We start from the raw sequence: 122,711 nt of genomic DNA on the forward strand, positions 1-122,711 counted from the left end.
AAACCAAGGCTGCCCCTGACGCTGAATCTGTCTGCTGCCCGTGCCCGGCAGTGCTGGGGTCAGCTATGGCCTGTGGCTTGGGACCTCTTACTTGCCTCTGGTATTGGAGGGGGTATGTGTGCCTGCCAGCAGGTCCCCCCAGATCTCAGCGCTCCTAGGAGGCCTGGCTGGTGGCTGGGGGTGGGCAGACAGTGGGCAGCAGAAGGACAGGGAGGGAGCAGGAGGCAATGACTCAATGGGGCGGCCCTGGGACGGCTGGGGAGGGATCCAAGGTTGGTCCTGATGCTCGCTAAAGCTAGAGGAGGGTGGGGCCAGAGGTCCTGGCTGGGGGGTGGGGATGGAGCAGGACAATTCCAAGGCTCCTCTGGCAGCCAGATCAGCTCAAGAAGAAGGCTCCTAGGTAGCTGGTCTGAGAGTCTGGACTTTGGGAGCTGATGTGGCAGCTGGGATGGGGGCGGGGGTGGGTTGCTGTTGTTACCACTGTGTCTGCTTTTTTTTTTTTTTTTTTTTTAAAGATTTTATTTATTTGACAGAGAGAGACACAGAAAGAGAGGGAACACAAGCAGGGGGAGTGGGAGAGGGAGAAGCAGGCTTCCCGCTGAGCAGGGAGCCCGATGCGGGGCTTGATCCCAGGACCCTGGGATCATGACCTGAGCCGAAGGCAGATGCTTAACGACTGAGCCACCCAGGCGCCCCACTGTGCCTGCTTTTGATGCCCAGGTTTGCTGCTCTGGCAGCCTCCAGGCTCCTGAGGGGGTGCCTGCTTTAGAGCCAAGGAAGCCATCATACCCACTGCCCCTCCCCTCCCAGAAACCAAGGGCCTGAGCATGTTGTGGGGCATAGTGCCTTCTTCTGGCCACACAGCCTACCTTCTTACACTCTTCCCACAAATTGTGGGGAGTGTCAGGCCAGGCACACATGCCCTAAAGGCACCTCACACCTCAGAGCTGGGAGGGATCTCACAGGTCAACTCTCCAGGTAGCTTTCACCAGTTCAGGATCCCCTGAATGAAGGTGAAATGATGGGGAGGGCATGAACACAGCCTAAACGCTGGCAGCAACTGGACATCTGACACATGGGGTCTTCCCTAGTCCTTATGGCAAACCCCAGGGGAAAAAAAAAAAGGATGACTTTTTTTTTTTTTTAAACAGGTGAGTAAGGTGAGGCTTAAAGAGAACTGAGTTGCTGGAGCTCACCCAGCAGGTAAGTGGAGGAGCAGGCCTGGGTTAGTGTCTCTGGCTTCAGGACCCTGACCTCAGCCCCAACCTCCTTGGCTGGACTTTGTGGGGAAGGGGGTAGGTGAAAGTGCCCAGGAATGTACCAGAGTGGAGGGTCTGGGCCTGGTGGACTCTGGCAAGCCTGAGTCAGCTCCAGCCCAGATAGCAGTCCCCCACCGGGTCTTGGAATCATACAACCTGTCTTGCTGCCTGGGCCTGGAAGGAAGATTGAGGGCTGCAAGGAAGGGGCCCCTTCCTCCTACCCTCCATGAAGATACCCGTACTGGTTCCTAGCAGCCCCAAGCAGCTGGTTTGGGCTTAGAGAGTTTCTCTTTCTAGGGGCCTCCTGGGACCCGGGGCCCACACTTATCTTCTCCCGCGAGGAGTGAGTGCTCCCAGTTTTGAGGAGAGAGGGTGGGGCAGCCCCCCCACACTGCGTGCATTCAAGAGCAGAAGCCTGCCCCGCTCCACCGCCCCCCCTCCCCCCACCGCAAGCCCCTTCCCTCTATCCCCAGGACGACCCACCGGATCCCTCACCTCGGGCACTTACACCGCCTTCCCCAGCAGGGGGCCGCTTCCGGCGCTCTCAGGCAGGCGGGGGGAGTGGGCACAGTGGGACGGCTGGCGGTCGCTGCCCCTCCCCGCCGACGGAGAAGCCAAGTCAAAGTAAGGGGGCCCTGAGGGTGGGAGGGGGCGGCGGCGGGCCGGGGGCGCTGCGAGGGCCCGCTCCTCAGCGCTTTCCTGGGGGTCCGGGCCGCTGCCGTCGGGCCTGGGGGTGGGATGCAGCTCCGTCCTCCGGCCCCCAGGGGGCGGCGCGGTGCCGCGTCCTCCGCCGCCCTGCGTTCCCTCCCCGCGGCCAGGAGGCGGCGCCCGTGGACGCCGGGCGGCGCGCTGTACCCGCCGTCGACGGCGGTGCGGTAGGTTTGAGGGCTCCGCTTCGCCGTCTCGCGTCCCGGACACGTGAGTGTGGCGGGCGGGCGAGGGATGGGGCGCGGAGTCTCGTGGCCAGACAAGGCCCAGTTGGGCGGGTGTCAGCACTAGGCAGCACGGCGTTCCTGCAATGGCGGCGTCCCATCCGCATAGACCAGCAAAGCGTGGCAGGGATTGCGCGTCCAAGCGTGGGGGCCCTCTTGGCGGAGGCCCACGTGAGCGTGGTCGGGCGGGGGCCGACCCCTGCTGGTCTCCCCTCTCTTCAGGTCTGAACTGCCGCCGCGTCTGTGCTCCCTCTGTCTGGGCACCAAGAGTAGCCTTCTGCCTGTCTCACTCACGGAGCCGTACCCACGACCATAATCAACCCATTTCCTGGATGAGCAGAAGCCTCACACTGAGGGCCCAGCCCCTCTCCCACTTGCCCTGAGCAGGCCCACTCTTAAGGAGGGGGTGATGGAAGGGCCACCGGAGGTTGGGGATGAGTCCCCAGACTCCCAGGGACACGCCACTGACTGGAGGTTTGCTGTGTGCAGCTTCAGGGATGCCTGGGATGAAGAGGAACCTGTTCCCCGCATGCAGGTTAAGGACCCCAATTCTCCGAGACCTACAGCAGGGACAGCCCAGGGAGAAGGGCTACAGGGCAGCCCCTTGCCTGGGGAGCCTCAGTCTCCGCTAGGACAGATGGCTGTAGATGGGTCAGGGGATGCCCAGGGTTGCACATCGGGAGGTTCTTCACTCCAGTTAGAGGAACCAACCCCTTCTGGAGTGGAGAGCCTCCTGTGCCCAATGTCCTCCCGCCTCAGCCTCACACAGGGCGAGAGTGATAGTCAAGGGGGAGGCTTGGCAAGGGACCAAGTTCCAAAGAGATTAATGCCAGCCCACCTGGGTTCTGAGGGCTTGGACAGTGATCCTGTGGACCCTGGAGGCCCATTATCTGAGACGACGTCAGAGCTACTGGAGGCAGGTGAGGGAGGCGGGGCCAAGGAAGTCTTGGAAGGGAGTTGGGGTTCCTGAAGGGGGGGAGGGCTCTGACCCTACTCCACCTGGAGCCCAGGTCTGAGGAGGGGTCTCTGGGTGGGTGGCCCAATGCAGACCCAAGCCGTTTTCCTCCTGAAGACCCCAGTGGATCCAGCCTCCCTAAGCCTGCTGATGATCTCCTGGCCAAAGACCTTGCCTGGGAGCTGCTGGCCAGTGGCATGGCTACCCTGCCAGGTAGTTGGGAACGACTGGAGGCGGTGGGAGTGGGGTGACTTGATTGGGCAGGTGTTCACTGCCTTCTCCCCACAGGGACTCGGGATGTAGAAGGCCGGGCAGTGCTGTTTCTGTGTGCCCATAGCCCGGCCTGGCTTCACCCCAAGTGCAGTGACCGTGAACTCATCCGCCTCCTGCTCTACCTGCGTGGCATTCCCAGGTTTGGGGAGGAAGTGGGGGAGGGGTTGGAGCCTGAGCTGGGAGCTGGCAAGATTGGGGCATTAGATACTGAACTGAAGCCTCTTCCTTAGGCCCGAAGTACAGGCCATGGGACTGACTGTGCTGGTGGACGCCCGGGTTTGTTCCCCATGCTCTTCCCTCTGCTGGGGGCTCAGCCAACTGCAGGCGAGTACACGATAGTAGCTTCCCCTGCCTTCAGTCATTCCTTTTGTGTAGGGTTGGGGACATGGTTGAACTCAAAGTCCTTGCAGGAAGCCGCCCCAGGGTCAGTGTACCAGGTGCTGCTACTGGGAAAGATGCCGGAGGAGGTGCCTTCTAGGCTGCAGGTACAGAGCCCTTTCGGCCAGGGGTGGAGATGGGCTGTTTCCCCACTCGGCCTCGGTCACCACCTGCTTTTCGGGCAGCTGCGGCAGCTGCCTTCTCATCAGAGCCTGCTGAACCACGTCTCCACCTCCGGGTTGCCGGCTTCAATGGGAGGAGGCCTGCCGTACTGCCACCAGGCCTGGCTGGACTTCCGGATGGTGAGTGCAGTGGGTGGGGCACAGGGTGGGTGGCAGGCAACGTGGCCAGCAGAGGGGCCTTTTCTGGGTTGGCTTGAGCAGTGCAAAGCCGGCCTGGGACCCAGGACGCCTGGGACGAGCACTGCACTACTCTGGTCATGCCTGCCCCTGCTCACAGCGTCTGGAAGCCCTCCTGCAGAGCTGCCAGGTGGTTTGTGCCCTGCTCCAGGGGGCCATCGAGAGCATGAAGGCTGTGCCCCAGCCCATGGAGTCTGGGGTGAGTGTTCCCTCGACACCTCTCCGAGTGCTCCCTGTCTCCCTGCTTTTCTCCCATGCTCACCTCCACTACCTGTTGCACTTAATCACAGGAAGTTGGTCGGCTGTTACGGCAGGCACAGGTCCTGATGCAGCATGTGCTAGACTCACCACGGCTAGCATGGCTACAATGCCAGGGGGGTTTGGAGCTGGCATGGCTGAAGCAAGAGGTCCCAGAGGTGACCCTGAGCCCAGACTACAGGTAGATGCAAACTCAGATCCCAGATCTTGCCCCAGCTCACCATATCCTATGCCAGGGACTCAGCTGGCTGGCTCAGAACCAGCCAGGATTGGTGGTCCCAGGATAGGGTGGAGTGGAGCAAGGCAACTAAGAGCCCTAAGACCATGTACCCTATACCAGGCCAGCAGTGGATGAGGTTGATGAACTCTATGGCCGTGTAGATGGACTGCTGCATCAGCTGACCCTCCAGAGTAACCGGCGGGTACAGGCACTGGAGTTGGTCCAGACTCTGGAGGCCCAGGAGGGTGGACTGCACCAGGTGGGAACCATCTACCCACGTGGGCCCTCCCTCTGATCTCAAGCATGACCTCCACCCCACAGCAGCATTCCTTTCCCTGCTTGTGCCCCTCCAGATTGAAGTGTGGCTACAGCAGGTGGGCTGGCCAGCGCTTGAGGAGCTAAGGGATCCCTCACTGGACATGCTGCTCCAGGCCCAAGGTCCTTTTCAGGACTTGGACCAGGTTGCCCAGGTGAGTTTGGTCGCTTGTTTATTCCATAGGTATTGGGTCACTTGGCTGAGGACTGGGAATGCAAGATGGGTGAAAGCAAATCTATCGTTTTCTCTCTTGGAATGTACAGTTCAGCAGAGAAGATCAGTTGTAATCAAAGGTTCAAAGTCATATATGTGTTTGCAAACCGAGGCAGAAGCTCCGAAGAGAAGTAACGCAGGTGGTTCTACCTGAGTATATTAATAAAGACCTCACCCAGAAGAGGTGTTGGGCTAGCTTTCTTGAGATAGTGACTTTTGAACTGAAAGCTAAAGAATAGATCGGGGTTAATTAGGAGGAAGAGGGGTTGGGGTTAAGAAACATTCCAGGCTGAGGGAGCAAACAGCATGTGCAAAGGTTCTGTGGCAGGAGGGAGCATGGGTTGCCTGAGGAACCATAAGCAGGACAGTGAGGTTGAAATGCAGTGCAGAAAAGGGAGGGAGAATGGAGTGAGATGAGGTAAAATGAGGCTGGAAAAGTAGTGGCCAAATAGCTGGGCCGTTGTCGCAGTGTAATATCTAAGTGGGAAAGTCACATAATCAGATCCACATCCTAGGAAGATCATCCTTTTTTTTTTTTTTTTTTAATTTTATTTATTTATTTGACAGACACACACAGCAATAGAGGGAACACAAGCAGGGGGAGTGGGGGAGGGAGAAGCAGGCTTCCTGCCCCACTGAGCAGGGAGCCTGATGTGGGGCTCGATCCCAGGACCCTGGCACCCTGACCTGAGCCGAAGGCAGACGCTTAATGACTGAGCCACCCAGGCGCCCCGAGGAAGATCATCTTAGGTTCTGGGTAGACGGGGGCTTGAAGGATGGATGTGAACAGTCCACAGAGGCAATTGCAGTGGCCCACCAGGAATGATGCTTTCCCTGGCCAGATGGTGGCAGAGAAGATTGATTTTAGAAATTGCTGGGATTTGATGGTGGATACATAGAAGGAGAGGGAGGTTTCAGAGTTGAATGAGTGCCGTTCCCTGAGAGAGGGGCTGGGAGACAAGGATCTTCTGGGGGAAGGGGCTTCATCAGTGGAACTCAGAGGAGAGACCGGGGTGTAGAGGGTCACTTGGTGGATGTGAGTTGTGGATGACATTTGAAGTTGGTCACACAAGACTGCCTGAGGAGAGAGCATGTGGACTGTGTTCAGGAGCACCAGTGTTTAATGGCCCAGGTGAGGGATGGGGAACAGGAGGAGGAACCACCAGAGAAGGACGAGGAGAATCAGGTGAGTGGAGAGGGGTCGGGGAACTGGCAGAGAGAGGACTGGAGGCTGCTGAGTGATGGTCAGGTGAGGCCTGAGAAGGGCTGGGGATGGCGGTGGCACTGAGGTTGCATTAGGCTGACGGGGAAGAAGCAGTGATACCAAGGATAACAACCTCTCCAGGAAGTTTGGCTGTGGAGAGGGGCACAGAGACAGAGGGGAGTCGGGCAAGGGAAGGTCTTCAGTCACAGGAGAGACTTGACACTGACATGTAGAGATGTCTGTGGAAAAGACTGCCCTGGGCTAGACCACCAGGCCCAGACGTGCTGAGCCCAGGCTCTGTCTCCAGGAGCAGGTCAGGCGAGCTGAGAAGTTTCTACAGCCACTGGCTGGCTGGGAGGCTGCTGAGCTGGGGCCCGCGGGGGCCCGCTTTCTGGCCCTGCAAGCCCAGCTCACTGACTTCTCCAGGGCTTTGGCCCGGCGGCGGCAGCGGCTGGCAGATGCTGAGAAGCTCTCCCGTTTTTTCAAGCAGGTAGGGGGGCTGTCGTGACCTTGGCTGCGGGTGGTTGGCGGGGGTGCAGGGTGGCTGCCTGACCCCAGCACGGCCTGAGCTCTTTCAGGACATTCTGCCTGTTCTCTCTCTTTGTCTTCAGGGTGACCCCAAAATCCAACTGGGGGGGCATGGCCTGAGTCGCCATCCTGCGGGGATGGGGCGTGGGTTGAAGGGAAGGCTCGCGGTCTTGGTGGGCCCCATCTCACTGCCTCCCTGGCCTTGGCGTTACAGGCCTCGACCTGGGCTGAGGAGGGGAAGCGGCTGTTGGCAGAGCTGGAGCACGAGCACCCAGGGGTCGCGCTGCAACGGCTGCAGCTGCATTGGACCAAGCACCCTGACTTGCCTCCTGCCCACTTCCGAAAAATGTGGGCTCTGGCCACAGGGTTGGGGTCTGAGGGCATCCGCCAGGAGTGCCGCTGGGCCTGGGCACGATGCCAGGACACCTGGCTGGCCCTGGACCAGAAGCTAGAGGCCGCGCTGAAGCCACCACTGCCCACAGCCACGACCACGACGGGCAGCACGGCTAGCCTGGGTGTCAGCCGTGTCCCTGCTGCATCTGCCACCCTTCCCCTGAGGAAGGCCTACAGCCTTGATCGGAATTTGGGACAGAGTCTCCGAGAGCCTGCCCACCACTGCCACCATGCGGCCACTGCGGCTGCCTGCCACAGACCAGAGGCCGGAGGGGGTGCCCAGCCATGGTCATCCCCTGCCATGCCTCCGCCAAGCAGCTCCGATCCCAGGAGCCCCAGCAGGTGCAGGCAGTGGGCAGGGCAGGGAGGGCAGTGGCAGGAGAGAGGTCTCGAATCCTGATTCCACCTGTCTGGTAGGCTCCAGCTGGTGCTGGCGGAGATGGTGGCTACAGAGCGGGAGTATGTCCGTGCTCTTGACTACACCGTGGAGAACTACTTCCCCGAGCTGGATCGCCCCGATGTGCCCCAGGGCCTCCGTGGCCAGCGCGCCCACCTCTTTGGCAACCTGGAGAAGCTGCGGGACTTCCACTGTCATTTCTTCCTGCGTGAGCTGGAGGCCTGTACCCAGCACCCCTCCCGGGTAGCCTATGCCTTCCTGCGCCACGTAAGCCTCCCACAGGCCACATGGCTCCTAGCTGATTCTGCCACTCAACAAAGAGCCCCTGGGTGCAGGCTTGGTGCCAGGCTCTGTGCTGGGTACAGCTATGAGCGAGACCAGCAAGGTCCCTGCCCCTCTAAATGCTCGTGTTTTAGTAGAAGAGACATAAAAGTATAAAAGGGAATTCCAGATTATAGTTGAGGCCAGGAAGAAAATAATCAGGATAGATCGATGATTGTGAATGAGTGGTGGGCAGGAGTGGGGCAGTTAGAGGCCTCTTTGAGGAGCTGGTGTTTAAGCTGGGGCCAGAGAGAGGGACTGGAGTCAGAGTGTTCCATCCAGAGGAAGGATCAAGTTTAAAGGAAGAGACAGGTCAAAGTGGCTGAGTGCAGTGAGCAAGAGAAGGGGTAGTCCGAGGTGAGGGGTCCCAGAGTGGTGGTCCCAGAACAGTGGGAGGAGCAAGCCCCGCTCTGCACAGTGCCTGTTCTTGCCAGGTTACCCCTCATTCAAAGCCAGGCAGATTGGATCAGGGGGAGGCTTCCCTGGGAGCTGTTTATTGGCATTTTGGTCCTTTCAAGCTGAGGGTATCTGGCCCATGGGGGCCAGACTTTGGAAGCTGGCCCCCTTGCAACCTGGCTGAGCTGTGTGTCCTCACAGAGGGTGCAGTTCGGGATGTATGCACTCTACAGCAAGAATAAACCTCGCTCCGATGCCCTGATGACCAGCTTCGGTCACGCCTTCTTCAAGGTAGATGAGCCTGAGACTGTAGGGGAGGAGGGGACGGAGGAGGTACCCTGAAGCCGCCTGATGGTCTTCTGTGCACCTGGCAGGACAAGCAGCAAATGCTGGGGGACCACCTGGACTTGGCCTCCTACCTGCTGAAGCCCATCCAGCGCATGAGCAAGTACGCACTGCTGCTGCAGGAACTGGCGCGGGCCTGTGGGGGCGCCGTGCAGGAGCTGAGTGCCCTGCGGGCCGCCCAGAGCCTCGTGCGCTTCCAGCTGCGACACGGCAATGACCTGCTGGCCATGGATGCCATTCAGGGATGTGATGTGAGTCATGCCAGGCCCTGGTGGGCAGGTGCAGTGGGTGTGAAGGGAGGGAGCGGCAGAGGCTGGGTACTCACTGGACCCCAACTTGGCAGGTTAACCTCAAGGAACAGGGGCAGCTGGTGCGGCAGGATGAGTTCATGGTGCGCACCGGGCGCCGTAAGTCCTTGCGCCGCGTTTTTCTCTTTGAGGAGCTGCTGCTCTTCAGCAAGCCTCGCCGAGGACCCACAGGCACCGACACATTTGCCTACAAGCGTTCATTCAAGGTAGGCTCACCCGACCCCTCCCACGCTCCCTGCCCCCTTCTCCCCCGGCGCCTCACCAAGCCCCTCTCCTGGCCACGCAGATGGCAGACCTGGGCCTCACTGAGTGCTGTGGGGAGAGCAACCTGCAGTTTGAGATCTGGTTCCGCCGTCGCAAGGCCAGGGACACCTTTGTGCTGCAGGCTGTCAGCGTGGCCACCAAGCAGGCTTGGACGGCTGACATTTCTCGTCTGCTCTGGAGGCAGGCCATCCACAACAAGGGTGTGTCCCTGCCCCCTACGTCAATAAAAGGTCCCCCCTCTGGGCAGCTTACAATGTCCCACATGGGCCCAGGCAGGGCCTAGGGACCTGGAAATGCTTGGGAGCAGGGACGTCCCGCAGTAGCAGCCACTGTAGGGGAAAGAACTTCAAAGTCAGGCAGGCCTGCTCTCACTGTCCCTGACTACGGACACAGTGTTAACCTGAGTATCAGAGGCCTTAACTTTATTTTTTTTTTTTAAAGATTTTATTTATTTGAGAGAGAGAGAATGAGAGAGAGCGAGCACATGAGAGGGGGGAGGGTCAGAGGGAGAAGCAGACTCCCCGCCGAGCAGGGAGCCCGATGCAGGACTCGATCCAGGGACTCCAGGATCATGACCTGAGCCGAAGGCAGCCGCTTAACCAACTGAGCCACCCAGGCGCCCGGAGGGGCCTTAACTTTAAAAGGGCAGTTATGACACCTGCCCCCAGGATTGTGGGGAGGAGAGCATGGCACCAAGAAAGGCTCTGTGCACAGGACGGCTAATCTGCTGGGTATGGATGTATAGGAAGGACTTACTCAAGGGAGAGGGTAGACAGAGGCCCAAGGGCAAGGCTCATGTCCAGAGAGACCCCACGTATGCCCACCGTCCACCCAGAGGTGCGCATGGCTGAGATGGTGTCCATGGGCGTGGGGAACAAGGCCTTCCGGGACATCGCCCCCAGCGAGGAAGCTATCAACGACCGCACCGTCAACTACGTCCTGAAGTGCCGAGGTAGCAGGCAGGCTGCCGGGGTTGTGGGGGAGGAAGGCTGCATGCGAGGCACCGTGGACCTTTGTCAGCCCTTGCCTGTGCTCCCTTCAGGACCCTGGCCCAGGTAGGCTCTGGCCTGTCCCAACCTGACCCTCTCTCTTATGCAGAAGTTCGCTCTCGGGCCTCTATTGCCGTGGCCCCGTTTGACTGTGACAGCCCCAACCTGGGAGCCTTGAGTTCTCTTCCTGGAGACCCTGCCTCTTGCTCTGTACTGGGGTCCCTCAACCTGCACCTGTACAGAGACCCGGCTCTTGTGGGACTCCGCTGGCCCCTGTATTCTCCCAGCTGCCCAGAGGAAGCAGCACTGGAGGCTGAAGTGGAGCTGGGCAGTCAGCTGTCTTTGAGTAGGTTTGGGCTTAGGCAGAGGCAGGATGGTATCGCTTAGGGTCTGGCCCTCCGGTGCTGACAGCTTACCTCCCTCCTCCCTAGCTCCTGAGGACTCCGAGGTCTCATCCCAGTGCCCATCAGCCAGTGGATCCAGTGGGTCTGACAGCAGCTATGTGTCAGGGCAGGCCCTGGGCAGGGGTCTTGAGGACTTGTCCTGTGTGAGTACCATTTTGTCCTGTATCCACCAGCCCCAGCCCAGGCCTATGGCTGCCTTTCCTTTAGGTGGAAATGGGGGTGGGTGGGCCAGGGCCCTACCCCAGAGATGCTACCTGGACCCTGAGTTGCAGAAACAGGCAGTCAGGCCTACCTTGTCAACCACAGGTCTGAGCCCGGGCTGGAAGGCAGGCAGTGGACCCAGCAGCTTTTGCTCCAGGAAACATCACCTCTCTCAGGATCTGCTGTGACCAGAGTGTGGCTGCCACCTGGGCTACCTTCCAGCCCACATGCACTGCCCTATTGACTACTCTTTCTGATGTCTGTGCCCACTGGCAGACTGGCAGGGACCTCTCCTAGGGAGCCTAGCTGCAAAGCCTGAATGACTACCCTGATCCTGAGCTTCTGGCCCCCTGTCCCCTTCTTCTATTCTCTCTGCAGTTCCCACCCCAGTTATGGGTTAAGATTGGGCTAGAGCAGAGTGTGGGTGTTGCCATGCTCTAGGCTGGTGGGGCACCAAGTGACTCTGGGCAGCGACTGGGCTGCCCCCACCCTCAGGAGGAACATAGGTGGGTTCCCAGCAGTTGCTTCCCGATCCCTGGTCTCAAAGCCAACCTTCTCAAACTTAGGGGCAAGCCAACACCTATTGTACCCTTAACTCTTGATTGCCCTGGCTGCCCAAGCCTAGCTCTTCCTGGGTCAGTTTGGTTATTTTGACTCAACACTTTTTGAATAGCTTTCAATTAGAGCTGTTATCTAAAATTATTTCACTGATTGTTAAGTCTTTGGTGTCTCAAAGAGAGAGTCCAGGCCCTTGACTCATAAATTACTCTTTATTTATAATAAAAATAGACTGACACACCCTCTGATGGGGACACACATTCTTAAAATGAGCTTTGGCAGGTGGGGATATGTGAGGGCAGCATTTCTGGTCACCCTAGCCCTCTTGTAAGTACTTGCCCAGGATAGAGTAAGAGACAGACCTAGACAGGCCCCTCTGGATGAGCAGGTCCACGCAGCGACCGTATTTCCTGGCGAAAGGCAGTGTGAGCTAGAAGGAAAGGCTCATCTTATCCCTTACTTCCTGGCTGGTTGCCTACCCTAGTTCTGTGGGTGGGGGGGGGGGGCCTCCCCCCTGGGGGGGGGGGGGGGGGGGGGGGCAAGGCCTGTTGTTGGGGGACCTTTGATGCTCTTGGGCTCAATTCTGCCCAAAGGCCTCTCACAAGGCTGTGGCTAGGAGTGGCTACCAGAATGACCAGAGGGTCAAAAATGTATGTTTCGGGCCACTGGTTTTCCATTTTCTAGCTGTAGATGCTGACTTCACCTTTCCAATCAATAGACCAGCCAGGGGCCTAACAGTAACTGGGAACCAGTGTGTTTAGGGTGAAAAGTATTATAATAATATACCTGATTACAGAAATACCAAATTAAGGAGAAATTAGCTAAATCTTTTTCACCTACAATGTTAAAATAAAAACTTAAAACCCTAAAATTATTTTGAGGAATCAAAAAACAAATACAAAAAGACCTGGGTCATTCCTTTGACCTTATTGAACATTTTTTTGGTAAAGAATGCTTTAAAGCAGCTTATATATATATAAAAGGAATGTGTGAAAGTGATGGTGTAGCAAAGTAGGTGAAATTGGTATCACCCATCAAAAAGGTCTGACTCCTAATAGTCTCTCTGATTTCAGCACCCAAAAACTTGGGTTCATGTGATGTGCTTCCTTAGTGATGAAGGCAAAATTGGTACCATTGGAGGAAAACTGCAAAAACCAGTGGCCCGAATGCCGCTTTTTGATCCCTCTGGACTGGTTAATTTCAGCCGTTGTTTCTCCCTCCTTGGGACCGGGGACCATAGGTTAGCTGCCTGCCTTGCCTTCTGGGCAGTGTTGGCCTGGCCCCCATGCAGCCAGCCAGTGTCCACGTGAGGTGCCCACAGCGCCAGCACTCCCAGTGGGGTGCCGGCGGCCCTCACCTCCACCCAGCTGTACAGGCGCTCCTGCGTGTGCCGGTCGTCCTTGAAGCCGGTGATGGCCAGCAAGTCCACCACAAACTGCTTGGGGCTGATGCGCAGGGTCTGCCGGGAGAGCCCCCGGTCAGGCAGGCCTGGAAGCAGCTGCCCGACACACATCTGCTCCCTGCCTTGCAGAGCGGGATGCAGAACAGGGGCTTCCCTTGGTCTGCAGGAGCTCCAGGGATCAGGGGCCACTGTCACGCCAAGCTACCTCTTGGTCAGGGCTTGGTTCAGATGACACTGCCCTGTCTTCCTGTCCATGCGCTCCTTGCCACCCTTGTGCCCCTGACCTGTTCCCCTTGACTTGCTTCCCTTTGCCTGGCACCACTTATTGTGGAGATAGGGGGACAGACAGGTGGAGAAGCAGCAAGGTCTGGGGCCTGGCAGACATACCCACAGCCGGTTGGTTAGGGAGACCACGTTGGCTGTCATGGCTTTGGGGTCCTTTTGCCTGATGGAATCCAGGATGATGTCAGTCAGGAAGCGATGACATTTTTGTGCATAAAACATCTCTTCCCAGGATAGAGAGAAACTCAGGAAAGTCACCTCTGTGGAGGAGAGAGGAGATGTGGCCACATCTGCCTGCGGCTAAGGCCTTAGAGCCCGCCTGGAGGAAGGGAGAAGTGTAGGGCTCCTGAGGGAGACTGTTTCCCTGCAGCAGCCCGGGTAGGGGCGCAGGCATCTCCATAGGAAGCGCGGGGCCACGTGTGGCTTCAGGGTCTCACCTCTGGGCTGGGGGCTGGCTGTAGTCGGTGCCTGCCTGAGGTGGTCCATCTGTGTGGTATAGATGATGCTGTCCTCAAAGAACATGCAGGAACCATCGCTCCCCACCACGGGGGGATGGGCCACTTTGAGGATGACCCCTGCATTATCCACCTCACTGGCCTCAGGCAGAAGCTGCTCAGGGCCAGGGCTTTCTGTGAAAACAGCACGGGGTGGGGTTCCTCCTTAAGCCACTTTGGAGCCCAAGCAGGGAGGGGGTCTCTGGTGACAGACCAGCACAGTCAGTCACCCCAGCCTTCTAGTAGCTTCTGCTTCCAGCTTCTCAGAAGTGGCACCCTCTGCCGACAGGGCCCTGTCCTGGCTCTCCTCTCTCCATTGTCCTAGAAGCATTACAAGCCCAATCCTACATTTCAGAACTCCAAGGAACTCCCCAAATTCTTCTTGAACTAAGGCTGGTATTAACTAGAGTTGATAATACCCCAGCTGGGAGACTGGAAATCGTTGGAAAACTGTAAAACGAGAGGAGCTTTTTGGGTGAGCTTTTGATACATGTCCACTCTGAGGAGTACGTTTGACAGACCAACTCACGGCTCACAGGCAGGGCCTGAGAAGGACCCTCCAAGGAGGGCCTAAGCCTTTAAAAGGGAAAGCAACAGAATACTGTAGAAAGACTGAGGGAGCAAACAGCCCAACATGGCAGTTCTCAGCATACTCCCCTGGGTTGTCTCCACACTGCCCCTCCACACATAACACGCCTCTCTTCCGCTCCTTCTTCTGTCCATTCCACCTCAGTAATCACCCACACTCCTGCAGTCACACAAGCCAGAAACCTGGCCTCTCTCTTGCTGGATCCTTCCCTACCTCGTCCCCCAACTGCCTAGCCTGTTTGATCTAGAATGACCTTACGCTTCTAACATTCCTGCTTCTGCTGCTACGTTTCCTCTACTCCTGGAGCAAGCTCTCTGAATGCACACCTGACTGCTTGCTCCCTTGTTTAAAATTCTTCAGTGGCTGCCCACACCCCATAGGATGAGAACAAAGTACCAGGTCCTAAACTTGGCCCACAAGACCTGTCCTGATTAATTATGTCTTCAGCCCTGTTTCCCGTCACTTCCCCACATGAAACCTGGCCTCCAGAGCTAGACCAAAGACCTGTTTCCACAAGCACCCGAGATTTCTCCTTCCTTCCCCTGCTCACTCCCCAGCCCCTAGCCTTCTTTGTGCTTCTATTATTTCATAGACACCCTCTTCCCACATGCTTCATGCAGACTCTTAGCCCCACAAGTTATGCCAGTGTGCTGGTCATCTCTGTCTGCTGCTTGGCAGAGCTTGCATCAGTAAATAGAGGGTTCTAGTCCCCCTTTGTCACTAATTCACTCTGTGGTCTTGGCCAAGGTTTGCCCTCTCTGTTGTTAAATGAGACTTACGTCAAGGATGGGACAGGACTCACCATTCTCTCTTGGCTTCTGCTTGCCCCAGTCCTTCAGTGTGACAGCTCTTTTCATGGGGAAGTATGGCTTAAAGGTTGGCTCTGGCCCCTTGCCTTTGGCTCCAGCTCCAGCCCCTGCCTGTGGGCCCAGGTCCTTCTCTGAGCCTGTGGAATGGCCTTTCCAGGAAGCTGAGGTGCTGGGCTGGGAAGGAGCCTCACTTCCCGAAGGGAGCTGCAGGGTAGCCTCCTCCATGGAGCTGCTCCGGGGGACTGGCAGTGGCTGGAATTCCCACTGTTTGCAATTGACCATGTCCCATTCCCTCACCAGCGAGATGAGTTTTTGCATGGGGGTGATGGGAGGGTCTTTGGTGTCAGGTTTCTGTGTGAGGTTGACTGTGGTGCATTTCTTCTTGGGAGGACTCTCAGGGTGGGCCCCCCAGTATCTGGGGTTGGCACATAAGCCAGGACAGTGGGAGTATGTGCTGGGATTGCCCGCCCTCTTGGCACCTCGGCACACGGACACCTGGATGGTCCGGGAGTACTGCTCAGACTCCTCCGTCTGGCCGGATCTGGCCGGGGTCCCCTTGGCCTTGTTCCATGGAGTTCTGTCATTGCAGTCTTGGAAGTCCGTGGGCATGCAGGCTGTGGTCTGGGGAAGGAGGACACGGCAGCTCTGGGAATGCTGTGCTTCCACATTGAAGCTTCACCTGATAATAATAACCTGGGCCTCCAAGACCTCACTTGCTCACCCATCAATCCTATCCTCCACATAGGTCAGCCGTTTGAGCTTTGCTCAGCCTGAGTGGGGGTGGTGCTAGCCCAGGGGCCTCTCATATTCTAAAGGGACATACTATCAGCATCCGAGGCCACAAGTGGCCAACATTTCCCTGTGCTTCCTTCAATGTTTGGACATAGTTACCGTGCTAGGAGTCCACGTAGGCCCTGCTCTTTAATTTTGCCATGCCCCTCAGTAGCAGAGCCTACTCCTGAACCCTGTGGTAGCACTCTCAGGACAACAATGAACCAAACAAGGCTGGGGCTTACTTCTTTGGCGTCTCTACTGAACTCCACCAGTGACCCTGGCCCTTCTGTCACCACATGCAGCCTCCTGATGGGAAAAGCTTCTTCATTTTCAGATTCTTTCTCCTGGGTCCATGACCTGCAGACTCCAAGAGGGAGTCAGTGAGCAGAAGCTTCTACTAGTTCATTAACCAGTTGGTCAGGTCTGCCCTTTGGCTAGTTAACTCTAAACAGGGGCGGAGAAGGGCTCTTAAAAGGTTTCACTTAGGTTATTAGCCAATCCTGGGCCTGCTCCACCCCCTTAGCCCCAAGGAGAACGGGCAGGTGGGACTCATGACAGGATTCTCAAGAGGACTATAAAGGTCCAAACTCCAGAACATGGTGTCTAGAGCAAAGTTTCCTTACTTGTATGCCTCACATTGGGCAAGAGCTTCTGAGAGGGATGGGATGTGGTAATCCTCTACCTCCTGGCAGAATAAGGGCCATTCCCTGCAGATGACAAGACGTCGTCAGGCTGGGCAGCTGCGGCGGGAGTGTGGGTGTGGGTGGAAGAACAGCAGTTCACATATTGGAAATAATATAACCTCCTCCCTGAAAGCTACAAACTCAAGATTTTTTCTTTTTCTTTTTCTTTTTTTTTTAAAGATTTTATTTATTTATTTGAGAGAGAAAGAATGAGAGACAGAGAGCATGAGAGGGAAGAGGATCAGAGGGAGAAGGAGACTCCCCGCTGAGCAGGGAGCCTGATGTGGGACTCGGTCCTGGGACTCCAGGATCATGACCTGAGCTGAAGGCAGTCGCTTAACCAACTGAGCCACCCAGGCGCCCCAAACTCAAAAGATTTTTTCATTGCAGAAGGAAGGGGTTTCATCACATGATTTCCTTCCATTTGTCACTTACTTAAATTCAGATGGTAAAAACAGTTTTCCAAGTCTCAGGAAGTTGAGAATGTGTCGGAACATTTGGCCATCCCCGTGGATCAGCAGGGTCTGCCCGTAAGTGATCCAGTACACTCTTTGAGGGTTGGATAGAAGTTCTGGATACTGCAAGGGGTTGCACGCCAGACTCTGTTAGTCTGTTAGTTAAAGGGCTGGGTCTTCAGTAAGGGGCAGGTCAGTCTTCTCTTAATTCATTTTCTCAACCATTCTAGAACAGAGGCTTTGGGATTTCCATCTCCCTGTCTTGTTAGCCACAGGGAGCCATAGTGGGGAGCAGAGCATCCAGGGACAAGAACATCCTTGCTTCAAGTTTTGCTGCCTTCTAGACTAGATCACCCTCTCAAGGCATTTGTAACCCCACCCTGTGTCTTGCTTGGTCCAGACCCCTCAGACTGGTCTCCTGACCCAAACTCTTGCGGGCCTTCCTAGCGTGCTGCTCATACAAGAGCACTTTGGGCCAGGAGCAGCGAGAAGATACTACTCTAAGCAGGGGCTAGGGCTGTGTGAGGGCCAGGTGACTAGGTTCTAAAGCTGCTCAGCCACAGAAGCCACAAGGAAAGGAGGATGTCCTGGGGCCAGCATACCTTCAGCAAGGTCTGCAGGGTGGTTGCATACCAGCGGCTTCCCACATAAACTTTGATGATCTGTTGGGGGGAATACACAGTGATTTCTGCCGTCCACTCCTCATCTAAGGAAACCAATGAGAAGGAACAGATCACATGACCGGAAGGGAAATTAGGTGGGGCATTTTGGTTAATAACGCATGTTAAGACTCAATATCTTCATCAGTCATGTTGTGTTGCCTCCTCTGAAAAGCAGCAGGAACCCCTTAAACCAACCTTCTCTCAGGCCTTCCCTGCAGCTCACCAGCTAGCTCACTTTCCTGGGTGGTGAGGTGGGTTTGGAATGGCAGCTTGGAGGGTCAGCTGGTGACTCAGGGTGGGAAGGGTGAGCCCTCTAACATCTCATCAATACCAGGGATCCTGATGCTCTTCCCCTGACCCACCTCTCTCAAGAAAGCTGGACTGATGTTCCTGTCCACCTACATTGCCAACTGCCTCTGGTTTCTGGCTGGGTGTGTCCTGGGTGTATAACTCTTCATGTGGTGAGGAGTCCCTCTGTATGTTTGTGCTTGTGGTTTGGCAGATGTCACATTGCCAGCTCTCATCAAATCACTGTCACTGCTATAGAGACCAAGCCTCTAGGCCTGTCTGGAGAATGGAGCTTTATTTTGAGAAGATGAACCCATGACTCTTTTCCTAGGGGAGACAAGACTTAGGCTTTGTTCTGATGTTTGGGAACCAGTTTCTAATGAGCTTTGTAATGAGCAAAGGGTATATAACTAGGTTACATAATCAAGAGGTAAGAGGTATATCATTAGATTGTGAACTCCATGAAGATAAGGACTGGGTCCGTTTTGCTCACTTCTATACTCATAGTGTCTGCTTCTTTCCTGGTATGTGGTAGGTGCACAATAAATGTTGACTACTGCTGAATGATAGAATACAGTGGAAACTTGATCTAAAAACTTTTTGTTAATAAGAAGTTATAGGGAAGCTGGTGAAAACAACATTAGTTTTGGACTCAGACTCAAACTCTAGCTCGATCACTATCTCACTGTGTAATCTGAGCAAGTTACCTCCCTGAGCCTCTGCTTCATCTGTTAAAAGGACCCAGAGATTGCTTCCCCCTGGGTGGCTGTGAGGATCAAATGAGCACAGCACGTCAGCTCTCAGAGCCCGAGCAGTCATACCCTTGGGGACCATGCGGCCCCACACCGAGGTCAGTAGGTACTGCCCAGTCTGTGCTACTCAAGGCCACTCATCGGCTTGAGGTGAGGAGGGCTACCTTAACATGGAAGTGTCCCTCTAGGAAAACCTACAGATGTTGACTTTCCTCTCCTCTTCCATCTACGGTTCCTGGCCCTGGCCAGCCTTGACTTTCCTTTATGATACCCAAGCCCTCCTCTGATACTAAATTCAAATAAAGAAGCTTTCTCGTTTACTGAGCACATCCACGGGTGCCAGAGTCCTCGGCTCCAGATGAGTCTTCAGGGCTACTTTCATTGGCTCGTAGGTGATGTCCCTCTTGTCCAGGAAGGCACAGAGCTCGTACACCTCAGAAATAGTCTCAGTCAGGGGCAGCCGACAAGTCCCCAGCCAGTTCCTGCCCAGAGGAAAGGCCTGTTAGAGAGAACCTCAGCACCGCACCCCAAGGGAGTCGAGCCTGCCAACTTTTCATGTCCAGAATGCCTTGCCTCTACCACTGGCTCTAACCTGTGGCCACTACATCATTTCCTGCTTTAACCAGAAATCTGGTGATGTCTTGTGGGAGACTGAACTTGGACACACAGGCTCACCATGTTGGAGCTGAGTCTGACCTACTTCAGCAAAGCCCTCTAAATCAACTAACTGTAAGCTTCTAGGCTCTGCCTAAGGTTCCAGAAGCCAGACCAGGGCCCAGCCACTCCCATCCTACCCCCATAAGTATCTGCCCATGACATCTCAGTCACTATATGGCAGCCTTCCTTGGTCTTGGGAGGTTACTAATACCCTGTGTGCCTAGGAAAGAGGCTGGGGGTCTGAACATCAACCCCCTGCCTCCAAAGGCACTTGTCTTTGCCCTCTGTGACATCAGGGATGGGACATCTCTGGGAGAGATGGGTGGTGTGGGCCTCAATGGCCCAAAATGCCCAGGGTTGGCTGACCTTCTTCCTAGGGGCTCAGGAAAACCCACTTCTATGTTTAGTTTTGGTATCAATATATTTTGTGACCCTAAGAGAATTGCTCCACTCTGAACATCAGTTTACCTTTCTATAAAACAGGATTAGAATACATGCTCCTGCACTAATGGGGACATTCAAGAGTTCATCCCCCAAGGCAAAGGCCAGGTATCACCTCCTTTGGAAAGCCTGCCTTGCTTTGCTTCTGGAGCTCACCCCCAGTTCTTGCCTTTCTGTGTCTCCAGCAAGCCTCCCAAGGGTTGTGGGTGGGGGAGGACCTTTGTAGAAAGGTCTGCACGGAAGGGGAATTATCTAGCACCCTAAGGGTTGTGACTGTGGCCTGCTCATCTCAGACCTAGAACAGGGCCAAAAACAGCAATGGATTGCAGAAAAAAGAAGTATGAAACTGTCTGAAGACTTTGAACTTTGGGAACCCTTATACTTGGCACCAGTCCTCTCCTCTAAGGCCTGGGTTTAGTGGTGGTGGTGGGTGTAGCTAATGTGATGGGTTTGTTCCCAAGGACACGACTTCCCTCTGGCTCATGGACAGGGCCCCAGGTTGGTTCCTGAGGAAAGGCAAAGACCAGCCTGAGTGGAACCAAGCTGCTCTCTGAGGAGGGCCTTACTTGACATGCTGAAAGAGGACCCCGTTCCCTGTGATGTACAGTCTACTGCCATCCAGCGTGCTCTCGATGCGGAGCTGTCCCAGTGCGGAGTCTGGGTACTTGACAAGCAGACCCAGGGCCATCATGTACAACGGCTTCACAGACTCCAGGCCTGCTGCACGGCCCCCCTTCCCAGGGCTTGGGGGAGGACAAGAGGTCCGGGAACAGCCACCTGTGCCGGTGAGAATGGGGTGACTCCTAGACCCCTCATGGTCATAACTCTATTAGAAGCTTTGGGTCTTGCTTCCTACTGCTGCCTTGAATTAGTACCAAAGAAGCTTAGAGGGAGATTATTTCCTTGCACAGCCTAATCTGGATCCTCTCAAAATCAGTATAATTTTTCGAATACTTAGTTCGGTTTAGAGGTCAAAGTTATTGGTTGGGAGGTAGGGTTGGGGGGGGATTAATTTGCTGTATCATTAACATTTGATTTTCAGAAATTTCAGTAGAGCTGCCCTTTGGCCCCAGCCTCTTCAGGAATCTCCCTTAGTTCCAAGCTCTGCTCTAATCATCGGTGGGGAAGGACCGGCAACCCTAAGCACAGAAGCTGATGTGCATCCCAGGCTTCTCAGATTCACAGCCCCTATCACTCCTGGGCAGAATTTTCCCCAGAGACAAACGACATGGTGTTACTTTCAGATTGGGTATTCGGGTTGCTGGCTCATGGGCAGGCCCTTGTTCTACTGCAGTGGGCACAATGCACAATCTATAGGATCCTATCCCAGTGGCAACAATGGGCCAGGAGGCGAGCTGCTGGGTGATTTTCATGGATCTTTATAAATGAATTTTTTTTTAAAAGATTTTATTTATTTGAGAGAGAGAGTGAGAGAGAGAGAGCACGAGCAGAGGGAGAAGCAGGCTCCCCACTGAGCAAGGAGCCCGATATGGGACTCGATCCCAGGACCCTGGGATCATGACCTGAGCCAAAGGCAGACGTTCAACTGACTGAGTCACCCAGGTGTCCCTGATTTTCATGGATCTTCTCCAATCCTCTGAGTAACCCTACAGGAGGGGTCATGCCATCCTTATATCACAGATGAGGAAACTATCCTGAGAGGCTAATTAAGTACCTTGCCCCAGGCCACAAAGCTAGGTGGGGCAGAGCTGGGCAGAGGGCAGCTTTGCCCATCTCCAAGGATACCGGAGCTGTTTCCCTTAGTTATGCGTTTTATAAAAGGCAAAAACCATGCTTTGTATTTGAGGGCTGCTGCACGGTTTACAGAGCCTGACTGCAAACGCGCTTTCCCTCCAACTTCACATGGCTCTGGTGGAGCAGGCACCGCTGTACTCGTCTCTCAATGACTCATGTTCTCTGAGAAATAGAAGCCCCTGAAGGAGGGGTTTGAACTCACCCCCTCTTAAGAGGATTGTAAGACCCTGGAACAGGCTCCTGAGACCTGCTGCAGGATGCCACTACTTGCAGATAGGATAGAACTCCCATTTTGCCTGGGGACGAGGCCGGGGGAGCTGGGCCTAAACGCAGCAGCAAAAGACCTTATTCCCATGGGTAAATGTCTGGTGATGCACAGGCCAAACTCCACATGTGCAAGACCGTTCTCTACATCCTCAGCACGCCAGTTGAGGCCACACTGGGGTAGCTAGTTTCCTGCAACATGCACAGTAGCTTCCACAGATGTACAGGATTTGGGAGATGGGATGAGGAAAGGCAAATAAAACATGTAAGGAAGAAACTAGAATGAGGTAGGCCTGGGAGCATGAAGGCCTGGATTGGACCGGGGTCAGGAAGCGTCAGAAGCAGGCAGACAGGCACAGCAGCCAGAGGCTGTGAAGTAGGGAAACAAGGGAATTTGGGGGTGGGTGAGATAACTGAAGCACTAGCGGAGAAGCTGCCTGAGAGTCTCCCATGCCCTCCAGCCATGCCTGGAAGGGGCAGGATGGCAGTGGCCATCAGGTGCTGCAAGGTGCTCACCATTTCCACAAGCAGGGCAGACCCACTGTACCCCTGGGAAGCTTGCCCTTGCGCCCAACCTCCCTCCCTAGGACATTCAGGCCTGGTTTCCCCACCCAGGCTGGGCTGAGCTACCTACAGCTCAGTGGGAAGGCTGAGCAGACAGAGGGTACACAAGGGTTCAGGCTGAAATTGCTCTTCTCGTATTCTAAGTCAGCCAAAACACCCACCTCTCTCACCACTGCCCAAAGCCCAAAGTGGTTGTGGGAGGGAGGGGAGATGTTTGTTTTTGGCTTTTCCAGCTCAATCCTGGACTGCCCCAGAATGTCAAGGGGAGGGCAAGGTTCCCCTGGTGACATACCCGTGTTCATTCGGTACAACCTTACAGCTTCAGTGAGCTCGGGGATTTCCAGAATTTCCACTTCTGCTTCTAACACATCTATGTTGGAGAAATTATCTGGTAGTAAAATCTTCTGTGAGCGTAGAAAATTCACTTGAAAAGCAAAAGGAAACAAAATGGTTAAGGAGGTTATTTCTGATTCAACTGTAGGTCCAGGTTTTGGCAGGTTTGTGGTACTGCAACATATCCTAGGCTCTCCTTGTTCTGAAACAATTTCTAAACATACCTGGTTAGATTAGCTTTGAGTCTGTGGTTTCAAGGTGAAAGACCCCAAATTACTTTGTTTTCCTGTGTTTGAGTCCATGGGTGTGGCCTCCCTTGGCCTGGCCTGGGGCTTCCAGGCCAGGCCCTCCTGCTGAATATACTGGCCTTGAGACTTACCCTGTGAGTCTTGACCCAAGAGCAGGTCATTCCAAAAGAGGGAGTTGTCTTGCCGCTTACAGAGGAAGGGCCCAGCTGAGCTGGGCCGGCAGGTGGCACTTGCAGTTTGTCCCTGCCTGGACTGCAGTGTGGGAGGCAGAGAGGGAGCCAACGCTAACGTCCTGTGTGAATCAACTTGGAGATTCAGAAGCACATCAAGACAACTTTCCAGGTGACTATAAGGAATGGCTGGGGTTCCAGGCATTTGGGCCCCAGTACAGTTTGGGTGTTTCCTGCCCTATTCATCTAGGTGGCAACAGCATCTTGGAATCAAAGAGCTCACTCAGTTCACACCCTGACCAGGGCATGTCCTAGGGTGGTGGGGGGAAGGAGGTTGTCTCTGTCCAGGGTTGAAGATCTCCCTCCTTAGGCCACTAGCTCAAGCAGACAATTTTACAATGATTTTGGGGAACCTTTCACCATACACCCTCCTTCTCTTTTGTTCTGGATTTAGTGGATATGAGAGCAGGTAGGGACCATTCTTTGAAACAAAGGAATAGAAATAGGAAACCCTCTTTCCTCATTTTATGCTGAGAGGAACTGAGGCTGGGAGACCACCCAGGTGGATACATAAAGGCAAGCTAGAGAGTAGCTGGCTTTTGAGCCCAGCTCAGGGCCTTGCCCTTCACACCAACTCCTGTGGCCCCTGATCACTGCAGGCAGCTTCCAGTGCCCCTTTACACCCAGGCCATCCCCAAATGAACAGGGAATAAAATAGCTCTGAGGTTTGTGGGAGTCTAAAGCTGGGAATCTGCTTGCCTTCCAGAAGGCTCTGTCATGCTTCCACCACCTCAGCCCAAGGAAGCTCCTGAGGCCCTAAGCACCAAGCTGAGCCTCCATGGGATGTGGGATGGGTAGGGGTGGATGGGCCCTATCAGCCACCCCCCCACCCCCAGGATAGAGCAATCACCAATGAAACGGAACTCGCTGCACTCGCACTCGATTAGGGCCACAGTCTCAGCCAGCCACAGCAGATTGTCTTCAGTCACCAGGCTTGGATACTTGGCCACTAGGTCTAGGGGCAGAAAACAGTAATGCACTTCCTCTTCCGTGTCTAACAGTGGTGTGTCCATGAGTCCCAAAGGTGCCTTATCATGTAGGCCTGGAAGAGAATGTGCAGAGTGGCATTACCACCTCTCAGAGGCCAGGGGTTCTCACTGATCCCAGGGTCCTAGAGGAAGCTGGGGAGATCACCCCAGAGATGGTCCCTGCCAGGTCCCTCCTTTCCCCATCCCCCTCTCTCTAGATGTAACCCTAACTCCAAACGCAAGAGTATGGTGGGGAGAAGGACACGGAAATCTATTTTTCCTACAATGAAGGGCAGTAGGACATGTTGTAAGAGTTTCTCTTATGTACTCAAAGTCATTAAATTCATACTTGTTACCTATCTGGTTTTTTCTAATTGATCAAACCAACCATTGTGACCCACAGACAAAATGGATGCTTTTGACTCTCTTGGAAGCTCAAAACCCATCAATAATCATGAATGGCTGTTTTGGTATCTCAGATAGGCCAATCTATACTGTAAGTCACCCATCAGATGGTGATCATTTGGAGACACTTCTTGTGTGGTAGTTAGAGGTGACTTGAAAGGTTGGTGGAATTCTCTGACTACAAGGAGGGGGCAGAATACAGCCCAGCCCAGCCTTGCCCAAATATGCGGAGGAATGAACGTGGAAAAGGGTGTTTAGTTCCAGTGGGTAAGCAGCCTTGGAGAGGGCATGTGGCAGGGTACAAGATCAAAGAAGATGATGGAGAGGTAGAGAGATCATCCAAAACTAGTTGAGCAATCAGAGTACTCCCTGGAGGAAGCCACTTCTGTTAGCGTGAGGAGAAGGGAAGCTGGTGTGGGCTATAGGAAGGGTCAGCCAGTGGGTATACCTGTGAAGGCGGGGCTTTTTATAGGAAATTCTGAGGGTTTGCTGATACACTTCCATGTTCGCCAGTAGTTCAGAGATGCTCTCTCAGCAACAGGTATGTCTGCAGGCCGTACACGCAGGTGGTGTTTCCCTTCCTTCAGATTATCTAGAGTCTGTTACAGACAGAAAATTACTGCCTGGAAAATTCTAAATCGCATAATTATTGATCAGTTCTTGGGCAAAATACCAGGAAAAATAGCATGTGACTTACTTTGGTAAAGGTTTTTGAAATAAATTTAGTCAATCACACGAAAATATAAAAATTTAGGTCTACAAGATGATATGCTGATATTCAAAATTTCAATGACTATCTTCTGATTTTTGAAACAATCTTTTTGGGTTATAATTTTACGCTGATTAATAGAAATTTATCTTACATAAGCTAAAGAGTAATTTATATTTAATCATTAAAAACTAGAGATTTTCTACCATTTCCCCTCAACAATTTGTATAATTGCTGTGATCTGCTTATTGTTTGTGTTCATCCTAACCCTGGAATGTGACCTAAGCAGGGAATTGGACGTGGCACAGGGTACCACATTTTTCAAAGCACTTTCATATACATTTGCTCATTTACCCTAACACAACTCTGTGAGATAGATGTGGTAAATGTCTGCATTCCCATTTTACTGATGAAGCAATTGAGGTTAAAGGATTTGGGACTTGCTCAGGCAGTCTTCCACATCCAGAGCTCCTCCACTTGAGGAGCAGGTGACAGGTGTGGGTACATAAGCTGGAGCACGCCAGGTAGGCAGGGCTGAAGCTCAAAGCAGAAGGTGGCCTGGTGTTGCCCATCACTCAAGGACCCATTCTCCCTCTAAAGTCCTGTATAGGGGGCAGATTATCGTAACAGCAAGCCCATTTTTCCTGTCCCTACTCTAGAAGAAAATAGTATTTTCCCAAGAAATTTCTGGAGATAGCTAGAGAAGTAGTCTTTGAAAGGCACCATATGACAACTTTTTTTCTCTAGGAGCCTCAAAATCAACAAAACACCTTAGGTTCAATATGAAACTAATAAAAGAACCTGCTTCTAAGCTGAACTACACAGGTGAAGCTCTTGCGAAGCGGCTCATAGGAAGCCTGAGCTTGGAAAGTGCCCTCTGGTGGCTATGGCTGTAAACTGCACCCACATAACTGCGTAAGGTCTGTAAAAGGAGGGGACTGGAAATGGGAGAACCTTCCTCACTTTGGGTGACTGGTGGACTTGTGGAAGGACTGGAAAATGTCAGGGTCATGGGGAGTGCTTTCCGGGAGCACTGAGTAATGGGAGGGAGGAACAGTGTGTGTGTGAAACACCAGAAGAGAGTCTGTCATTCATTCATTTGAGAAATGCTTGTGTATCACCAGGGCCACAGATACTGTGCCTGGGCTCAAGGAGCTCTCAGCTTGGAGGAAAGCTGAGAAAAGACAAGAAAAACAACAATTTACATATATTGAGATTAAGAGCCAGCAACATTATTGAAGTTTCAGGAGCTCAGGAATCCTAGAATTTCTTTCCACAGCGTTGGAAGGAAATGTAAGCTTTCTTGTCCCTCTTTGCTCAGGATTGCACACAACTTTAGATTCTGTGTCAAGCTGTCAGCTATCCTGAGGAGGGAAACTGGTGAAAGATGGGTTTCTGTATGAGGGAATAGTTGGCCTCGGGCAAAGAGAAATAAAAATGAGGTGCCAGGAAGGTAACAGAGAAACTGGAACAGGTTCTGCATCAGTGGGTGAGCAGGATTACTGAATTAAAATGAGATGATAATGATGATGAAGGTGGTAATAATAATAATAATAATGATAATAATAATAAATTATATTATAATGTGGCAGTATTTGTACTAAGTGGAATAAAGAAAACAGTGACTGCACAGGAAGGACAGGACAGGTGGGAGGATGGTAGGCAGAAATATATACTGAGCCACCTGCCTCTGTGCCTTGATTGTAGCATTAAGGTGTGTGGAGGTTGGGGCGCCTGGGTGGCTCAGTTGGTTAAGTGTCTGCCTTCAGCTTGGGTCATGATCTCGAGGTCCTGGGATTGAGCCCCATGTTGGGCTCTCTGCTCAGCAGGGAGTCCACTTCTTCCTCTCCCTCTCCCTCTGAGTTCTCCCAATCTCTCTCTCTCTCTCAAATAAATAAATAAAATCTTAAAAAAAAAAAAAAAGGTGTATGGAGGTTGGGGGAGTGAGGGAGATGAATCTAGAGCAGTAAACAAGAGCCAGAGAGTGAAGCGCTCTGTAAGCTGGGCTAAGGAGATTGATATATCCCCTAGTTAAGAGAAGACATTGAAGGATTTAAAGCAGGGACTGTGACTTGACTGATAGTCACACCATCTCCACCCAGTCAGCCAGCAAGCCCTAAGACTCCATGCCCTGCTCTCTGCTCTACCCTCTTCCTTCTTTCCCCTCCCCCGGTCCTGGTCCTCTCATCCCCAGGCCCTCTCCCTACAGTGATCTTTCAAACATGCAAATGAGTCCAAACCACTCTCCATCTTAAAAAACTTCAGTGCTCCCCACTACTTATAGGACATCCAAATTCTCCTTGGCATTGCATGCAAGGTCCTCTACAATCAGTGGAGGCAGCAGGATATACACAAAAAGCACAAGGGACTTGAACTCAGACAGACTGGGCTTTGAATCTTGGTCACTCAAGAGCTGACATTTATTGCCCAGGCACTTTTTTTTTTAAGATTTTACTTTTAAGTAATCTCTACACCCAACATGGGGCTCAAACTCACAACCCCAAGAACAAAAGTTGCACATTCTACTGACTGAGCCAGCCAGACACTGCAACCCAGGCATTTTTAAACTGAATCCTCCTAATGTCCCCCATCCCCCACATACCAAGTAGGCTTTACTATTATCACTCCCTTTTAGCAAATGGGAAATAAGGCCCAAGAAGGGAAAAAGTACTCAGTGCCCAAATAAGTGGAGACGCTAGGAATGGAACCCAGAAGTCTAGGGTCCATGCTCTTAACGATTGCTCTTACCAGTTGACTCCCATCTGTCACTTAACCTCTAGAAGCCTCAGGCTCCTCACATGCAAACTGGAGATAGGAAAATCTGGAAGATGTTGTTGTAAGGATTAAAGGAAATAATATAAATGTTAATTTCCTTCCTCTTAGTGGTCAGATTCCAAACTATCTTTTCAGCTTCATCTCCTACCATTCTTTCTGTCTGCATCCCATCATCAGTAACACTAAACTCCATAAAGCTCCAAAGACATTGTAATGCCTCCTTAACTTTGTATATGCAATTTCCTCTTCCCAGAACACTTCCTCCTCCCTTCTCTGTCTAAAAAGCCTGAAGCCTCCCCTAGCTAGAGTGGGTGATTCTCTTTTGTTCCCACAGACCCCTCCAAACTTCTCTCTCTGGGTCCCTGGCTTGGTTTCAGGCCTGTCCTTTCAGGCTTTGGGAGGAAGGACTGGCTTGATGCATCCCCAGCTTCTAGTCTAGAACTAATGTGTAGTAAATGATCAGAATTGCTGTGTTAAATGAAAGAATGCATGTAAATGAAGAGATAGAAAACTGAGTCCTCTGGAAAGAAAAGCAAAATGAGACATGAGGAAGCCCAAAATGAGCTGGCAGAGAAGTAGACTGTATTCACAAAAACCGAGAAAGATGCTGAGGATCCAAAGCCATAGGAAAAGCCAGCACAGGATTACAATGGGCAGAGCCCAGAGAGTTCAGAGGGCAGTGAAGGCAGTGATTCCAACTTGGGACCTAGAGTCCAGAGGGAAGATCTACTAGAGAGAGGGACAAGGATGTGAAGAGGAGAGGGAGACAGGATGACAGGACAAAAGGTCTCAACTTGGGTCTGATAGATGATGGATCATAACATGTTGGGTGAAGTAGAAAGAAATGAGAGTAACACTAGGGAGAGCCTACAAGAGACAGCAGACCATGTGAAACCCATGCTAAGCTGACTGCATCAGAAGAACTTGAAACTGCCATTTATTTCACTTGCAGATTCAAATCCTGAAATTCTGTCCCAGTGGAGGAAACAACAGTGCCCTTGAACAACTCTAAATTGGGCATTGTGGAAGGGATGTATTGAGGGAGGGAAATCCCTGCCTGGGAAAACAACCTGTTTGAGGAAGGGCCTACTCCCTTTTTGGAGGTGCTGTTTGATACCTGGGTATACCCTGTGGGGTGGGTGGGTGTGACAGTCCAACCAGTTTGAGAGATATACTAGCTGATGGGAGAATGATCTATTTTGTAGAAATGAAATCTCCATTTCTTGTTACTTCTACAAATGTGAAGTGTGAGCTGTACCATTCTCTCCAAGAAAGGTATGTTTTTGTTTTTTAAAGATTTTATTTATTTATTTGTCAGAGAGAGAGAGAGTACACACAAGCAGGTGGAGCGAGAGGCAGAGGGAGAAGCAGACTCCCTGCTGAGGAGGGAGCCCGACGTGGGACTCGATCCCAGGACCCCAGGATCATGACCTGAGCCGAAGGCAGATGCTTAACCGAATGAACCACCCAGGCATCCCCAAGAAAGGTATGTTTGACAAATCTTAAAAAAGAAAAACATACAAATAAATCCCAAAAGATCACAGTTCCTGCCAGTCAAGTCATGCACTAGGCCCAGAAGCCTTAATTAGGTTGTTTTCTAAACTCTCTCAGTCAATCCTTGCTCTGACTTCTAGAAACACAAGACCTTCTATTCATGGGAAGCCATTTAGGTGCTATATGAATCCAAAGAACACATTCCCTAACCCCCTCACTTTGCTTTATTGTTCTCAATAACACCTACTTATTTGTTTACCATCTGCTAGTCTCCCCTAGTAGATATAACCTCCAAAACCATGAGGATCTTGCCTGTTTTGTTTTCTGCTATATTTGCAGCACCCACAACAGTTCCTGTGGGATCTCAATACATTTTTTTAAGGATTTTATTTATTTATTTGAGAGAGAGAGCACGAGCAGGGGGAGGGGCAGAGGGAGAGGGAGAAGCAGATTCCCTGTTGAGCTGGGAGCCCAATGTGGGGCTCGATCCCAGGACCCAGAGATCATGACCTGAGCCGAAGTCAGATGCGCAGCTGACTGAGCCACCCAGGCGCCCCTCAATATATTTTCATAGAATGAATGAGGTAATGAATTAGTGAAGAGAATTTCAGAGAGCCTAGTTTCCAGCTGTCCTTTGGCTTTGTTGACTGAAGTTGCCACAGAGTATATGGCTGGTCTCTATGGACTTCAATTCCACTCCTATCTGCCTGAACAGACTTTTATGATGCTGTTATGACTTTTACTATTCACATGCTATGACCCAGAAAATTATTAGAGGGAAGATTTCTTTAGGGAAATACAGACCCGAATTCAGATGGCTAGTTACTAACACAAGGATAATTAATGTTACTTTTGGCCTAGATAGTAGTGAAAAAATATGTCAATCAGAAGCAGTGTAAGACTAACGACATGGGGGCAATTGTGTATGTGTGTAGGTATGGTCACCAAAGGACGGCTGACAAATGTACTAGTAGAAGAGCTCTGGGACTTAACAGAGGTTTTCCAAAGCAGAACCAGTGCTCAGAGATGCCTTATGCTCTGATGTGGGCTGTTGAAAGGAGCTTGGAGGAGCTCGCAAATCTCCAACTGCCTTGTAAAAACAAGGAAGGCCAACATCAATCTGAAGCTCAAGGGAAGTGGGGCTAGTAGATCAAAAGGATGTGTAGAACAGCTGTGATCAGCCAAAGAAGCCAAATAAGATACAGCTATCAGGATCTCAAACCTGCCCCTCCCACTGCCACCTCCAGTTTCTTGGCCCTGCAGAAGTAGATTCAACCTTCATAGGTCATCCTGGGTTCATCATTCAGTGTTCTCTCAGTGGATGTTTATTAAACAGGCTGGTACTGTGAGAGGCTAGGAATGCAAACATGAAAAGAATACAGGCTAGTGAAGGAGAAAGATATATGAATACCTGATCCAAACAGAATAGCATTGATAGGTGACAGGAATTAACTCAGAGCAGAGAAACAAAAACGCTGCCTGGAAATGTCAGGCTAGGCTTCCCTTGGATCATACTTAGGGTAAATCTTAAAGGGGGATCATTTTAGAAAGAAGAAAGAGCAAGTTAAAAGGTGTTAAGAGAAGGCATTTGGGGTGCTTAGGGACATGGCTGAACTTCAAAGTGTATGTGTGTGTGAGTGCCCACGCACGCACATAGGTGTGTGTGTCTTGGGAGAGGAGCCAGGGCAAGCAGACGCTATGTCAGGGGTTGTCCACTTACCCGTATATCCACAGACAAGCTACGCTGTTGGGATGAGTATCTACTGTTTATCTAATCTTCCTTTCCAAGATCACACTAGTAATCTGTCTTCACATCATGAGTAATAGGAAATGTGAGACCCATTACTGGTCTGTTTTCTTAAAAGCATCATTTGTGTCTTCAACATAAAAACTCCCTGGCTCCCTTGAGCACAAGGAACGCAGGTGTATTTGGGTTGCTTGCTGGTAGCAGAATGCTCATAGGCAGAATAATTTAAGTTTCTAAATTTAGAAGTCCCAGAAGGCAATGGAAAAGGAAACACAAGTAGCATGCACTGTCATACTAAGTCCTCAGTGGGCTTCAAGGGACAAGTAAAAGGGAATCGACAGTCTGCCAAAAACCTTGAACCCTTGTGAGTGACCCTGAAGAGAAATTTCACACTGCAGTAGCAGCTGACTCTCAACCAGGCTGATTGCTTGTAAGAGGCTTGAAGCAGTTTACATTTAGGCAAAGGGGACTTCCCAAATTACACAGAAAGTTCTAGTATACACTAAAGTGTTAATGTACAGACCTGGAATGACTACTCTGTTTTTTCTCTGTGAACATCCAGGCTCATAGATTTACATATCAGCTTTGATGACTCCCAAATTTATACCTCTAGATCAGATTGCTCCCATGAATTCCAGACTTTATACATCCTGCTGCCTTTTCACCATTGCCACTTGAATGTTTAATAAATACCCTTTTCTTGCCTCTCAAACTTAACACATTCAAATTCTAACTCCTGATTTCTCCACCTAAACCTGCACATCCCTTGGAATCCACCATTCCCCTTACTGCTCAGGATACAAAGGAGTTATCTATTCTCTCTTACCCTACCAACAATTCATACCAATAATTCATTAGCAAACCCTGTCAGTTCTCTCATCGAGACATATACAGAATTTGAACACTTCTAGCTCCACTATTACCACATTAGGCCAAACTACCACTATATTTTATCTGGATGGTATAGGAGCCTCCTAACTGGTCTTCCTGCTTTTCCTGTGCCCCACTAGAGTGTAGGCCAGGGGTTGACACATTGCAGGGCTTGAACTCATGACATTGAGATCAAAACCTGAGCTGAGATCAAGAGTCGGGTGCCTCACGCATTGAGCTGCCACCCAGGTGCCCTGGCAAATTTTTTTCTGTGAAAGTGCGGATCGTAAATATTTTAGGCTTTGAGAATATGGTCCCTGTTGCAACTATTCAACTCTGTATTATAGCTCAAGAGCAGCTATAAACAATATATAAACAAATGAGCATGACTGTGCTCCAATAAAGCTTAATGGGCACTGAAATTTGAATTTCAGATAATTTTCTTTTCTTTTTTTTTAAAGATTTTATTTATTTATTTGTTGGGGGGGGGCACAAGCAGGGGGAGCGGCAGGCAGAGGGAGAAGCAGGCTCCCTGCTGAGCAAGGAGCCCATGCAGGACTCGATCCCAGGACCCTGGGATCATGACCTGAGCCAAAGGCAGATGCTTAATGGACTGAGCCACCCAGGCATCCCTGTAAAAACCATTCTTAGCTAACAGGTTGTACAAAAAAGGTAGTAAGCTGGATTTCATCCATAAGCTATAGTTTGATGACTCCTGTTCTTTTTTTTTTTTTTTTTTAATTTTTTATTTATTTATTTGAGAGAGAGAGAATGAGAGAGAGCAAGCACATGAGAGGGGGTAGGGTCAGAGGGAGAAGCAGACTCCCTGCCGAGCAGGGAGCCCGATGCGGGACTCGATCCAGGGACTCCAGGATCATGACCTGAGCCGAAGGCAGTCGCTTAACCAACTGAGCCACCCAGGCGCCCTGATGACTCCTGTTCTAATATTAAGACAGAAGTCAATGATTTTTTTATAGTTTTATTGAAATATATTTAATGTGAAATGCATTCATATTACATATAATATTAATGATAAAATCTCCTATTTAAATTGTACAGTTCAATGGTTTTTAGTATGTTCACAGAGTTGTGCAACCATCATCACAATCTCTTTCAACATCCTAAAAAGTAACTCTGTACCCATTAACAGTCATTGCCAATCCTGCCCACCCTATCCTTCCCACCCTGTACCTCAGCTCTAGGCAGCAACTAATCTACCTTCTGTCTCTATAACTTCGCCTATTATGCACATTTTATATAAACTGAATCAGACAATATATGGTCCTCTGTGTCTGGCTTCTTTCACTTAGCAAAATGTTTTGAAGTTCATCCGTGTTGTTACATGTATCAGTACTTCATTCCTTTTTATTGACAAGTAATATTCCATTGTATGGATATCCATTTTGTTTGTTTATTCATCAGCTGATGAACATAAGGATTGTTTCTACTTTTTGGCTACTATGAATAATGCTGCTTTGAACATTTGTTTACAAGTTTTTGTGTGGACATAAGTTTTAATTTTTCTTGGGTGTATAGCGGGTGAGGGTTCCAATTTCTCCACATCCTTGCCAACACCTGTCATTGCCTGTCTTTTTGATGATAGCCATCCTAGTGTGTGTGAAGTGACATCTCATTGTGGTTTCCATTTGCATTTCCCTGATGGCTAATAATGATTTTTGGACAGGACTTAGCAGTGGGGAAAGTGATGGAAATGTGTGAGGCTGTTGATTGGTTTGAGATGGCTATTGATTCTCCAGCTGTATTTACACTCTGCTTCACAGAATAAACATCACTTCAATTAGACCAGCCTAAGTGTTTATTTCTTTGAAAACACTATTTCCAAAACATAAGCACTTGTTCTACTGTATCTTTAGGGAGGCAGTTCCACATGATTCTTCAAATACTTCTACTGCTCACACAACTTGGGACTTTGGAATTGGACCCACTCATTGGCCTCCGAGTACTGAAGTTGCTTCCCAGATAGATTTTGTTTCAATTTGGAAAGTGAGGATAGGAAAGGAATTAAAGGGCTTTATAAACTGTTTGTATAGCTGGCTTGTGTTCTTTAAAATGGTTCTTCAAAAAATTGCCTCGATCTCCTTGATTTTCTGCAATGAACAAGTGACTCCTTCCTTCTCCCACAATAATGGTGCTTTGGCATAGAGTCATCAGCAATCTTGACATGCCAGGCCATGTAAGTAATTTTGAAGCCACTTGTAATCAATTCTAGCACTCCATTCCAGACGTAGTTAAAAAAAATTTTATTTCAGGTGGGTAGCCTTAAAAAAATAAAAAGAATACTACAACTTGTGTTGGAATATGTTAAGGGTTTTTTTTTAGGGTTTTGATTTCCAAATATATAATAACTTTTAAGAAAAAGCATTAAATTATTTAGTAAGGATTATCTACAAAAACACTCAGTGTAGGGGCGCCTGGGTGGCTCAGTCGTTGGGCGTCTGCCTTCGGCTCAGGTCCTGGGATCGAGCCCCGCATCAGGCTCCCTGCTCGGTAGGAGGCCGGCTTCTCTCTCTCCCACTCCCCCCTGCTTGTGTTCCCTTTCTCGCTGTGTCCCTCTCTGTCAAATAAATAAATAAAATCTTAAAAAAAAAAAAAGAGTTCATCTGTTTAAAAAACAAAACAAAACAAAACACTCAGTGTAAAATGTTCTCATTCCTATATGACCTAAATATGCACGATCTACCTCAATTTTCTTCTTTTTTTTTTTTTTTTTAAAGATTTTATTTATTTATTTGACAGAGAGAGAGATAGCGAGAGCAGGAACACAAGCAGGGGGAGTGGGAGAGGGAGAAGCAGGCTTCCTGCCGAGCAGGGAGCCCGATGTGGGACTCGATCCCAGGACCCTGGGATCATGACCTGAGCCGAAGGCAGACGCTTAACGACTGAGCCACCCAGGCGCCCGACCTCAATTTTCTTCTAAGAGGCGTTCAGGAGGCACAGCTGGTAGTGCACTGAGCTGAACTGTGACTTGTTGGGTCAGTGCTTATGGAGATGGATCCAGTAAACAACACTTTGTCCAGACAGTGGGATTAATATGGAGCATGGCCAATGGTCCTTTCTAGTCATAATATTTAGCTTTTCTAGGTTAAAAAAAATCATTGTCCAAAAACTAAGAATAAGCTACTTAAGATAAGCCATAGAAATGGTTTCTGTAGTTTGGAGAAAAATTAAGATTCAAGAAGAATGTTAAAATAGGATTTCCAAGAGTCAAGGAACCAACTCAGCAGTTGGTTAAGTCCTATCCCGGGGCTGTGGTGGCTACTGGTATAGGTAAGGCAGAGTCAGGATGAAATCCTTTATTCAGTTTATTTATTACTCTAACTCATTCATCACACTTCCCCATTAAGAGGGTCATCTCAGCAACCAATATATGAAAGGACACAACACGTAGTGATTGATATAAGGCCTATGTTACTGATCACTCCTGGAAGACAAGAGTATCTTACCTGCAACAAAGGCATCAGCTGCAAACCCAGTGCTTGCTCATAGAGTAAGTTCAATTCTGCACAACTGGAGAAGGAGAGTTTGGAAGTGTAGAGGTAATAGTGCACATGCCTAAATGTGGAACCATCTCTGTCGATGAATAGCCTCTGGCTTTCCAAGGAGGTCAAGGCTGAAGCCTCTTTCCACAGCAGGGAGTCTGGAAACTGAGCGAGTTTGCTTCTGGGAACTGAGAAATGCCAGCCCCCAACGTTGAAATGAAACAAATCCTCTGCTGATTCATGAGGCATGCCAGGCTCCTCCTAAAAGGGGAATAAAAACAGAGCTATGCAAGAAAAAGAAATAAAAAGCATCCATCTTGGAAAGGAAGAAGTAAGATTATCTCTATTTGCAGATGATGTGATCTTGCATATAGAAAATCCCAAGGAATTCACTAGGAAATTATTAGAAATGAGTTTAGTAAGGGTGAAAGATATGTATCAATTGTATTTTTATTTTTAAATTTTATTTATGTATTTATTTGAGAGGGAGAGAGAGAGAGAACACAAGAGTGGGGGTGGGGTGGACAGAGGGAGAGAGAGAATCTCAAGCAAGCTCCACATGCGGCACAGAGCCTGTTGAGGGGCTTGATCTCTCAACCCTGAGATCATGAACTGAGCTAAAATCAAGAGTCAGGTGCTTAACTGACTGAGCCACCCAGGCGTCCCTCAATTGGATGTTAATACACAAGCAATGAACAATCCAAAAATGAGATTCAGAAAACAATTCTATTCCAATAGTATCAAAAAGAACAAAATATTTAGGAATAAATTTAACAAAAGAAAGGTAATACTTGTACTCTGAAAAGTTCAAAACATAGTTGAAAGAAATTTTAAAGACTTAAGTAAATGGAAAAACATCTCATGTTTACCAATCAGAAGACTTAATACTGTTAAGACTGCAATACTCTCCAGATCTACAGATTGAACACAGTCCCTATGAAAATTCCAGCTGCCTTTTTTTTTTTTTTTTGGTGCAAAAATTGACAAGCTGGGGGTGCCTGGATGGCTCAGTCAGTTAGCGTCTGCCTTCAGCTTGGGTCATGATCCCAGGGTCCTGGAATCGAGCCCCTCATCGGGCTACCTGCTCAGCGAAGGGTCTGCTTCACCCTCTGCCTCTGCCCCTCCCCCCACTCATGCTCTGTGTTCTCTCTCACTCACAAATAAATAAAATCTTTTAAAAAAATTGACAAACTGATGTTAAAGTTCATATGGAAATAAAAGGGAATAGTAAAAACAATCAAACAAACAAAAAACCCCTCCAACTCTTGAAAAAGGAGAACAAAAAAATTTTTTAAAAGATTAATTAATTAATTTGGGAGAGTGAGGGGAGGGGCAGAGGGAGAGAGTCTCAAGCAGACTCCCTGCTGAGCTCAGAGCCCAAGGTGGGACTTGATTCCATGACCCATGAGATCATAACCTGAGCTGAAATTAAGAGTCAGACACTTAACTAACTGAGCCACCCAGGCGCCCCAAGGAGAACAAAATTTGATGATTCACACTTCCCACTTTCAAAACTTACTAAAAAGCTATAGTAGTCAAGATAGTGTGCTATTGTATAAGGAAAACATATGGATAAGTGGAATACCATTGAGAGTCCAGAAATAAACCTTGACATTTATAGTTAATTGAATTTGACAAGGGAGCCAAGGCAATCCAATGGGTAAAGAATAGCCTTGTCAAAAACTGGTGCTGGGACAGCTGGACATCCAAATGCAAAAAAAAAAAAAAAAAAAAGAAAAAGTTAGACCCCTACCTCACACCATACATAGAAATTAACACCAAATGGACCAAACCTAAAAATAAGAGCTAAAACTATAAAACCCTTAGAAGAAAACACAAAATCCTCATGATCTTGGATTAGGTAATGCCTCCTTAGATGAGATACAAAAAGCACAAGTGAAACAAATAAGCAAATAAAACTTCATCAAAATTGCAAACTTTTGTGCTCCAAAGGACACCACCAAGATCTGCAGATCACATATCTGATAAAGAACTTGTATTTAGACTACATAAATAACTCTTACAACTCAATAATAAAAATGATAATAAAAAGATGAACAATCAAATTTAAAAGGGAGTAAAAAATCTAAAAACACATTTCTCTATCCTAAATGAAAGAAGCCAGACACAAAAGCCACATATTACATGATTCCATCTATGTGTAATGTGCAGAATAGGCAAATTTATAGAGTAGATTAGTGGTGGCTTAGGGCTAGAGAGGTTGTGGGGGAAATGCACAGTGACTAGTAACAGGTATGGAATTTCTTTTCTTTTTCAAATAATGAAAATGTTGTAAAATTGTGGTACTAGTTGCACACTCTGTGAATATACTAAAAACCACTGAACTGTAAACTTTAAATGGTAAATTGTAGTATGGGAATTATTTTTTCATAAAGCCATTTTAAAAAATAAAAAAAAAACATTTAAGACAGAGTTATGAGGTCCTGCGTTGGGCTCTGCACTCAGCATGGAGTCTGCTTGGGATTCTTTCCTTTTTCCTCTCCCTCCCCCTCTGCCCCTCCCCCTGCTCTTTCTCTCTCATAAATAAATAAATAAATAAATAAATAAATAAAATCTTTAATTTAAAAAAAAAAGGAGAGAGAGAGTTATGAGGAGGCACTCCCTACCCCTCTGAGTGCATGCAGAGCTCTCTTGGGATCGTACCTGCAGAGACACTACATTATTGAGACCATAGCAGAATAGCTGAATGTTGTGGTTTCCTTTTTGTATATACAAAGGCAGCAAAGATCATTAACCTTCCTCAGCTCATTGTTAAAAGTTCAAGGTTATCTATTCATATAAATGAACTATTTTGCTTCAAGATAACCTAGCTTATCAACACTATAGAAAAGTAGAACATATGAATACAAACCATCTGTATCAGATTTTAAAATAAACACTCAAGGAGGACTACTCTTGTAAACAAAATTTAAAAGGTGGTAAATAGTATATAAAACTCTACCTTAAAAAGAACCATAAAAGAATTCTAAATAAAAATTATGCATGGTGAAGCAATTGGGGTGCAATGTACTGATATTTATAACATTTTGAAATGCATCAAAAAACCAATATGGATTGGTAAAGGGATGGATAGATGGACATATGATAAAAACAAATATAGCAAGATGTTCACTGTAGAATCCAGGCAGTGGGTATATAGTTCGTTCAACCTTTCTGAATCTTCCAAATTTGCATTAAAATGTTGGTGGGTGGGAAGAGTGTTAAATAAGAGGTGGTTGCTCAAGAGAGGAAAGGCTCACTTCTCCAACAAAACCTGCATCTTCTACTTGACAGCTGAGGAAGGAAAATAAATGGCATGCAACAAAGAAGTGGGTGGAGTTCCTTTCTCTTATAATAACTGGTCTAAATAATTCAGAAGAGCAATTATATATGCCACATTTGAGGCTAGAAGAGTTAAAGGCACCATGAGAAAGATTACAAATTTTTAAATGGTGTATGATTCACAGAAGCTGAGTAAGAAAAGCCAATCTAACCAACTACTCTAGACTTTTGAGTCCCGGCCCCTTTAAAAATGGCTACAGCTGAGCATGACAAACTGATGGTAAATAAGGGCCCCACCCAGACCAGAAAGCATAAATAAGCAAGAACTCTTGATTTTGCTCTCTGTTCTTCTTGAAGGTGACTAGCTGGTTGATAGCTCAGTGTAAGTGCTCCTACTATGCAGATTTTGGCTGCCAAAGAAGACCCACTCCTGGAAGGTGAGCCACAGTTCTGTTCTCAGTCCTCTTTTCTTATTAAGGATAGGCTTTGACAAGAGTGTCTTTGCTCAAGAGTTTGCCTCCTTCTTACACATACATGTCCCATCCACAGGTGGGCTCTCAAGGGATGCCTGCTGGAGTGAGGGTAGGGGTTAAGGATGTGGCTGTTCTTTCTAGAGTTTTCTTTCCAAAGACTGCACAGGGTTTGTTAGAACTATCCCAGCCTGGGGAGAGCCCTCGGTCAGAGGCAAGCTTGGGGATCTGTAGTACTTGAAGGGCAAAATGCTTCTTGCCAGACTGCCTACAGGAAATGGGGTAGCCCTCGCATAATCTTCTCCAGCCCATTCCAAAGAGTATCTCTTTTCCGCACTGATCCTCCCTCCCAAAGGAGCACCTTCCAAATAAATTTCTAGAGCTATAACCACCTCATGATCTAAAGACAGGACTTCAACTCCTCAGAGCCAAGTTCACCAACGATTCAGATCTGGGGCTCCCTCCCTATCATGCCTCAGAGAGCTGCCCCCGCCCCCATCCCCACCCCCTACCCCTCTCATTTGGATCTGGACACCTCCCCCACCCCATTTATCCGCCGGCCACTGCCTGGTCTCAGAGTCAACAGCTCCAAATGCTGAGACAAGAAGAGCTTCACCTTGTCAAGAGGCACAACTCCACCTCTCAGACCTGAAGCCCCCCAAAACCTCAGACCTAGAACACTTCATCCCTCAAAACAGGCGCATTCTTCCAATCCCTCAGAGCCAGTCCCCAAACCCTTCAAAGCTGGGACCATATCCCACCCATGTCCCAGAGCCAGGTCCCTAACCCCATAGCCCTAATCCTTGGCCACATCACCTCCCCAATCGCCGCTTTGGTGTTTTTGGCGCCCCCGTCAGGGCGGGATCCATACCATAGTCGGGACGCCTGAGGCGGGCGGGCGGGCGGGCGCGCGCGCGTGATCACAGCACTAACGGCCTGGGGAGATCGGCGGCACGCGCGGTGGGGCGGGGCCTGCGGCGGGGGCGGGGCCTGGCGTGCGCCAGCCTGTCTCGTGGACCGAGACAGGTGAGGGGCGGGCGGGGATGGCGGAGCAGTGGGATCTGGACGAGGAAGGCGTCCGCCGCCTGGGGGCGCTGACTCTGGAGCAGCCCGGTAGGGCCAGGCCGGGAGGACCTGGGCCGGGAGCTTGGGGTCTGAGGCTGAAGGGAGAAAACTAAGGTAGAGGTGGGGGAACCTGAGGTAGACGCGGCGGAATGGCGGCGGAGGAGCGGTCCCTGAGATGGAGAAGGGGTTACTGAGGCAGAAGAGTCACACTGAGGTGGAGGTGAAGGTGAAGGACGTGGAGTAGCCTGAGAGTCTGGGGAGGAGGGCGAGGAATTGAGGGAGACGAACGGAGTCTGAAGTGGAGGAGAAAGTAGATTAACGGGACACTGCGGCCGGAAACAGAACTGGACAGAGTCTGAGCTAGTGGAAGGAAACGGAGCCCCAAGAGGGGCATTGGCGGGAGAAGGGACGTGCTGAGAAGCGCCTTTGAGGTGGCGGTGCTCTTGAGGAAGGCACGAAGGGCGTTCGTTTTGGCATTTTCTGAAATTTCAGACCCAGGAGGGCTTTTCCTGTTTGGGGTAAAATGGGAAAGGATGTTCCCTTATCAGCCCCTCTCTTCGTTTAGTCTCCGCCTCAAGAACTTGGCCATTTCTTTGATCCGTCCGGATGTGTGGCCTCCTTTTAAGAGACGCTCAGAAAGGGGCCTCAATTGTGAAAGCAATAGCGAGCAGCTAGCTGGTCTCTCAAGGCGCTGGAGGGAACTGGCTGAGCAACTGCTGACCCCAACTTTGACCTGGGCTCTGATTCACAGAGCTTGTTTTCTGAGTTTCTAAGGAGTAGAAATGTTGGAAAAGTTTTATCAGCATTCCTAACTCAGCTTTTACCCTTATTAAATTTACTCTATCCTTAATGCCAGGCCCTGTGTTAAATGCTTACCCCCCACCCCGCAATATTTAATCCCCATAACAGGCCTGTAAAGCAGATGCTGTTATTGTGCCTATTTTACAGATGGGTTAAAATTAAGTTTAGTCTCCTGCCCAAAGTGACACAGCCAGGGTTTATTAACCCAGGACTCTTGAGTTCGGAGCCTGTGCTCTAACCTTTACAAAAAGTTGCCTTTCTTGCTTCCTCTAGTACTATTTATTTGTGGGATATGAAATAATTGGTTTTATTTTGTTTAAAAATTATTATTTAAAATTTTAAAAACTAGTGCATGCTAGTAACAAACATTACATGAATGAAGAGGTTATTAATCTTTCCTTCCTCTGGAAATCTCTCCACCCCCAACCAAAGGTAGTGGTGTGGTGTGTATATGAATAGACTGCAGATATTTCAGGTTTGTTTTTTCTTTTTCAAACTACTTTGAGCTCTCCTGTTTTACAAGTTAGCTAAGAAAAGCTTTATTGGTTTGACACACTTTTGTACTTTTTTTGCCTTTAAAAAAATGTTGATTTAGTTTTATTTGGTTGGGGGTGGGCATATACTCCTTACATTCTCCAGCTATAATGGCACATGGCAGATTTTTTTTGCTTGTTTTTGTTTCCTTGTTTTATTACAGTTGTCTGAATAACAAAATTGTGCTCATTCTGACAATTCAAACAATGCAAAACTAAAGTAAAAGAATATTCTTCCCTCTCCCTCTTTCCATACCTTTTCCATTACTTATACAAACATATACACATAGGTATTTTTTTTAATATATAAGAGCGTATCTATTATTTGGCAATTTGCTTTTTTTTTTTTTTACTTATCAATAAAACATACTTTAATGTGCTGTTATATGCATTATTAAATTAAGTAAAAAATCACAGTGATCATCTTTGGGGAGAAAGGCTTTTATTCTGTACTTTTCTGTACTGTTGGAATTTTCTGGCTATGTAATAAGTGTTATTTTCTCTTTAATGTCCAAAGAGATGATCTTGTGGTGCAGTTATAGACTGTTTTGTATGTTTGTTTTTTTGTTATATTTCCCTGTACTAAAAAATTCCCATAAATGTTTAAATTATCCTTTGTCATGCAGAAAATTTTCATCTTAAGGGAGTCAAGTTTATTTTTCCTTATGATTTGTGATTTTTTGGTCTTATTTTTGAAGTTTTTCCCTACACTGCTGAATAACATTTTTTTCCTAAAAATTCTGCTGCTTTGCTCTTCACCTTAAGTCTAATCTACCTGGAATTTATTTTTATATACAATGTGTGATTTAGTATAATTGTATTTTTTTATACTGATCTCCAGTTTCCTCAGAACCTATTTATAGTATCTCTGCTATATTCCAAGTTCCTTTGTAAATTTGTAGGCTCTCTGTTCTGTTCCACTGTTCTGTTTGTCTATTTCTACACCAGTATCACACTTTTGTAACTACTGTGGCTTAACAGGTTTTGATAACTGGTAAAGTCAGTGCCCTTCTTCACTTTCCTCTTTTTCCTTCAAAGTTGTCTAGGCTATTCTTAGCCCTTTATTCTCTTTTAGAATCTTAGAATCAGCTTGTCAGTTTTCATCAAAGCATTTTAAGCAGGGATGTGTCCTGATCTAATACTTATTTTTAAAATATGACTCTCACCCATTAGAAGCCTGTTACAGTAGTCCAGATAAGAGATAATGAATGGCTTGGACTAGGAGGATGACAGTGGAGATAAAAAGAAGTGGACAGAGTCAAGGTGTATTTTGTGGGTAGATAGGACAAGACTTACCAAAAAAATTGAATATGGGAGTTGGGGAAAGGGAAGATTCAAAGATAACACTTAAACTTGGTTTAGGTTATTGCTGGGTGGACGATGGTGCTATTTATTTAGAGAGAGCACAAAGACTATGGGAAATATTGGCTTGGGGAAGGCGAATCAAGACTGCTGTTTTGAACATGTTAAGTTTAAAATACCTACTAGACATTCAAATGTGAAATTTTTAGTAGGCAATTGGATATACAAGTCTGGATCTCAGAGGAGAGAGGTCAGGGTTAGAGTTGTGAATTTTGGGAGGCATTAGCAAATCAGTAATACTTAAAGTGATAAGAATGGGTGAACTCACCTAACTAGAGAATGTGGATGGAGAATAGAAGGTTTAAGACTCATCTTGGGATATTTCAATGTTTAGATGTTGAATAGAGACAGAAGAACCTGGTGTCTTGGAATTTAAGAAAGGGTAGTATATGAAGGAAGTAATGGTCAGCTGTGCCAAATGCTATTTTTTTTTTTATTTGAGAGAGAGAAAGAGAGAGAGAGAGCACACGAGAGTGGGGAGGGTCCGAGGGAGAAGCAGACTCCCCGCTGAGCAGGGAGCCCGATGCGGGGCTCGATCCTGGGACTCCAGGATCATGACCTGAGCTGAAGGCAGTCACTTAACCAGCTGAGCCACCCAGGCGCCCCTGTGCTATTGACAGGCTAAGCAAGCAGAGAAATGTCTATTAGATTTGGCAACATGGAACTCATTGGTCACTTTAACTAGGGGAATTTTGAGAGAATGGAGGGAAGCCAGGCTGGGTTGGGATGAAAAGGGAATAATATGTGAGGGAGAAGAGCTAGTGAGGGTAAGACCTTTCCTGAGAAATGTGACCATAAAAGAGAACACAGAAGTGGAATATTAGTTGGGGGATATAATGTGGGATCAAGAACAAGTTTTTAGTGGGTTTAAGATTTATTTATTTATTTATTTATTTATTTATTTATATTTATTTATTTATTTATTTGACAGAGAGAAAGAGCACAAGCGGGGGAGGATTAGAGGGAGAGGGAGAAGCAGGCTCCCCATTGAGCATGACCTGAGCCAAAGGCAGACACTTAACTGACTGAGCCACCCAGGCACCCCAAGAACAAGTTTTTTAAAGACACAATATACTAGAACATATTTGTATGCTGATGATAATTATTTGGTAAGGAGAGAAAATATATAATTATGTACTTCTTTGGCTTTTAAAAATAATTCAGTTATTTATTATATGGGTAATATAATTATTGTACAGTGAAAAGTGAGTCTTGACCACCCCTCCTCCCTGGCCCTGACCCAGTTCTCCTAAAGACAATCACTATTACCAATATCTTAGATAACTTTCCAGAAATATTCTCTACATATATCACTTATTTTATAATTTTTTTTATTAATGGCAGTATATAAATATATACAAGAGTAGAGACAACAGAATAATGAACTCCCATCACCCTACCTCAGCTGGTATTGTCAATTCATGGCCAGTCTTCTTTCATCTATACCTCACCTAACTTCTACCCACGCCTAACCCCCTGCACTGTTTATTTTGAAGCATATCCCTGTCATATGATTTAACCCATATATATTTTAATGTATATATCTTCAAAAGCGAACTCTTTTAAAAATGATAATCACTTATAAACCTAAAAATATTTAATAGTAATTTCTTGATATCATCAAATATGCAGCCAGTTTTCTCATTTCGCCAACTGTCCTATAAAATTTTTCTGATTCAGGATCTATGTAAGGTCTACTGTAATTGGTTGATATTTGTCCTTTAAAAAGAAATTTAATTCCAGTATAGTTAACATACAGTGTTTCATTCATTTCAGGTGTACAATATGGGGATTCAACAATTTCATGCCTCACCCGTGCTCATCACGACAATTGCACTCCTTAATCCCCATCACCTGTTTCATCCCTCTGGCAACCATCAGTTCTCAATAGTTAAAGAGTGTTTCTTGGCTTGTCTGTCTTTTTTTTTTTTTTCCTCTGCTCATTTGTTTTGTTTCTTAAATTTCACATATTAGTGAAATCATAGGTATTTGTCTTTCGTTGACTTACTTCACTTAGCATTATACAGTTGATACTTGTCTTAAATATTGTTTGATCCATAGGTTTCCCCTTCTTTTTTTCCTTGCATTTTCTATTGTTCTTAAAGAAACTAGGCCATTTATCCTGAATAGTTTCTTACAATCTGGATTTTGCTCATTAAATTCCTAAGATGTTTAACATTTTCCCCAGTTCTTGTTCCTATGAATTGCTAGTTAAGGGAAGCTTGATTTGATTCAGGTTTGTTTGTTTTTGTGCAAGACTACTTCATTAGGTGAGAGTATACTGTCATGAAGTGTATAATTATCTGGTGTTCTTTTTGTGACATCAGCTATTAAACATGACTATGTAAAGTCCACTAATTCGTTAGGGATTGCAAAATGATAATTTTCTATCTTTCATTTTTATTAGTTGTAAGACTTATATAAAAAGACATTTCCTATCAACTCCTTGGTTATGTTGAGGCACAGTTTGTACAGCAAAGACAGGATAAATACTTTTTTTTCAGCTTATTTATCAGTTTTTGGAAAAATGAGTTGTTTTCTTCGCATCCTCTAAAGGTAACCAATAAGAAAGTTGTTTTGTTTTGTTTTGTTTTTTTAAAGATTATTTATTTATTTATTTATTTGAGAGAGAGAGAATGAGAGAGAGCAAGCACATGAGAGGGGGGAGGGTCAGAGGGAGAAGCAGACTCCCTGCTAAGCAGGGAGCCCGATGCGGGACTCGATCCAGGGACTCCAGGATCATGACCTGAGCCAAAGGCAGTTGCTTAACCAACTGAGCCACCCAGGCGCCCAAGAGAGTTGTTTTGTTTTCTTAGTGTCATTATAAATTCATGGATTTAAGTGTTTTTGGTGTGTTCTAATCTATTGCAGTTATTATCATAATTGCTGTTGAACTTGTCCCTACTTTGGCTAGTGGGAAATCTTTCAGGCTGACTCTTGAGGCTTTTTTTCAGTTTTACTTATTTGAAACTCTTTCATCATCCCTATAAATAAGCTTTATTAAAGATTATGAATTCAGTTTCCAAGTGAGCTATAAATGGGTTTCCATACAGAGATTATTTACTTGATTTGTTATTTTCATGAGCAAAACGTGTTTTGACCTATTAGGGTTATGTAGCTTATATATTAAAATAGGAAGATTATTCTGTTTTGTTTTTTAAAGATTTTACTTATTTATTTGAGAGAGAGAGATAGCAAGAGAGAGCACAAGCAGGGAGGAGAGGGAGAAGAAGGCTCCCTGCTGAGCGGGGAGCCCGATATGGGACTCGATCCCAGGACCCTGGGATCATGACCTGAGCCGAAGGCAGACGCTTAACCAACTGAGCCACCCAGGCGCCCCTATTCTGTTGTTCTTGACATCTTTGATGTGCAATGTTTGATTAGATCTCTGATCTGTTTGTCTTCACTCTCTTTATAAACATTGAGACTGAATGCATAATCTCTTAAGACCTTGCACTTCATATGAATCATAAAAGAATATCTGTCACTGTGGCAGTTTATCATTTGAATGATAATTCTGGTTCCTTTAAAAATATTAAAATGTCTGCCCTTCAAAACAGCGGGGAAAGGCATGAGAAATGCTTCAGGGCACTGATAGAAATTATAATTGACCTTAGCTTTTGTCCCATGGTAACAGATTCTTAGGGTACCAGACCATTTCATACTATAGGACTACCAATATGCTGCCCTCAAAGTCAGGAAAAAAATTTTTTGAGATATAATTCACATACTATAAAATTTAATGTATATAATCTAGTGCCACTTAGTTCATTGCGCAACCATTACCAATAGTAGTTCCAGAACATTTTTATCAGCCCCAAAGGAAACCCTGTACCCATTAGGCAGTCACTTTTCATTTCCAGCTTTCCCGAGCCCCTGGCAACCACTAATTTGCTTTCTGTCTCTATGGATTTGCCTGCTCTGGATATTCCATATAAATAGAATCATACAATATATGGCCTTTTATATCTGGCTCCTTTCACTTAGCATGGTATTTTTAAGGTTCATCCATATTTTATCATGTATGGGTACTTCATTCCTTTTTTTTAATTAATAGAATTTATTTTTTAAAGCATTTTTAGGTTTATAGAAAAGCTGAGCAGAGAGTACAGAGAGTTCTATAAAAGCTCCCTCTTCCCCCCTCATACTTCCCCCACATCTCCCCTATTATTAATATCTTGTATTTGTGTGGTACATTTGTTATGATCGATGAACCAATACCAATATATTATTATTAACTGAAGTCTGTTGTTTACATTAAGATTCACTCTTTGTGTTGTTTGATTCTGTGGATTTTGACAAATATATAGTGTCATGTGTATACCATTACAGTATCAAACAGAATAGTTTCACTGCCCTAAATATCCTCTGTGCTCCATCAGTTCATCCTTCCCTTTCTACTTAACCCCTAACAACTACTCATCTTTTTACTACTACTTTCTACAGAATGTCATACAGTTGTAATCATTTAATATTTAATCTCTGGCAACCAGTAACTTTTTTTTTTTTAAGATTTATTTATTTGAGAAAGAGAGCATGAACGCATGCAAGGGGGCAAGGGGGGAGGGGCGGAGGGAGAGGAAGAATCCCCCCCCCCACCACCCACCAGCAGGCTCCCGGCTGAGCAGAGTCCAACACAGGGCTGCAAGGCTGAATCACAGGACCCTGAGATCTCGACCTGAGCCAAAATCAAGAGGTGGATGTTTAACCGACTGAGCCACCCAGGTACCCCCATCCACTAACCTTTTTAAAAAATCTTTTAATTGAAATATAAATGACATACAACATTATATTCGTTTCAGATATACAACATAATGATTTGATATTTTTATACATCATGGCATGTATACATACAATAAATCTAGTTAACATTTGTCACATTACATATTTACAAAGAAATGTATTTTCTTGTGATGAGAACATTTAAGATCTACTTAGTAACTTTCAAATATGCAATACAGTATTATTAAATAGTGGCCATGCTGTACATCAGTTATCTGTTTACTGTTGCCTTTTTCACAATGTCTTATAGTTGGAACCATATAAGTATAACCTTTTCAGACTGGCTTATTTCACTTAGCCATATGTATTTAAGGTTCCTCCATGTCTTTCCATAGCTCAATTGATAGCTCATTTCTTTTTATTGCCGAATAATATTCCACTGTGTGGAGGTACCATAGTTTATCCATCCATTTACTTATTGAAGAGCATCTTGGTTGCTTCTAAGTTTTGGCGGTTATAAGTAAAACTGCTATAAACATTCATATAAGCCTCTATGTACAGGTATAGGTGCTATAAATACAGAGGTTTCTGTGTTGACATAAACTTTCAACTCACTTGGGCAAGTATCAAGGCACATGATTGCTAGATCATCTGGTAAGCTGTGTCTAGTTTTATAAGACACTGCCAAGCTGTCCCAGGCACCCCTAGAGCCACATAGGTGCCCCTGATCTTCATTTTTGAAATGACCTTTTTTTTTCATTTGAGTTCTGTCTTTATTTTCAAATCTTCCTTTTCTTTCTGATAATTTTTCTGAATTTTTCTAATACTAATTTACATTTTTCAGCAATTTTCAAACTTTTTGGTTTCAGAATATTTAAGAAATATAGGAGTGACATTGTCTTATATTCTTAAAAATATCTTTAATGTCTTAATTGGAGACCTCTAGAGTCTCATATCTGCTTCTGTATTAAATCTCAAAAATGTTGTATTGGTTGAAAAATATGTATTTTTTATATATATTTATTATATATTAATATATATATTAAAGATTTTACTTATTTGTCAGAGAACCCGATGAGTGGGGAGCAGCAGAGGGAGAGGAACAAGCTGGTTCTCCACTGATCAGGGACCCCGATGCAGGGCTCGATCCCAGGACCCTGGGATCACGACCTGAGCCGAAGGCAGACGCTTAACCAACTGAGCCACCCAGGCACCCCTGGTTGAAATATATTTTTTAAAAACGGGGCGCCTGGGTGGCTCAGTTGGTTAAGCTACTGCCTTTGGCTCAGGTCATGATCCTGGAGTCCAGGGACAGAGTCCCGCATTGGGCTTCCAGCTCAGCGGGGAGTCTGCTTCTCCCTCTGACCCTTCCCCCTGTCATGTGTTTTTTCTCTCTCTCATTCTCTCTCTCTCAAATAAATAAATAAAATCTTTAAAAATAAAAATAAAAATGATGCCTCACACAGATAAGAGGTTCAAAAAGAGGGAAGTATTTTAATAGCCTTGCAGAGAATTGTGGATATTCTTCTTTGATATGACACGAAAACTGGACAAATGGTAGTTTCTTAAAAGTTGTGTGTGGAATCTGAAACTATATCAGCGTGCTTTTTGTACTCTGTTGCATTTGAAATCCATTGGTACATCTTGCATTTAAATGGATCTTTTACCCATGCATGATTTTGTGCATCGGTCATTTGAGAGATACTAATTCACTGAGTTATGTATGTCTTTCAAATGCTGACAAATGTCATTCTGTAACATATAAAATTTTCATTTGTTAATGTCATCAATCTCGGGGCGCCTGGGTGGCTCAGTCAGTTAAGTGTCTGCCTTCAGCTCAGGTCATGATCTCAGGTTGTGAGATAGAGCCCCATTGGCTCTGTGCTCAACTCCATGCTCAATCGCAGCTTGAGATTCTTGGTCTCTTTCTCTCTCTCTCTCTCCCTCTGCCCCTCCCCTCTGCATGCATTTTCTCTCTCTAAAATAAATAAATCTTCAAAAAAATTTTATACAGATGTTTTCCCTCAGGGCATCCACCATACTTCATTATGCAGCAGAAGTACTTCATGAATATTTCTCATTTAGTCACACAAATAAAACAAACATGTGCTCAAAGTTCAAAATTAATAAAATTAACCATTTTTACTGCTTTTTAAAGGACATTCTTAAGTGAAACTGGCTATTTTTAAAAATTGCAGGTATGTGATGGTAAAGAATACTATGACTGGGTGCCTGGGTAGCTCAGTCATTAAGCGTCTGCCTTTGGCTCAGGTCATGATCTCAGGGTCCTGGGATCGAGCCCCACATCGGGCTCTCTGCTCAGTGGGGATCCTGCTTCTCCCTCTCCCACTCCCCCTGCTTGTGTTCCCTCTCTCGCTGTGTCTCTCTGTTAAATGAATAAAATCTTTAAAAAAAGAACACTATGACTGTGAGTGTTCCTTGAGTCATCCTAAGGCCCCGGTAGTTTTGCTTTTACACCATAGTTGCAACAGTGGAAAAGCTAATATATTTTTAAAGATTTTATTTATTGGGCGCCCGGGTGGCTCAGTCGTTAAGCATCTGTCTTCGGCTCAGGTCGTGATCCCAGGGTCCTGCGATCGAGCCCCACACTGGGCTCCCTGCTCTGTGGGAAACCTGCTTCTCCCTCTCCCACTCCTCCTGCTTGTGTTCCCTCTCTCACTGTCTCTCTCTCTGTCAAATAAATAAATCTTTTAAAAAAGATTTTATTTATTTATTTGAGAGAGAGAAAGAGAGAGAGAGAGAGCATGAGAGGGGGGAGGGTCAGAGGGAGAAGCAGACTCGCTGCTGAGCAGGGAGCCTGATGCAGGACTCCATCCTAGGACTCCAGGATCATGACCTGAGCCAAAGGCAGTAGCTTAACCAACTGAGCCACCCAGGCGCCCAGTATTTTAATATTATTATGAAAGTAATTTTTTAAAAATAGTTTTGATTTTGTGGACCCCTGTACATGTCTCAGGGTCCTTCAGGGGTCTAGGAACCACACTTTGAGAACTGTTACATTTTGTTTTTGTATCTTTTAGCTTGTTTCGAAATATTAAGTTACAATTTTCATTTGTGATATATCTTTCTGGAGTGCTTTCATTCTTTAGGGGTAATACTCTCTTTTTTCTTTTATTAACGTCATATAAAATTGGACTGTAATCCTTTCCTGTGGCTCTTTAAGTGCAGTAAGTTTTCCTGTACTGTTACACGATAAGGGTGGGCCAGAATAGCTTTTCTAGTTTCAGGGTTTTGGAGCTCCCTCTTCTGTTCACAAAGTGGAAAAAAAAAAAAAAAGCTTTAGGCTTCCTGGTATCTGCCATCTTTGCTTCTCTCCCCACTTGTATCTGGACCTTCTCTTTTTTTTGAACCTGTTGTTTCTGTCCCATTCAATGTGGATTCTCCTCCCAGTAATTTCTCCCTGATGTGGGTCTTATCTTGAAAGCTATCTTCAGTTTATTACTTTTTGGAGTTTATAGGGTCCAGACTGCTCTAGCACCTTAAACCTTATTTCATTGCAGTTCCCTGGCACTCACCTGCAAATTGGATCTTGCAGAACCTCCTTCCAGTTTTGATCGCTATTGTATTTAGCCCACCACACTTGCCAGTGAGTTCCTATTGACAATTTTGAGATTCTCCTCTTTTTAGTGCTGTTAGAAGTCTAATTGACTTTCTTCCATATATATGAGTATATTATATAAATATATATGTATATACTTTAAAACATAGTTACACACAAATGTACTTTTCCCTCACTTACTGTCATGGAGATCTTTCCATATGATCATCTACAAGTGTCTACCTCATTCTTTTTAATAACTGCATAACAATAATTAACACATATATAGTAATTATAAGTACTGTTCTAAGTTTTGTATATATATTCATTTAATCATTACAACATCTTATGAGTTAAATACTGTTATTATCCCCATTTTACAGATAAGGAATCTGAAGTACAGAGAGAGTAAGTGACTTGTAGAAAGCCACAGATCTAGTACTTTGTCCATTGTATCCATCTACTGTTATTTAGGACATCAAGTTCTACTCTTCTGCTGATAGACCCTGTGATCATTTTCTTTTTCTTTTTTTCTTTCTCTTTTTTTAAACTATCCTAAAACCTTTCTGCAATTCATACCCACGTGTATTTATTATATATCCTGGCAATTTTTTTTTTTTTTTTATAATCTATAGGGCTAAATCCTAGCAGTGGGATTGCTACATTTTTTTTTTTTTTTTTAAGATTTTATTTATTTGACAGAGAAAGACAGCTAGAGAGTAAACACAAGCAGGGGGAGTGGGAGAGGGAGAAGCAGGGTCCTGGCTGAGCAGGGAGCCCGATGCGGGGCTCGATCCCAGGACTCTGGGATCACGACCTGAGCCGAAGGCAGACGTTTAATGACTGAGCCACCCAGGTGCCCCGGATTGCTACATTTCTTTTTAAATTTGTTTTGAGAACTTTTGGAGACTTTTATTACATCCTTCAGGGTGAATAGAGAAACACAAGGGTGCTATAAAACCAAGGTTTGGCTTCACTGTATTAGGTGATATCACTGCTTTTAAAAGGAAAATCTGATTTTATGAACCTTGATGTAGGGCCTTTCACAAATGGATTATGGGAGGAAGGAAGACCTATTTTCACTGACTCTGTTTTTAAGCAGAGTTCATAATCTATCTACTGGTGATCTCTTTTCAGAATTGGTGGAGTCTCTTTCATTGCAGGGATCTTATGCTGGAAAAATTCATTCCATTGGTGATGCCTTCAGAAATTTTAAAAACCTCCGATCCTTAGATTTATCAAGAAATTTGATCACGAGCCTGAAGGTAAGTTCTATATTCTATGACTAGTCAGTTCAGCCCAATTTATTGTGGTGGTGGTGGTGGTGGTGGTAGTAGTAGTAGTAGTAGTAGTAGTAGTAGTAGTAGTAGTAGTAGTAGTAGTAGTTGTTTTAATGGGAAGAAATAAGAGAGAGATAATGTCAGCCTGGGGAATATAGGATCTTCCTTTTAAGTATTTCCAAATTAAATTTTATTATTCGCTTTAAAACTCATTCAGCTTTATTCTGTGTTTGAAATTTTCTGATATAAAATGTTGGGGAAATTTGTTTTGTACTCAGGGAAAATTATATTAAACGATCTAAGGCGATAGGACAAAGTTATGTGTGTAAAAAATTACAAGGAGCACTTGTGAAAGTACATATTCTTAGTTGCTACTCTGAGAGAGATTCTGAGTTAGTCGGTCTGAGTGGGCTCAGGATATACCCGGGGATTCTGATGATGTTGGTACATAGTACAGAAACACTGGTTTAGATTATTTCTGTGGGTTTTTTCAAGGAGGAGGAGGAAATGGTGGCCTTGAAAACAAAGAAAAATATCTAGATCAGGGTATGGTAGAGCAGAGGGCAAGACAGGAAGGTGGGCAGGAGCAGGCTTGAGCAGTGTGAGGATTAGCAAATACACAAAGAGCTCTACAAACATAAGTGTGTACACACAGAGGTGGAAGTTTTGTTTTCTTTGTGGTAGACCCCCAAACGGTATTTCCTCCACGTGTTCCCATTTTACCCTTATGTGCCCGTCTTGATTAAGCCCTTCTTTGCAAGACTCAAGGTCAAAGACTCACAAATGCTATTCAGGATTAGTTAATGATCTCCTGGATTATGCTGCCAGTTTTGTGCTTTTAAGGGAATACTTGTTCAACAAGACAAGCCAGACCCAAGTCTAAAACAAAGGACCCTGAAAGAGAAGTTCAAGCAAGATTTCCAGCTAGGACTCTAAAAGCAGAAGCTGCAAGTTAAACTAGGTCATTAGACTATTTGGTAACAGCCATTAATATTTGACCCATCAGTTTCAGCAAGCATTAGTTTACAGTTGCTTAGGTCTCCTCTTTTCACATGTATGTATGTTTGCTTGTTAATTTTCAAGTTAAAAAAATTGAGTGGACATTGCCATAATTTGTTTATATACTTGCTTTCTTTCTACTTCTGTAAATTGGGCAAAAAACTATTGTGAAGATTAGCATGTGTACACTGGCATATGTAGGAAGCACTTAGTAAACGTTTTCTCCATTTTTTTGCATCTATGATTTATCTGCATATGTTCATCTCTAGTAGTTCTGAATCATTTTACTTAATTTTCTCAGGGGATAAATGTTTTGTGATTATTTCTAGTATAACTTTGGGGAATACGTGAATTCATGCCAAGTGGGAAAAGTGAGAGGAAGATAGAAGTCATTTTGTTGACTTTTACACTGAGAGACATTAAAAGATTACTTGAGCTGGGCCATTAGACACATTTAAAGAGAGTCCTGATGGTGTACTGCCCTGAGAGTGGGGCCAAAGTCACTGAAAACTATTCCTAACTGCTGACCCTTTTACAATGTAGAAGTTAATGGAATTGAAAAAAGCCAGAAAGAAATGAATCAAAGTGTAAACAGAGTTCTCTATTCAGAAATGCTTTGTGTATAATCTCTGAGTTTTCTAAATTTTCTGCAACAAGAGAATGGTAATTTTGAATGACAAGAATAAAAAAAACATTATTTTATAAATACATGATGGAAAATAATTTTACTGAAATTACCCTCAATGACAAAGTTCCTTCTATGGTAAGCATTTTTACTACGAAAAGGATATGATTGTACATATATGTACATGTTTTGAATTATTGTCCTGAAATTTAATGTTGGACAAAAGCAGCTAACTAGACAAATAAATGAAAATTAAACAATTATTTTCAATAGTAGATTTCAGCAAAGGAGGCATACTGTGGCTTTTCCTCTCCAGTATCCCACAGAAACAGAGGGGTGGGGTAATTCTGAAAGGAGAAACAAGGACAAGAATGGTTCCAGACTGTTCCAAGAGGGAAGACTTAAGATATAGTGTTGTTTCGTTTTCCCATATACTCAATTTATCCTAAATGTGAGGCACTGAGATAAAAGAACACAAAACATACACACACCTAATTTTTTTAAATTATACCCTTCTTCCTCAGAACTATCTCTTTTGCCTACCTCCTTTCTTCTTGAAAATTGAGGTGTATCTAGGGTCAGGAGAGTGGATGTGGCAAGGGTGAGAGAAGGGCAAAAGTGACGTGGCCTAGCCACTGGAAGGGAGAGTAATCGGGGAGCAACAGAAGTAGAGAATAGACTGCAGATATTTCCATGTCTGTAAGGAGGAAATGTATGATATCTATGGATTATTTAATATATAGGACATCCAGTGCCTATCGGCTGCATTGTTCTTATTCTCAAGCATCTAAATAAGAGTTTCAACCCTGCCTTTCTCATGGGTGACTCAGGTAACATGTTTAAGGATGGAAGTAATAGATACATTTCCACCTTTATCTGTGAGATTCCTAGTCCTTACCTATGTGCAGTTTCATAATGTGGTCTTTTCCTTGCAGGGCATCCAGTACTTATGTTCACTCCAAGACCTGAATTTATATTATAACAACATTCCTTCATTAGTGGAGGTGTCCCGCCTACAGCCTTTACCCTTCCTCAAAGAACTAGATTTGAGACTCAATCCTGTTGTCAGGAAAGATACAGATTATAGGCTCTTTGCTGTGTACACGCTACAAACTCTGGAGAAACTGGGTGAGACCCTCCTCCCCTGTTCCTTGCCCTAGAATTTACATTAAACGAGCTGCCTCCTAACCTTTGGGTGTTGGCCCACAGTGTGCACTGGCAGGATATATTTGTTTATTAGTCAATATTTATGTAATTCTTTTGTGTTGGCAGGATGTATGACGAGTCCTTTTTTTATTGAATGACAATCTATGATTTTATCAGTTACTTCCAGCTTTAGTTTTCTTCAGTTGATGGTTTCACCACCACTTCCTCCCCAACAAAGAGTTTCCAGGTTGAGATTTATTTTTCCAGGTGCCCCAAATTTGCAACTATATTAGCAATAGAAAATGAATACAACCACCTTTGGGGCTTAGTTGGCAAGGAACAATCAATATTCCTTCAAATGAGCTAGTCTGTATTTCTTTATAATTTTATTGTTGAGTATACATTTCTTGTTGATGCAAACGTGGATTTGCCCCTGGGAAAGTTATTGTGGGGAAACTAATTTCTTTCAGAAACAGTGTAACTTTCAGCAGAATACTAGGCCATTTGGATTGTTTGCTGCCTAAACTCTACTTTCCTGCAGGGGTAGTTACACCTCTGTGGCAGTTGTTGCTATGGTATCCCTGTAGTCTCCCTGAGTTACTACTTGCTCCAGTGACAACATAATAGCATTAGTTTGTGACCTGTCTCTAACAAAAGAATATGAGACTGATCTTTAGTTTTTACTCTGTGAATATGGTTTTCTGACCCACTACTGTATACTCCAAAAAAGAAACATGCTCAGACCACGGTTTTTGCCTCCAGATGACCGAGCTGTGCGAGAAAGTGAGAGAAAAGCTGCCAAGCTGCATTTTAGTCAGTTGGGCAACAGTGAAAATTTTCTTTTAGAGGTGGAAAAAAGGTAAGACAATTCTTTACAAAAAAAAAAAAAAAAAAGTTTTAGTTTGGTTCGGACATAGACAGCAGTGAATTCCTACTTAATGTCTTCATTTTCGGCAGAAATCTCCACAAGTTGTAAGAATCCTCAGATCAGGAATAAAAGTATCTCTTCAACATACTGAAATTTATCTGGGATGAGAATCTGGCCCTCAGAGGGAACATTTCTGCTTTCTTGAACTCTTGGGTCTGCTTTAGATATAATTATTTTTTAAAAAAAGATTTTATTTAGGGGCGCCTGGGTGGCTCAGTCGTTAAGTGTCTGCCTTCGGCTCAGGTCATGATCCCAGGGTCCTGGGATCGAGCCCCGCATCGGGCTCCCTGCTCTGCAGGGAGTCTGCTTCTCCCTCTCCCACTCCCCCTGCTTGTGTTCCCTCTCTCGCTGTCTCTCTCTCTGTCAAATAAATAAATAAAATGTTTAAAAAAAAAATTTATTTATTTGAGTGAGAGGAAGAGAACAAGCTGGGGGGAAGGGCAGAGGAAAAGGGAGAAGCAGACTCCCTGCTGAGCAGGGAGCCCGATGAGATGAAGGGCTGGGATCATGACCTGAGCCTAAGGCAGATGCTTAACCAACTGAGCCACCCAGGTGACCCTGGAAATAATTATTGATAATTCTCTAAAGCTGCTGTTCAAAGCTTATAGATAGGGATACCGTGAGATATCATCCCCATAAATGCTTACCAACTCTTTCTTGGAGTTATGAGTACATGGTCTTTTCCTATTGAATTAGAAGATTTACATTACCAGGGAGATTAATTTGTTAAAAGGTAAAGGAAATGTTTTTCTACAAAATCAAAAGTAAACAGATCTTGAAGCTCTAAAGTATCTGAATGGTAGATTTTTCTACTTCTTGTTACTAAAATCTGATTAAAATAAGATACCATATCTTCTACTCCAAAACTCATGCTCTTTATTTTTAAAAAGTAGCTTTATTATTTTTGAAAAACAAGTCATTTTACATATTATGTAAAATTTACATAATACAGAAAAGTGCAGTGAAAAAGTCAAAATCACCCCATATTCTGTTACCAAGAGTTAGTAATGTTTGGTATACATCCTTCTAGACATCTGTGTACCTACCAATAGACACATGTACATGTGTCTGTTAGTATTGTTTTCTGATGGTATAAGTAATGCATACTTATTGAGAATTTGGAAAGTATAGAAAAACCACAAGAAATAAATAAGCAACTCATAATTTCACTACCCAGAAGTAAACATTAATTGTAGTAAATATCTGCTTAGTCTTAGGTATATGTATGTGTGTGTGTTTATATACAATATTCTATGTTATATAATAGATCTCGAAATATATATTAATAATAAAATAATACATATATAATATTTATTTTATAGTAATTTGCTTCCTATACATACCATTTCTAGTTTGATAAGATATGAACATATCTCCACAACATTAAATATTCTTCTCCAGAGTGAGTTTTTTCTTTGTTTATTGCCTTTCCCCTCCATGAGAACTAGGACCTTGCTTGTCTTTTTTTTTTTTTTTTTAAATATTTATTTGTCAGAGAGAGCACAAGCAGGGGGAGCGGCAGGCAGAGGGAGAAGCAGACTCCCCGCCGAGTAGGGAGCCCGATGCAGAACTCGATCCCAGGACCCTGGGATCATGACCTGAGCTGAAGGCAGACGCTTAACCGACTGAGCCACCCAGGCGTCCCAGGACCTTGCTTGTCTTATTTGTTGCAGTATCCCTAGTGCCTAGAACAGTGCCTGACACATATAAGATACTAAGAAATAATTTGTTGAATGATGAATGAATGAAGTCAGTGTTCTGTTGGCCTGGGATCTTTCTCTTTGTCTATTTCTGCTCTGATCCTTTGTATGTTTTATAAGGTAACCCTCAGCATTTTTAGTTCCCTATACATATTTTTTAGTTCTCTATTTTTTTTAAGATTTTATTTATTTGTCAGAGAGAGAGGAACATAAGCAGGGGGAGCAACAGGCAGAAAGAGAAGCAGGCTCCCCGCTGAGCGAAGAGCCCGATGTGGGACTCGATCCTAGGACCCTGGGATCACGACCTGAGCCAAAGGCAGACGCTTAACCGGCTGAACCACCCAGGCGTCCCAGTTGTCTGTTTTTTTAAGTCAAGTTTATTGAGGGTTTTACATAGAGTAAAATTCACCCTGCTATAAAAAGAAACGGAATGTTCCTTAAAAATTATTTGTATATTGGGGTGCCTGGGTGCCTCAGTTGGGCGACCGCCTTCGGCTCAGTTCATGATCCTTGAGTCCCGGGATCGAGTCCCACATCCGGCTCCCTGCTCAGCAGGGAGTCTGCTTCTCCCTCTGACCCTCCCCCCTCTCATGCTCTCTCTCTCTCTCTCTCTAATAAATAAATAAAATCTTTAAAAAAATTATCTGTGTATATATTTTGTGAACTAATTCTTATTTTAATTTATTGGGGGTACCTTGTTTGTTACAGGAATACAGAGATGAATTAATGTATAATTGAATACATTTCCTAGTAAGGCAGATAATTAGCACTATCATATTTCCGTTTATCATAGTTACCATATGATGATTGCAAAAGCAGAGGTAAAATGTTACTCAAGTGCCCAGTCCTAGCATTAATATCTTATAAGCTCTCTGACCTTGGGTAAAGATTTTTTTAAGTCTTTCTGAATCTGAGTTCCCCCAACCTATAAAATGGAGATAATGGATAATAGGGGAGCTTTTATGATTAAATGAAATGGTGGGTGTAAAGTGCCTGGCTCATAGTCTAGGCTGTCTGTACTTCCTTTTTTTTTTTTTTAAAGATTTATTTATTTATTTATTTGAGAGAGAGAGAATGAGAGAGCAAGCACATGAGAGGGGGGAGGGTCAGAGGGAGAAGCAGACTCCCTGCTGAGCAGGGAGCCCGATGTGGGACTCGATCCCGGGACTCCAGGATCATGACCTGAGCCGAAGGCAGTCGCTTAACCAACTGAGCCACCCAGGCGCCCTAGGCTGTCTGTACTTCCAATCTGTACTTACTATACTTACATCTTACTATACTGTATCAATCAAGAGCAAACATTTACCTCTCGTCTTCTTTTTTTTTAAACTAATGGCTGTAGTTGCTCCCAGTACAGTTCTTGGCAGCAGAACCATCCTTTCTGTGTCCTATGAATTTTTTAATTCAAAAAAGAAAATATCTTATTCCCTTAATCATTTAGACCTAAGTTTGTATCAAGAAAACAGAGTGTCTAAGTCCTGAATTTTCTGGCTTTCATACTTTTTTTTTTTTTTTTTTTTTTGAAGATTTTTTTTAGATATTTAGAAAGAGAGAGCACACACATGCGCAAGTAGGGGGAGGGGCAGAGGGAGAGAGAGAATCTCAAGCAGACTCCCTGCTAAGCCCAGAGCCTTACGCAGGGCTCAATCCCATGACCCTGAGATCATGACCTGAGCTGAAATCAAGAGTCAGACGCTCAACCAACTGAGTCTGGCTTTCTTACTTTAAAGGCTGAACTATGGTGTCCTTCTCTCTCACTATTCCCAGTAACAATATTATGGCTTTAAAAAATGGGTTTAACAAATATTTGTGAAATTAATATTTTCTAGAACATTTGAAAAAAAATCTGATTACCATGAATTAATGTTTTCTAAAAAATGGGTTTAACTGAAATATTTGTGAAATTAATATTTTCTAGAACATTTGAAAAAAAATCTGATTACCATGAATTAATGTTTTCTAAATAGCATTTACTGGTGATCTCAGAAACCTTCTTTTGAGCTTTTTTTTTAAATTTGAATTTTAAATAAATTATTCTATGTGGCAGCTCTAGGGAGAAGACAATGAAAAACTTTGTGACAGATGAGAGCTGTGCATCAAAAGTCAGTGCCGATATTGATAACAGAATTGAAACTGGTAAGCTTTCTAGCTTTGATCACAAAATGCCTAAAACATTAGTTATTTCAGCTTTTGTGCCCAGTGTTGAGTAGGATGAAGACAAAATAGTTGAGAAATAGCAGATTTGAAGTAAGCACCAGATTTACTGACTGTGTTTTTCCTCTTTTCTCTCACTGCCAGAAAAGGCCCTATTTATTGAGCAGGCCTAAATCCATCAAGTACAGAACCCATCAAGTACAAGCTGTACTCAGAATTCAATTTCATTTACATCAATTTACATCATTAGTACATTCTGAAAATTGCATTGCCAGTCCTCATGGCCTCTGAGCATTGATTGCTAAGGTGATTGATTCATTAGCCAGAGACTCATGACTCATCTGCATCAATGCAGCTCAGACCCTGGGCCTTCTGGGTTTCTCTACCTTGAACCTTTGCAGCTGCAGAATCTCTTGTGTTTGTGCTATATTCCTGGTGAGTGTTGGCTGTAAGCACTGGATTAGATTAGATTAGATAGGATTAGAAGTGGTTATGCCACATTTAATGATCGTGGCAGAGGTGAGGAGAAAGCTTTTCATGAGAGGAATTGCGTACAGTGGACCCTTATGGATTAACTTGGCACTCATCAGATGACTTTTTACTTGAGGAAACTATTCTATAGAGGCCTCTGTCCCTTTGAAGGATACACCAAATTATTTGCAACCTCTAAAAATTAATCCCTAAAATCCCAGCAATAACTTTAATAGATGGACTATGTAGTTTAGACATTAAGAATTTCCAGTTTATAACATAAAGTATGTTATTTTCTTTACTACTTATCTATCCATGTGGACACTTATTACAAGTCATTTTTATGTGATTTCATGGTAAAATAAGCCATAGTGAAATATGATTTTTATTTTTTCTTTCTTGGAAATCTCAGTGCACATATGTCATGGAGCATGGATTGCTTTATTTCATTTTAAATAGCATTTTTTATATTTAAAATTTGATGAAATTCTGGGGTACCTGGGTGGCTCAATCAGTTAAGTGTCTGACTCTTGATTTCAGCTTGGGTTGTGGTCTCGGGGTCATGGGATTGAGCCCCTCATTGGGCTCTGTGGTCAGCAGGGAGTCTGCTTAAGATTCTCTCTCCCCAAGCACCTGTGTGGCTCAGTCGGTTGAGTGTCTGCCTTTGGCTCAGGTTAGGGTTAGGTGGGATCGAGTCCAGCATCAGGCTCTCTGCTTGGCGGGGAGTCTGCTTCTCCCTCTCCCTCTGCCTGCCACTCCCCCTGCTTATGTTCTCTCTCTCTCAAATAAATAAGTAAAATCTTTAAAAAAAAAAAAAAAAAAAAAGATTCTCTCTCCCCCTCTGCTCCTCCCCCAATCAAGCAGTCTCTTAATTAATTAATTAATTAAAAAATAACACAGTGGGGAGTCTGCTTAGGATTCTCTCAATCTCCCTCTGTCCATCCCCTCCCTGCTCATGTGCTCTCTAAAATAAATAAATCTAGGGTGCCTGGGTGGCTCAGTCGTTAAGCGTCTGCCTTCAGCTCAGGTCATGATCCCAGGGTCCTGGGATCGAGTCCCACATCGGGCTCCCTCCTCGGCAGGAAGCCTGCTCTCCCTCTCCCACTCCCGCTGCTTGTGTTCCTGCTCTCGCTATCTCTGTCTCTGTCAAATAAATAAAATCTTTAAAAATAAATAAATAAATAAAATAAATAAATCTTTTAAAAAATAAAATAAAATTTGATGAAATTCTATTTTTTTTTTTTTAAGATTTTATTTATGTATTAGAGAGTGTGCATGTCAGGGGAGGGACAGAGGGGGACGGAGAAGGAAAGAGAATCTCAAGCAGACTCCTTGCTGAGTGTGGAGCCTGTCTCAGGGCTTGATCTCACGACCCTGAGATCATGAGCCGAGCAGAAACCAAGAGTCAGCACTTAATCTACTGAGCCACCCAGGCACCCCTGATGAAATTCTATTGTAAGAATTTTGGAAAATACTGGGGCGCCTGGGTGGCTCAGTTGGTTGGGCGACTGCCTTCAGCTCAGGTCATGATCCTGGAGTCCCAGGATCGAGTCCCACATCGGGCTCCTTGCTCAGCAGGGAGTCTGCTTCTCACTCTGACCCTCCCCCCTCTCATGCTCTCTCTCTCTCTCATTCTCTCTCTCAAATAAATAAAAATAAAATCTTTAAAAAAAAAAAAAAATTTTGGAAAATACTAAAAAACATGAAGAACAGCATTTTAATCACTCATAAGCCTGTCCCCTAGAGAGAATCCCAATTAATAATTTGGTATACAGCCTTGTGTTTTTTCTAGGTAAAAACATTTATATATCCATTTCCAGAATGATGAAGATACATTGAAGTATAATTTGCTTCTTTTTGTATGAGCTGAGTTAGACTTCATTTATGTCATATTACATCATTAGCACACATAAAGGTTCACCCCATAAATTAAAATGTTTTAAAGTGCGTAGTCTCAGGGCATCTGGGTGGTTCAGTCGGTTAAGTGTGTGGGATTCTTGGTTTTCGCTCAGATCCTGATCTCATGGGGCATCGGGCTCGGTTCTCAGCAGGGATTCTGCTAGAAGATTCTCTCCCTCTGCCTCCCCCCCACTCTCCTGTCCACTCTCTGTCTCTCAAATAAATAAATCTTTTTTTTAAAAAAGGTGTATAGTCTCTACTGAGAACAAACTACTTTACCAGACACAGGGCCCATTTCTAAAGGTTCTTGGAAGCTCCAGCTGTTGCCTGGATTTTTTTTTTTAATATAAAATTTATGTTGCAACTCTGAAACGTTAAAGAGCTTTGCTTTCTACTGAAAATTATGTTTGTGCTAGACCCCTGGGGAGTGTTGCCTGTAAGCACTGTTGGTAATCCAATATGACTAAAGTGGTTATGCCATGTTAATGGTTGTGCCACAGGCTAGGAGAAAGCTTTCTGGAGAACAGTTCCCACTAGCTCAGTTGTTCCAAATAGTGCTTTTCCACCAATCATTTGGAATGATACCCATTAGCATGGCTACTATCAAAAACCCAGAAAATAACACATGTCGGCAAGGATGTGGAGAATTGGAACTGCTGGTCCAATTGTTTGGTGGGAATAGAAAATGGTACAGATGCCATGGACAGCAGTATGGCAGTTCCTGAAAAAGTTAAAAATAAAATTACCGTATGATGCAGTGATTCCACTTTAGGGCCTATTCCCAAAGAAGTGAAAGCAGGATCTTGAAGAGGTGTTTGTATACCCATGTTCATAGCAGCATTATTCACAACAGCTAAAACATGGAAGCAATCCAAGTGTCCGTCAACAGATGAATGAATAAGCAAAATGTGATATACACAAACAATGGAATATTATTCAGCCTTAAAAAGGAAGGAAATTCTGACATATGCTACAACATGGACGAACCTTAAGGACATTATGCTAAGCAAAATTAGCCAGTTACAAAAAGACAAGCACTATATGATCCCACTTACATGAGGTATTTAAAGCAGTCAAAATCACAGAGATAGAAAATAGAATGGTGGTTGCCAGGGGCTACAGGGAGGGGGAAGTAGGGAGTTATCATTTAATGGATATAGTTTCAGTTTTATTTTTATTTTTATTTTTTTAAAGATTTTATTTATTTATTTGAGACAGAGAGAATGAGAGAGACAGAGAGCACATGAGAGGGGGGAGGGTCAGAGGGAGAAGCAGGCTCCCTGCCGAGCAGGGAGCCCCATGCGGGACTCGATCCAGGGACTCCAGGATCATGACCTGAGCCGAAGGCAGTCGCTTAACCAACTGAGCCACCCAGACGCCCTAGTTTCAGTTTTATAAGATGAAAAGAATTCTGAAGATGATGATGGTGATGGTTGCACAACATTATGAATGCATTTAATACCACTGAACTGTACACTTAAAAATGGTTAAGATGGTAAATTTTGTGTTACGTGTATTTAGCCACAACAAAAGTAATTGGGAAAAAACCCCAAAACTATGGAGACAGTAAAAAGATCAGTGGTTGCCAGGCTAGAGGGGAGGAAGGGATGACTAGGTAAGGGTGTACCTTCATTCTTTTGCATGAGGGGTGGGACATGGGTAGCTGTTACTGATTCTGCCAAGAGCTAAAATTGACTGAAGTTAACTTCCATTTAGCTTCCAGGTCTTCCCCTGGAAATTGCAAGCCTTCAGTAGACTCCAGAATTCCAAAATAGTTACATCAGACAGATTCTGCCAGTGTAATTGTTGCCTCAGTGAAGGACAGATGCAGGGGCTGCTTACTCTGCCATCTTCCTCTGTCTCCATAGTTTTGCCTTTTCCAGAATGGCATATAGTTGGAATCATTAAGTATGTAGCCTTTTTAGATTGGCTTCTTTACTTAGTAATATCCATTTAAGGTTCCTTTATGTCTTTTCATGGTTTGATAGCTCCTTTCTTTCTAGTGCTGAATAATATTCTGTTGTCTGGGTGTACCACACTTTATTTATCCATTCACCTACTGAAGGACATCTTGGTTGCTTCTAAGTTTTGGCAATTTTGAAAACTGCTATAAACATCCATGTGTAGTGTTTGTGTGGACATAAGTTTTCAACTCCTTTGGGCAAATACCAAGTGTTTAATTTTATAAGAAACTGCCAAACTGTCACCCAATACAATCTGCTTTTTAAAATATCTTTTTATATACTGAGCTTCTTAAATTGAAGTTTCTCAAACTGGATTCATATTCTCAGAGTTTGTGAGGATATTGAGTTTGAGAAACACTGATGTGGATGGGCACATGCTATAGAAGCTCAGACTGTGCTAAGAGCATACCTGAAAAGGTTTTGTGGCAGGTGTGGAAACAAAGTCCTCAGCCAAAATTAAAGGCTGTGGAACTCTGGGATCGCCTGAGAGGTTGGTGGGATTGCTGTGAATAGCTGTGTGAAAGTGGTAATGAGTATAGCAGGTCATAGTTGAGTGATCATGTGGTTTGGATAGGTTTATGTTGGGTAGAAGGTCAGATTATTGGAGAACAATGAGTGCCTTACTAAAGATAATTTACATGCAAATAGCGCATATATTCTGTGAGTTGAAAGGGGTCCTGCTCACTCTTTTAGCCAGTTCCTTTTACCTTTTAGTAGAATTCACCTAAAATATATTGATCTAATAGGTATTTTATTTTAAAACAGCAAAGAGGGGCAGCACCTGGCTGGCTCAGTTGGTAGAGCATGTGACTCTTGGTCTCAGGGTTGTGAGTTCAAGCCCCACATTGGGTATAGAGATTACTTAAAATAAAATTTTTTTTTTTTTTTAAGATTTTATTTATTTATTTGACAGAGAGAGAGACAGCGAGAGAGGGAACACAAACAGGGGGAGTGGGAGAGGGAGAAGCAGGCTTCCCGCGGAGTAGGGAGCCCGATGCGGGGCTCGATCCCAGGACCCTGAGATCATGACCTGAGCCGAAGGCAGTCGCTTAACCAACTGAGCCACCCAGGCGCCCCTAAAATAAAATCTTTAAAAAAATAAAATAGCAAAGAAAGATGCATCGCAATCAACTTTCTACAGGAATGAAAGCAGCAGTATCTATAGTAGCCCAAAAGTCCATCAGCTGATGAATGGATAAACAAAATATGGTATATCCATAAAAAAAAGAATGAAGTACTGATACATCTACAATGTATATCTTGAAAACATCACGTCTAGTGATAGGAGCCAGACACAAAAAGCCAAATATCATGTTATTCCATTTATATGAAATGTCCGGAATAGGAAAGTCCATAGATAAAGTATATTGATGATTGCCAGGTGCTGGCAGGGAAGAGAGAATTGAAAGTGACAGCTAATTGAGTTTCTTTTTGGATAATGAAATCAGATCGTGGTGATGGTTGACAACTTTGTGAATATCCTGAAAATCACTGAGTTATACACTGTAAAAGGGTTAATTATAAGGTATGCGAATAAAGTTAAAGATTCCTTCCCCCCCCCAAAAAAGTGATTCTATAGCATTTGATAATTGATTGAAATTTGAGATGAATGAGAGGCAAAGAATTAGTTTCTATCTTGAGGGATTGATTGAGTAGTAATGCCAGTACTGAGATGTGGTTTAGAGTGGAGGGTGGGGAGCATCGGTAACAGTAGGCCTGGAAGTGAAAATAAAGAGTTGGTTTAGAAAATACTGACTTTTTCTTTGTCTAGGACAGGGGCACTCCTTGGAGGCAGTTCAAAAAACTTAGGTCTGGACATCAAAAGAGAGATCAGAATTGAGATGGAGATTTTGGGTCATCCAGGGCGCCTTGGTAGCTCAGTCAGTTAAGTGTCTGCCTTTGGTTCAGGTCATGATCTCAGGTCCTGGGATCGAGCCCCACGTTGGGATCCCTGTTCAGCAGGGAGCCTGCTTCTCCCTCTCCTCCTGGCTCATGCTCTCTGTTGCTATCTCCGTCTCTTTCTCTCAAATAAATAAATAAAATCTTTAAAGAAAAAAAGATTTTGGGTCATCCAAATTTAGGTGATAAAGAGAAGGTATGGGAGCACTCAGCAAAGAACTTGGATATTGGGGAATTTGAAAGAAAAAGAACCTGTGAATCTGGAAAAAATATAAGTACAGTAAAAGAAAAACCGGGATGGAGCAGGGTCTTGGACACCTGGGAAGTGTTAAGTATTGTTCTGCATGATGAAGTTAAGAGGAGGCCTGAACCCAAAATCACAGCTTACTTACCATTTTCATTTTATACTTAGAATCAGGTTAAGACCAGTAATTTCTGCTTTACTTTGTTTTATTTTTTTTCTGTGTTACTAGTGCAATAGGAGCCAGAGAACATAAACTTTGAGAGCTTAAAAGTAGTTCTATCAAATACAATGGTGAAAGAGCATTTTATATTGAAGTAATAGGAAATTTCAGTCCCAGGAGGCAACTCAGAAGTAGGGAACATTTTAGAGCCCCAAATGGCCTGAGGGGCTGGATTTTCAAAAACCTGGCTTTATTCACTGTGTATTCTCAGTTGCCTTGGCTTACAGCAGCTTTCTGTTGCCCAGAGCCTACAGATGAGAACTAGCAGAAGAGCACATTGTTTGACTAAGGCCCAAGTTTTTGAAACTATCTTAATTCTTACATAATCCTGCTAGGGGAACAAACCTCCCTAAACAAGAAACTCTTATTTTCATCCAAGTTCCCCCAGAAGACTCAAGGTCCCCAAATTGTACAATTAATAAGTATTGATCAAGAATGTGCAGGGGCACCTGGGTGGCTCAGTCAGTTGAGCGACTGACTCTTGGTTTTGGCTCATGTCATGATTTCAGTCGAGATGGAGCCTCATGTTGGGCTCCATGCTCAGTGTGGAGTCTGAGATTCTCTCTCACTCTGTCCCTCCCCCTCCTCACCTGTGCACACTCTCTCTCTCTCTCTAAAATAAATAAATCTAAAAAAAAAAAATGTGCAAAAACTTCTCTCTTTTTTTAAAGATTTTATTTATTTATTTGACAGAGAGTGTGAGAGAGCACAAGCAGGGGGAATGTTAGAGGGAGAGGGAGAAGCAGGCTTCCCGCCAAGCAGGGGGCCCCATGTGGGGCTCTATCCCGGGATGCTGGGATCTCGTGACCTGGGCGGAAGGCAGACGCTTAACCGTCTGAGCCACCCAGGCGCCCCCAAAAACTTCTCTATAAGCATTCCAATCTAATAAAAATCCTAACTGGCTCTTTTTGATAACAGTTTCTAGGGTGGCCAGGACTAGGATATAGTTTTGTTTGTTTTTAAGATTTTATTTTTAAATCTCTATACCCAGTGTGGGGCTTGAACTCACAATCCAAGATCAAGAGTTGCATGCTCCACTGACAGCCAGCCAAACACCCCCGATTACCTCGTTTTAACCTTACCTCAACCCTAAGAGATAGGTAGTTTAGATTTTATCATCACTGTTTTACAATGGAGCAAATTAGAGAGGTTAAGCAGTTTGCCCAAGTTCACATGGTTTCCAACTGGTGGCACCAGAACTAGCTCTCAATCTTGTGACTTCCCTTCCAGTATCTTTCCATAAGACATGTTGCCTTTGAAGTCTGGTCAGTGCTTCATTGTATTCCTTTTCTTTTAACACAGACTCAAACAAAGGACTTTTTATTCCCTTCCCCAACCGGGAAATAAAGGATTCCCTAATGAGTACTTCTGCAACCCAGGGCAATGGTATACCAGATCAGAAATTAGACACTTGCCCGCTGGGAACACAGGTAATGTATTCACTTTCCTGTTGATCTGTTGACTAGTCAATGATTAATACTAACAATTCATTGACTTTCAATTATTTATGAAGGTCTAGGAGGACTTGTTTGATGAAGGCATTTTAGACCCTTTAAAAGGAAAGAAGGGCAGACAGGATGCAGAGGACCTCCTCCATTAATTTCAATCTCCCTTTTCCTCTCCCCTACTAGGCCATTATCGAAAGTGGTATATTTATACATACAACTTTTAGCACATTTTAGGCCAGGTATTATGGCTCTCAAACAGGGATACAACAGTTAGAGGTTTGGCTAGTTTTAAAATTTCTCCTCTCTACTCAATGTCTCCATCTCCTGTTGACTTACTCCTTACATTTTTCTCCCCTGGCTTTTTTTTTTTTTTTTTTTTTAGATTTATTTATTTATTTGAGAGAGAAAGAGAGCATGACCTGGCGGGGAGAGAGAGAGAGGAAGCAGACTCCCCGCTGAGCTTGGAGCCCCACGCAGGACCCTGAGATCATGATCTAAGCCGAAACTGAGAGCCGGAGGTTCAACCTACTGAGCCACCCAGGCGCCGCTATCTCTGACTTTTAATTACTGAATCTTAACATCTCAAGGGTGGCTTTCCCAAAGCTGCCTCTTCATTGGAACATAAAAGAAGAAAAGTTAAGGGGTAAAGATGGCATAGAAGTTGTGGGCATTGGGGAGGTAGAGATTGTGCAAGATGAGGCAAGAATTAAGAATGAGTTTTTAGGGACGCCTGGGTGGCCAGTCAGTTAAGCGTCTACCTTTGGCTCATGTCATGATCCCAGGGTCCTGGGATTAAGTCACTCAACAGGCTCCTTGCTCACTGGGGAGCCTGCTGCTCCCTCTGCCTGCTGCTCGCCCTGCTTGTGCTCTCTCTATCTCTGACAAATAAGTAAATAAATATCTAAAAAAAAAAAAAAAGAGGGACGCCTGGGTGGCTCAGTTGGTTAAGCGACTGCCTTCGGCTCAGGTCATGATCCTGGAGTCCCGGGATCGAGTCCCGCATCGGGCTCCCTGCTCGGCAGGGAGTCTGCTTCTCCCTCTGACCCTCCTCCCTCTCATGCTCTCTGTCTCTCATTCTCTCTGTCTCAAATAAATAAATAAAATCTTTAAAAAAAAAAATAAAAAAATAAAAAAAAAAAAAGAATAAGTTCTTAGTGAAAATATTGGTGGGAGGGGCATACAACCATTATATAAGACTCATTTGTATGAGTGAGTATGATGCAGGAAGCAGAACTACTTTATATTCAACTTCTCCTTTTGTCTGCATTTTTTTTTTTTGATAAATTATGAGCAATGAAATTCCTGAAAATAGCTAGAAGGAGAAAAAAAAGAATCAGGGTGCCTGGGTGGCTCAATTGGTTAAGCGACTGCCTTCAGCTCAGGTCATGATCCCGGAGTCCCGGGATCGAGTCCCACGTCGGGCTCCCTGCTCAGCAGGGAGTCTGCTTCTCCCTCTGACCCTACCCCCTCTTGGGCTCTCTCTCTCAAATAAATAAAATCTTAAAAAAAAAAAAAAAGAATGAAGGGCTCTGATTAATCCACATTTGGATTATCAACACTGTACTAGTAAAAAGTTAGTAAGATTTTTTTTTTTCAGTTTGAGTTTACAATACCTTCATCTTATAAAAAGACAGATTAGGGGGCGCCTGGAAAGCTCAGTTGTTAAGCGTCTGCCTTCGGCTTAGGTCATGGTCCCGGGGTCCTGGGATTGAGCCCAGCGTTGGGCTCCCTGCTCAGCGGGAAGCCTGCTTCTCCCTCTCCCTCTCCCCCCTGCTTGTGTTCCCTCTCTCTCTGTGTCTCTCTCTGTCAAACAAATAAAATCTTAAAAAAAAAAAAAAAGATTAATATTTAGTTGATTCCTTTGTTTTTGGATATTCTCTTTAGGTAACTTAGAAACTATCTCAATTACTATTTTAAAATAGTATTTGTTTTAAAGGAAATGTCTAGTAAGGTCACATCTGGATGCCCATCAACTCTCTTTTCCTAAACATTCAAACTTTTTTTCCTTTCAGGAAGTGGCAAGAAGGGAGATCCCAAGTAACAATCACCAGGAAGATGGTAAATATTTTGTTCAGGGAATATTTTTCTCCACACTAATCAGAGAAACCTAGAAGTGATGAGATTTGGGAGAAGATGGAGATGTCTCAGCCCTGGGGCCCTGTAGGGTCAACTAACTCTGCTTTTGTTGGGGGCTGCCCTGGATGCTTAGTGACCTGTGAGGCCTTTCTGATTGAAGAGTGAATATTCTGACTTCCTTTGTTCTTGACTTTTTTACTGGCTGGCTCTTCCTTGTTTCTTTTTCTTACCTTTCTTGCCCTCTTTTGGATTTATTATGTTTTTATTCATCCATTTTTTTCTCTCTACTGGTTTATTTATAAGTTATACACTGTTTCAATACTTTTATTATTATTATTCCCCAAACTACAATATGTGCCCTTAACTTATATAATTAAAAAATTAATCAATAACTTAACTCTTGTCTTGGATAATTTAAAGACCTTAAAGTACTTTACTCCTTTCAGTCTCTCCTGATTTAAATATTATTATTATAGATTTTAATTCTCTATATTTGTAAACCTACATGAAATTGTTCTTATACAGTCATTGTTCATCTAAATTTATCTTTGTAGGGACGCCTGGGTGGCTCAGTCGTTAAGTGTCTGCCTTCAGCTCAGGTCATGATCCTAGGGTCCTGGGATCGAGCCCCACATCGGGCTCCCTGCTCCGCGGGAAGCCTGCTTCTCCCTCTCCCACTCCCCCTGCTTGTGTTCCCTCTCTCGCTGTCTCTCTCTCTGTCAAATAAATAAATAAAATCTTTAAAATAAATAAATAAATAAAATAAATTTATCTTTGTATTTACCACTTTGTTCTTTTTTCATCCTAGATTTCCCTTCTGAGATCAGTTTTCTCTAGTTTATAGTATGTCTTTTAGAATTTCATTTAGTGTGGGTTTATTCTGTTGAAGTCTTTCAGTTTTTGTTTGTGTGAAAATGCCTCTATTCTACCATCATTCTTTTTTTTTTTTTTTTAAGATTTTATTCATTTATTTGATAGAGACACAGTGAGAGAGGGAACACAAGCAGGGGGAGTGGGAGAGGGAGAAGCAGGCTTCCCGGCGAGCAGGGAGCCCAATATGGGGCTTGATCCCAGGACCCTGGGATCATGACCTGAGCCGAAGGCAGACGCTTAACGACTGAGCCACCCAGGCGCCCCTCTACCATCATTCTTAAAGAGTATTTTGGCCAGGTATAAATTTCTAGGTTGGCAGTTATTTCTTTCAGAATATTGAAGGTATTCCACTGTATTCTTTTGTTTTTGCTTTTGAAAAGTCAGCTGGAGGTCTGTCACTCCTGCAAGGATAATCTGTCTTTTTTTCTCTGGCTGCTTTTAAGATTTTCCAATTGTCTTTGGTTTTCTTCAATTTTGGTATGATATGTGGATTTCTTTTTATTTATCCTGTTTGGTATTTATTACACTTGAATCTGTGAATTGTGTCTCATTAATTCTGGAAAGAGCTTCAAATATTGTTTGTGTCTTAGTCTTTCTATCTGTCCTTCTGGGACTCTTGATTAAAAAAATATATAGTAGAGATCTTTACTTTGTCCTCTTTCTCTTTTTCTCTTATTCTTTTATATTTTTGGGTGGGGGGGTTCTGATCTGCATTCTGGATAATTCCTTCTGACTCACCTTTCAGTTCACTAACATTTTCTTCAGCTGTGTCTAATCTGCTGGTAATCTTGTCTGCTGAGTTCTTAATTCCAATAGTTCTATTTCTCAATTCTCTAAGTTTTGTTCTTTTTCAAGTCTGCTGTGTCAGTTTTTATAAACAGAAAATTTCCAGCTTGTTTTATATTTCTTTATACATAGTAAACATAGCTGTTGCATAGGCTATATCTGTTAATTCCAGTATCTGAAGTTTATTGTCTTTTTTTCTACTCATACTTATGTTGTCTTGTTTCCTTTTTTGTTCCTTTGCTTTGGCTACCTTTGCTTTGGCTATTTGCTACATATTTGAAAAACTATTTATAGGAATTATTTAAAGCCTTACATAAAGGTATCTTTTCCAGATCAGATTTTCATTTGCTTCTACCAAGTACCTGGGACACTATCATTCTGGGATCACTTAAATCCAAGCTCAAAGCTTAAGGTTCCCCATTAATCCAGATGATACAAACCTGGATTACCAGTCAGTACAAGGGCTGGCTTACTTCCAGTTTACTTTTAGTCTGAAGGTTGCATTCTGCTTGGGGTTCCATCTTAATGTGTATGTGGGGAGAATGGGGGTGGGGGTAGGGATGGTTTGTCATAACTCCTTACTTTGGATGGATGTTGAACTTCTGTCCCTGTTATCCTAAAACTTCTGAGGGTAAATGTGACTTTCAGTGCTAGTCTTACCTATGTGTGTCCTTGCTATTTCCTAGATTTTGGCCTAGAAAATCCTCACCAGCTAACAAGCTCTTTGATTCTTTAAGAACATGTATCATCCCACTTTCTTAATGTCTTCAATAAGAGGCACAGTCTGAATTATCTAACCTCATCACTTGTTGTTAGAATCTTTTTGTTACATAAAAATCTTGTTCTACCTTTCCCTCACTGTGTAGGCTGGCCCTGGGTAAAACGTTGATATTCTGTAGGTCCTGTAGAGATAAAAAGGGCTTGATTCTGCTTTTTTTAAGTTAATGTGACTAACTCAGGTATGCTTCCTAAGGAAGACCTTTAAGCATATGAAACTCTGAAAACTCCAAAGAGCACAAAGAATTCTTCTACTTGCCCCACTCTGACACTCTTTAGAGACAACATACAGCTGTCTGAAAGAAATGCTTTATAGCTGGTTAGGGATTTTCATAGTTTTGGATTCCCTGCCATTTAATTGGCTTAGGATACTGGTTCCCAGTGTATGAACCTAGAACCTCTGAGTGGAGTTTGGGGGTGGGGGTGGGCTTAGCATTATTGTGAGGAGTCTATGAAATCATAAACCTACCAACTATTGTCTGTAGACTGAAGACATAAGATCACAACTCTTGTCATATGGGGTACACCAAAATTTTTATATGAAAACAGCATCTAGAAAAACTCTGATACTATAGTTTTAGGAGGAAATGCCTAGGGGATTAGGTTGACATGAAATTTATCTCCAGAATGTTAAAGAGTCTTTACTGTTTACACAGTGTCCAACATATTTTGTTGTTCTTCCATGTAAAAGTCCTTTTATCATTTTATGCTACTATTTATCAAAATTATAAACCATCTCTTCCTGAGAACTTTTTCTGGTAGGCAGAGGTATGTCTAGTGAACAGAGGTACCCTAACTGAGCCAAGAAGAATTCTCATTGTATTTTGTGTTTTCTTTTCCCCTTGGTGGTGGTTAGAATTTAGACACTACTCTCCTCGTCAGTCCACGGTCCGATCCCCAGAGAAGATGTCTCGAGAAGGCTACCGACTATCTTTTTTGAACAATAAGTCTTCAGGTTCTACTCCAGAAAAGGATTTGATACTAAAACCTGATACTTACCAGCTTACCCATGATGTCTCATTGGGTAAACGTCTGGATGTGGGTGATTCTAGCCAGATCCATCCCTTTCAGTTACCTTCAGATGTTGGTCTAGAAAATTATGATAGTCATTATTCTCACAATCTATCCCTGCACGGAAGTCTTGGAAAAAGGCCTCAGAGAAGCAAGAACTACCGAGAATATAGCATAAAGCCTTCAAATGACATGAAGGCTACCACATCTCATTCCTGTGGAGACTTACTGACTTCTCTGTCAAACCCTGACTCTGGCACCGGAAGGCTTTTGACGCTTAGTTCAGGTAATAGCTTCCTGTCAGTTTATAGGCCTTTTTCCTAGTCATGAGATAGAGGTATAACTGGAAACTTTGGAGTTAACATTTCTTAAATTGTATTAGCATTTCTTAAATTTGATTTTGGGGTATCAGTAGCCAGTGAAACCTCCAGAAATCTGCAGGATATGAGTTTAACATGATAGATACATTATTAAAGAAAACTTGTAGACATGTGAGCTTCATAACTATGTATTATTATAGCTAAATAGAATACCAGGACATATTTCTAGTTGTGTCTAGTCTTCTCTGGCTGCAGTCAGAGCAATATACTTCACATAGTACTTAACAGTGAAGACAGAAGAGATGTATGCTTGTTTGTTTTGTTTTGTTTTTTAAGATTTTATTTATTTATTTGACAGAGTGAGAGACAGCGAGAGCAGGAACACAAGCAGGGGGAGTGGGAGAGGGAGAAGCAGGCTTCCCGTGGAGCAGGGAGCCTGATGTGGGGCTCGATCCCAGGACCCTGGAATCGTGACCTGAGCCGAAGGCAAACGCTTAAAGACTGAGCCACCCAGGTGCCCCAGAAGAGATGCATGTTATTCTCCAGCCCCTGCTTACTGCTCTCATGTAGGATTGGAGTATGTGGACAGTTGGATTTAACCAGAGTTGGGATTTTGTCAGGTGGAGAGGGGGAAGGGAAAGGATCCATAGAGTTGAGGGTGTATAGTGGGGAGAGGTTATGATGACCATTGGACTCCAGGTGGGGTAAGGTTGAAGTGAGACAGGAGAGAGTTGAAAGGCAGGGTCATCTCCCAGCCTGTTTCCTTCACAGATCTGTATGCCACAACCCATTTCAACAGTGACCCTGCTCTGCTGGTAAATGTAGAGCAACAATTATCTACTAGTCTCAGTGACTTAACACCAGCACCTGGTTCTTTGCCAAACAACTCTGCCCTGGGAGACTCTCTACGGACACGGCTGTTGCCTACTGGGACCTCAGAACACAGAGAGAATCTGACCAAGAGGTCATTAAGCCCATCGAGGAGAGGATTCAAACGGAAGGACAATATCCCTGCCACCCTGAATCCAAAGATTGGTTTCAGAGATGCTACGGGAAGCGAGGCAAGTATTGGTTTGTTTGTGCTTGTGCGACAAACACATCAGATCCAAGACCACAATGGCATTCTGTTGAGGGTGGCAATGATTCTGACCAAGGGTACTACAAATTCAAAGGGATTTTTAGAGGCCAGTGGTTAATACTGCCAGGCCAAAGCCTGTGAGTCTTCTGCACTTAGGAAAGGCATTCCCTTTCTGCTGCATTTTCTCATTTCTGTCACAGTGAGAACATTCCCTAATCTACTTCCAGAGCATAAATTTTGTGGGGACTCTGATAATAAGAAGTGACAGAGTTTACCACAGCAGGGAATGCAGAAGTTGCCAGGGGCTCTGGGTTGGCTGAAGAGTGAACTCCGTAGCACTGATGTTTTTAATCTTAAAATCTTAAATCTTAAAATTATTCACAGTTGCGTTTTATAAACATATAAACATATTTCTCATATCTAAATGAATACAAAATAATTTTGAGTTTTACTGGACAGATGTACCTATACATTTTTCTATATAAGATTCTTACTAAATAAAAAGTATCTTTAGTAGTGGGTCCAACAATAACATTTAACATAACATTTAGGGACGCCTGGGTGGCTCAGTCGTTAAGCGTCTGCCTTTGGCTCAGGTCATGATCCCAGGGTCCTGGGATCGAGCCCTGTGTCTAGCTCCTTGCTCAGTGGGGAGTCTGCTTCTCCCTCTCCCTCTTCCCCTCCCCTCTGCCCATGTTCTCTCTCTCTCAAATAAATAAATAAAATCTTTAAAATGTTATAGAACATTTATGTTTATTCTATATTAACACGCTAAATATAAGCTTATGAGTAAAAGTTTTTTAAATACTCCCCAGGGGTGCCTGGGTGGCAAAGTCGGTTAAGCATCTGACTCTTGATTTCATCTCAGGTCATGATCTTGGGGTCATGGGATCAAGCCCCACATCAGGCTCCACGCTGAGCCTGGAGTGTGCTTGAGATTATCTCTCTCTCTGCCCCTCCCCTCGTGCTCTCTCTCTCTAAAATAAATCTTTTAAAATACAATACAATAAAATACTCCCCATTTTGGGGAGGTCTGGCTGGCTCAGTCAGTAGAGCATGCGACTATTGATCTCAGGGTCATGAGTTTGAGCATCATGTTGGGTATAGAGATTACTTAAACTAAAAATTAAAAAAAAAAAAATACTCCCCATTTTATGATGTCTAATATGTTTTTACAATGTTCTGCAAGTTTAATCTTTTTATACTACATAACTTAATATATTGAGCCATAGATGTAGGTGTCAAAACTTATTTAATGCTTTCTTCTAAAAATTCCTACTGAAAATTATAAGAGTATACTGTTATCTTTGAAATTATCCTTGAATAAACTATTTGCTTGGACATAAATAACATTCTATTCAAATCCAAACTGAAAGATGAACCCCCCCCTTTTTTTAATGTTAACACTTTAAATGTCCAGATTCTTACTTCCCATATTGTGTAAGAATGACAAATGGTTGGTGTTTTTTTTTTTTTTTTTTTTTTTTTCTTGAGCCTCTTTCTAGTGACCTGGGCAGTTTGCATGGTTTGCCAGGAAACCACAGTCCCCCGATCTCTGCCAGAACCTCCCATGTGGCCACTGTCCTCAGACAGCTTTTGGAGCTTGTGGATAAGCACTGGAATGGCTCTGGCTCTCTCCTTCTTAACAAGAAGTTTCTCGGTAAGTGAATGCATTCTCAGCTCCTGGAGAAGGCCTCAGACCTTGCTTCTGCTCTGTGTTCCTATAAAAGCCACTCAGTCCCCTTAACTTGCAAGGAAAAAATTGTTCCCATGATCACCAAAATTTGTCAGCGGCACAGTAATTGACAAATCTGCATTTTTCTTATAATCTTCCCTCGTGTACCAATTGTTTTGTCCCTTTTATGACCTTTTGGTAGTCTTTGGGTAAAATGTAGAGTGATGAGATATGTAAAATAGAGTGTGGTGGTGTTAATGATTATGAAAGGATTTTATGATCCTTGGGACAGTGCCAATAATAAATAGAATAAAAATTGGGTTTGATCATCAGAATTCTAAGATACCTGTTGAAATGTTATGATTTGAAAAACTTGAATGAATAAATGACTTGGACTCTTCTTAGGGCTTCTTTTTTAGGAACTTGGAGGAAAAATCGTACTGCAGATATTGCCCCCATGTGTTTATTTGTTGTTTAATGGAAAAAGAGTTCAAGGAGATCTTGGTGGTGGTAAACGTTTAGGAAAAACTGGAAACTTTAAAGTTGTTTGGGCTCAATTTTTTTTAATTTCTAAAGGGACACATAGAAAAAGTCTTAGTATAGTTTTCTTCCCACATTGACTCTTTGCTCTCATTTTTTAGGAAATTATCCTCAGGAGCCACTCATCAGTGACTAGAGAATAGCACAGGGCTATTGAGGGTCTACTCATGAAGGTCTACTGTTGTTTCTCCATAGAAGGCATGGGATAGAATTTCTTATCCATTATGAAACACCTCTTATAGACACTTTGTAAATTCTTGTAAAAAGGAAATATTAGATTACCATATTTATCCTACAGAGCTGGTAGTTATTGACTAGGAATTCTGTGCTTTAGCTTTTAAGATTGGCCCGTGTGCCCAACCTGAATTTTTGGCAGGTCCTGCCCGAGATTTACTTCTGACTTTGGTAGTCCCTGCTCCTTCCCAGCAGTGGTGTCACTCACATCCTGAAGATATGTCAAAAACCTTCCGCAGGAGAGAGATGGAACTGAAGGAAGCTGGGCATGTGGTCCCTAATGACATGGTATGCCTCTCTCATCTTCCTTTCCTACTCTTTCTTTACTAGAATAGGACAGAGCAGCAAAACTAGAACAGCTTTGTGCCATAAAGATCATCATCACCATGAACCTAGATGTTCGGGAACCAAAATACAGAGAAGTCAGTCAAGGCAAATCAGGAACGGAAAACTTGCCAGCATAGAAACAACTTGGAGGTTCTGCAGGGATGATTCCCTAATCCTAGCCCTATTCCAAAATTTCTGAAGAAAGACTTGGAGAAAGAAAAAAGAATGACCTTAGAATGAAAATACTTAGGTTCATATTTTCAAAGGTTATGGTTTAATTCCAATGAGGGAAGGCCGATATCTCTGGGATTGTCTTTCCTCCCTTCTGATGGAACAGAGAGCCCTGAAACAGGGGCCATTCCTGAGCATCAGGCTGCTGACTTTGGGAAAGGAAGAAGGGACTCATATCCTTAGGCTTTTTCCTTCTTTTCTTAACATAAGAGGATTTTCACACACCAACTTGAGTTTCTAGAAACTTTAGATAGGTGACTCAGAATTGCTGGCCACTTGTCAAAAGAAGCACTTGTCCTGCAAGAGTAGTGGATAACTCACAGGAAAGATTGCATCTCCTTGTGCTGTTTGTTTGCTGCACTTGAGCTATGTTTACCAATGAATTAAAATTCTAATGAGAAAGTCTGAGAGATGCTGACCTCCTTTTAGTTTATCACTAAACAGAGGAAAACGTCTTTCAGTCTTCTAAAAGCCCTCCACAGAATTTCAGATTCTTAATGTATTTGTATTTTGTTTTCTCATCTAAAGGAAAGTTTGAAGCAAAAACTGGTCAGAGTGCTAGAAGAAAACCTCATTTTGTCAGAAAAAATCAAGCAGTTGGAGGAAGGTGCTGCTACCTTAATTGTGAGTGGGCACCAGTCACACACCTATGGTGAGTTCAGGAAAGCAACATGTGGTGTCCCAAGACAACTGTTTGCTTATAGATGACCCCTTTAATAAGCTTCATCATCTAGAGGTCACATGGCTTCCTAAATGGAAACAATCATCTTGCCTCAGAGAGTTGTAATGCCAGTGGCTTGAGTTACCATATGAAGTTCTTTGTCAGTGTAAAGCAAGTACGGATGTTATTATTGTCATTATTTTTGAGATTGACACTTTCTGATTATAGCAGAAGATCAGGTTCTATGGGCACCTGGCTGGCTCAGTTGGTAGAGAGTGTGCCTCTTGAGCTCAGGATTGTAAGTTTGAGCCCCACATTGGGTGTAGAGATTACTTTTTTTTTTTTTTTTTTAAAGATTTTATTTATTTATTTGAGAGAGAGAGAATGAGAGAGAGCGAGTACATGAGAGGGGGGAGGGTCAGAGGGAGAAGCAGACTCCCCGCTGAGCAGGGAGCCCGATGCGGGACTCGATCCAGGGACTCCAGGATCATGACCTGAGCCGAAGGCAGTCACTTAACCAACTGAGCCACCCAGGCGCCCTACCTTTTTTTTTTTAAAGATTTTATTTATTTATTTGAGAAAGAGAGAGAGTGACAGATAGCAAGAGAGAGAGAGCACAAGCGGGGAGGAGAGGGAGAAGCAGGCTCCCCACTGAACAGGGAACCCGATGTGGGCTTGATCCCAAGACCCTGGGATCATGACCTGAGCCAAAGGCAGAAGCTTAACCGACTGAGCCACCCAGGTGCCCCACATGTAGAAATTACTTAAAATTTAAAAAAGATCATGTTCTTTATAGATAGTTTGAAAAATATAAGGAAAGTATAATCCCCATTACCTGCAATAACTGCCATTATTATTTTTGGTATATTTTCTTTCACCATATTCCTATACATATATTTTTAACTTAAAATTTGTGAGGGGCACCCAGCTGGCTCAGTCTGTAGAACTCTCGGTGTTGTGAGTTCTAGCCCCATGTTAGGTGTAGAGATTACTTAAAAATGAAATCTTTTAGGGATGCCTGGGTGGCTCAGTTGGTTAAGCATCTGATTCTTGATTTCAGCTCAGGTCGTGGTCTCTGGGTTGTGGGATTGAGCCCCACGTTGGGCTCTGTCCTCAGTGCGGAGTCTGCTTGTCCCTCTCCCTCTGCTTCTCTCCCTGCTCGTGCTCTCAATCTCTCTCTCAAATAAATAAATAAATAAAATCTTTAAAAAAAAAACTTTTAAAAAATAAATAAAATTTGTGACTTGATGTTTTATAAATAAATAACATACAACAAAATGCACATTTTAAGTTAGATGAGTTTTGACAAATATATATATTTTTAATTCCATCCCAATCAAAATACAGAACATTTCTTTTACCTCAGACCCTTGTGCAGTGAGTTTACCCTACTATCTATCCTAGGCAATCACCAATCCGATTTTTACATACTAATATTATTTATTTAATGGCAAACGCATTTCCTATAATATCACATGAATAATTCTAAAGAATTTCCAAACATTCAGTAGACTTGAAATGAAATGCTTAAATGAAGACCTGAGTAGAAATACTTCTCTGAAATTGTTTCTTCTTTTCTGTTGGAGCTGAGAGTCTTAATGTTCATTATGATAAATAATGCAGCTCTTTATGTACATAAATTTCAGACTATTTTCCTAGAAGACATTCCTAGAAGTAGAATTAGTAGCTCAAAAGATGTGGACATTTTTGAGGTTTTTGTTGCATATTGTCAAATCACTCCCAAGCAAGGTTATTTCAATTTACATTCACATCAGCAGTGCATGTATTTGAATGCCCTTTTCACTCCATCCTTGCCCACACTCCGGTTTTTTGTGTTTTTGTTTTTGTTTTTTTTACTTTTTTCCCATTGTGATAAGTGAAAAATAGCATACCATTGACATCTCGATTTGTACTACTTTATTATTAGCATAGTTTAGGCCAGTATTTTAGATAAAGTCTACCCTTGGCTTTAAACACCTAGCTCAGCACCCCTAAGCAAACATCATGGGCACTTGGATTTATATGAGAAAGTTGATTTGGAAGTCAGCACTGAATTTCCAGAAGAAACTCATCACTATCTGATTCTCACAATCCTGAATAATCAAGGCATCTCCCCTAAGCTACTCTGAAAATAGATGTTTGTTCACTAGATACCTACTTTGAATCAGCCACGAGGCCCAGTACTGTATTTTGGCTTACTGGTGATAAATAGAGCTGTTGCAGCTCTCTTTTCCTCCTAGAACCTTGCTACTCAAAGGGTGATCCATAGATCAGAAACATTAGCATCACCTGGGAGCTTGTTAGACATGTAGAATATTGGGCCTCACCTCAGACCTATTGAATCAATCTGTTTTTAACAAAATCCCCAGGTGATTTGTAAGCATATTAAAGTTTAAGAAGTACTGTTCTAGAAGACCGACTTCCTTAGGACCGGAGTTCCTGTGCTTTTACCTACTTCATTATTGCAAGCATCGGTAACATATTTGGGGAGCTAGGTATGAGTGTCTTGACTACAAATTCAGTTTCTGCAAGCACTCATTGAGTTATTACTATGTGCCTGACACAGTTCCAGATGTTTTCACAGATTCTATAAGGAGTGAAGTATCTACATTCACAAACTAAAATGGAGAATATAGAGAACCTAATATGTGTTGACTATGCTAAATGATGATTGAATCCTCACAACCGTGGTGGGGCAGGGTTATTAGCCCTAGTGAAACTCAGAAAAAATAAACTAATGCACAATATTAAATGGTTGAATTTTAATTCGGATCTCTCTGTTCCTAAGCCCCATATCTGCTGTCTCTAAGGGAGGGAATGGTAAATGGAGTGCGGAGATGGAGGCAGTGGGGCCCCCAGTTCTTTAAGATGGCCACCTGACTACTTAAGCTCTGCTCAAAGATAGTGGCTTGGAATCCTGTTCACACCTGGCTACTGTACCCTTTGTAGATGATCTTCTGCGCAAAAACCAACAGCTGAACATGCAGGTGGCTTGCCTGAACCAGGAGCTTGCCCAGCTGAAAAAGCTGGAGGAGACAGTGGCCCTTCTCCATGAAAGTCAGAGGTAAGAGAGGGCCTATCTAGCTGGCTTCTGGAAGCAGATATTTACTTTCCTTTATCAGCTTTGTCTTATTTGATAATATCTATATTCTTTTCAAATTAACTCCATTCTGTGTGTAAACCTCATGTATCTAGGTGTATCTGTGTGTAAACCTTCTGTATTCCAGGACACATGAGGGACTAAATGTCTTTGCTGGCATTGGTGGGTTACAGCACCTCAATAATAAGTAGTTTCTCACTAGATCCAACAGGACCCTTGTTTGAGTCAGCTAGCTTTTCTTGGTCACTACGTGCCCCTAAAATCAGCTGTCTGGCTCTTCTGGAAAATGCCTGCCTCCTAATGATCTCAGAAGAGACATCAAGCACTTAGGGAGAGTGACGGAAAGTCCCATGTATTTGTTCTCTTCAGAGGAGCTCAACAGCATCAGCCTCTTCAAAGAACGGCACCCTCAGGATGCCAGCTAGACAAATCAGAAGAAGCCTCAAGACTAGTGGTACATTTACAGAAGCTCTTGACATTTTGATTTGCAAAACACCTTCACTGTGAATTTGAATGAAGTTTAAATATAAGAACCCCATCCCCAAACCTTCATCCCCAAACTTTACTTCATGAATATCTAGTGAATTAGGATAGCTTCATGCTCAGAGAATTAGACCCAGACGCATTCTAGATGGCTTTTTTTAAAAAAACTTTTCATTATAATTATTTCAAACACAAAAGTAGAGGAAGTAGCATAAAGTCATCCTTCTCAAACTGGGGTATCGGAATCACCTGAAAAACTTACTGAAATGCAGATTGCTGGGCCAGAGTTTCTGACTCAGGAGGTCTGATGAGGACAGAGAATTTGCATTTCCAATAAGTTTCCAGGTGATGCTGTTGTTGCTGATTTGGGGACCACATTTTGAGAACATTAGGGTATATCTCTTTAGGTGATGTACAGTCAAATTGCTATATTTTAAAGTAACTTGAAATAATTCTTCTGTGTGTTGTTAAACCATCAATTCAATATACAGCCTCAATTTGTTTCATTTTGCTTTTGATTCATAAGGAATTTAATTGTTCTTATTTAATCTTGTTTTATAATTATGTAAAACATTTAAATGGCCCCAAAGTCAAATCTACAAGATGTTATCTTATTCAGACAAATATAAAAAACATAATGTTGTTTTAACATTTTATCTTAGAAATCAGTTTACAGTAGTATATAGAGTTAGTTCTCCTTCCTTCTTATAACTGCATAGGACTGCAACTGTGTTTGTTTGTCTTCTATTGGTGGACATTTAGGTGGACAGTGTTTTGCTGTTATAAATAGTGTTGCAATGAACAGAATTGTGCATGCATTTTTTTTTTTTTTGGTTAGTCTCTGATAGCTTTTAATATTACATGGTAATACAGAGTCCAAGAATGCAGTCATGACTAGCACCAATTAGTTAATTAGGATAAATTAGATGAAGTAGAAGTTAAGATTTGGGGATAGAAATTGGAGGCCTGGTCAGGAGCCAGTCTTCCAGTACTTACTTCTACTTACCTCATCATGAAAGTGCTTTGGAAAGAATAGAACAATCACTATAAAAAACGTGGACTATGTTATTTGCTACAGTCAGTCTGGAACATAAACAACTGTGATGAAGAAAGAAACTGTCAGCCTGCTTTTAAAATAACCCACTCATAAATCGGTCAGTTCTTTCTATTTAAAGATGTTACTTCATTTTACATTTGTCTTTAGTAAACATTTCAGGTCTGAATAGCATCTACTTTGCTTTTATGATTTCATGACTGTCTTTTTCGCCCATGCCTCAGATCCCTGGTGGTAACTAATGAGTATCTGCTGCAGCAGCTGAATAAAGAGCAAAAAGGTTATTCTGGGAAAGCACTCCTGCCTCCTGAGAAGAGTCATCATTTGGGGAGATCGTCACCCTTTGGGAAAAGCACGCTGTCTTCCTCCTCACCAGTGGCACATGACACGGGTCAGTATCTAATACAGAGTGTCTCAGACTCTGTTCCAGAGCCTAGTTTATGGAGCTAGCACTGAGCACCTTCTCTGCAGCTTCCCCTCTCAGCCTCGGGGGGGCTCTCGGTGTCATTGCCACTAGTATGGTGGTATTTACTCACAAGATTAAGAAAAAATCTTATTCTGATTACATTGTATTGGTCCTTTTTATTTCTTTTTTTATCTCCTCCCATCGAGTCATTCTTTCTCCCTGCCCGTAGAAATAGTTGGCACTTAATCCTAGGCATCATGTCACATAGAAACATTTGGCTGAAAATGTTGAAAAGGAAAAAAAATCAGATATTTTTCTGAGTGTCACTTGAAACTATGTAGTAGAAGGGTAAAAGTAGAAGGTTAAAAAAGAACATCAATGACCAGGTGTGTTTTATGTTAGAACAAATTTCAGAGACTCTGTATTGATTGGTTCATCAAGCATGTTTTGAGTTTCCTCCCCATAGTGAAAAGGTGACACTGTCTGGTTTCAGCTTAGGAGCAGCCAACAGTTTAGTTGAGAAAAGCAAAACTCATGTGATGGTATTTGATATTGGTACCAAACAGGTCTAAATACAAGCCCAAAGATGCCCTGGAGAGAGAAAAAGAGAGGGAGAGAGAGAGAGGCAAAGGAAAGAATTCCCACTCTGGGAATTGGAGAAGGCATCAATGAGGACTTGTCATATGAGTGGAAGTTTGCACAATTACAATGGTAACAGATAGAGGGGGCACACAGAGTCTCCCAGACCAAGAATGCAGAGTAGAAGAGTCTGGAGCCCCTGGAGGGATTGCAGGGCACAGAAGATGTGGGTCATGATGCTGGGAGAATATATAACCAGGGGACCTGTCCTAGCCTGAGAGGTATGGTGTCAGGAAATGTCTGCTAAAGAAATGATCTTTTTTTAATTTTATTGTTATTTATGTTAAGGAATCTCTGTGCCCAATGTGGGGCTCAAACTTTTGACCCCAAGATCAAGAGTCACACGCTGTTCGAACTGAGCTCAGCCAGTTGGAAGAGAAAGAAATGATCTTTCAACTGAGACCTGAAGAATGAATAGGAAGTCACCAGACAAAGCACAGGGCCAAGGGCAGAGGAAATGGGAAGGAACATGGTCCATTCAGGGAACTGAGGCGCTGAGAGGAGATGAGTAGAAACTAGACTGCACCGCTCCTTGAAGATTTTAGATGGGGAGGCAAAGGAGTGACATTTGTGTTTGAGGAGCTTTCTCTGTAAGAGGAATGGGTTGAGGGCCATGTGGAGTGGGGGGAGAACCAAAGAGGAGGTAGAGATGTGAGAGAAGACTGGTGTGGCCCAGACCAGAGATGAAGCTTCCAAATGTTAGCTTTGTGTTCACTTTATACATGAGTACCCTGTATTTCAGACCTGAGGCATAATTTTTCTTTGACTCGTGATTGGTTGGGCATTTAAAAATCAATGGGAAAGATAATGAAAGTGGCTCTAAGTATGTTTCTGTTTCAGGATAGCCCAGGCAGCTAATGTTGCCAGAGAGCATGTAGAGGGTGAAGGACTATCAACCTAACTCCATATTGTGCTTCTCTTCATCTCCAGGGTCGTGTCAAAGAGAGACAGACAGGTGGAAAGATTACATACTTATTGCTCCCCTGACCTGGTACTCTGCAGGGAAGGAGAGCTATAGCCAAAATAATGAGACATGAAGATCACAACCAAGATCACACACTTCTAAGTTATAAATAAAATCCACAGACCTGTGAATTTAATGTGGGTTCCCAAAAGAAGCATGTACAGAGGAGCTATAAGTTTCTTTGAGGTGCATGGCCCTTTAGGAGCTCGAGTGAGCTCGTACTCTGTGGAAATAGTAAGAATCAGCCCCCTTCCTGACTTTTCTAGGCCTGCCTTGGCCCCATTAAGAGGACTCCAAAGAATGTAAGTCTTGCCCAGGTAGGGTAGCCTCAGCCTGTAGCCTTGTAGCCCTGAGTTGTCATATTTCAGGGTCCTGGCACAGTACACAGGCCAACTTACTGGGAAGACCACTGAGGGAAAAATAATGAACTTCTTTCTCAACCCCCGCTCTCCCTTCCTTGCCTTATGGACATCAATAATGCCAGACCCCCAGAACGTATTTAGGGTACCTCTAAGGAGGAGCAGATTGAGTCAGTCACCTTTCACCCTATTTTTATTCTCACTGAAAGTGGCTGGCCCTGCTCCAGGCCAGGCACCTCTCTAGGGTTGCTGGCCACGTCTGGGGAAGTCAGCTATGTTTCCTAATTTCCCTTGGTCCAGAGGTCGGGCAGGGTTGGGGGTGTCAAAGGGCCAAAGAGTTGTTGCCCTGTGGGGCTAAGTGGGCTCAACATGGAGTGGGGAAGGCTCCTGAAGCAAGTAGAAAGTAAGTGGAGAGGGATTCCTCACCCTAGGCCCTGCGCTGTTGGGAGAAAAAAGGAAACAGGGCTGGGATGGAAACTGGATTCTCAGGGAAGTTCTGTGTCCAAAAGGAGGAGCAGGGCCAATCTGACAAGTGTAGCCTTCTTGCCAGCCAAACATAGAGTTTTAATGGCTCCATCCCACAGAACCTAAGCTCTCTTCCTTGCCTGCCTGCTTTGCTAGCAGGGGGACCCAAAGCTTTCCACCGTGAGGAGACTGGAAGATGGAACAGTGGTAACTGAAGGGCTGAAAGGGCATTGTTTGGCCAGTTGATGCCACATACCAGATTCTGCTAGACCCATCAGTCTTTAAGGAGTTTCCCGGCTCTGGGAGGGCCTTGATTGCTCTCAGGCTCCATAACTACTTTTCAGGAAGAGGGGCTTTACTCCTCTAAGGTGGAGTTTTGGGGCTCAGCCTGTTCTCTCTCTGGGCTCTTCTAAGCCACGCTGCCGGTCACAGGAGGAGCTGAGCTGCTGCTCCCCTCTACATTGGATGGTACTCTCACTTGCAGCTTACTAGCCTGGACCAATTTGCAATACAGTTAAATTCTTTTCACTATGAGGATATTTTAACAAATGCAAGCCAGAAGGATTTGGGTTTCACTCTTATTTTGGTCACTGAAGTTTGCAATTCACCAAATTCCACAAGGCTGGAGAAATCATTCCTCTTACTGTTTGCTGGTGGGAGAGGTAAAGGTCTCTGAAACTCCTCCCTGGGCATAGTGATGTGGTCAGCTGAGTCAGGAGGAGCCCACAGCTGTCAGCTGTTAGGCAAGGCTCTGCTGTGGCCAGGTGCTGACCTCCCCCCTGTAATTCCCATCTCATCTCCCCAGTGTCCCTGCCCCAAGGCATACTATTCCTCTCCATCCCCACTCCAAATAGAGTTGGGCTCAAGGGACTCTGGGCATACCTGGGGCAGGAACATCCCAGAACAGTCTGTGGGATAAGGGACTAAACAGCTGTACTGCTTTGCTGCCTTATCCACATCAGAAAAAAAAAGGCATTTGTGAGTATGTATCTGTTAAGCCTTTTCTGGCACCCTTGGGAGTTGCCCTCTCCTGGGCAGGCCCTAATTCCCATCCAGCCTGCTTGTCCGCAGGAAGGAAGGAGAGTTGGCCTCAAAGCCTTGGGCTTGGGAATAGCTATGGCCTAACACCCAGAGCCTCAGAGAAGAAAAAAGGTTGATCTGGAAACTTCCAGGAGTCCTCAGGGACCAGAGATTTCCCCTCCCTCCTCCCAACCTGGGATGTTGAACAAATGGGAGGGAATCAGAAGCAGCCCCTTCACTGTTGGACACCCTGTTCACATGCCAAAGGCTGGTGTTGGGTGGCAGGCTCTATCACTGGCCATCCAGCCCCGTTTTTGGAAATCAGTATTGGGGCTTGCTGTTAGAAAAAGCCTGGCCTGGGGCAAGAGGCATGGTTCTGGGCTTTATTCTGTAGAAGCCCCCTCATTCTCTGGGCCTCAGCTATAAAATTAGGGAGTTGGACTATCTACTCTCTAACATTCTTACTGGTCTTGCATTTTCTGACCTTCTGAGCTAGACCCCAGAATGACTAACTTTGGTAGCCCCATTGAGGTGGGGACCTGTCAGCAGGCATAGACCTGAGGCCTGGCACTGGGCCCTCCCCAGCACCTGGCCCAGGCCTAGTCTGCTGTCTCATTCCTCTTTCCTGGAGAGGCCAAGACTGAACCCTAATAGGATGGCAAGCTGTGATGTTAGGACTATGGGTCCCGGCTGAGGTGAGAGACCTTAGATTTCCCTAAGGAGCATCCTCAGGCAGTCTGGCTCTGTGCTAATGGAAGGGGCCTGGTGTGTGTCTTTTTCTGGGCAGGGTTACCAGTGTAATGATCAGCAGAGTGACATGCAAGTGAGTGGTAACACAGAGGTCAGCAGGGTGTGAATGTCATTAACCCCATTATTATAAACCTGACCAGGCCATATTGGTACAAAAGGTGTCTTTATTGAGGTCTGGGTAACAATTTGGCACTTGGCCAGAGCAGCAGCTTAAATATGAGGCAAGCACGCAGGGGTTAGCCATGCCTGGGGCTAGGGTGGGGCAGTGGGACTATAGGCACAGACTCTCCCCAGCCAGCCAGAAGTCAGGGAGGAAAGGGGAAGGGGACGCAGAGCAGTCTGGGTCAGAGGCCTGGTGGGCTAGCCCTGTGGGGCTGGGCAGAAAGCACTGGGTGGTAGGTCCAGCAGGGAGGGGACAGGGCTCTCTTGCTCCACGTGCCCTTTAGGCCCAGGCCTGAGGCTCTGCTGGGGGCAGCCGCAGTGGGGGCCTTCCCAGGCCTCACTTCTTCACCTTAGCATCATAGGTGCCTGCATTCTTGTAGGCACTCACATAGCCGCTGTCATCCAGGATGTCCTGACGCCCAGCAATGCCCTTGCCCTTGCCACTCTCATCGAAGCGCTCCTTGTGGGAGCCTGTGTACTTGCTGGTGTCGGTCAGCCGTTCCACAGCACCTCCGGTCTTTGCTTTCTGTTTGGATAGAGTTCCAGGGAGGCCCGGTTAGGGAGCCCAGCCTTCCTCCCCAGCCGTGATTCCCTATATCCCCCTCAGTGGCCACCCAAGACCAGCCAGGGTACTTACGGTGACGCCCACATTGGCTGGTTCCTTGCCTGCCACCAGATGGCAGATAGCATCAAAGGCTTCCTCCTTACTCTTCCCTTTGAATCGCTTCATTGCCAGTTCTTCTAGGGCCTTCTTGAACTCCTCATAGTTGATAACCCGAGCAGACTTTCCCCTGCCAGGTATGTGGGCACCATGAGTTTTCCCCCTTCTCCATGTCTTCCCTGGTTCCAGCCCCCCAGTTCCCCACCTTCTGGGAACATCAGAAGCAAGGACTGCCTGGGGCTCACTTGACTTTGGAGAAGACGATGTCGACATCCGTCCCTGTCACGGCCTTTCCGTCAGCCACCTTGCAGTCCTTGCACAGCTTGGCCCAGTTCTTGCCATTCATCTCTTGCCCACTGGCCTTGGGGTCACCATGGATGGCAAATTTGCGGAAGCTTTCCTCCAGCCCAGCCACATCTGTGCTCGTTGCCATGCCACCCTGCAGGGGGGACCCACCTCAGTCACCTCGCAGCCAAGCTGCCCATCCCCTCCCCAAGGCACAGAACATCACTGCCTCTACCTCAAAACTTGCTACCTCAAAACCTACCAAGTTCTGAGTTATGGGCACTTATGCCATATACCCTCAGAACTGGAGATGGAGCTGCCTGGAGAGTGGGGCCAGCACCCAGTGCGTCCTTGGACCCCAGAGCCCCGAAAGGAAAGGTGCTGTCACTTAATGCCAGCCCTGGCTTAGAGTGGACTTAAGAAGATGAAATCATGATGCCCACACCAGGCTGGGGACAGAGTGGCACTGTCCAGAAAAACTGAGGTCAGTAGCTGGGGCCATGGCTTTGTCTGGCCCTGGCACAAGGCCTGCTTGGGTGGAAGTGAGGGTGGCAGGGCTGGCCCCCCTCCCTGGGAGTTCCATGCCAAGCTAGGTCAAGGCCAGGCCAGGCTGCTGTTGGGCAGGTATTTAGTGAGGACAAGGTCTCTGTCAGGGGCATCAGGACCCAGCAAGACCCAGCCCAGGCTGAGAAGGGAGCCAAAGCATGAGCAGGGGTGCATGCCTTAGGCAGGGGTGCAGCTGGCCCAGCCAGGACCTTGTTACTATTTGCTGTTAAACAAAAACATGAGGGGAGCAGGAGTTTGGGGCTGGCCTGGCCACAGTTTGTGAAGCCTGGAGACAGTTGCTAAGGGAGGGTAGTGCTACTTGGAGAATGTTGCTAAGGCCAGGATGGTGTCAGGGCGGCTGAGAGAGAAGCTCCCAGTGCTGCTGGGCTGGGCTGGGCTGGGCTAGGGAACTGGGGCCCACGGGTGCGGCACACCAGCACTCCCAGCGCCTGGGGCACAACCGTGGCCACCTGGCCCCTTGCCATCCATTTGGCGCTGTAACCTCCGTCTGTAGAGTTTAGGAAGAGCAGGTGATTTGGGGACGAGCATGGGTAGGGGTTGTAAAGTTATGAGCCCCCAGAGGCATATTGGTGACTGGAACAATGGTCTTGGTCCTGTAGTGCTCACACCTACACCCTACATTGTGGCATACTTCCCCAGTGTCTACACCTTCAGTCTTCCATGGAAGCCCCTGGCCACCCCGAGCACCGTCACACCAGTCCACAGCCCCACAGCTCAATGTACTCAGCCCTGGCTCTCAACATTCTCGGCCTTATTCCCCTGACCACACCCTTAACCAGCCCTGGGACTGAGGGCCTGGACCATTACCTCAGCACCCACCCCCACACATCTACTAAGAGCGCTGTACAGAAACCCACCAATAATACCCTCAGCCCTGCACTAAAATGTCCCTCCTACACCCTCACAGCCCCCCTGCAGTCCCCTGACCACACCTACAGCCCTACACTGAAACTCCCTCCATGTAACAGACCAGTAATGAGGCCTCCTTGACCACACCTGCAGCCCTGCGCTGCAGCTGCCTCCATCCACACACACCCCAGTCCTGGGATGAGGACCCCCATCCACATACCCACAGCTCTTACTGAGCCCCCTAACCAGAGCTTCACTACTCACCCCCTTCTCCATACACCTGTAGCCTCCGACCACATCCTCAGACCCACCCTTGTCCACATACCCAGTTTTCTGGCCTCATGCTCAACCCTGCTCTGAAGCCCCCCAGGTGCCCACATCCACAGACTTGCACTTCCAGACTCCCAGGTACTACGCTGAGAGCCCCCATGTTAAGACACTCTGAGCACACTCTGCATCCCCACTGCAGCCTCCTGACCACACCCTCAGTCATGTCCTCAGCAAACATCATCTACCTCTGTCTTTTATCCTAAGGCTTCCAGTGACCACAGCCTGGGCCCCTACAGAACTACACCCCCTTTACATTTACCACTGGCCTTAACACTGAAAACCCTCTCCCAACGACCATCCTCACAGCCCCTACATTGTAATGACCCTGTCAGCCCACAATCCCAGTCCACACAGCACTCCCCTTCCCTCTCTCTACACTGCAATCTCCCACCAGGGATCCAGAGACCCCGCCCAAGGGTAAAGTCTGGGGGAGCTTGTGGGACACAGATGCTTGTCCCAGGTGACTGGCAGGCTTCTGCCTCCAGTGCTCACTCTTGTCTGTGGGAAGGATTCTTGGTACTAATCAGGTGGAACCAGGTCGCAGGCCGCAGTCCGAGTCTGCAGGCCAAGGATGCAGCAGCCACGCCCAAGAACTGGGGCCACCCGCTGGCTCCCACTGGGACAGCTGGAGTCATCAATCAGCCGGGCGAGGAGGTGGGGGAGGAACGCCTGGGGCCCAGGACAGGGCCGCTCAGTTGGCTCGGTACCATCGGGGGCTGGAACCCCTTCCAGAGCGCTCCCACCCCACCCTCTTCCTTATCATGCAGGATACGGATTAGGGTGGTCGGCGCCCGGGTCTCTTACCTGCTTCTACTTCGTGGCTGTTTCTGCAGTGCGTGTTCGATGGACAGAAGGACGCAAGAACGGACCGACAGACGCGGGAGACCAGGCGGCTCCAAAGCTCTGCTCCCTGCCGGCTTCGGGGCGGGACTGCAGCCCGGGCGGTTCCGCCGTATTATCCCCTGTTTCTCGGTCTCCATAGAGACAGCGAGTCCCACCCCCAGGGCTGCCTCGGCGGGAGAATGACCAAGGTCACGCTGGCCCCACCCACAGGACCCCGCCCCCTCCGCGCTCCGCGGGGGCGGAGCTACTGCTAAAGCCTTATCCCGCAGCTCCCAGGGCAGCTCCGTGGCCTTCGCGCTGGGGGAGACAGGCCCTCTGCAGCTCTGGACGTCCTCGGATAACCCCCTAATAAGAAAACAGCCTCATCCGGGGCTTCGCCCAAAGTTCAAAGCAGGCCCCCACCTCCACGGGGGAGATGAAGCTTTCCAGAGCCGCAACCAAAGGCCATTTGGGAGCTGGAGCGGGCGGGGTGGGAGGGAGGTGGGGCGGGGGGAGTTGGGGTGGGGAGAAGTCCCTTCCCTCGATGACATTGGGGTCTAGAGCTGGCTCAAGACCACAGCTTTCCAATTAACGTTTGGCATCCCCAGGCCACAACTCGGGAGCACTGTGGGAGCAGGAGGGAACAATGAGCGAATCACGAGTGCCCAGTCCCAGAATCCTGGTACACCGACCGCCATCCCAACTGCAGGAAAAAGTTCCAGGACCTCTGGGGTCCGCGTACTCCTTTATTCCCATCCTACCCCGGTGTCGGCCTCGCAGTGTCTGCTCCTGCTGCTGCCTCCGGATCTCAAAGCCTGTTTTCCCTCTTCAAGTATAAACCCTATCTTCAAGAAAAACAACCTCCTCCAGGCAGCCTTCCAAGGACTTTTCACAACCAGAAGCCCTGTACCTGAGCGCCTTCGGTCCACGTGTACCTTTCCATATGACAATCTGGGTGGTGACTCAATATACGAGCCCCTCCCACCCCACCCCTAGGCCGACTGACAATGGTCCAGCTCCAGGATGGCCTGTGGCCCTTGCCATTAAGAAAGTATGCACTAAGTCCGCAAAAGCATTAAAAAAAAAAAAAAAAAAAAAAATGTAGTTTATTGGAGCATCATGGCCGGTGGGGCGGGTATTGCTGAGTCTTGGGGGAAGGGATCCCATCCCGCCGACCGCAGGGGCTCCTAAAGTGCACTCGGTGCGGCGAGAGTGGGGGTGTTGCATAGAGAATCCGGCTGGCCGCTCCTCCTTGGCCCTCCTGCCTCTCCACCCGACTAAGCCAGGCCAGCCTCCGGGCCGCCCCGCGCCCCGGGCTCGCCGCTGCTCGGGCTCACGAAAACCGCGGGCGCACGCACCTGCAGCGCCAGCCCGGTCTCTCGGCCCCTGCCCCCTGGGGCGGCCAGAGCGGCGCTGCCCAGGCGCGTCTGGGCCACTGGAATCTCGTCCATGGACTCGGCCGACGCCGAGTGGTAGGCGCCTGCAGGCCCAGTGGCGTGCACTGGGCTCGCGCCGGCGAAGTCCGATGGCGAGCTGGAGCTGCGGCCTGGGGCCCGGGGCACTGCGGGGATGGAGGAAAATGTGAAACTGGGGGCTGTGACACTCTCGGGTCCCTACCTTTCCCTCAGAGCTCAGGATGCAGTCAGGAAGAGACACTCACCCGGCAGCCTGGGCAGCGGCGATTCAGGGTCGAAGGTCCCAGAGGTTGGCACCTTATACACACGCCGCTTCCTCTTTTTCTGCAGAGAGAGGGGAGAACCTGAGTGCCCCTTCCCTAGACCGCACATAGCCCAAAGAAGCAGAGGAGTGGGGCAGGGTAGAGGCTTCTTTCCAACCCCTTCCTCCTGGGCAAGGAGGCCAGCAAAGTCCCCCTTACCTGGGGCCGGATCCGGGGGGGCAGAGCCTGAGTCTCTAGGGAGGAGGGTGGTGGGGGTTCCACTTGGCCTCGGGTGGCAAAGAACTGGGAAAGACTGAGGGGGAAGTGGAAGGGTAATCGCTGGATGGCCATTGTTCCCTCAAATCCCACCCCACTGGAGGTCCTGAAATAAGCCTCCCTTCCTAGTACATAGAAAGGGGCATTGATTTGTCCAAGGGTATGCCAGGCTGGACCCAGACCTATATACTGTTGCCTTGGCCTACCCCCTTTCTCCCACCTTGGATGTCCCTGCCATGCCAATGATAGATGTCCAGGTGGCACATGCCCAGCTTGCACTCACTTGGCATTCACTGTGGCAGGCCTGGCCTGGCCAGGGGGTTCTGGGCGCACGTGGCTGAAGGTCCGCATGTAGAACTCCATCTCCTGGGGAAGGTGGGGGTCAGGGAGGCTGGGGGGCCAGGTGTGGATCCAAGGCCTTCTGGGTCCTGAGCCTACTCCATCCTGTATACAATACCCCATCCTATACAGAACACCCCCTTCTCACTGGTCTCTGTGGGAAGTCTGGGGGCAGAGGTCTATGACTGTCCTCCAAGCTTCCCAGCTACGCTGGGAAAATCCCTCTGTAGGCCAAGGCTTAAAACACCCATTTCTGGACCTTACCCCATCCCCACCATCTTCCTTACTTCATCTAGTCAAACTCCTCCTCCAGGAAGCCCCTAGCCTCATAGGTCCAATGCACCCAGTCTGCTCTGGCCAAGGTGGGTGGTGGGGAAGAGGCTCTCAGAGCAACCCTCTCCTGTTCCTCTCTTTTCCCAGGGTTCCAGTCTCTGAACTGATTTTTTTCCCTGGTGGGAAACTGGCCAGCAGTTCATATGCCGGAGTATGCACCCAAGGCTGTGTCACAGCATGACTGGACCGGAGCTGAGTCCTCAAGGTACCAGCCACAGTCTTGGCTACCTGGGGGGTGGGGGAGTGGGGGTAGTGATGGGGGTAGTGGGACGATGGGAGGTCTCCCCCACCTCAAAAGAGGAGGCAGTAAGAGGTAGGGAAAAAAACAGCTCCACAGCCCCATTTGGGATCAGGCTTATAGGCAAGTTCTGTGTCTACTTTAGTCACTGATCCTCACAGCCACACTGGGAGTGGCAGACCCAACCCCTGAAAGCGCAGGGACCTGAGGCCAGGAGGTCACAGAAGTGGGTTGGGCTGCCACCCAGGACACAGGACGCCCATGAGGACTGCAGATGAGGAGACAAAAGCTAGGAAAAAGCCAACCCAGGTACGGAGGGTGTAGGGCAGAGCCAGTACAACGACGCCCCGCCCCCACCGCGTGGGGGAGGGCACCCGGACAGCTGTCACCCGCTCCGAAGTCGTTTCCATGGAGACCCAGGCGTCCTGACTAATGCAGAGATGACACTGCAACAGCAACGCTGTCTCTAAAACAAGCCTATGTTTGGGGGCAACGGCTCCAGAGTGGGGCCCCTCCCGCATTCCTGCTCAGGGTGGGGGTGGGGAGGCTGCCTTCAGGGCCCTGGCAGATCTGGGGGACAGAGCCCAGCCGGCCCCAGGCTGGCTGCACAGATATGGAGACTGATGCCCAACCAATGCCCAGGCTAGCCCTCTGGAAAGTAGTGTGGGGGTGACAGCCTCAGCAGAGGAACACTGGAAAAGAAGGGGTCAGAGGCCAGTCGTGAGAACTGGGACCTCAAGGTAATGGCTAGGACCTCAAGGTAATCTGTACCCCACATCTTTCCTCTTCCTCAGTGTGGAGTCAGCACCCCTCCAGTGCCCAGCAGAAAGGGGCAAAGCCTACCCTAGTGCCCTTGGGCTCCAGAAGGGGGGGTGGGGCAGGAGGGGTGGGAGAAGCAGCACCAGAGGATGGTCCCAGAAGCCTGAGGGGCCAGGATGAGACAGGAGCCCAGGCCCTAGCCAGCTGGAGAAGTCTGAGGGTACAGCGGGGTTTCCCCACTCAAATCCCCCTGGGATCCTCCCACAGAGACCTTCAAAATGTGCACACTCCTGCGCAGTAAATGGTACCTCTCGGCCTCAGCACTGTCCTCTCTGCAGTGGGACAAGCACATCCCTTCTCCCCGCCCCCCCCCCCCCCCCCCCCCCCCCCCCCCCCCCCCCCTCCAGCCCCCCCCCCCCCCCCCCCCCCCCCCCCCCCCCCCGGGAAGCCTCCCTCAGGTCATGTGCAGATGATATTAACTGCCCTTGCTGCTCTTGCTGCCACACCCGACTCCAGAGCCTAGGCAGGCAGTGACTACAGGGCAGGGGCCAAGAGCCCTCTAGTCTAAGCATCCTAAGGCCAGCCCTGCCTCAATGGGTACTGACTATGAAGCTTGAGAAAGTCTCCTGCCTACATCTCTGAGGCTGTCTCCTCTGTGAAGTGGGGATGGAGAAGCTGCCCACTCCCAGGATGGCTGCCACTGCACTTACATGCGTTCTGTGCCAGGGACCAATCTCTGTACACGGTGGTGTGGCAGGGGGGCTGCCACCAAAAGTCAGCATTCCCCCAGGCCTCCCAGGCCTTGCAGCCTGGCCCGCCCCTGGCAATGACAACAGGAGAGGCGGGGTCCCAAGCCTTCTCCCAATCCACCCACCAGCCTGTGTTTGTGTCTAGTTGCCATGAGGACTTGGGATCCAGAGTTCAGCCTTCCCAGCAAGGCCTGCCTGGGCCCCCTGCCTTCCCAGTCCCTGGGGGCTCCAAGAACTGGACCACCCCCACCCCCAGCTGCTGACCTCAGGAAGCCACGGGGCGTGGGAATGGGGATAGGCTGGTCAGTAGCTGGGCTGGAGGGTTCCTGCTTCAGAGTGTAAGGACTTTAACTCTTCCCAGACCCAGCTTGTTTAACCCTTCTTGGCCTCAGTAGGCTCATCTGCAACATGGGTACAGTTACATTACCTGCCTCACGGGCTCTTTTAAAGATTAAATAGGGTAATGGGTATAAAGGCTCAGGATCACGAGTGGAGAGAACTGATGGCTCCATCCTAGTGACCTATTCGCTGGTCCACCCCTCTCTCTTCTGCAGCCCCAACCTGCCCACTTTCAGGCTGCCACATTCCATGCCCTCCAGCACATGCTTGGAGCCTGGACAGGAGTGTACATGGGGTCAGGGAAACACAGGGCTCCCTCTGGCTGTGCCCACACTTGAGAAGCAGACACGTGCTGAGTATAGGCTTGGCCTCGCTCCTATTGCCTCCAGCATCCCCTACTCCAGCTGCGGTTCCAGGCCTGCTTCCCTTTGCCCTGTCTCATCACTGGGGCTTGCTACACAGCCCACCACCCCTCCCACACCCAGGCCCCATCACCCACCCCCTTAGCCCTCTGAGCCACTTCTATACCTGAATGGGCCGCATCTTGGGGGGACATGACTCGAGCTCCCTGTGGGCCCCCTTTGCCTCCTGTGGCAGGCGATGCTGCACGATGTACTCATAGGTGGTGAGCTTGTGCCACACTGAGGGGGTGAGGAGAGGGCTCAATGCAGTGGAAAGGGGATCCTAGAGTTCAGAAGGTAAGGGAGGGTACCCAGCCCCAGCCTGAAACCACTGTCCCCAAATACACTACCCCATGAAGTGAGACCAGAAAGCCAGTACTGAGAAGGAGCATGGTTTCAGGGATCTGCAGCACAACTGGTACCTCCCTGTGGCCGAAGGACCCCTATCCCCTGCAAGGCACGTGTAGGTGTGTGTGTGTGTGTGTGTGTGTGTGTTGGGGCGCGGGTGGGGAGGGACTTACTGAGATAAATGTGGAAGCAGAACAGGTGGCCCAGCAGGGCTGTGGAAAGCAGGCCCAGAAGGATGAGTAGGGCGGCCAGGGCCAGGATGGCAGGAGCCTGTGTCTCCACAGGGGCAGCGGGCAGGAACACAAACCACACATCTGTGTGATTCTTCAGCACTGCAAGGCACAGGCAGACTGCTCATCTGGGGCTATGACCAGCCCCGCCAACAGGCCCAGGGTTGGAGGGTGGGAGTGGGCCTGGAGCTGGAACTGACCTTCAAAGTGGTGATTGGTGCGCAGCCGCATGGGGTTGACAAAGAACTCCACAAAGACATAAGTGGCCACCAGCACGAGGAGCAGGACACCCAGTAAGGCAGATGCCACACTGTGTAGAAAGAGCCTGGGCCCAGCCGTGGGCAGCTGTCAGCACCCAGGTGCTCCAGCTGGGTAAGGGCCCAGAACTCGGAAGGGCCCGTGGATGGGATGGGGACCCAGGCCTCTGACCCCACAGCCCGAACTCCTCACGCAGTCAATGGCTTGGGCAGAGATTAATCTGGGCGGCCGCCCCAGCAGGAAGAAGACCCCAAACCTGCCCTCAGCAGTCCCGGGCAGCAGCCACCAGGAGCACCACCCTCAGACCAGCGCGCGCTAGTGCACACCAGCGCCGGGCCCTCTAAGCACCCGAGCCCCGCCCCGCCCCACAGGCAGGCTCGGGGTCCCTGGCTCACGCTCACACCCACGCATCCCCAGGCAAAGGTGCGGCCCGCGGCCCGCTCTCACCGGTAGTTCCTCTCGCCCACGCAGTTGTTGAGCCACTTGCAGTGGTGGTCAAAACCGCACACGCACTTGTTGCAGGCGCTGCAGTGCTTGGAGCGAGCGCTCCTGCGGGAAGGGGTGGAAGGGGCACAACGCACTTGGCTAGCTTTTCCCGCACTTCCCCGGGGGCAGCTCGCAGGGCAGCGGAGGCGGCGGCGGAGGGACCAGCCACCCGGACGCCGCACCTGGAGCGGGTTACCCACCAGGCCCTCGGCTCCGCGGCGGAGCGCGGCGACGGGGAGCGCGCACGCCCTCTGGCGGCACTGCGAAGCAGAGCAGCCACAGGAGGCCTCGCTTCTGAAGGGCCAGGGGACTCGGAGGAAGGAGGGCTTGGGAGCCATCACACTTCCCCACTCTAGGATTGCGCACCTGCATGACGGTGGTATGAAACGGAAATGGGGCTTCCTTTCCAAGCAACGACCCCTGCGCCGCGCCAGGAGACGATGCACGCGTGCGACCAGGGAGCAGAAGAGAGCAAGGCTGCTGGGTCTAGGGCCTGCATTGGTTTCTCTGACATCTCCATTTTTTGAGTCCCTGTTTCCCTGTCAGTCTATGGGAATTTTACTGGCATTCTTCCAGAAAACCGCAGTCTGTCTGGGCTACCCAAAGGGAGCCAAAGGAAGAGGAGCAAGCTGACATCTAGGCGAGCAGTTTGCTGCAGGGGGTCAGATAAGGTGAGGTCACATTAGGAATGCACGCCCAACGGGGTGTGAAGTGAGCTGCAACCCCTTCCCCCAGAAGAGAACGGAGTGGGTAGCCAGTGCCACGGCATCCACTAAAGAACAATGCACTGACCGGTGCCTGGCGAAAGAAAGGATGATGTGACACCAAACTCCTCAGTGCCTTAAGGCCCTCGGCTCTTACTCTGTCCTGTGGACACACCCCCTTCAACAGGCTGCTAGATCTCAAGATTAGAAATGTGGAGCTAGCCTTGGACCATACCCCCACCCCCAATCCCCTGCCTGAGGCTGGAAGCTCCAGGAAGGGAGAGAGGGGCCTAGGGAGGCAGTCCCTAACAGCCAAGGGGGTATGGGCTCTGCACATTCTGACTGCCCTTCCCACTAGCAGTGTGATCTGGAGGAAGTCACTTGGCCTCTCTGGGCTTCAGATTCCTCACGGGTAACTGAGGATAACAGTACAGGCTTGGGGGCCAGGCAGGCTGGGTTGTGAATCTGGCTCTGCTACCCAATAGCCATATGCAGGCCTCTCAGCCTTTTACAGCATTGGGCTCTTCCTCTTCTGTGAGGTGACAAAGATGCTGCCCACCCTGCACGGTTGTTCATAAGCACTTCGCACATAATAAGTTAGTCATTAGACTAACTTTAGTTAGTCTAACTAGACTAACTGTTAGTCATTAGAAAAGTGTGTGGCAGTGCCAATGTTTCCTACTTTAACTGTTGGAAATGCCATTCCTCATCTTCTGTTTCCAATCTCCTTGTCCTTCACCCAATTCTCTGTCACTCCATCAAGGTTCTTGACTGTGTAAAACACGAGGGTTCTGCGGCATCAGGATAGCTCTAAAGCCCTGGGCAGGCCCCTCTCTGCCTGGAGCGCCCACTGGCAGTTGCCCGGGGCACACTCGGCACCCACACACACCCTCAGCCCCCACTCACTCACACATCTACGTCGCACAGGTTGCAGTGCAGATCTTCAATGACGTGTGCGTGTTGGCTGCGGTTGAAGATGGGCAGGGGCCCTGCATAGCTCTTGTCCCGCACGTTGGCATCTGCTGGATCGATGGAGACAGCGGTCAGGTGAACCACGAGGTGGCCGGCAAAGATGGCGCCCATGCACTGGCCCAGCAGGTTAAAGACTCACTCCGCACTCTGCCGGCTGGAAGCCCCCCTCCCCAACTTTCTGGAGCCTGACAACGGCTGGCTACCTCCATGTGACTCCCTCATGCAGAGACTCTCTGCCTGTCCCACCTCCTACCTCCAGCCCCACGAGAGCTTCCTTGTCAGACCGCATACCCATGACCCAGATGGAAGAGAGGAGCCATCTGGTAACAAAGCTCACAAGCCCCTGCCTACTGCCGCTGGGGGGCCCCAACCACAGGGCTCTGGCCGCACTCCTCCAGGACGGCCATAGGTGCTGGCTGGTCTGACCTCAGAATCCAGATGATCTAGTTTCAGATTCTAAATGATGAAGTGAGACTGAAGGAGATTATCCTCTGAGGCCGAGGGACTCAAAATATAAGTTCTAAGTTTGTTTCTCTTGCCTTCATAGGAAGTCAGCTCTGAGAGGGAAGCAGCCATCCTTTCTCAGCAGCTGGGCCAGATGGAGAATCACTTGTAGACAGGGTCTCATACACCCACCACCTCCCCGACTGGAGTCCAGCTACTTGGAGCCCTAGGGCTCAGGGTTCTGAGGTGACTTGGCATATTCAGGGCCTGGCCAGGGGCAGCATGGCTAATTCTGGAGCTGAAACACAGATCTTCTAGGACCAACTGCTCAATGACTAGACCAAATGCTGGGGACAAGCATGCTGACAACTTGCTGCAAAGTCTAAATTAGTAAAAATTCACCAAGAGACTCTACTCAGGCAGCCATCCGCCATCTATCCATCCATCCATCCTCTTGCTAACCAGGCAGACATCATCCCTCCATCATTCATCCTCCATCCATCAGCTGCCCAACCTCATTTTTCCTTCTTCCTCCTCCTCCCAGCAGCCAAACTTCCATACATGTCTGCATGAGCAAGGCTCTGCCCTAAGTGGCTGTACCACAGCGGAATGCGAGTCCCATAGCCCATCACAACCTCTCTGTCCCTACGGCTCTGGCTGTAGGTCAGGCCTTCACCCCTTCCCTGGGTTATTCCATAGTCTCCTGACTGTTCCTCCTGTCTGCGCGCCCTTGAGCCTGCCCTTCACTTGGTCCCGAAGTGAGCTTTGCATAGCTTAAACCTAAAATCTTGTCCGCTTCAATTTCTACAGTGGCTCTCAATGGCTCTCAAACTACAGTCTACTATTCAGTTCAGTGCCAAGGGCCCTTCCGCTCCAGCTCCACAGCTCCTGTCAAAACTGCCTGGTATCCCCAACCACTACTCCTCACCATTCCAGCCTCTCTTCAGACACACTGAATATTTAGCAAACATTCAGCTTCCTGCCTGCTCCAACACTTCTTCCCCTCCCCACCCCTTGGTTCATTCATTCAACTGTTCACTGAGGTCTTTCTTTACACCAGGCCCTACGGGCAATGGCAGGAGCAAGCCAGCCTCGGTCCCTCACCCCAAGGCGCCTGCAGTCAGGTGGGAAATACATATGTTAATCATATAATGGGTGGATTACAAAGAAGGAAGTTCATGGGACTAAGTGAGTAACTGCATGGCCTCATCTAGTCTGATGGGATCCAGAAGGCTGCCCTGAGGAAGTATCATCTCAGCTGAGACTTGGAGAGGAACAGACAATAGGCACCTGGTATAAAATCGATAGGAGGGTCTTGGCTGGGTACTGGGAGCAAACAGAGTCCCAGCCAGAGGGGTGGCTGATGTGTGGTTCCAGCTCATCTCATTGCTGCCATGCAGGAATGCGGGCACATGTCACCAAATTCTACCTTTTCAAAAGGAACCAGAAATCTGGATTTTTATGTGAAGTCTCATTTTTTAAATACTGACAATAAATAAATAATTTTTAAAACACACCTGCCAGGGGCGCCTGGGTGGCTCAGTTAAGTGTCTGACTTCGGCTCAGGTCACGATCTCAGGATCCTGGAATTGAGCCCCACGTAGGGCTCTGTGCTCAGCACGGAGTCTGCTTGTCCCTCTCCCTCTGCCCCTCCCCCAACTTGTGCGTGAGCTAAAAACACACCTGCCAAAGGAACACTTAAGACTGTCCTTTTTTGTGTGTTAATTTTCCCCCAATTAAAAAAGAAAATCTCACCTAAAAAAAGAAATAAAATCTGAGGGCGCCTGGCTGGCTGAGTTGGTAGAGCATGCAACTCTTGATTTTGGGGTCGTGAATTCAAGCTGCACATGGGGCACAGAGACTACTTAAAAAAGAAAAAGAAAAAAGGGGCACCTGAGTGGCTCAGTTGTTAAGCGTCTGCCTTCGACTCAGGTCATGATCTCAGGGTCCTGGAATCTAGCTCCTTACTCAGCGTGAGGCCTGCTTCTCCCTCTCCCACTCCCCCTGCTTGTGTTCCCTCTCTCACTCTCTCTGTCAAATAAATAAATAAAATCTTTTTAAAAAAAGAAAAAAGAAAAGAAGATCTGTAGGCAAAACAGGCCCAGGGGCTGCTAGTTCTGGACTCGTGCCTTAGCTGGTTGTTGGGACAGAGTCAAAAGTCTTCCAGCCAAAGACCAGTGGTGTCACAACAGAGAATCCCAGAGGAGAGAACATAAGAGGCGGGGGAAATGGGCACAACCCAGAACCCAGAGAGCCCTGAGGATCTTGAAAGTCATTCCTTAAGGCAGGAAGAAGCCATCACGGGATGTTAAGCTGGGGAGAAACCGGATTTTTAAAGGGCGCTCAGCTGCTGGGACACAGACCGACATAGATGGACTGGCCCAAGTGAGAGTGTGTGTGGGGAGACCTGTCTGGAAACGAAACAGTCATCTAGTCCAGAGGGGCAGGCGGCAGTGGGGAGGAATGAGGGCAAGTTTGATAGCTACTTAGGAGGTAACATCAACAGGACTTGCTGACTGACTGGATACAGGTGATGAAGGAAAGGGGCCGAGCCAAGGGTACCTGGAGAAACAGCCGCAGAGAAGGCCGGGTGCGCGTCAGGCGAGCATCTGGGCCCATGGCGACGCGGGTCTACATGGCCCTCCTCCACCCATAATCTGCTGTAAGGCTCCCACCCTCATACCTACCATGTGACCACCTCCAAGCTACAAGGCTTTCCTCCAGCGGGAGGCTAAGCACCCAGGGCGGGGGCCCTGTCTTACTCCTCTTAGCAACACCAGGGCCCGGGCCAGTTCCAGGCCCGAGGTGGGTATGTGGTACACACCATTAGCCTACCTCATTCCTCAGGGGCCCTGAGGAAGCCTGCAGAAGAAAGGTCGCTTTGATGGAAGGAAGGAGAGGCATCCAGGCCTAGAAATGGGAGTGCCGATCTGGGTGGCTCTGTGAGCCTCCACATTGCCCAAAGCAATGAACGTGGAGAGGACAAAACCCTTAAACCGTCCCACTGCCTCACTGTCAGCTTGCCTGAGCAGCTCGTCTGGCCTCAGTGGGTATCAGCTGTGTGACCTCAGGAAGTTAATCTCTCCTAGCACCAATTTCTTCACTAGTAAAGTGGGGAGAACACCTTCCTTACTGATTGTTATGAGGATCGAATAACACAGTCCACATACAGGGGATGGCACCATGCCTGGTACATATATGTACTCAATAAATGCTGTCACTCTTGTTTACTGTCATTTGCCCTGACTGGACTTACTCCCACCATGTGGTTATTAACCTGCCTTCCCAGGTACCCTGGTGGCAGAAACCCAGGTAATCCTGATGAGGGGTACGCCCATCCCAGATCACGGGAGGAATGTTTCATGAAGCATTCTACTTAAGAGCACTGACTAAGGCCTGTTAGTCACCTCAGGGAAAGTCCAGTTTTCCATTTACAGAGCTGATGAGGAGGCCCTGGGCCCTAGTGAACCAGGAAGCCCTCCAGTGACGTTGCTGGTGTCTGAGGACAAGAACCTTCTCTAGAGTCCTTCTCCACACACCTGTCCTTGTCACTCACCAAGGACAGCAAGCTTACCCTTCTAGCTCACACATTCTGGTGCTCACACACACACACCCTTGCATGTTCCTTGTCCTCTGGGAAGCCGGCAGGACTCTTCCTGTCAGAGAGAGGAGGAGGCCGAGAACCAGAGAGCTGGCAGAAGCTGCTCAGCCTGGTACAGCCCCGACAGGGCTGAGCTGTGGCCAAGCTCAGCTGCTGACTCTATGCCCAAAGCTTTCAAGTTCATCCCTGCGAACCTCCTTTAGCTCACTCTAGCCTTCCTCCCCCACGAAGCCCAAGAAATCATTTTCATGAAGCACACGTACCAGGGCACACTCTCCTGGGGACCCTCTGGACAGGGGCACATGGCCACCTGCTGCACCCCGATCTCCCAGCCTTGTAGCCATGTCCCCTGCTCCTGGGAGTTGTGGCCGAGGCTAGGGCAGTCACACCGCCAGGCTCATGCAAGTTTGTGTTTGTCACTGTTCCCGGGAGCCTCCAGGGCATCTTTATCCCTCCTCTTGTCAATTCAACCTCACCCTAACAGTGTGATTTACAAAACCAATGAGCTCCTAAACAGTCCCGGGTACAGCAGAATTATCTGACCGTACATAAAACCACATGTTAAATATACCAGGAAACTTACTATGTAAAAGAATTCTACCATGACTTTTTGAAAAGTGAAAAAGTCTTTTGTAAATGGAATAATTACTCCCTAATTTATCCCCTGTCGAGCTCTGGACGTAATTAGCTTTAAGGCTTTCGTCTATGACACCCTTGCGGTGCCTCAGGTGGTGAGGTTCCCAGCTGTGTGGGCTTTAAATGCTCCAAGGTACGTTCGGTCCATCTGCTCACCCCACCAGGCAGAGAGGCCAAACAGGGGTTGGAAGCCAGGCCGGCCGCTGGTCCTCCTGGGCAGAGAAGGGGCCTGTCTGCCCTTCTTTGAGGCTCCGGAGCACGGCCTCAGGCCCCTGCCATGTCCCTGTCCACTGCCCCAGGCCTTCCATGTACTACCCACACTTTCCCAAGGATACAGCATAGCCAGTGGGCACCCAGTGGTGAGGCAGGAGGGGAACAAGGACCCCAAAGCCAACGACAGCGAAGAAGAGGTACAGCAGCCAAGCCACAATCTGGAGAGGGTGAGGGGGCCAGCTCCACCCGTTCCGGCGCGACCGCTGGCCCTGCAGCTCGGGGGACACTCTGCGGGCCTGGGCAGGCGCTGTCCACACACTCTTCTCAGGGGCTGTCTTGTTGGAGGGCTTGTTGCAGATGTTCATCTCCAGAGGAAGAAAAAGTAGAGAGAGCATCAGCCTGAGGAGGCCCGGGCTGGAGCCCAGCAGCCCATGCCTACAGCCAGGTCCCAGCAGGGGGGAGCAGGCTGGGACGTGAGGCCATCTCCCAGCTGCTCTGCGGGGCGACCAGCGCCCTAGCATGGCCAAGACAGCCCGTGGGGGAGGGTGGTAGTGGAGCGCTCTTCTCGAAGCCCCAAAGCCAGCTCTAGCCCCAGCCCCCGCCAGGACAAGGTAGGAGGGGCCAGGGTTTATTCAGGACACAGTGTGGCTGCCTGTTACTCGAAGTGCTCTGTCTCCACAGCCATCAGAGTTAAACCCAGTAAGACATGTTCTCATCTGGTAACAATATCAGGCTGAGGCCAGAGCACTGAGAACACATGCTGATTCTGTTAGTCACCTCTGTCCTGAGGCCCAAATGCAAGTGTCAGAGAGGGGCCCCTTACTCTTTGCGAGGGGAAACAGGGAGTAGGGGTGCTCACAAGGGGGTCTGGACTCTGCCCCTGGCCCAGCACATAATCCCTTTAGGACAGGGGCCACTGGGAGACCCTAAAAGCTCTCCCCTGTGCCTCAGAAGGGCGGCCTGAGACCTCCTGGCTGGGGAGGAGCCAGCATGCAACAGAGAAGGGAGGATCCCTCCTTGCTTCCCTCCAGCCCCAGAAACGACCGTGTTTCTCCAGGTAAATTTGAGCCTGGTGCCCTGGGAACAGAGAGGTGGGCTGATGCTCTTTGACTCACTTGAGATCTGAGAAGGCCGGGCCTCCTGCAGAGGCTGACCACCAGGTGGCAGCACTCGCCCAGCCCCCACGCCACCATCCTTCAGTCTGAGACGGGCCTGGCGGCCAGAATTACAAGCAAGGCAGGCAGGGCGCGCTGTCCTTCCAGCAGGAAGAGCCCCGCCCACAGTATCTTCTGGGCCTGCGGCGGGACTAGAGCCTGGGCAGGCAGCGCCACCCCTGGGGAGAACTCATGGTGGGAAGGCCGAGAGCAGCCCACAAAACCCAGGCAGCTGGACTCTCCTTTTAGGAGCCCCCATGCCCGTGGGCCCGGGGGTCTGACGATGCCAGAAAGTACGGCAGACCCCCCTCAGCACATCTGCCAAGAACATCTGCCTCACCTCTCGGCCCAACAAAATGTGACTTGACCTTCAGAGCCCAGTCTAAGAGTCCAGGAAGCTGTACCTGATGCCCCAAACAGAGTCAGGGGGCTCTCGTGCTTAGTCTTTATTGGGCAAGTCACTTTGCCACTCAGAACCCTGTGTCATCCTCATGTCTGCCCCCCGTTACGCCAGTTTCTCCTAAGGGTAGCAACAATACGGTGACTCATTCACCCCTGTTCCCCACATCCCCTCCCCCAAGCAGCCACAACATACCTTGTACATAGTAGATGCTCAGTAAATGCTTGCTGACTTGAAAACATCTGAAATAAAGGGAGATGTGGGTGCGGTAAATGATGTGGAACCCTGGTCCACCCAAAGCCATCTGGCCCACTCCGCACAGCCACCATGCAGACAGACCTCTGCCCCAGCGCCCCCGGCTGCTGGCTCTTACCCTGACTGCCGGACAGTCCCACTCAGCCACTGCCCTTCATCCCGCCCGAGGCCCAGCGCCTCCGGCAAGTCAAGTCTGGCGTGTTCACCTGAGTAGCCTCATCTCAAAGCTAAATGGAATGACCTTAGTTTTCTCTCAGGGACTCAGGTGGAATCCCTTGGTCATTTGCTTTGTCTTCAATAACAAACAGTGAAAGGTGAATAAAGAGCCCCAGCTTTGGAGGAAAGAGATTAAGGTTCAAGTCCTGGCACTTACCAGCTGAGTGGCCTGAGTTTCTTCATCTGAAAAACGGGGGGTAGGGATGGCTACCCGGGCTGTGTATAGATCAGCGACCCTGTAAGTAAGGCCCTGACACATAAATGCTCCCTAAATGATAGATATTGTAATTACCCTTAAAATAGCCCTCTGGCTTGTCCCCGTCTCTCCAAAGGGAGGCTGCTGCATCTGAAACTCTAATTTTCAAAGGGATGGGGAGCGGTGAAGCTGTTTTCTTAAACCAGGGGTCCCAAGGAACATGTTGCCATGAGAGCTGGGCCACTAGATGGTCATTGTAACCATCTCACCTTTGATCAAATGGACAAAGGTGATTGAAAAAAGAAAAAGAGAAGAAAGAGAAAAAAAAAAAAGCTGGCACCACTTCATTTTCAATGTCCCCAGACGTAGCAAATCTGTCTTTGATTTCTGGAAACAGTCAAAGGTCATGAGGTGAAGCCCTGTGAACAGCCGAGCTGGGGGACTCTGCTCAGGGGCAAATCCCTGTGGCTTGCACCTCACTTCTCCAGTGACACCATCACCAGGGTAACTACTTGGAAGAGAACCTATGAATTGGGAGCCCTAAGTTCCAGCTTTCCTTTTGCCATCTTCACACCTCTGCAGCCCTACACCTTGAAGTTTCTAAAGAAAGAAGCAGAGGCACATGGCTGACGTGTCCTCGCTGCCCGGAGTGGGCTGGCAGTGGCCACAGGAACCCCCCCAGGTGCTGCTGCCTCCCCGATTACCTGAAGCGGGAGGAGTCACCATCTGAGGCTTTGGGGGTGGCTCTGACTCCAAACCAGGGGACCCCTGGCCCAGGGAGGTGCCGCTCGTATGAGACTGTGGGCAAGGGGATGGGGCTACTGGGCCTAAAGCCCTTACGGCAGGGGCGGCACTCCAGAGCGGACATGCAAGCTGGCTTGTCACCTGCCCCGAAAACCTGGGCCGGCCAGCTCTTAACTGATGGCATATTCCCCTGTGGGGCTGGTGGCTACAAAGTCTTTTGGCCCAGAAGACTTTGACTAAAAGGGCTGAGGGGTAGGAGAGAATCCAAGATGGGGCCTCTCAAGCAGGGATGGGACCAAGCACTGTCACCAGACCCAGGAACTTCTCTGGCTGTCCCTCCCTTCTCAGCACTTCTCTAGGAGCCCAGACTGAAAGATGCATGGCTCTGCTCCCGGACAACTTGGCCAGAGCACTGCACTCACACACTGGCCCAGGCAGCACTGTGGGGGCCCAGCCCCCTGAGTGCGCTGAAGATGTAAACACAGGCTCGTGCTTTCTGGGGGCCCAGACAGACATGAGGGTAGTGGTCGTGGGTGGGTGGAGGGTGGGTGAATGGGTCCCACAAAGGCCAGCCATTCAGTGTGACAGAACACAGGGTACACGGCGGGGTGTGTGTGTGTGTGTGTGTGTGTGTGTGTAGGGGGCAGATCCAGAGAGAGAGTTGAGCCCTGAGGAGCTGCAGGGTCAGATCCCATGGGGCCTAGGAGGCCAGGCAAGGAAGCTTGGGTATTACTGAAGAGCCACCAGGAGTCACGGGAAGTTTAAAGCAGGGTAATGATACAAAGGTGGTGGGTGTTTCACAAAGCTTTCTAGTCATAGTGGGGAAGAGGGCATGAGCAAGAGGGGAAAGGGTAGGCCAGGGAAGGCTGCAGCCCAGCAGCCTTGTGCTTTGGGAGGAACTGGTCCAGGAGATGGAGGTCAAGCCCACAAGGTCCCTAAATGCCCCCAGCTGCATCTCTGAGAGGTATATGAGCCTTGGTGAAAGATTTTTCATGTACTTTCTGCTGCCATAGAACAAGCCACAGAGTTAAACTGGGGGAGATGGAGGAAAGACAAGAGGGAAGAGGCCCCATGGAGTGTTATGGCCAAAGGTCACCACCACGTTGGTAAGCCAAGGACCCACCTGGCTTCTGAGGTGGGCTGGGCCGGCTGTACAGGCCCTTCCCTTGTCCCAATAAGGTGAAGGTCATTGCCAGGATGACAACAGTCTCTTCCTGTTAACACTCACTTGCTAAAACTCTAAAATTGCATTTTCAAAAGAAGGTTAGGTGACCTTAATTTATATGCCTGATTTACACAAGGGAACTCTTAACATTCTTAACATTTCAAGTTCTCATTATGAACTGCAGAATAGTTACCTGACTGATCCAATTCCCTCTTGCCCACCTCTGCTCTCACCGAAAGAAAAAAAAAATATTGGGGAATGCTGTTCTGAGATTCACGAATGGCACTGTCAAAACCACCAGACTGAGTTGTCCCAGCCCTGGAGAGGCTACGGGCAGCCCTGCATTCCTGCAAGATGTCTGAGAATGTCAGAAAAGAATCAACTTAATTACTAAAGAGGGTTTGTAGGCGGAGGCCACTGAACTGGGAGGGTAGAGTGATAGGGTCAGAGGAGAAGAGACAGGGCTGTTGGGGGGTACTGAGGGCCTGGGAACCTGAGCCACCGACGGAGAGAGGCAGGTTGGAGCCAGGCAAGAGGGCTAGGCCTAGAGACACAGCCAGGTTCTGGTTCCTGCCCTGCCACTCACAGATTGGGTAACCCGGAGGCAAATTTCAGAGCGACCTCTTTGGGTATCTCCTTTACTCAGCTTTCAAAAAAGTTAGCTGGGGGGGGGGGTGCGGGGGGCACCTGGCTGGCTCAGTCCATAGAGCATGCAAGCAACTCTTGATCTGAGGTTTGTGAGTTCAAGCCCCATGTTGGGCGTAGAGCTCACTTACAAAAAAAAAAAAAAAAAAAAAAGCTAGCTGGAAGGCAATTTGGCAATGTCTACCAAACTTTGGAACACATATACCCTTGGGCCCAGTCATTCCATTTCTAGATATTTATCTTATACATATGGTCACAAAGTACACAAAGATTCACTGCAGTCTTGTTTGTAATAATAAAGGACAAAAACAATGTAAACCGACTGGGGCACAGCCACACAATGAAAGGCCGTACAACACCAAAACGGAGAGGGGTGAAATGACCTTTGATACACAATGAAGTGGAAAACAAGACGTGGGGCTCGCTGTAGAGTGTGCTACCAACTGCGTAAAAACAAAGGGGGACGGAGAGACGTTTAAGTTTCTATTTGCGCAGATTCTCTCTGGAAAGAAATACAAGAAGGCCAACACAGGGGCTGCCAGCCTCTGGGAAGGAGCGTTATTAGTTGGATCCGGTGAGAGAGATTTGCTTTGTGCACCATTTGAAATTTTTTTTTACCACGTGCATTTAAGGCTTTTGTAAAAAGAATTATGTCAGATCAATAATTGAGGGGTGTCACCCTTACCCTCCTGCCCCACTGGGCTGCCGTGCAGACCAAATGTGCTTGTGGGCTCCAGGGCCCTGTGCCACGCCTGACAAACAAGGAAATCCCACCTAACGACCACGCAAAAAGAGTGCCCGGTTTTAGTTCAATGCTTTCTCACTCTCGAAAGCAATTCTGAATGGTTCATCTACAAAGCTGTGAGGAAGAACCATAGGGCTCCCTGTGAGTTGTTGGGGGTCTTGTCAAAGCTGGAACCAGACCACCAGAGGAGCTGCTGGGCAGGACCTTGGTCCAGTCCTCAGCCAAAGGCCAGCTCAGCTTTCCATGGCTCCAGGACCCAAAGGGAAAGTGCATACCACAGGATGGTTTTGCTCACAACCATCTTTTCTTTTTGCTAAGAAAAGCTAGAGGATTTATGGTTGCCACCTGAATGATTTTCCATGGATACTTCTAACCAAATTTTCAGGTTTCTTCCCTGGATCTGCTTTTAAAATAATTTTCACTAAGATTTAACAGATGCCCAATTTAAGCCTAAACAGGAGCTGGAAAAAAATGCTACATGGTGCACACTGTTTTACAATGTGAAAAGTCATTTATAACGGAAGTTTGGGGGCAAATACTTTATTAAAATTCCCCACAGGTGCCAGAGAAGTCTCTGGCCTTAAAGTTCTGGGAAGCGGTTCTAGTTTGACTAAAGGATGCACATCACCACAATGCCCAGAAAATAAATTGAAACTTCAAGCTGTTCTCATAGTCCTCTCCAGTCACTGGTCTCAGATGCAGCTGGGCTCCTCACACAAACAACATGCAGAAGTTTGATGCTAGAGCAAGAAAAGCTTGAAACCCCAATCATGCCTGAGTTGACATGGTCTGAAAACATTTTCTGTGCCATTCTCCCCCTGAAGCAACCACTGCAAATTGTTTGGGATTCAAGTGTAGCCAGGGAAAGGGGACAAGAAGGGGGGGGGGAGCAACATGGAGTGAAAGCAAGGCCAATGAGAGGAGCCAAGGGTTGTTGATTTTAACCAGGAAAGCAACTCACATGATTTTAGGAGCAAGCCCTAAGGAACACCCACCAAGAAACAGTCGTTAAGAACAAAGCTGTGACAAAACAAAGTAAGAAAAATAAAAAGGAAAAAAAAAACCTGGCTAATTAAGCACCAATGTTGCTTTTATTGTAGGTCATGGTGATTATCTGTTTACAAACCCATCTCCCACAGTGAACCACCAGTTCCACCAAAGCAGAGAACACCCTTCATCTATCTCTAAATCCAACTCTCCTTCAATAAGAAAAATTAAGCCATGTCTTACCATCTCTGCTGCCATCACCCTAATCCAAGCCTCCATCATTGGTCCCCTACATCGTTTCAGTGACCATGGCCATCACTAGCATTTAGAGGGTGCTTTTTCTGTGCAGGGCACTGCTTTAAGTGCTTTGACAGAATTCACTTATAAACCCTCACAACTCTCTGAGGTAGGTCTTAGCATTTCCAACTGCTCTCATAGGCCTCCTCTGTCATTGGTCTCCATGGGCTGGCCTCTCACTTTCTCTCTCATAAACAACATGCGAAACAACATCCCCCCTTCACAGACGAAGACACTGGGTCTCAGAGGGGCTAACTTCTTCTAGGAGACACAGCTAGACTGGCAGAATTAGGATAGCCCTCGACTACTTTACTGGTGTGCGGTCATAAAGTGCGGCCTACAGCAGCCGAAGCAAGGTGAGCTTTTCAAAATGTCAAACTCCTCACAGCTTTTCAACGGTTTCCTCCTCCTGCTGGGATACAGGTGAAACCCCATTACACCCTTCAATGCTCCCCTCCCACTTTCTGTTCCTTAATAGTACTTTGCTGTCTCCGGACCTTTGCATTTGCTTTTCCCTCTTCCAGAAACACCCTTACCCTACTTACAATGCTGGTTTCTTTTCAACCTTCAGGTCTTAGCTTCAAAGTCACGTTTTACAGCAGACCCTGCCTGACCACCACCCCCGCCCCCTCCATTACATCACCAGAGCACTTATCTCGACCTACAATCACTTTAGTCTTCTATCTGGCGCCAGCACACCCCCCCGCCCCTTAACACTCTGTGGGTTCTGGAGATCGCGCCGTTTCTAGGAGTCCTCCGTGGCCCGGCGCCTGGCACACAGGAGGCGCTCAACGCAGATACGTGAACCTAATGAACGCTAGAAGGAAGCCCCGCGCTCTGCCGGGTCCCTGGAGCCCAGGCCGCGGGCTCCAGGCCGAGGTGAGCGCAGAGCACGGCCGAGCGGCGGGCAGCCACAGCCACAACCCCGTGGCTCAGGCCGAGCTTCCAGGTGAGGACCGCGATGGGGGCTCCTCACCTGCGCGTCGCGGCGACCAAGCCAGATCGGCCCTGCCAAGGTCACCCAGTGGTTCAGCCCCCGCGCCTGGCCGTCCACCCTCCAGGGCGGCAGCACTTCAGACCCTCGCAGCGGAGATGATCCCCGGGACCAGGCGGCGGCGCGGCCCGGAGCGGGGCCCCATCCCGGGCCGCGCGACGGAGGCCGGGCCGGCGAGTCCTCGGGATCCTGCTGGAGCCGGCTGGCGGTACGGCCCGGCCAGGCCGAGGCGGACTAGAACTCTTCAGGCGCTGGGCCCGTTCCCCTGGCAACCGCGCGGGCTACGGCGCCCCACAGCGGCCAAACCGCGCTGCGTCAGTTCGCGCGGGCATCGAGGCTCGGGGCGGGGCTCACCAGGGACCCCCGGAACCCCAGCCGACCCCTTTCCCCATTCCCTTTCAACTTTTCTCCTCGAAAACCCACTCCCCCCACCTCACTCCACAGCTGTCTTCTCGAAATCCTAACTTGTCCCAAGCGCGACCCCCTTCAGTTTCTCCCGAGACCACCACTCTCAGGGAGACCCCCAGTCAGCCGGCACACTTTATGAGTATGTGCTGGGCACTGGACATTCCATGGGGAACTCTCACGAGATCCCTGCCCCTCAGGGAGATTACAGGCTAAGGGAAAGACAGATAAAAATACCCAAATAAATATGTAGGTTTCCCCATAAAATAAAGTGTGAAGTGTAAGAGCAAAATATATAGCACAAAATTATCTCCTTTTTATATTTCCTTTAAATCAAGTATAAATCCTACTGGGAGCCCCCATCCTCCAGGCTGGTAGTAAATTCAGTCTTGGTCTCCACTGGGCTCCTCTTACCCAGGTTATTCCAAGGACTCGGGATCTCCTACAGCAGCAGTCTGAGAAGTCACAGGTCCTCTCTGGTACTGAGGCCACAGCCATTGTCACAGGACTTTCAGCTTTGGGCTCTGAGGGGTCATGCCTGCTGCCCCAAGGTTGCCAGGGACAGGGGCCCCTGGGTGGCTAAGTCAGTTAAGTCACTAACTCTTGATTTGAGCTCAGTCATGATCTTAGGGTCTTGGGGTCAAGGCCCACATTGGGCTCTGCGCTCAGTAGGGAGTCTGCTAGAGATTCTCTCTGCCTGTCCTCTCTCTCTCTTTTTAAAAAATAAATAAATAAATCTTTAAAAAAAAAAAAAAAAAGGTGCCAGGACAAGTGCCTGCTTCCTGGGTCCCAGGGCCCAAAGACTCTCTTCCCTTTCCCTGCCTTAGGGACCTCCCTGCTGCACCTGACTTCCCTGAAAGCCAGGGTGCCCTGGAAAGGGACTCTCCCATGAGCTCAGGCTTTTTCAAAAAACAAGCAAACACCACCACCACAAAACAGGAAGAAACTTTGTCTTCCACCAGCTGTCCTATCCATATCTCCAGGTCCCTAAAATGGTGAGTAGCTGGCTGGCTACCTGTTCAGAACGGGGTGGACAGAAAGCATCCCTATGCCTAAAATGTATGAGCCACATGCATACGATAAAAGCAACATAACAACTCCTGCTCTGTCAAAAGCCAGTTGTGAGTCCTTGTGCAAGTGATTTAATCTCTCTACCACATAAATTCTTGTTTCCAGGTCTGATAAACTCAAACTCCTTGTGGAATAAATAGCACTGCTACTCTGGCCTCAGAAATACAAGATGATTTCTCTTGTTGAGATGTCAATCAAGATGACTCTTACCTGGAATTGGAGAACTTTAGGGTCCAACAGAGATGGTGACCCAGAAATCAATGTAGAGGATGAGCCCATTTATGCCCACAGGGAGGGGAGGGAATCTGAGAGTCACAGCCTCTAGGCCCTGGGTCCACCTGCCTCCCAGGCACCTCTCCTGGATGTCCCATGAGTATCTAAATGCAACATATCCCTATATGCCCTCTCTGTCTTTGCCACAAAACTGTTCCTCTGCTCAAGCCCTCCAAAGGGCACCACTAACTACCCAGTCTCCTCCTGGTCCTTGCCCACGTAACCCAGATAGTCCCCAAGACCAGGCAGTCCTCCTTCTGAAGCATGTCCAGTGTCCATTCCTCCCACTCTACTCCAGTCCAGACCACCACCATCTTCCTTGCTGATTCTGCCCCAGCCTCCTATCTAATGGCTACTTCCAGGCCATTCTTCTCCCAGCTGCCAGGTTTATCATTCTTTCTCTTAAATTTTTTTAAAGATTTTACTTTTAAGTCATCTCTATACCCCACATGGGGCTCAAACTTGCAACCCCAAGATCAAGAGTCACATGCTCTACTGACCGAGCTAGCCAGGTGCCCCCTTTCTCTTTATTTGTTAAAGTGGGTTGTAGTCTGAATAATGGCCTCCCAAAGATGTCCACACCCTAATCTCTGAAACCTATGGATATGTCACTTTACAAGGCAAAAAGGACCTTGATTAAATTAAGGAGCTTGAAATGGGGGAGATTATCCTGGATTTTCCAGGTGGCTTCACTGTAGTCACAGGGCCCTTATAAGAGGGAGGCCCGAGGGTCAGAATGGGAGAAGGTGATGTGATAATGAAAGCAAAGGTCAAGAGATATGACAACTCTGCGCTACCGGCTTTGAAGGTGGAGGAAGAAGCCAGGAGCTGAGGAATGCAGACTGCCTCTAGGAGCTGGAAAAGGCAAGGAAACAGATTGTCCCCGAGAGCCTCCAGAAGGAACCAGCCTGCTGACACCTTGACTTTAGCCCAGTAAGACCCACTTCAAACTTCTGATGCCCAGAACTATAAGGTAAAAAACGTGTATTATTTTTAAATGTGTGCTGTGGCAATAGGTTATTGCAGCAATAGGAAATTAATATAGTGGGTTTCAAATAGGGCTAAATACACATACATATAATGAGTTAAAACTGGTCTCCTTTGAAACAAAAATCCAAGTGGTAGCTCAGGTTCCCTCCATGTCTGTCCGAGTGATTCCAAGCCAAGTTCTCTGAGAAAAGGACTCCCTCTGGCCAAATTTGCTTTTTATTTTATTTATTTATTTATTTATTTTTATTAAGCTCTACAGCCAACATGGGGCTCGAACTCATGACCTCAAGATCCAGGGTCCGTGTCTACCGACTGAGCCAGTCAGGTGCCCCTGGTCAAACTGGCTTTTTACAAGCACAGGCAGTTTGATCATAGTCTTCTGGAGTCTGTCGACATAGTGTGGTCCCCAGTCCAGAACCTGACACCCCCCAGGGCACCACCTACTAAAGGGGGCAACACGGTGCCTGCTCCCAGGGCAGACAAATGGCAGAGAAACCTTCTCGATATGAAAATACCATCTGATCAGTCTTCTGCGTAAAATACTTCCAGGGCTCCCTTTTGCGTTTAGGATGAATTGAAACACCAAAGCATGGCTACCAGGGCTTGCTCAACAAGTTCCTATCCACCTCCCTGTCCCTGTCCTCTCTGAGGATTATGCAGCTCCCGGAAACCACAGCATCTGCTGCCACCCCCAGGCCTTTTCCCACAGGGTTCCCTTTACTTGGGAGTGTTGCTTTAGCTCCTCCTGCCACCCGTGGCCAACTTCTGTGAAAATGTGAGGCCCATTTTTCTGGGACAGAAGTCAGCCCCTCGGGCAGGACTTGTTCCTATCCACAGCAGCTGCCCCTGACCCACAAGGTAGGTCTGCCCAGGGTGGGAGAGCCCAGAGGGGGAGAGAAGGCCCAGCTGTGGTTTTAAGGGCTTGCACACGCATGTGTGAAGATTCTGAGCCGGCTTTCATGACTCCTAGAACCTCTGGGGCAGGAAAGAGCAGCTCACCGTGCCCAGTGCCAAACCAGCCCATCCTTAATTAGAGCCATTGAGTGCCTGGGCCCCCTGAGACTTGTCACTCATCCCAGGACAGGTCAGTAGTTTACCAGTTTCAATCCCAGCTCTACCATCGCCAGTTGGGCAAACACCTTAACCTCTGTGAATCTCAATTTGCTCTTTTTGTAAAACGAAGGTAACGAGACCTTCTGCACGAGGGTGATGAGGACTGAAAATGTGCTCATACTTACAAAGCACACAGAGTGTTCAGCTGATAGTAGACATCGATACGAATCCTCTAGACCTTGCTTGTCTTTCCGTCAGGAAGATGATGCTATCCATTTCATCAACTAACGAAATTAAATTTTAATTGTCAAATCAGCCCGGGTGGGATGTGGTCAGCCACAGCTCCTGTTCTCTGGGTCCACTTTGTCTGGGTCACAGTATCCTTTCCGATGAACCCTGGATGAATTGGCCGATCCACTTGGCTCATCCTCATGGCCACCAGCATTTCTCACCCCAGCAAGCTCAGTAGCCTCCTGACTGGTCTTTCTGCTTCCACTGTGGGCTCCGCATCCCCATCAGTCCATTCTCCTCACAACTTGTGGCTGTCAAAAAAAAAAAATTTTTTTTTTTAAAGCCAAACTGATTATTTTACTTCCTGCCTACCACCATCATGACTCTCCCTCCTCCCCAGGGAGCAGTATTTCAATGAAATTAGAATCAAAACCTCCTCCTCACAGTGGCCTCCAAGACCTCCCGTGCCCCCTGGCTCCGGTTAATTCCTGCAGCCTCATGGCCTCCATTTCCTCGAAGGACCAGGCTCGCAGTCGTACTGGGGTCTTTTGCACTGATGCTGTTGCGACCTGGAGCATCACTTCCTCTGGGCAAGCTTTCCCTGACCCTCAGAATAGAAGACGCCGTTACTCCCATAGCGCCGTGGGACTCCGGTTTCTGCTGTCCGTGCTCCTTGATTGTGTACTGATCTGAGTAGGGGCTGTCCCTCCAGCCAGCCGGAGAGACCACATGGGGAGGAATGATGCTTATCTAGCTCCTTAGTACAGAGCCTGCAACACAGCAAGCGCTCAATAAATGTTTGCTGAAGAAAGGAAGGGAGGGAGGGAAGAAAGACGGAAGGAATAAATGAACAGATAGTGCTTCTTACAGGAATTCTTTGGCGAAGCCTTTGTAAAGTAAATGATACTTGGTGAATTATTTTTGGTGTAAAAATTGACTTTCCTATGTTATCGTCCCTTCAACATAGTAAATCTGTTTTTTTCCATATGCCTCGTAAAGATTCTCAGGACATTTTCCTCCCATTAATTTTTCCTTGTTAAATGGTTTTTATGACCACTTTGTGCTTTAGGAAAGAAGTACTGCTCGGTATTTAGAATATTCTCTCAGCTTCCTTGGTGAGAAGATTTTGGCAGCTTTCCCACTGTTGACTATAAGCAATACAGCTTGGAACACGATGTCACCCCTCCAGAACTCTCTCGGACCTAGATAAAACTTACTCTGTGTCTCTAGTTGGGGACAAGGTGTTTGGAAACAGCACTTTATGCAACAGAGTTGCTGCAGGGCTGTCCCTTGGAGGCAAATGTAATAAAAATCATGGTGTGTGAAAAATGTGCCCACAGAGCCCGAGGAACTAAAGATTTTAAAGCTTCTCTGCCAGTAACTCAGTTTTTATTTTATGTTTCTTGGAAAACTGAAGGCTTGTATCTACCACATGCAGGGGAGCATTGGGGGGGGTAGTAAATGGTATTTTGTGCGGTGAGAATGTCTATGGCAGCCTGGTCAAAGCTGTCCTCTTTGTAAATGACCTCCCCTCCCCGTCCCCAACCCTGCTCGTGCTCCCCAGGGAGGGTATTTCCATCCTGCATGAAATTTCTGTCTTTGCTTGCTCACTTCTACGGGGAATGGTACATGCATGCACAGCTGCTGGCTGTTGGTACTTTATTTCAGAAATGTGCAGGCCTGAGACACCTGAATTTTTCCTGGAATACTTGAAAGCAAATTATGTGCTGGAACCTCTCAGGCCTGTTCCCAGCGGAATTTCCTTTGAGTGTTCATATCTCGAAACCTTATGTAACCTGACACAATTATCTGAAAAGGCTCAGAATCCAAAAGAACAGTGTTCTGAGCTAGGAATGAAGGTTGGAGCTGGGAAAGAAGTGTTCTCCCCTGCCCGGGGACTGGGTCATACCTCGCTATGACAATACCCAATTCACATTCCAAAGAAAAGTGCTAACCCCCTGACACTGTGACCAGTGGGAGCATTTGCTTCATCTCTCCGAAGAAGGAATCGCTTAACGAGGTGCTCGAGGGACATTACAAAAGCCCTAGACCTGGCTGGTGGTTAAAAATATTTTGATAACCACCTTGAGCAACTGGTCTTCCCAGGATGGAAGCCAGAATGGCTTGGGCCCCTTCCGGGGGTTATAACCCCCTCCACTCACTCAAAAATCAACCCATCCGAAGAGTTGGTGTCTCGTACCAGCAGTTAGCAGTACAAATGGGATATATACAGGGGTCTGGAATCCATATTTTCACCAAGTGATGGGTCCGGGTGATTCTGACTCAAGCTCAGCCCAAGACTCCACCTCCCCAGCCCAACCCCCAATTCCAGGGAGAAGGGGAGAATGAGGACACAAACTCTAAGTGCAGACCTAAAATCGGGGCTCCACAAGGAAAGGACCCTGCATTCCTGAAAGCCCCTGCCCCAAGAAGCTTCTTTTGCCCCTCCTTTTGTTTCACTTTCAGAAATCCCAACCCTGCTCGCCATTTGCATACCAGCGGTGACAGACCTCCTAGGAGAACAGGCACCACTCATAGGTGGTTGGCTTTTCAAGGAATTTGCTGGAGAAAATTGTAGGCAAGGCTGTGAACAAAACCCCCCTCCATCTGGTTTCAGTTTATTTAAAAAACAACGCACACAGGCCTCCCCACCAGCAATCAGAAAACAGCCACAGCTTCCCCAGGGGGGTTATTAGCCACCAAGGGTGGGGCTGAATTTTATATATGCAAATAAATTAAACCAGCTAGCCAACAGCAACTAATTTTTGTATCTTTTGCGGTTGTTCTGCCAAAAAAAAAAAAAAAAGCCTAAATCAGGGGTGACGGAAGCTGTAAAGAAGCAAGTCTTGGAATTAGTTTTAACAACTTGCCTTAATGTTTCTAATCTAGAAGCAAATAAAAAAAAGGTTGATAGTCTTTTTCACCTGGGTATTGCCAACCCCCTAGGCTGAAGGCCAGGGGGCAGTGTGACCAGATGGTTGGGAACCCAGCGTCTGGATGGCTGTGACCTTCAGCACCTTGTAGCCTCTCTGGATTTGTTTTCTTTCTTTCTTTCTTTCTTTGTTAAGATTTTATTTATTTATTATTTTAGAGAGAGGGAGAGCAGGATGGGGGTAGGAAGCTGAGGGAGAGGGACAAGCAGACTCTCCCCACCTGGGGCTGGATCCCAGGACCCTGATATCATGACCTGAGCAGAAGCCAGGAGTGGATCACTTAACTGACTGAGCCACCAGGAGCCCCATGTCTTCTCATGTATAGTACCTACTTCACAGGGACAATATGAAGATAGTAAATAAAATAAAGGACAAGCAAACCGCACACAAGGACTGGCATACAACAAACACACAGGAAATGTGGCAGAGGGTTATGAATGACTCAAAACCGCACTGCTGGATCCGAGACAGCTGGTTTCACCTGGAGTCAGCCAAGCTCTCCTGGCAAGTGTTCTCAACTGGGCTTGCCTTCCCCCCCGGGGTTGGTCCAGAAAACGTTTCAGAGCACATTCTTGTAGTGTTTCCCAAACTTGAGGACCCTAATCCACAAATATCTGCCTTCAATCCTAGAGGCAAAAGAAAAGTTCTGAGGAGGGTGCAAGACAATTTGAAAATGCAAGTCCGCTTCCCCTGCCTCACCATCCCCCCTCCCCACTAACAAAAGGGCCCGATTTCCAGATGCACAGCCTAGATGGGGTACCTCTGAAAATAAAGGGATTTCACTTCACGCCCAGGGCACACAAAGGTGAGTCGTCGATGTCCTGTGCCTGGCCTCCCGTGCCAGGGAGCTGTGGGATGTGCTGGAGGCCATGGGCATCCAGGTACCTCTGGGCTCGGCCCTTGCACGTCCACGAGCATCTTGGGCTCCGTTAGCCCAAAACAGACCTCTGTTTCTGTCCCTTGTCTGGATGCAGCAACAGAACTCCCAGCCTCCACTCTTCCCCCATCTCTAAATCCGTTTCCTGGCAATTGGGACAGGTATCTCATTTGCTCAAGACCATTCCCAGCTCTCCTTTGCCCTCAGAATGAAGTTTAAGAAGCTGCATGTGGCAAACGTGGTCCTGCATTAACACAGTTCTCGAGATCCCAGACTTTGGGCTCAAGTACGCCTGAGTCTGAAGCTAGGGCTTAAGTACGCCTGCGCAGAGATGTGTCTATGGTATTTGGGGACTGGGATGTCATTTTCTGGTGGCCTTTCCTGAGGTCAGGAGGGGGCGCCATGCAGAGCTAGAGTGGGGGTGGGGGGGGAGTGGAGATGGTGATTGTAGACAATTTTAAAGAAATGTGGCTGAGAAGGGGGGAGCACGAGAACAGTGCTGGAGGGGAGTGGTATGGAATTGAGGTGAAAGAAGTTCTCCATTGCGGCTACCAGTGGGAGAGGCCAGTTGTTGTTATGAACCTAGGGCATCCAGCACCGGGCCCGGCACGCAGTAGAAACTCGATAAAAGTTGGCTATCTTTGAGGATGGGTAGGCATGGGGTCTGCAACCCCGGTGGGGGTACTGGCCATTGGCAGGAAGGTGGGCCCCTCTGCCATGTGCTGGGAGGTAGGGGTGGTGGGGTGCCAGGAGAGAGCAGAGGGCAAGGCAGGGCATCCTTGGGACTTTGCTGCCTCCAAGCTGCACCAGCGAGGGAGGAAGACATGACAAGGGAGTCTTGGCTCCAGGAACCCCAGTGTGGGCAGGGGACAGGGGGTGAACTCTTGGAGACTGCGAGGGCACCCCACACCTGCTTCTGTTCCCCTCATCCTCAAACCCAGCATTCACCTTCCCTCTATCCCCTTCAGAGCCGCGCCCTTCCAGAAAGGCCAGCAGATGGTGCCAGTGAGCTACCAGACTCAGCTGGAGCGGACAGGAGCCAACCAGCCAGCCCCCCACCAACCCGTGACCCTCTGGAGCCTGGGGCAAGCTAAGGGTTTGGCTCACTAGATTTCTGACCAAGGCGGAGGAGAGACCACGGGTGGGGGGGGGGGGGGGGGGGGGGGGGGGGGGGGGGGGAGTGGGAGAGGGGGGTGTCAGACTAAGGACTAAGGGAGACAATGCGCTGAGGGCTTAGGGGTGGGGTGGCTAGGGGGCTCTGATCCTTCTGGTTGCCCTTCATTCCTTTGCCCCTGCCAGGCCCTGCCTTATCTGCCGGGGCTCCTGCCCTCTGCCCCCCTTCCCTTCTCTTCCCTGGAGGCCCCTGCCAGCCCAGACTCCTGGTTCTGGCAGAGGCTGGTTCTCTGCCCCTGGGCAGGCACAAACTGGCACCAAGCCTCAGACAGGGTTGGGCCAGCCCCTCCCAGCCATGACTGCCTGAACCACTTTCTTTCTACTTCCAGAACATCTCCACCTGATGAGGGCTAAGGGTTCAGCCGCTGAGGAGGCTGCAGGGGGCTGCAGCATAGATCCCAGGAAGGAGGCCTGGCCTCCTGACCTTGGAAGTAGGATGAATTGGGTGGGCTGGGTGGGCACATATAAAAATGTGCCAGATCATCCAGTCCCACAAGATCCAAATCGCACAAGACTAATGGTTCTGTCCAAAGTGGCAGAGCGTCCCAGAAGATGAGCTGGAAACACCCTCTCCCCATCCTAGCCATCCTATACTCTGCAGCCAAAGGCAATTCCCTATACCCCCTCTCAGCAAGTCTTTCTCCCCACCATGGGCTTCCCAATAAGTCAGGATCCTTCATGGTTCCTTCTCAGGACAGTGTAGGATTCTGCTTCTCAATCTCTGTTCTCACCTTCTTGTCCCACTGCCACTTCCCCTAGTTTCGATTCCAGTTCAGGCAAGTGCTAGTACTACCTGTGTGGCCTTGACCTTGAAAACTGCCTGGGACCCCCACCCCACTTCCTCCCCTAAACCCCCTCTCCAGCTCCAAGGAAGCCCTTAATAGGCTGAGGCAGGAGAAACCACAGTCAGACTTTCAGTAGGGTGACAGAGCGGGGGTAGGAGCTCCCACAAATCCAGGGTCTACAGCTCAGGTCAGGAAGCCAGGCCAAGGTTGCTGTGTCTACCTGTGAGCCTGGGCCATAGATT

General features: G+C 47.3%; 5 protein-coding genes across 6 annotated transcripts; 2 read left to right on the forward strand and 3 right to left on the reverse strand.

Moving 5' to 3' along the window:
• Positions 1 to 2,539: 2,539 nt before the first annotated feature.
• On the forward strand, positions 2,540 to 11,438 carry PLEKHG4 (pleckstrin homology and RhoGEF domain containing G4). The gene is made up of 21 exons (XM_032424411.1): positions 2,540 to 3,111; positions 3,264 to 3,359; positions 3,435 to 3,558; positions 3,650 to 3,743; positions 3,830 to 3,904; positions 3,983 to 4,099; positions 4,257 to 4,355; positions 4,447 to 4,595; positions 4,755 to 4,893; positions 4,988 to 5,104; positions 6,675 to 6,857; positions 7,110 to 7,630; positions 7,706 to 7,952; positions 8,604 to 8,693; positions 8,777 to 8,998; positions 9,091 to 9,261; positions 9,342 to 9,519; positions 10,155 to 10,271; positions 10,418 to 10,654; positions 10,740 to 10,855; positions 11,019 to 11,438. Exons 1-21 carry the CDS (start codon positions 2,601 to 2,603, stop codon positions 11,022 to 11,024), a joined length of 3,609 nt encoding a protein of 1,202 aa, XP_032280302.1. The 5' UTR covers positions 2,540 to 2,600; the 3' UTR covers positions 11,025 to 11,438.
• A 349-nt stretch (positions 11,439 to 11,787) lies between these two features.
• Positions 11,788 to 38,901, reverse strand: KCTD19 (potassium channel tetramerization domain containing 19). The gene is made up of 16 exons (XM_032424037.1): positions 38,896 to 38,901; positions 35,586 to 35,882; positions 24,975 to 25,125; positions 24,004 to 24,195; positions 22,635 to 22,766; positions 20,326 to 20,536; positions 18,983 to 19,143; positions 17,562 to 17,665; positions 16,940 to 17,082; positions 16,445 to 16,528; positions 16,064 to 16,178; positions 15,041 to 15,668; positions 13,593 to 13,784; positions 13,261 to 13,415; positions 12,829 to 12,930; positions 11,788 to 11,901 (listed from the first exon to the last, which is right to left on the reverse strand). Exons 1-16 carry the CDS (start codon positions 38,899 to 38,901, stop codon positions 11,788 to 11,790), a joined length of 2,787 nt encoding a protein of 928 aa, XP_032279928.1.
• A 1,512-nt stretch (positions 38,902 to 40,413) lies between these two features.
• LRRC36 (leucine rich repeat containing 36) lies at positions 40,414 to 84,366 on the forward strand. The gene is made up of 14 exons (XM_032424533.1): positions 40,414 to 40,486; positions 52,553 to 52,680; positions 55,255 to 55,447; positions 56,228 to 56,324; positions 60,141 to 60,229; positions 68,247 to 68,374; positions 70,405 to 70,450; positions 73,761 to 74,201; positions 75,007 to 75,296; positions 76,808 to 76,973; positions 77,905 to 78,050; positions 78,849 to 78,972; positions 81,931 to 82,045; positions 83,843 to 84,366. The coding sequence occupies exons 1-14, from the start codon at positions 40,417 to 40,419 to the stop codon at positions 84,066 to 84,068; spliced, it is 2,259 nt and encodes a 752-aa protein (XP_032280424.1). The 5' UTR covers positions 40,414 to 40,416; the 3' UTR covers positions 84,069 to 84,366.
• A 4,001-nt stretch (positions 84,367 to 88,367) lies between these two features.
• Positions 88,368 to 92,180, reverse strand: TPPP3 (tubulin polymerization promoting protein family member 3). The gene is made up of 4 exons (XM_032424331.1): positions 91,880 to 92,180; positions 89,290 to 89,483; positions 89,021 to 89,174; positions 88,368 to 88,909 (listed from the first exon to the last, which is right to left on the reverse strand). The coding sequence occupies exons 2-4, from the start codon at positions 89,475 to 89,477 to the stop codon at positions 88,721 to 88,723; spliced, it is 531 nt and encodes a 176-aa protein (XP_032280222.1). The 5' UTR covers positions 89,478 to 89,483; positions 91,880 to 92,180; the 3' UTR covers positions 88,368 to 88,720.
• Positions 92,181 to 92,405: 225 nt separating this feature from the next.
• On the reverse strand, positions 92,406 to 112,927 carry ZDHHC1 (zinc finger DHHC-type containing 1). Of its 2 annotated transcripts, none has more exons than XM_032424329.1 (12): positions 112,661 to 112,927; positions 106,630 to 106,676; positions 105,003 to 105,245; positions 99,925 to 100,100; positions 98,272 to 98,373; positions 97,767 to 97,891; positions 97,510 to 97,668; positions 97,116 to 97,228; positions 94,114 to 94,274; positions 93,774 to 93,867; positions 93,558 to 93,636; positions 92,406 to 93,458 (listed from the first exon to the last, which is right to left on the reverse strand). In XM_032424329.1, the coding sequence occupies exons 2-12, from the start codon at positions 106,636 to 106,638 to the stop codon at positions 93,175 to 93,177; spliced, it is 1,545 nt and encodes a 514-aa protein (XP_032280220.1). In that variant the 5' UTR covers positions 106,639 to 106,676; positions 112,661 to 112,927; the 3' UTR covers positions 92,406 to 93,174. The 2 variants fall into 2 exon arrangements, with proteins under 2 accessions (XP_032280220.1, XP_032280221.1); XM_032424330.1 differs by having other exon boundaries at positions 92,467 to 93,458; positions 94,114 to 94,196.
• Between the last annotated feature and the right edge of the window lie 9,784 nt (positions 112,928 to 122,711).

This window comes from Phoca vitulina, unplaced genomic scaffold, assembly GCF_004348235.1.
Source record: "Phoca vitulina isolate PV1807 unplaced genomic scaffold, GSC_HSeal_1.0 scaffold30, whole genome shotgun sequence".
Taxonomy (NCBI): Eukaryota; Metazoa; Chordata; class Mammalia; order Carnivora; family Phocidae; genus Phoca; species Phoca vitulina.

Excerpts from the sequence above, each read along its gene's own strand:
- TPPP3 (XM_032424331.1), bottom strand. The coding sequence starts at position 89,477 with ATGGCAACGAGCACAGATGTGGCTGGGCTGGAGGAAAGCTTCCGCAAA. Across the intron at positions 89,175-89,289 it reads ATCGTCTTCTCCAAAGTCAA|GGGAAAGTCTGCTCGGGTTA; the intron begins GTGAGCCCCAGG and ends CATACCTGGCAG. Across the intron at positions 88,910-89,020 it reads CAGCCAATGTGGGCGTCACC|AAAGCAAAGACCGGAGGTGC; the intron begins GTAAGTACCCTG and ends CTATCCAAACAG.
- ZDHHC1 (XM_032424329.1), bottom strand. Across the intron at positions 97,229-97,509 it reads CTGCTTCCACATTTATCTCA|TGTGGCACAAGCTCACCACC; the intron begins GTAAGTCCCTCC and ends TCACCCCCTCAG. Across the intron at positions 93,868-94,113 it reads CCTGCCACAGTGAATGCCAA|TCTTTCCCAGTTCTTTGCCA; the intron begins GTGAGTGCAAGC and ends CTTCCCCCTCAG.
- LRRC36 (XM_032424533.1), top strand. The coding sequence starts at position 40,417 with ATGGCGGAGCAGTGGGATCTGGACGAGGAAGGCGTCCGCCGCCTGGGG. Across the intron at positions 68,375-70,404 it reads CTTGCCCGCTGGGAACACAG|GAAGTGGCAAGAAGGGAGAT; the intron begins GTAATGTATTCA and ends TTTTCCTTTCAG. Across the intron at positions 70,451-73,760 it reads TAACAATCACCAGGAAGATG|AATTTAGACACTACTCTCCT; the intron begins GTAAATATTTTG and ends GGTGGTGGTTAG.
- KCTD19 (XM_032424037.1), bottom strand. Across the intron at positions 19,144-20,325 it reads GTCCTCTTTCAGCATGTCAA|GAACTGGCTGGGGACTTGTC; the intron begins GTAAGGCCCTCC and ends TCCTCTGGGCAG. Across the intron at positions 15,669-16,063 it reads TCAGTAGAGACGCCAAAGAA|ACCACAGCCTGCATGCCCAC; the intron begins GTAAGCCCCAGC and ends CTCCTTCCCCAG.
- PLEKHG4 (XM_032424411.1), top strand. The coding sequence starts at position 2,601 with ATGGAAGGGCCACCGGAGGTTGGGGATGAGTCCCCAGACTCCCAGGGA. Across the intron at positions 4,100-4,256 it reads CCTGGCTGGACTTCCGGATG|CGTCTGGAAGCCCTCCTGCA; the intron begins GTGAGTGCAGTG and ends CCCTGCTCACAG. Across the intron at positions 10,655-10,739 it reads GGGCAGTCAGCTGTCTTTGA|CTCCTGAGGACTCCGAGGTC; the intron begins GTAGGTTTGGGC and ends CCTCCTCCCTAG.